Source organism: Moschus berezovskii, chromosome 16 (assembly GCF_049115385.1).
Source record: "Moschus berezovskii isolate FMDL1 chromosome 16, NW_MosBer_1.0, whole genome shotgun sequence".
Taxonomy (NCBI): domain Eukaryota; kingdom Metazoa; phylum Chordata; class Mammalia; order Artiodactyla; family Moschidae; genus Moschus; species Moschus berezovskii.
In genome coordinates, this window is record NC_142475.1 from 11,639,783 (window position 1) to 11,783,961 (window position 144,179).

A 144,179-nucleotide genomic window follows, 5' to 3' on the forward strand; every position below is an offset into this window, starting at 1 on the left:
ATGTTTAATTGTTTCATTTAGAAACTCTTACACATTCATGGAAAAGTTCTAGAGATGGATGACGGTGATGGTTGTCCAATAATGTGAATGTACTTAATGCCACTGAACTGTACCTTTTAAAGTAGTTTAAATGAATTTTAAAAATAAAATTGTAAGACATTGTTTCTTTTCAGGTAACTCTTAAGTTTCCAAGTTTAACAAGTTCCCATGATGCATATAGCATTACGCAGAATCTTGGAAACAAGTTCCCTCCTTCTTGCCCTGGATACTTCAGAGGTAACCTTAGCTTCCTACCTGTGAGTATCTAGACTATGGACCCCCACCCTTAGATCTCTCCTCTTCATTTACTGCTGTCCAGAAACCCCCAAGACTTTCCTGATAGCTTCTCCCAAGAGCACTTCCCACCCCCTGAGACCCTCTCACTCTCACAGCTGCTTCTCAATCATCCAGAAACTCCTGCAGGCTTTGTCACTCCAGGCCTTACTCACCACTGCTTTCAGCTCTGAGGATGTTTGAATGGCACATCAGAGTTTGTATGTAGGGTAAAGCAGGGTGGTGAAGTGGGAGTTTAAGGTATCCTTGAAGATACCGTAACTAAACACAGAACGGATTAGTTTCAATTTTGTCTAACGGGTGCCTCTTAAATGACAATGGCATAAACGGCCTAAATGAATCAGCTATTTCATGTGTTCATTCTTTAAAAACTCATGGAGGAGCCACTATGAGCCAAGACTTGTCAGAGAGACACGGAAAGGATTCAGAGGAACCCCAGACTAGTTGGGGAGGTCAAATGCTCTCCAGTTGTGGAACAGAAGGTCCACAAGTAAGGTACAAACATCCACTCTTGTAGTTGCCAGGCAGAAGTCCACTGAGTTTTAAGTAAAAAAGGAATGTAACATCTCACAGGGTAGGAAAGTCCAGAACAGGGTTGCCCTCAGACAGAGCTGGAGCAGGTACTCAGCACTTTCAACCTCTCCTCTGAACTCCTGTGGTCCTTGCTCTGAGACAGGCTTACCTCTTATGGTGACTCAGTTCAGCTCAGTCGCTCAGTCATGTCGGACTCTTTGTGACCCCATGAATCACAGGCCTCCCTGTCCATCACCAACTCCCGGAGTTCACCCAAACTCATGTCCATCGAATCAGTGATGCCATCCAGCCATCTCATCCTCTGTCGTCCCCTTCTCCTCCTGCCCCCAACCCCTCCCAGCATCAGAGTCTTTTCCAGTGAGTCAACTCGTCGCATGAGGTGGCCAAAGTATTGGAGTTTCAGCTTCAGCATCAGTCCTTCCAATGAACAGCCAGGACTGATGTCCTTTAGAATGGACTGGTTGGATCTCCTTGCAGTACAAGGGACTCCCAAGAATCTTCTCCAGCACCACAGTTCAAAAGCATCAATTCTTCGGCGATCAACTTTCTTCACAGTCCAACTCTCACATCCATACATGACCACTGGAAAAACCATAGCCTTGACTAGATAGACCTTTGTTGGCAAAGTAATGTCTCTGCTTTTTAATATGCTATCTAAGTTGGTCATAACGTTCCTTCCAAGGAATAAGAGTCTATTAATTTCATGGCTTCAGTCACCATCTGCAGTGATTTTGGAGCCCAGAAAAATAAAGTCTGACACTGTTTCCACCGTTTCCCCATCTATTTCCCATGAAGTGATGGGACCAGATGCCATGATCTTATGGTGACTAGAATGCTCTAAATTTATTTTCCACTAGTTTAGCAAATTGTACTTAAAGAGAGCTGCTTTCTGAGAGTTTTGACAAAATTCTAGAAGTAAGTCTAGGACCATGGGGAAAAAAACAGTAAGTTGACTCTAAACTATATAGACGGGGTGTGGAAAAGCTGGGGAAAGGGGAGGGGAAGATGTCTTCCGGTGGAAATGGAACCACTCTAACCAGCAGAGGGAATCAGTTCAATTCAGTTCAGTTAAGTTCAGTCGCTCAGTCATGTCCGACTCTCCGCAACCCCATGAATCACAGCACGCCAGGCCTCCCTGTCCATCACCAACTCCCGGAGTTCACTCAAACTCATGTCCACAGAGTCGGTGATGCCATCCAGCCATCTCATTCTCCGTCGTCCCCTTCTCCTCCCGCCCCCAACCTTTCCCAGCATCAGAGTCTTTTCCAGTGAGTCAACTCGTTGCATGAAGTGGCCAAAGTATTGCAGTTTCAGCTTTAGCATCAGTCCTTCCAATGAACACCCAGGACTGATCTCCTTTAGAATGGACTGGTTGGATTTCCTTGCAGTCCAAGGGACTCTCAAGAGTCTTCTCCAACAACACAGTTCAAAAGCATCAATTCTTCCGAGATCAGCTTTCTTCACAGTCCAACTCTCACATCCATACATGACCATGGGAAAGACCATAGCCTTGACTAGATGGACCTTTGTTGGCAAAGTAATGTCTCTGCTTTTTAATATATTATCAAGGTCCTGGCATTTTCCTCACCAGTGTAGAGGTTTAGATGAGATAGTGGCTGGGTCTCTGTAGTTTCCTCAGAGAAGTATTTAAATTGGTCTTGAAGACTCTAAGAATGGGTGGGATCTGGTCATGAAAGGAGTAGAAGGTTTAGAGGGAGGGCCCACCAAGGGGAAAAAGCGTGAATACTAATCAGTGATTTTAGATGAGAAGGTTATGTGTGATCAGTCTACTATTAGGTGATATAAGTTGGTCCAGAGAGGACAACCCTGAACTGAGACAGGAAGGTTTTTGAGCCCCCTGAGCAGACCTGCCACAGAACTGCCTCTGTCTTTCAGGAACAATACAGTGATCTGGCATTCTGCAGTCCACGGAGTTGCAAAGAGTCGGACACAACTGAGGGACTGAACAACAACAAGAATGCAATTTTAAGTGACTAAATCACAGTCACTCTTAGTCAAAAACACACAAGAAAAATTCCTATAGACGTTGCTGAGGAAGTTAGACCATTCTTTGGGCTCGGGTATAATGTGTGCAGTAGATTTGCTTTTGGCGCTCCTCGATTTTTGTTTTCTTTTGTTTGGTCTTTCAGCATTTGGTGAGACAAGAGAGAACCTCACTCATCATGAGACTTCCAATGAGTCTTGTGTGAAAAAAAAAACAAACAGGTAAAAAAGCTCAGTATTATGCTGAGGCACAGGATAACATTATGCCAGAAAATAACACTGAGGTCTTAGAAACAGAGTTTACATAATTTCTTTTGTCTTACTTTTTCTTTTCAAAAAAAAATAATAAAAGCCCACAAAGAGGGTTATTTATGAAAAACAAAACTCTATGGCCTGCTTTAGCCATCAGTGTAGGAGCACCTTTTCAGATACAAGTTGTTTTCCCCCAAATTCTTGAAAATTCTGAGAGGTTGTGTAATGTTGAATCCTTTCAAGACTCAAATTGGGAGCCAGACAACAGCTCCAGGTCTAAAAGTGTTTCCAAATCGAAGGCTTTCTGATTTAAAAATTTTAAATTCCTCATGTATCTGCCTTGAACATCCCAATCCATGATCATAAGCACAGTGAATTTTTATTTCATTGTGGACCCCTCTTTATGGATTAATTCTACATGAGAGGTAATTTTGATTAACGATAGGTAACCACTGCTATCTGGTCGTTCCCTCAAGAAATGCAAAGAACCAGGAAGCAGAACCAAAGGAATCCAAGAAACGAAACCATGGCCAATGTTTATTCTTGATTGTTGTCACTACACCTTTCATGCTCCCTTATTTTCCTTCACTGTTAAATATATAATAACCAAAACTTTATTAATCCACACGTAAAGGAAACGTGCACAGCACACGAGCATGGTCGGCAGTGAGTAAACATGGTGAATGGTCGGTGTTTGCAAGCAGGGTCTGTGAAACAGGCCTCTTCAAATGATCAAGAGTTTCTGTTCAAATGAGGGACGGAGCCGCCCTTTTATTTTTTTTCCTGAGACTCTGCTTTGTTCTTTTCTCCAACAAATGTTTTAAAATTAGTGAAATACCAAAGGAGATATGGTGGAAGGAGACACGGGATGGAATTAGAAAAAAGCATAAATGGAATCCAGAAAGCTCTGTGATGGGTGACTGATAAAACCTCTTGAGGAAGCAAAAATAAACAGAGTATTTCATCAGCCCCCTCATTCCCTAAGAGGGAAAAACACACATTTTTGTGTTTGAAGAAATAGCTACGACTTTTGCAGAGTAGAAAAGTGGCATGAGAAATTGGAAAATATCTCTAATGTCTATAGCACATGAAATATCTAAAAGTAATAAAATATTGAAAGACAAGAGAGTTTATCTGTAAAACTTAGAGTGCACATGTTGGATGAAAAGTGAAAATATGGGCCTAAATGGTTATGTTACTGAAGTAGCACTTGGTACATAAACTCAAACATTCTTTTTCACATTCAGCTTCTCAGAGGCTTGGCTTCAGATGCCTGAGCACCTTCAGCGTTATGTTGGCCTTTATCCCTCTTCATCCGGAAAAACACCACTGCTAAAATTATGCCTAAAAGAGAAAAATCAGAGTCAAAGAGATGAAACCCTACAATGTACTGTCACATTCATTTATAAAGTAGCACTCTGGTAGGAAAAAATGACTCATATAATTTCATTTGTGAGTGGGTCAACAAAGCTTCGTTGTCATGGTGATCAAGGGTGTCTAGGCATGGGTTTTCTTGGACAAGTACGCTTATCACTTTTCTTGCTGTCAGTGTGTAACAAGTCCCAAGTTATATCTAAGCTGATGGCTATCCCCAGGCCTCTGTCAAGGGATACAGGACTTTATGCCTGCACTACCCTGAAGACTAAGTGTATGAGCATCTGACAGAGTTCCTGAACTCTGGACACAGTCAACAGATGTTGATTCCAGTCCTCCTTCTCCTTCCCTGGAGGAAATAGTCCAATGAGAACAACCAGAGAGCTTTTCTTGGATTCGTCCGTCTACCTCAAGCCTACTTTCACCAAGTATCACATTTTCTTCTGCACCTTCCTCGTGGCTCCAGCTTGAGTAGACTACCTAACCTCTCTGCTTTCCCTCATCTCTAACCTCCTGCAAAATTATATTGTGCGTTTTAGCACTAAATGTATACTACAAACCAGAGACCTATATGGAAAAGGAAATTGTTTTTAGGAAATTAACCTCGCGTTAGGGTCACAGGAGGAATAATGGCAGAAAAGACTGGATGCTCAGAGGCTCGTTAAGAATCTTGCAATAATCCCAATCCTCCTATTTTGAAAAAAAAAGTAAGGATATGAAACTACAAGATCCTATTACTTCTACCTGTAGATCACCAAACTCATCTAATCTTTCACTTGTGCTAAAATTTTGCGAGTGAATGGTCATGCTAGAAAACCATGGCATGTAAGCCCCAAAATCCTTTCGAGATGAGAAGACAAATTGAAAAGCAAAGGCATAGAGGTCGGGGGAGTCTGGTAACTGAGTAACCCTCAGAAGCCAGCTCAGCTAGCAGAAAAGGTTTGCACCAAGCTGTTGTCAGAGAGAAATGATGGCCACCATGCACATATTAGGGACTTCCGTGTAGCTCAGTGAAGAATCTGCCTAAATGCAGGAGACCCAGGTTCGGTCCTTTGGTTAGGAAGATCCTCTGGAGAAGGGAATGGCAACCCACTCCAGTAGTCTTGCCTGGAGAAGCTCATGAACAGAGGAGCCTGGCGGGCTATCGTCCATGGGGTCGCAAAGGGTCGGACACAACCGAGCGACTAACACTACTACTCACTACTACTACTATGCACATATTAGGATGGGTCATGGTCACGTCACAAAGGCCTTTCTGTGCCGGGGCTTCCCTGGTGGCTCAGAGGTTAAAGCGTCTGCCTGCAATGCAGGAGACCTGGGTTCGATCCCAGGGTCGGGAAGATCCCCTGGAGAAGGAAATGGCAATTCTATGCCATAATAATGAGGAACACAAACAGAAGGGTGTAAGGAAACGAGATCCCTTTTAGAGCTATGAATCGGAATCCAGGGTGGTAGACCGGATGATGGCAGAAAAGAACAGATGCCAAGGGAACAATGAAGAAGACTTAGAATAACCCAGCTTTTCCTTTCAAAGAGAAAGGGTGTGAAACTGTGTCAACTCCTTCGCTCAGGTGCATGTGAACTGATCAAGTATCTACTTCTCATACTTAATTTGTGGTGCGAACACCCGCTGAAAGAGGGTAAAGACTACAGTAGACACTGAGCTCTTTACAGAAAGAAGACCAGGAACTCTGCTGTCAAGGGGCCAAGGCAGAGTGAGGCCTGCCATGCAGTGGGATTATTCTGAGTTAATAAAGAACCGAGGTCCACAGTCACAAAAACAGAAAAGGGGGCGTTCTGCAACATGTCAGGCCCTTCAGATATGTCTGCATCTCCACCGGAAGGCTAGCTTCTACCTATTCCAACAGTGGCGGACTAGACCCTAAGCTCTGTGAGGGAAAAATCCATTTATCTCTGTCACCGTGTCTCCCACCAGGCACAGTGCCTGACACATAGCAGAGGCACAGCTACTGCGTTTCTTTCCCCTTCATCATGAAAGCTTGGTAACTCGGCGTGAGATACAATAATTTATTCTTTAAAGCCGCTTGTGTGTTGTTTCCCAAACAAACCAGCAAGGCAGTGATGGGTGGAGGGTAGTACCAAAGCAGTAATTCCCAATCAGGAAGGCTGGCTATGGTTTACTGGTGATCTGTATTCTTGGTAATTGCCCAGGTTGCCATCCGAGCAACCCCAGTTCAGCCCATGAAGTAGGGGCGTCATGTGAGCTCACATTTCTGAGGCAGAAACATGACAGAAATCCTTGAATCTGAGAAATTATACTCACCGATGACCAAAAAGGTGGCAAGGAGTATACCAACTGCCATGCCCACCGGGGGTATCCCAGGCATGCGAGCTGCTGGCCGGAAACACCTATTTTCCACACACTTGCAGAAAGTAACTGAGAAACAGAATAATATTTGGTAGATAAATTTTCAAGCGAACAATGGCAGAATCCTGTATTAAAGATAAGAATTCTCACAAATTACCATATTGAGAGACAACATTATCCCAAGTTGCCTGCAGCAAAATATCTACCTGGTAAAGAGACAGTCCCTTCCAAGGGTAACCGGCCACCATCACTGATACGGATTGGGATGTTGTAAACTCTCTCCTCAAAGCCCGTGTGCCTGGTGGAGAGGCGGGCATGAGTTCCTGTCAGAATAGGGAAAAAAAGATGACTGACATGGAAACACAACTGTGGGCCCCTGGATGAGCAGGAATAAAGCTCATCTCTGCCTCTTCATGAATGGTTAGATGACAGTGTGAGTTAAACTACCACAAGTATCACCACTCCACAGGTGACCTCCATAATGTTAAAAAGGATGCTGAAGCACCCATCAAATTCTCAATTCCCGACTTCACTGTGGAAATGAACACCAGATGCAGTAGGTTGTCACTACTCCTGGTAGTTCCATAAAGTGGCCACAAACACTGAATTAGAAAACATATTTGCAGAAGTAATTGCTAACGTTTTTCCAAATTTGATGAAAACGCTAAATCCTCAGATCCAAGAAGATCAGCAAATCTCAGGAGAAAGAAAAATGAAAACAACTACACCAACCACATAATACTCAATTTACTGAAAATTAGTGACAGAGAAAATCTTAAAGGTATTCAGAGAAAAAAGGATATTATACTTACTATACTCAAAAGAACAAAGAAGAACCAACACAATCCAGAACACAGTGAAGAAACGGCTGTAAAGTACTGAAAGAAAAACTCTGAGTTTAAAAGTACTCCAGTCACATGTTCTCAGGTCACTATGGAATTAAATTAGAAATTAGTAACCAGGAAGATGTGGGCAATCCCCACATACATGAGAACCAAATACCCTACTTCTAAATAACCCATGTGTCACAGGAGAAATCTAAAGGGAAATTGGAAAGTGTTTGAACTGAATGAAAACACATCAAACTTTATGGAATACAGCTAATAAGACACTGATATAAATTTAAAAATTTCTATAAATTTATAACACCAAATCCTATATTAACAAAGAAAAAAATTCTCAGTTGCTTCAGCTTCCATCTTAATAAAAACAGAACCAAAGAGCAAATTAAAAACAACATAAAAAGAATAAAGGAAATAATAAAGATCCGAGCAATGAAATATAAAACAAAAATAAGGCAAAATCAATGAAACCAAAGGCTCATTCAGTGTGATTAATAACCTCTAGCCAGACTGATCAGGACCAAAAAAGAGGCAAAAATTTCCAATATTAGAATGAGGTGATATCACTACATACTCTGTAATTATTAAAAGTAATAAAATATTATGAACAACTTCATGCCAATTAATTAGACAAATCTATTGAAATAGAGAAATCATTTGAAAGATACAAACTAGCAAGCTCAACCAAAAATAAATCTATAACTTGACTAGTCCCTTATCTATTAAAGAAATCAAATTTGTAGTTAAGACTTCCTACAAAGAAAACTTTCAGCCAGAAGGCTTCACTGGTGAATTCTATCAAACTTGAAGGAAAAAATAAAAAGAAATTTTACACAAATTCTTCCAGATAATTGAAGAGGTAGAACACTTTCTAAATCATTCTATGAAGCCAGCACTACTCTGATACCAAAATCAGACAAAGGCACTATAAGGGAAAAATATAGGCCAATATCCCTCATGAATATAGATAGAAATATTCTTAAAATTTTAGCAAATCAAATCCAGTCACTTATAAAAATGCTAGTATTTCACCACCAAGTAGGCCTTACCTCAAGAAAAGACTGAATTAAGATATAAAAGTTGACTGAAATATTTCACCAACTAACAGACAAAAACAACAAAAGCCTAAATTAACCAACAATCATCTAAATAGATGCAGAAAAAACATCTGCAATTTTTAGCATCATACATCATTAAAAAAAAACAAAAACCTCTCATCAGCAAGTTAGGAATAAAAGGTGAAGTCCTCACTCTGATAAAGGACATCTACAAAAACTTATAGCTAACTTTATACTTAACGGTGAGAGACCATGAATGCCTTCTCCCTGAGATCAGAAGCCAAATTGTTTCTTCTTTCACTACCTTCATTTAACATTGTCCTGGTGATTTTAACCAGTAAGAAAGCAAGCTAAACATGTAAAAAGCCATCCAGATTGGAAAGGAAATAAAGCTATTATGATTCACAGACAACATGTAGAAAAACTATGAAAATGTAAGGAAAAAAGGGAGAGAGAACTTAGAAGTGAGCTCAGCAATGTTATATACTACAAAATCAGTATAAGGAAATAATCAGTTATATTTCTATATCCTGGAATTAAAACTTTTAAGTATTTATAACAGCATAAAAATATGAAGTGCTCAGGGGAAATTCTGTAAAACTATACTTAAAAAATTAAAACACATTGCTCAGAGAAATTAGGAAGACCTAAATAAATGGAGACATAATCATATTCACGGATTGGAAAATTCAATTTTGTTAAGATTCAAATTTTCCCCCAAATTCAGGCACAGATTCATACTGTCTCAGTCACAACCGGCATAGGTTTTGGGGGTAGAAACAGATGAGCTTAATTCTAAAATTTATACAGAAATGCAAAATAAACTTAAAAACGAACAACACAAGAACATTTACACTACCTGATTTCAAGTCTTATTATTGAGCTGAAATTATCAAAATAGTATAGTGTTGCTATAAAGATAGACAAAGAGCTCAATGAAACAGAAGAGAGTCCAGAAATAGATCCATGTATATGTGGTCACTTGATTTTTGACAAAGCTGCCAAGACAATTCAATGTGAAAAGGATATTTTCAATAAGCAGTGTTTAAATAATTAGACAGCCATATTAAAAAAAATGAACCTTGACATTTACCATACAGGCAAGAAAGATTAACTTGAAATGGATCATAGAGCTAATTGTAAAAGCTAAAACCATAGCTTTCTTTTCCTCTGGAAGAAAAAAATCTTAGAAAACTTTAGTGACCTTGGCAAAAATTTCTTAAAGAATATGCAAAAAGTCACAAATTATAAGGGGAAAATATCAATAAACTAGATTTCATTAAAAAATACTTAATTTGCTCTTCAAAAGGTATTGTTACAAAATAAAAATATAACAGTGCCTCGGAAAAAAATATTTGTAAACATATATCTGACAAAGACCACAATAGAAGTCAAACCTTTGCTAAATTTTTTAAGCAGGCAGAATATTTGGCCAGACACTACACTAATGAGGATATATGGATGGCAAATAAGCTTATGAAAAGTCGGTCAGCACCATCAGTCACTGCTGCTGCTGCTGCTGCTAAGTCACTTCAGTCATGTCCCACTCTGTGCGACCCCACAGACGGCAGCCCACCAGGATCCCCCGTCCCTGGGTTTCTCCAGGCAAGAACACTGGAGTGGGTTGCCATTTCCTTCTCCAATGCATGAAAGTGAAAAGTGAAAGTGACGTCGCTCAGTCGTGTCTGACTCTTAGCTACCCCATGGACTGCAGCCTACCAGGCTCCTCCGTCCATGGGATTTTCCAGGCAAGAGTACTGGTCATTAGGGCCATGTAAATTAAAACCATAACGAAATACTACACTCCCACTACAATGGCTAAAATTAAAAAGACTGAGCATAACAAGCTTTGGGATGAATATTAAGCAACTAGTATTCTCGTTCACTGGTGGAAATGTAACATGTTACAGACTGTTTGGGAAGCAATTCGATATCCTCTTAAAATTTGACCATGTAGCTACCATATGACCACTTTCAGGTATTTAACCAAGAAAAATGGAAGCACAGGCTCCTACAAAGTACTTTTTCACAAATGTTCATAGCAGCTTTATTTGAAATGGCAAAAACTGGAAGCAATTTACGTAATAATAAGTCAATGAATAATAAATCATGATATACAATGGAATACTCCTCTGCAATACAAATGAGTGCTGTGCTGATATATACAATAACACGGTGAAATCTCCAAATAAGTATACTAAGTGAAATTAACCAACCAAACAAAAAAATATTACACGCTGTTATTTTATTCACATTAAACTCTTGAAAATGCAAACCAATCTACAGTGACGGGAAGCAGATCAGGGGTTACTTGGGGGTGATGGACAGGAAAGCCTGGCCTGCTGCAGTCCATGGGGTCCCAGAGTTGGACACGACCGAGCAACTGAACTGACTGAGGATGAACAGCTTGGGGCGGAAAACAGGGATTGCAACAGAGTATGAGTCTGAGTGAACTCCGGGAGTTAGTGATGGACAGGGAGGCCTGGCGGGCTGTGATTCATGGGGTCGCGGAGAGTCGGACACGACTGAGCGACTGAACTGAACAGAGTATGAGCAAACCCGGTGGAGCTGGTGGAGTCGTCTTACCTGATTGTGCTGATGGCTTCAGCGGCACATACGTATATCAACTTTTATGAAACTGTATGCTTTAAATATATGCTGTTAATTATATGTCAGTTACATTTCAACAAAGCTGTTTTTAAAAGATCATGACGAAATCTGTTTCTCAGCTGCCACTGGTTGCTTTGCAATGCTGCTCTAATTGCAAAACAATTCATGTTATACCAACTACTGTCCAACTGTGCGAGTACACCAAAGGGGACACCGAGTGTTAACAATCTGTCTTTTCCCAACCTTGGGGGCTTTCAACCCTCTGGAGAGCTTGCCTGTGCAAGTTTCCACAGCATGAACTTCCTTTCTGGAATGTGGAAGAAAGCTCTGTGTTGAGTGCTGCACACACACCAAGGCAAATCAAAAACTCATTTCATCACTCATCGGTCTTTTTCTCAGTGTTCTTTTGACAACTCACCATTGATTTTGGAAACTTCCCAGTCTTTTTGTAAGCTTTCGCTGCCAAGGGAAAATGTAAAGTGTCGACCCCGAAATGTCAGTTCATCATCATCGGTGGCCTCAAAAATGAGACTTCCGGGTGCTTTGAGGGGATAGCAAAAGAACAAGCCTGTGTACTCCTTGACCAGCCGTGGGGGATTGTCGTTCACATCCGTAAGGGTCAGGTGGAATTGCGCCGTGGAGCTCAAGGAGGATCCACCTAAGGAATTGAATCATTGAAATATAGTGTCTGCTCTCAATCAGAAAGAATATTTCTTTTCCTTAAAAAAAAAAAAACTTACAATTCAGACCTAGTTTCATTTTCTGCTTTAAAAGTCTTGATAATAAAAATAACTAAGAATTACGAATCTGCCTGCCAGTGCAGGAGATACAGGTTCGATCCCTGGCTCGGGAAGATCCCCTGAAGGAGGAAATCGCAACCCACTCCAGTATTATTGCCTGGAAAATTTCATGGACGGAAAAGCCTGATGGGCTACAGTCCATGGAATTGCAAAGAGTCAGACACAACTGAGCACACACTCACACACCCAAGAATTATGTGCTAATGTTTTATACATGTTACTTCAGAACAATTCTGCATACATTTATTGATGAGAAGACTGGAGCTCAGAGAAGTTGTGTGACTTGCCCAAGGTCATACAGCAGTGGAGAGTCTTCCAACTCAGGAGATTTGACTCTAGAGCCCACAACTTCAATTGCTCCTCATCGCTGACTTAGGCATGGTTGTTAAGCTTTCTAAGCCTCAGGACTTCCCTATGGTCCACTGGTTGAGACTTTGCCTTCCAATCCAGAGGATGAGGATTTGATTCCTGCTTGGGGAAGTAAGATCCCACTGGCTGCAAGGCAACTAAACCTGCACTCCACACCTACTGAGCTGAGCCTGGACACCATAGCTAGAGGGAAGTCCAAGTGCCGCAACTAAGACCTGATACAGCCAAAAATAAATGAACAAATATTAAAAAAAATATTTCTAAGTCTCATTTCTTCAGCTGTGAAATGTGACTATATGAGGATCCAACATGTAGTAGTCTTAGAAAATTGTACAGAGCTGTACAAATGTTATTTGTTGGGGTATCACGGTAAAAATTTTGACCTTGCTGCCTGAACAATTAGTAACTGTGTGATCATTGGAGAGTTACTTATCAGTATCTCGGTTTCTTCATACATCAAATATAATCAATAATAATCCCTCCCCATAGTGTTGTGTAAGGGGTAAGTGCTTAGAAGGAGACGGTCAGTATAGCAGTAACACTGACTGTTCTCATTCTCCCTGATGTTCCTACAATTTCTGACTCCAACCTGCTTCAATTCCTGTAAATTCTATTTGCCTGCTTTTCTTGCCAGCTGTCTGCTTAACCAAAGGAGGAAGCTACTGGGTTCTTGAAGTCATTTCATCAACACGGATCAGTCCAGGGTCACCAACTGCACACTGGGCAGGGTTTTGAACCCTGTTTTTGATTCCCGACACTTCTAAACTGTGAGAGGCTTTAGGACACGTCTAAAGTGAAGTGCTGACCCCACGGTACATTTTAGCGGAAGGCAGAGCACAAAGATTTCATCAGAAACTTCCTGCTGAGTAAATCAGGAGCTTTTTAAATCAAGAGTTAAATGTGTACAGTGTGATAGTGGTATGTGTTAGAAGCACATTAACTAGAAGCAAGAGAGAGAGCCCCTGACCCACCTCAGCGAGGTTCATGCGCTCACCCACAACCATTTCAAATTCAGCACACACATCTGCGGGTCTAGCTTCTTTGGTTTAACATGACTACAGTACTTTTGCTGTTCTTCATCTTTTCACAGACATGGACCATTTTCATGATTCCACTTACTGGAATTTTCCCCATTCCCCCACTCCCAAACCTGGGCTTTACATTTTGAAAGTTTCTTTGCTCTAAATCTGTGTTTATTTAGTCATACTTTGTTCAGTTCTCTCTTTTTTTTCGGTAGGTCAGGCAGGTATATTAGTATATATTATATAATTCTGGGGCTTCCCTCATAGCTCAGTTGGTAAAGAATCTGCCTGCATTGAAGGAGACCCAGGTTTGATTCCTGGGTTGGGAAGATCCCCTGGAGAAGGAATGGCAACCCACTCCAGTATTCTTTCCTGGACAATCCCATGGACAGGGCTCCTCTGTAAATTCAAATCAAATAGAATTTACAGTCCATGGGGTCGCAAGAGTCGGACATGACTTAGCAACTAAACCACCACCATCATATAATTCTGTATTACTACATGGTGGTTTGATCCCAATCCCTGGAGACATCCACAGCAAGTTTGGAGGAAGGCGGGGTGGTTCAGTGGGGGCACAGGAGCCTTCCTAGAAGCCGTGGTCCCTGCAAGACCCCACAGAGGGAGCAGCAGCCCTGAAGCCCTGACAGCCTCCAGGGGCAGCCTGGCCCTAAAGAGCCCCGTGGCAGGCACGAGGGTTCTCTCTCGGAACACAGCCAAGGAGGGGTGAGCCCCTCCCTTCGTGTTTGTCCTCGTCTTACTTCTCCACTGTCAGATATTCTGTCCATCTGACCCAGCGGAGTTCCCTGCTCACCTCGCCCTCCCTCCCACTGCTGTTGACGTAGCCCCGATCACTTGTGTGGCCTTTTCCGTATTTGCGTTGGCTCACCTACTTCTGTTGCCACCACTTGTACCCGATACAGACTTTCAGCTTCCCTGTCCAGTGGCGCCACACTGAAGATCTCACCGGTGACGGGGTCAATTCTTAGCCAGCCTCTCTCGTCGCCTCTCAGTGAATAACTTCAGTAAGACAAAAGAGCAAAAGAAAGCCCACGTTACCCCGCGTGAAAACGTGGAGATAGTTTACGCACCTCTGTGCTGTTATATCAGCACTGTCCCTTGCAGACTATTGACAATATATGTAAAGAGGCATAATTTCATATTACTAATGCTATGTTTGCCTACTGTCTGCCTTCAAAAGAAGGATTTGTTCATCTCTACAAAGTGGTTTTTGTACTTGTTTTAATTATTTTTTTTAAAGGTAGAGTCACAACCTCTAGTGAAAAAAGTTAAACTACTTTTTCAAATAAAACAACCTGGAATTGTCTATAAAAACCATGCCCTCTAAGAAAACATGAACATTCATTGGTGGAAACATGTGAATAGGTGAATACTCAGAGGCATGGTGAACTCTTCATTCAGCAGACATCTGCGGAGATAGCAAACATCAGGCTGTGCACCAAGAGAGGAAATTACCAAAGGGGGTTGTTAGGCCAGTGGAGGAGACAGAGACAGATAATTCTAGTGTGATGATTGTCAGGGTCCATGTGGAATTCCAGGTAAGGTAATGGGAATCAGAGAAGACTTTCTGAAAGAATGTGCTGGGCTGTGTTTAGTTGCTCAGTCATATCTGACTCTTTGTGACCCCATGGACTGCAACCCTCCAGGCTCCTCTGTCCATGGATATTCTCCAGGCCAGAAGACTGGGGTGGGTTACCATGTTCTCCTCCAGGGGATCTTCCCAACTCATGGATCGAACCCAGGCATCCCACATTGCAGGCGGATTCTTTACCAGCTGAGGCACCAGGGAAGCCCCTCCTGAAAGAGTTCAGTTCACTTCAGTCGCTCAGTCGTGTCTGACTCTTTGCAACCCCATGAACCGCAGCATGCCAGGCCTCCCTGTCCATCATCAACTCCCGGAGCTTACTCAAATTCATGTCCATTGAGTCAGTGATGCCATCCAACCATTTCATCCTCTATCACCCCCTTCTCCTCCTGCCTTTAATCTTTCCCAACATCTGGGTCTTTTCAAATGAATCAGCTCTTCGCATCAGGTGGCCAATATATTGGAGTTTCAGCTTCAATATCAGTCCTTCCAATGAACACCCAGGACTGATTTCCTTTAAGATGGACTGGTTGGATCTCCTTGCAGTTCAAGGGGTCTCAAGAGTCTTCTCCAACACCACAGTTCAAAAGCACCAATTCTTCGGCCCTCAGCTTTCTTTATAGTCCAACTCTCACATCCATATGTGACTACTAGAAAAACCATAGCCTTGACTAGACGGACCTTGGTTGACAAAGTAATGTCTCTGCTTTTTAATATGCTGTCTAGGTTGGTCATAACTTTCCTTCCAAGGAGTAAGCATCTTTTAATTTCATGGCTGCAACCAGCATCTGCAGTGATTCTGGAGCCCAGAAAAATAAAGTCAGCCATTGTTTCCACTGTTTCCCCATCTATTTGTCATGAAGTGATGGGACCCTTTACCAGGATCTTATTTTTCTGAATGTTGAGCTTTAAGTCAGCTTTTTCACTCTCCTGTTTCACTTTCATCAAGAGGCTCTTTAGTTCCTCTTCACTTTCTGCCATAAGGGTGGTGTCATCTGCATATCTGAGGTTATTGATATTTCTCCTGGTAATCTTAATTCCAGTTTGTGCTTCCTCCAGCCCAGCATTCCTCATGATGTACTCTGCATAGAAGTTAAATAAGCAAGGTGACAATATACAGCCTTGACGTACTCCTTTTCCTATTTGGAACCAGTCTGTTGTTCCACGTCCAGTTCTAACTGTTGCTTCCTGACCTGCATAGAGGTTTCTTAAGAGGTAGGTCAGGTGGTCTGGTATTCCCATCTCTTTCAGAATTTTCCACAGTTTATTGTGATCCACACAGTCAAAGGCTTTGGCATAGTCAATAAAGCAGAAATAGATGTTTTTCTGAAACAGCTGAAAGAGTAGACGTTAACTAAAACGAGAAAAAGAAGGATGCTTTAAGCAGAAGGAATTGCAGAAACTAAGGCAGAGAGGCCAAGGAATAGCTTAGGGTGTGGGAGCATCAGACATTCCAGGAGTGAAGGGATAAAAATAGGACACAGTGGATGGCAAAGGATGAAGCTCAAGGGATGGAAGGAGCTGGGTCATGGGAAGCAATGGGCAGGCAGGGGCTGGTGACCTAGTCGTGTTTGTGTTTTCAGTGGAACTCATTGGTAGGTGCATGAAAGGTGAATTTGAGCGAGAAAAGTCTAGAACCAAAGGAAAACAGATGGCTACAGCCTTTTGGGAACAAAGTGCCATAGCCATAAGGATGTCTGTATCTTTAAATTTAAAAAAACCCCACCTCTGGAAAATTTCTCCAAATAAAAAAGAACTTAATAGAAGTTTTAAAAATGAACTATACACATACATTCAAAACTTTTCTATAACTTAAAAAATACTGGAAACAACCTACATGTCTGGGAGTAGGAGAATGATTAAAAAATAATAATGTTGTTAGTTCAAACTAATTTTTTCCCAGTGTTAGAATATTGTATATGTCAAGCACTGTGTTAGGCTCTGTGTATGGGCAATGAATTAAAAATTGCCTGTGTTTGGTTGGATGGCATCTCTGATTCGATGGGCATAAGTTTGAGCAAGCTCCGGAAGTTGGTGATGGACAGGGAAGCCTGGCGTGCTACAGTCCATGGGATCACTAAGAGTCGGACACGACTGAGGGACTGAACTGAGCTGATGCAGTCGGGATTTCTGAGTGAGATGGAAACCCTCTGGAGGGTTTTCAGAGGAGTTCCGTGAGTTTACTTTTTTAAAGACCCGCTCTCATTGCAGTGAATGGATGGGTGGAAGAGATGATAATGTGGCCTGGATCACTGAGGAAGTGATGAGAAGCAGGTGAATTCTGGACATATTTCAATGAAAGAATCACTAATATTTACTGATAGACTGGATTAGAATCCAATTGGGTGCTAATGGATTCCAAGTTTGTGGATCTAAAAGAAAGAGAATTAAATCACTCAGGCTTCAGCAGCAGCTTTGGACTTTTCCTTAAATCTTAGCTGACTTCCTCCTAGCATCCCAACTATTGATTACTCTTCATTCATGAAGTACTCTTTTCATCTGTTTCTTCCAGGACATTATCCTTCTTACTCATATTCCTGATTTTAACTTAATAGTACATGAATCATATTTTTCCCTCAGATGAAAGAATGAACATCTGAGGAACGTTCTTAAATGACTTTGTTTTCTCCACTCATAAACTCAACTTTTTATCCACTTGCCTTTCTCATGGCATTCTCATGAAGGAGATCAAAGCATTTGTTAAAGAGTAAACTGTTGTAAAATTAGGAACATTTTGTGCCCCATCACGCTTAGTGACTGATGTACAGAGTAGTATGTACATTAACCATCCAGTACAACACCTCTCTTTCCTTTCTCTTATTTCTCTTTGCGAAAGTTGATAAGTGCTTGCAGTGTAAAATGGTAGGTGGGAACTTTACTCCAACAGACAGTCAGAAAAACGTCTTGAAACTGATTACAAGTGCCAAAAGGATCACTCAGTGGGAGTTAAGACTCCCCTCAAATACTTAGAGACACTTAAGGAATTGTCAATCATAACATTCATAATCACATGAATAGGTTTTAAGCCATGCTAAAATATTTGTCATGTCATGGACAACAGGGCTGTCGTTATACAATAGAAACAAAAGATCCAGGTTCAAGTCCTGTCCTTAGGCTTATTAATGAGATGATCTTAAGAAGGTTATAGATATTGATACAGACATGGATGTATGCATCTGTTATCTTGGAAAATTTGATATTGTTGCACTTAAGGAAAATCTGTGTGGGTTCTATCACCCTGAAAAAAAAAAAAATGAGAACTACTAAACTGGAAATACTTACACATCTTGTCTCACCATCCTAGCCCATGCACTCACCTTTCCAGGGCCGAGCTCCGGAATGAATCTTGTTGCCCTGGACCTGCTCTGAAGAGCTCCTCATGGAGAAGGTTCCCTTCACCCTCTCACGTGATTGAATCCACCCCGTCAGGTTTCTGCCTTATTTTGCTGTCTAGAATGCCCGTCTGCCTGAGGAGCTGGAGCTTGTCTCCAGACCCTGGCCCTGTGACTGGTCCAGACACAGGGCCTACCTCTGGGCAGCCATGTCTCCAGTCCCACCTCCTGGACTCCCCAGCTCTCAGCTGAGACCTGCAGTAGGCAGGCTGGGCTGGAATCTGACCTGTTTCCCACTCCCGAGTCTGGATGCTCCCCGATGCTCCCAGGTGACTGGCACCTGCCGAAACCAAGGGCAGATTCACCAAGCACACAGGGACACAGCTTCAGATCCCTGGCTGCTCCCTTAGGGGAGAGCCCTCGAGTCAGGCCAGCTTCTCTGCCCACCCGCCCCCAAGCCCTTCCTCCTCCCATGGGCCATGACTACAGCACCCAGCCAAGCTTCCCAGCATGGCTCCTCTCTACCTGACGTCCAGACCTTCCGGATCCTTGGCAGTCACGTTGCCCACTTTTGTGCCTTTAGCCACAGCCTCACTGACTTTTGCTTCAAATACTTGTTGGAAAAATTGCGGGGCCTCATTCACGTCTGTCACTGTCAGTCTGAAGGTAGCAGAAGAGCTGGCATTATACTGTACACCAGGCACCAGAGGCTCAGGATTTTCTGCTTGGACTACAACATTATGAATGGCTACTGTTTCAAAATCAAGAGGCTGTACAGGGGAAAAAAGAAGGAAAATCAATTGGGGGATAATTAACTCCCTTAAAATCCACCCCCCGCCCAAGGCGCCCTAAAAAATGCTCTGACAGAGCATCCATTCTTAATCTAGTGTCAACAAAAACTTCCTTCTCTGGATAGTAGAGCCATGGAGAAGCTTTTGCTACAGGACTTGCCAGGACTTTGAATATGCCAAAGTGTGTTCTGACTCTCCGAGAAGAGGGAATCAATACAGCACTCCTCCAATTTATTTAAACCTGGAATAATTCATTCATTCATCAGAAACTTACTGATTCCCTTAAGACAGATCTCAGAAGTCACTGAGAAACGCTTATACAGAGATTTCCACATGGTGTGGGGCTTCTCTGGTGGCTCAGTGGTAAAGAATTCCACCTGCCAAGGCGGGAGATGCAAGTTCAATCCCTGGGTCGAGGGGATCCCCTAGAGAAGGAAATGGGAACCCACTCCAGTATTCTTGCCTGGAGAATCCCATGGACCGAGGAGCCTGAAGCAGTTACAGTCCATGGGGTTGCAGAGCTGGACACGACAGCAGCTAAACAGCAACCACGTTGTATGGAGAATGATTTCCCAGAAACCTCAGGATTCGAATTTCAAAATAAAAAAACTTAAACTCTTGGCGGGTGGGAGAGGTTAGCATAAACTAGAGCATACCTGCTCATTTTACATCTAAAAACTGTCTCAGAAACCATAGATACCTACCCCTAAAAATGGCCAAGACCTTACTAAAGACAACCTAGAATTTTGTGCATGAGAACTTGGCGTGGGCCCCAAACTGGGGCCCCAAACATGGCTGAACAGAAAGAAATGGAGGTTGAACTCCGTATGCTGCTAAGGTTCCTAGCAAACTGCTGTCAATCTTAAGGGGAATTACAATGGCCATTAAGAGGAATGTTCCAATTAGACAAGAGCATTTAAGAAGAGCACTTAAAAGCAAGGAATACCTATTTTAATTGGCATGCAGAAGCCTCAAAAAGACTTCAAAATTCCAAAATAGTTTCATTGAAAATTTCATTGCAAAAGCCTGATAAAAAATTAGAGATATAAAAGGTATTCGAAAAAGACTACAGGACTGATGTAATTCCTACTGCTCCCCTCCACAGAAGTTCATTGAACATCTAGATCACTTCTAAGTAAGATAAAATACTAGAACATTAATTACTGATCATAGATTTTACCCACTCTGGTTTCCTTTTGCAGAGGAACTGAAGATATTTGGATCTATTAGTATGTATATGGCTAGTGCCACATTGAAAATGTTTACTATGAGGAAGCATGTTTTTCTAAAAATTATGAAATGTATCATAAATTTGCTAGTCTAAAGAATGCTAGGGTAACAGTTCATAATTGCTTAGTAAGTGTTCACTATAAATTAAGGCTTCTAAGGGTTAAGAATGCTAACGTGTGCAAGCTCAGTCACTCATGTAATTTAAAACAATAAGAAATAATTGTATATGCAAGGAAAATAGGACGTATTTTTTGTTTCAGAGGCTTTTTTTGTTGTTGTTAAAAAGGGTATGAGGTATGGCAATATATTATGTTGAGGGAAATAAAAGCGGTTTTTTTCTAAAGTAAAGCTAGTTATTTTAAAATAGGAAGGAGAAAAATTAAGGAAAAACTATGGACATAAAAAAAAAGAATGAAAGAAAGAAAAAGAGGAAAAAAGAGGAAATCCTGTGTAGTCAAGTTAGCTAAAAAAATTGTTATTATAAGAGTTTTAAAATAAGTTTAAATACTAAAATATTCTTATGTAAAACTATAAATTTTCTTTCATCTGCTAAAAGGACAAATTTTATTAGATCTATTAATAAAAAAGATCTACTCTGGGGAAGAGAGGGTGGGAGGGGGGTTCAAGAAAGGGAACACATGTACACCCGGGGCGGATTCATGTCAATGTATGGCAAAACCAACCAATATATTAATGTAAGGTAATTTGCCTCCAATAAAATAAATTTTTTAAAAAAGATCTACTCTTTATGAGAAATTTGAAAAGCTTTTCTTTATCTTTAAAACAAGCTGTTTAGAAAGCAAAGATTTGTGTTTTATCAAAATAATTTCTTGTGCTTTATAGCTTTATTATCAAGTCTTTGATTATTTAAGTAAACTGAGTCGTCTCAATATTTAAAAAGCAAAGTTTGGCTCAGAAGTATGTAACTTACTGCATTTGCTCTTGAAAACATCTATTCTATTCTATTTGAATAATTAAGTGGATAATTAAGTATTGTTTCATAATGATCTGTGATCATTTTTAGTTGTGTCCAAACCTTTTGAATTTTTTGGCAGAACTTCCCAAAATCAAATTCTAAGTAAAGTCTTTTTGACCTGGAAATAACTTTGGGATTTTCCAGAAATACTTTGGAAAAATCAGAAAAGACATTTTCTTTCTCCTTATAAAAAGAGAGATGTTACACTAGTTAAGATTATTTGATATCTTAAATTACATGGAAAACTTTGTCAAACAAGTAATACTAAGCCTTATTTTTTTTTTTTTAATGATTTGAGTGTTCAAGCTTTTTTCTATTTTAAAAAAAGATATTTATTTTTGGCTGTGCTGGGTCTTCATTACTGCACACAGGCTTTCTCCAGTTGCAGCGAGCAGGGGCTCCTCCCCAGTTGCGGTCCTCAGGCTTCTCATGCAGAGCGTGGGCTCTAAAGTGCACGCACTTTAGCAGTTGTAGTGCACGGTTTTAATGTGTCGAGTGGAATCTTCCCAGAGCAGGGATCGAACCCATGTCCACTGGCCCACTGCTGCTGCTGCTGCTAAGTCACTGCAGTCATGTCCGACTCTGTGTGACCCCATAGACGGAAGCCCACCAGGCTCCCCCTTCCCTGGGATTCTCCAGGCAAGAACACTGGAGTGGGTTGCCATTTCCTTCTCCAATGCATGAAAGTGAAAAGTGAAAGTGAAGTCGCTCAATCGTGTCCGACTCTTAGCGACCCCATGGACTTCAACCTACCAGGCTCCTCCATCCATGGGATTTTCCAGGCAAGAGTACTGGAGTGGGGTCCACTGGCCCACTAGGGAAGTCCAAACCTTTTTTATGTTATATTTACATAGGTATGTAAATGTTATAGAAATTATATAAAATTCCTGGAAATCTATTATTTCCTGGTATGATGTTATCAGTCATAATTCTAGTTATCTTAAACATTACTTATTGCAAAAATTACCAAATTTCCTTGTCAATTCCATTGCAATGAATTCTTATCAGATATTTAATAATGGGCATTTTAAGGATTTTGTCATTTACAGATAGTTAATTGTTTTATTCTGATGCTTTTGCAAAAGTGTTGCTACAAAACTATTTCATCTTCAGAAAAATCCATAAAAAGGACTCTGACAGGTATTCTAGAATATCTGATCATTTTAAAATCATAAAACTAAACTGGGTAGGAATTCCAGAATAACAGAAAACCTAGATTAAAATAGAGCCAGTATTAATTCGGAGAAGGCAATGGCAAACCACTCCAGTACTCTTGCCTAGAAAATCCCATGGATGGAGGAGCCTGGTAGGCTGCAGTCCATGGGGTCGCTAAGGGTCGGACACGACTGAGCGACTTCACTTTCACTTTTCATTTTCACACATTGGAGAAGGAAATGGCAACCCACTCCAGTGTTCTTGGCTGGAGAATCCCAGGGAAGGGGGAGCCTGGTGGGCTTCCGTCTGTGGGGTCACACAGAGTCGGACACGACTGAAGTGACTTAGCAGCAGCAGCAGCAGCAGTATTAATTACATTGAACTAAATAAACTGAGGAGGTTGATTATAATTTGTATGACTTTCTGTTCTAATACAGTGCATATTTCTTAATGTTTTGTTTTTCCAGATTTAAAGAAATGTTTTCTTTTAAGTAATCTATGACTTATAGCAATTGATAAAGCATACCTTTTTAAACAAAAATGACATTTTTTTTCTACGTGATCTTTTCAGAATTCAGAAACTCTCAATATATTCTTTTCATGGCAATATAGATAGTCATTCACATATGTTCAATAAGAGTCTGTTCTCCTCATAATGGAACACATTTGGAAACATTGATTACATTTCTAAGGCTTGGACTGGATTGTCACATTTGAGAGAGATGTACATAGACTCAGAGAGTACTTTGTTTTGAAGGGTCCAGCATGAGCTTACATGGTCAATCACTATTCTTGCTGCGCTTATGTAAATAATCAAACCAAATTTAATGCAAAAACAATTATTTTACTGGGGTTATCCTTATAAAGAATTTTTTTAAACTGCAGGAATAATTGTAGAGAGAAAAATTCTATTTGAATCTGTACATTCCCTATGGACAGAGGAGCCTGGCAGGCTACAGTCCGTGGGATCACAGAGTCGAACATGACTGAGTGACCAAGCACAGCACAGCACATTAGACTCTGGGCTTCCCAGGTGGTGCGAGCGGTGAAGAACCTGACTGTCAATTCAGGAGACATAAAAGATGAGGATTGACTCCTGTGTCAGGAAGATCCCCTGGAGGAGAGCATGACAACCCACTCCAGTACTTTTGCCTAGAGAATCCCAAGAACAGAGGAGCCTGGCGAGGTACAGTCCATAGGGTTGCAAAGAGTTGGACATGACTGAAGTGACTTAGCATGCACACATATACCCGTAAACTGGACTGGATCCTGAATTTTTCTAGTTTCCTCAGATATCGTGCTACATCTCTCCAAACTAATGTCTCAGTTGCCCCACCTTTCTGAATTGGAATCGGTGAGAACAAAGACTGCCCCTGAACCTCCTTGGAAGGGACTCTGCCAGGACCTCCTCTCCCCACACATGGCAGCCAAACTTTAGGGTCTTAAACCTTAGACATACAGCTCACAGCTGAAGAGGAGTCCACCTGACAGCTGGTCTTATAAAAATACTGAATCTCCAAATCAAATTGAGTAGGAAGAGAGGCAGCTGACAGTGAGGCAGATGCTCCCTTCCAGGACATCAGATCAACACTTCATACTTCAACTGAACATGAAACTTTCTCTTTTTTTCCTTCCCTTTCTTTCACTGTGGCATTAGCCTGGAAAGGTAAACCATCATCTGCATCTCCCAGGCTGTTGCTAAGAGAGGTAGCCTCTGAAATTTGAAACAACTACGATTTGGGGCTGGGAGAAAACCTAACTGACATCTAACTTGAAAAGGTATATGCAACTAACTATCCCTGTGAGTGAATCCACTAACAGTGCTGCCTTGATGGAAGCGACCTGTGTCCTCATAGGATTTATCTTTGTCTGTGATGGTTATCATCCTCCATATGTACCTAGATGGCTGGCACATCGTCATCAGGCAATGTCTCCTCGGTTATCTAACCGCGCCCCTGAGTGTTCACAAACAAACTGAGACACCTCATTGGTTGAACTCCTTGGATTTACATCAGTGAGTTAGAAAGGAATTGTCCAGAGGGATTCATGACTCAGGATTCACTTTCTTCAGCCGGTCCATTCTTCCCTGGTTAAGTGAAGTGAAGTGAAAGTTGCTTAGTCGTGTCTGACTCTTTGAGACCCCACTTGGATTATACAGTCCACGGAATTCTCCAGGCCAGAATACTGGAGTGGGTTGCCTTTCCCTTCTCCAGGGGATCTTCCCAGCCCAGGGATTGAACCCAGGTCTCCCACATTACAGGTGGATTCTTTACCGTCTGAGCCACCAGGGAAGCCCTCCTTGGTTAAGAGTGCATGTAAACCAGAATATGATTAGGAACCTTTCCTTAATTTTTGAAAATATTGAAAAATTCACTGTTAGAGCAATAGCTGTCCAACAAAAATCTTAAGACTTTCTGGCCAAAGTTGTTCTTGATATAAGATAGCCCTTGATTCTCTTTCAGGTAAGCAAGGAGATGTCTATGCTGTAGCCAACACCAGCTGCTGTACCTGGAGAACACTTTCGGGGCAGGGAAATTCAGGAACATCAGATCATTGAGCAAGCCACCTGCCTTCAAAGGGTGACTCCTGCGATGTCTTTCTTTGAATTATTTGCATCTGGTTGGTTTAGGTCTTGGGGGCCATGGCTCAAAGGTACACTCCAAACACGAGGAATTATCCTGCTTGTTAGAATCAGAGTTCTCTCTCTCATGTGCTGCATTCTCTCAAAAGCTTTAAATACATGCTCACAACCGCTCACTACCAAGTCTCACTAAGACTAAGAACATCAGAAAGGGGACAGAGAGAATGACCAACTTAAAAACTCTAAACCTGAAGTTGACACCTGTGAATATCACAGGGATTAAAAAAAAAACAACATTATGACCTGTGAATATCACACAGAAGATCAACAGAAGAAGTACTAAAGAGCAGAATCTGATAGCGGCATTTAATGCTTTAAGTTTTCATCACATTTCTCAGATAAGCAAGAATCTGATCCAAATGGGAAATCTGTTAAAGGGCCTCCCAGGTGGCTCATCAGTAAAGCATCCATCTGCAGTGCAGGAGATGCAGGAGACGTGTCTTTGATCCCTGGGTCGGGAAGATCCCCTGGAGAAGGAAATGGCAACCCATTCCTGTATTCTTGCCAGGAGAATCTCATGGACAGAGGAGCCTCGAGGGCTACAGTCCACAATGAGTTGGACTCTTTGGGGTTGCAAAAAGTCAGACACAACTGAGCATGCACACACTTTAAAGAAACAACAGGCCCAAAATAGAATCACCTGTGCTAAACTCCATGTCAGCAACAAAACTTAATACCTAACTTATTGCATTCTCAATCCCTGCCCCAGGAATGCAACTTTAACCAGTCTTGAATCTGGTCAGCCCTAGTGAGGTAATCCACCCAGTAGGCCCTTTTGTTCCTTTTAGGAGGGCAACCTTGTTGGAAACAAGACATTCTTTGCCAATAATTTCCTTTTTCCACTCCCATTCTACCTTTTAAAATCTTTCCTTTTCTACAGCTTGGTGGAGCTCCTTTCTGTTTGCTAGATGGAATGACACTTGATTTATGAATTATTTAATAAAGCCAATTTGATCCTTAAATTTACTCCATTGAATTTTTGTTGTTTGTGCATACATGAATTTTTTCGTCAGGAGAGGTTATGTAGCTTTTGTCAGAGTCTTTTTTTTTTGGTCAGAGTCTTAAAGGTACCCATGACCTCAAAAAGAAGAAGGAACCAGAGAAAAGCTCAAAAAGCACATTCTAGATTCTGGGAATTGCACTGTTTTATTCACTCTTCCAGGCCTGGAGGACCCAGGATCTCTTGGGGTGCTGTCAGTTCTTTAGTTTATATCAGTTTCTCATCAGGTAAACAAACATGGTATTTTTCTTTCATGAAGAGGAAAAGCTGACACATGACGGCATTAGCTCAGCCTGCTCTTCCCCCAACATCTGAAAAAATTCTCCCCATCAGTCGAAAGTTGACTCAGTGCTGTTCTCTCTGGATCATCTTCCCCAAATCCCACTCTGTATCCCCAAATAGATGAGCTCCATGCCTTCTGTAATCTTATAGTACTTAACTCAGGATTCTAATTGTTTGCTTCTCTATTCCAGATCCTTACTGACCACGAGCTCTCTGAGAAGAGGAACTGTATTATACTCTTTGCTTCTCATCACTTCCCTGACAAACAGTGCGCATAGTATATCCATCAGGAAATACAAAAACGAGAAGGGCTTGGTCCTTCTCCAGCCCTTGCAGGCTCCAGTGGGAAAGAGATTCTGGAGAAAATCTTCACTCTCTAGAAACCCTCTCCTCCATGAACACACAAACACACACAACATCGCAACCCAATTGCTAGTTCAAAAGGAAGTAAGATAGAAAATTTCCTCATATGAAAGAGAAAGAATTATGTGTAAAGACTCAAGGTCTGAGAATCAATTGGCTCTTGTTCAAATGCAGAATATAAAATTTTTTAATCCAGCTGAGATGTAAAAAGAGAGGTTTTTCATAGAAATAAGCATCCAGTACCTACAGGGTATGACCCCATGATGACCTCTTGGTCATGACCTCATGGTGGGATAGGGCTCCCCACCCAGGGGAGTTGGGAAGAGATGTGTGCACGCTGGAGCGTCTGACTCCCAGGGATCCACCCATCATCTCAGGGGAGGAGAGCAGGGCCGTCAAACTGAGAAAGTCTGGTAGATGGAGCAGGAAGCCAGCAGCCCCCAGAGCAAGCCCGCCACATGGACCAGATGCGGCAATCTGTTCCTTGTGGTTCCAGCCAAGCCCAGGCTCAGAGAAGCAGCACAGCACTCTGTGGGCTCAGGGAGAGGATGCACACCCCATCCTGACATCAAACAGGTCCTAAGTCCCCTCCCTGGCTTTCTGATCCTTTCATGCGGCCACCAGAGGCGAGGGATAAAGAAGCAAAATGGTGAACCTGCAGCTGAGGAGCAGCGAGAGTTAGCAGGACAGAAGGTGCGACCGGAGAGAAGAGGGGAGATGGGGAAGACGGCGCATGCCAAGCTAAGAAGCTGGGACTGGATCCTTGATGAGCAGAGAGAGGTGGCGAGCACAAGACTGACAAGGGGATCTGTTGGAGGAAGGCAACTCTGGGAGCCGCTAGGGGAGGGGTGGGCTTGAGCCGATCCGACTAGGGCAGGGAGGCCCGTTAGGACGGGGTGTCAGTGTTCCTTCAACCCTTACTGAATGGAAGTAACAGCTTGCCATCAGTCAGTCCGCTTAACTTCCACACCAGGAAAACACACGGAACCACATTTTCCAGGAATAAAATTAGAAATGGAAGATGCAAAATTAGCAAGTGCTAACCAGCAGAGTTTAATCAAGAACAAGCTTTGTTCAACCACGTGCCCTGTCTTTCACGACACGGGGATGTGCCTGCAGAGTCAAGTCAAGAGACCCTCATGACCTTTCCCATCAGGTAGGCAGAAAACACCCACTTATGCCACAATCCCCCTTCCGTATACGACTGCTTGAAAGGTCAACCCCATAATTTAGATTCAACCTGGAAGCAGAGATAAAGTGCTGAAGGAAAGGAACTGAGACCGGGGACATTTAACATTTTCATCAATAATCAGTGATGAGAAAAAAATGCACATTAGTTTTCCACATGATACTCTAGCTGCTTAAAAATACACCATGCACTGAGAATTCAAAAGGCCCAGCCATAATGAAGAAGTGACAAAATTTGTATCAAAAAAAAAATTTAAAACCAAAACAAACCTCTGAACTTCAGTTTCAGGAGAATTATCGATGAGTCTGGCAGGGCTCAGAGAAATAGCCTTCCTGGCTCCTGATACCTGCTTGGTCTCAAGAATATGTTGATCTATCACACTATAGGCCAGAGCTCAGGATGGCAGTAAAGACAGGGAGGACAGCACAAATAAATAAAACATGTCTAAATAAAACGTGTTTATTCCCAAGAATTACTTGGGGCATATGAGTTAATAGAAAAAGTCTATATTGGTCTTCTCCTTTGGTTCCTGATATGAGCTCCTAAATACCCTGCAATTTCCTGGGTGATAGGAGTGCCTTTTGTTCTAATGAGGTGACTCTTGGTGGCTCCTTGGATGGTTTCAGGATGGGGACTGGTTACCAGACCAAGACCAAGCCGTGGTTAGAAGCTTGGGATTTTCAGCACAACCCCTCCCACTTCCCAGGAAGGGGAGAGGGGCCGGAGCCTGAGTTCATGATCAATCACGTCTACACGATGAAGCCTCAATAAACATCCCTAGAGTGAGCCATTCAGGGATCTTCTGGGTTAGTGAGCACATCCATGAGCGGGGGAAGTGACACACAGCTCCACTCCATAAGGCAGAAGCTCCTGCTCTCAGGGCCCTCCCAGACCTCACCCCTTGTATCTCTTCATCTGGCTGCTTAGCTGGATCCTTCGTCATATCTTTATTATATGATACGTTGGTAAATACGTTTCCTTGAGCTCTGTGAGTTGTTCTAGCAAATGCTGGAACCTAAGGAGGGAGTCACGAACCTCTGATGTACAGCCAGTCAGCCAGAAGAACAGGTGACAACCTGGGACTTGCTACTGGCTTCTGAAGTGGGGTGGGAGAGTGGGACTGAGCCCTTACCTGGGGGATCGGATGCTGTCTCCCGACAGATAAGTGTTAGAATTGAGTTACATTGTAGGACACCAGGCTGGCGTTGGCGAATTGATAGGTGTGTGGAAAGCCCACACACCTGGTATCCACCCTGAAGTGCAGTGATTACTCAAGAGTAGAGGAGAAAGCCTTTGCAGGGCACTTGTTAAAATGACTGATTTCCAGGGCTTCCCCCAGAGAGCCTGAGTCAGCTGTCCCCAGCAGGAACCATTTGACTCCGGGATCGAGCAAGTTTGGCCCCCTTGGCAAGAAGAGAAAATGTCTCATCTGTCCACCGCCAGAGTCCTAGCTTCTGCCTTCACACGAGTTAATTAGAATTAAGATAATGCTGAACATTTATGAAGTTGGCTACCACCTGCTAGGGGCTGTCTTAAGAGTTATGAGTGTATTTTTACGCTGAATCCTCCAGGATCCTCATCAAGAAGGTTCTACCAATTCGCCAGTTTTTCAGATCAGAAAGTTGAGAGGTTACAACGTTTGTGTCAAGGCCGCAGAGCTAGTACATGGCAATGCCAGGCTCCCATTGTAGTCATTTCCTGAAAGGAATCAGAAGCCAGGGGTCAAGTTCCCAGCTCCGCCATCTAGTAGAGGGGCTGACTGTAACCTGTGAGCCTGAACCTCAGCTGGATGATGGGACTGTTTCTGCCTCCCTCGGGGTCAGTGTGAGAAGCAAAGGAGTAAGTGCAGAAGTGCTTCATGAAGTGAAAGGCACTCCACTTGTGGAGTGTGCGCTCCTCGGTGAATTTTAACGGTTGCTATTTGCACATTTAGGGCTTTCCTCATAGCTCAGTTGGTAAAGAATCCACCTGCAATGCAGGAGACCCTGATTCGATTCCTGGGTCTGGAAGATCCCCTGGGGAAGGGATAGACTACCCACTCCAGTATTCTTGGGCTTCCCTGGTGGCTCAGCTGGTGAAGAATCTGCCTGCAATATGGGAGATCTGGGTTCGATCCCTAGGTTGGGAAGACCCCCTGGAGAAGGGAAAGTCTACCCACTCCAGCATTCTGGCCTGGAGAATTTCATGGACTGTATAGTCCATGGGAGGGCAAAGAGTCGGACTCGACTGAGCGACTTTCACTTTCATTTGGACATTTAATTCCGGTGAACAGGTGCTGATAGAATCGTGATAGCTTACATTGGGATTTAAATTTTTTTTAAATGACCAATACAATGGTTCTGAAGCAATGGAAGGCTTAATGAGGAGGGGCTTAGAAGTAAGGCTAACTAAGCTATGCATGAGAAACCACATGCGTGCCTGGTCGGTTGCTTCTGTCGTGTCTGACTCTTTGTAACCCTGTGGACGTGCAGTCCACCAGGCTCCCCTGTCCATAGGATTCTCCAGGCAAAAATACTGGAGTGGGATGCCATGCCCTCCTCCAGGGGATCTTCCCGACCCAGGAATCGAACCCATGCCTCCTGCATCTCCTGCATTGCAGGCAGATTCTTTACCACTGAGCCACCAGAGAAACCACATAATAGATCCTGTAAGTTTAAAAACCTGAAAACTGCATGAACACACCTGTCATGGTGAGGACACACATCCTAGGGGCAGTTGGCTGACATCCAATGTATCCTGGTCAAGGATCTACACTTCTGGGCTGACTGTCACTTAGCATTTGAAAGATCCCAATCAGAGCCACACCCCAAAGGCAGCTGCTACAGGCTCTGAGCTAGCACTGTCTCGAGCTCCACTAGAAGGCTTGTTAATTAGCAAAGTGATCTTGCAAAGAGGTTTTTGTGGTATCAGTGGTATTCAAGACATGCAATTTGGTGGAAAAATACATTCTTGAAGAAGAATGTAGCGACTGGCTAGTCCGGCAGCTTATACCCTTCGGAGTTCCAGGACTCCAGTTCTGTTCTATCGTCACCTTTTCTGTGGACAGTCTGATGAACCCTCTCCCTAGCCTACCGTGATCACAGTGCCTGAGGGACAGAGAGCCGGGGCAGCACAAACCTAAAGCCTAAAGCACAAGTTGAATGCTGGTTTTCAAACCTGCTTGTTATTAATTGCACATTGGTCAGAATTCAACTATGTATTCAGGCAACCAAGATTTATCGAACCTCCACTATGTGCAAATATTCTGGACACTTGGCAAATAACCACAAACAAAATAAGGATGTGACCAAGATTTTGTCCAGAGGCCTGCTGTATTGGAACACACCCCTGCATGTCAAGGAAGGTGTGGGAAGAAAATTAGAGCCCTCGCCTACTACTGATCAACAAGGTTACCGACTTTTCCCTATGGATGCCCGTAAGCCACAGATGGTCAAATTAACTTACATTAGTTCACAACAAGCCACCGTGAAAAGTTACCGACGTTCATACTGAGATGGACAAGCCTTTATCTTCTCTTAGACACCTAGAGGGTGCTGGTCCTGGGGAAGGGTGGAAGTTATCTGCCCCTGCCTCTTGCCACAGGACCAGGCCTGCTGCCCAGACCATCCATTGCAAACTTGGGGCCCTGGCCTTTCCTTCTGGGTTCTTTGTGTCCATGTAGGCAGCCATGAGTCGGACACGACTGAGCGACTGAACTGAACTGAACTGAACTGAAGCAGCCATGAATAGAAGGGGGAAGATGTAACAGCACCTTTTTCAAAGGTCAGACTCACACAAAATACTACTGCTTAAGTAGGTCCACGCACAAACCTTGCAGCTGAAACCCAGTGAGGCCCTTTGTCAGAGGTGGGGTGTGTGGTCAGAACGGTACCAGAATTCTGAGATTCTGCTCCAGGGCTTCCTTCAGCACCGGCACTATTTTCCCCATGCTTCTATCCATTTTCTGTAAAATTATTTTCTTTTGTCTTCATTTTCAATTTCTACCTTTATTCTGGGTCAAAACTTCCCTTCAGAGCTTTCTGATGCAGTCTCCCACACGTTGGACTACAAACTCGCAGCGTTCAACCATGTCTGCAGCCTCTATTGCTGTAACTCTGATCTCTTTTCATTCTACAGACATTGGACGACATTGAGTGCCGCTTCCTGTTGAGTCATCTGATACACAGTTTACATGCCTAAATGAGGCAGCCAGAGGAAAGGGTCAAACTTCAGGTGTAAACAGTAGGGATAGGAGTGAAGAATGGGAAGACCCTCCATAAAGAAGCAAGTGTCACAGTAATCAAGATTTTGGCTTCCAGACTACCCAGTCCTTACAGAGGGAGAGACGAAGCAAGAGCCAGTGGCCTCAGCGGCACGTTAAAAGATGAATGTAAGGAGTGGGCGGGGAAGAAGGTATGAGAGAATAAATTTGTTTATTGTAACTCACCTGTTACAGGAGACCTGCCAATCTCCAGTCATTATTAAAAAGAGGGACCTATGACTGGTCCACTAGAATAAACAGCCCACATCCTAACGGGCTCATGGGATTCTTCTGGTCTAATGTCCCACACTTGCAAAGGGAAAAATAAAGCCCTGAGCACCACCTTGCCCAAGATTTAGTAAATAAAAATAAAGAATGCCTGGTTAAATTGGAATTTCAGATAAACAGTAAGCGATATTTTTAGTAGAAGTATGTCCCAATCATTGCATGGAACATTCTAATACTAAAAATGATTCATTCTATAATTTTCATGAAAATCCTACCTCCCTCTGCAAAGGTTACTTGGTCAGCTAGTGACAGACTCAGAGCAAGAATTCTGGCCTCTGTCTTTAACGAGGACAGGAATGACTGAGGGGGTTCCGGGAGTCCATCACATGCCTGAGAGGTCACTGCCAATTCATCCCCTCTGCTTATAGGTCCTTGAATGGTCTGAAGGAAACTAATCTATGAAAAAGACAAATTTCATTCAATGGGCGATTTACCTTTTTAAGCTTGACGTATCCAGTATTGGTTTGGGGATCTGTTTCAATCTCCAAACATCCCTCACTGTCTCCCTGTGTAATTCGATACAGGATTTTAGAACTCCCAGTATGCGGTTCATCAGCGTCTGTGGCCTGGATGGTTAAGATGACAGATCCCACAGCTGTGTCTTCAGGGAAAGTTAGGTTTCCATACTAAGAAGGAAATAGGGGAAGGAAACAATGAGAATGTCCATTGTCATCAAGCACAATTGTCAACGAGCAAACTTGCCTCTGGTTGCAGAATGGATGCAAGTCTTAGTTTTATATCTATATTTACAAGCATGTTTTTCCTGTTGATGAGTAGGTTGCAGTTGCTTTTGACATCAGTCACACTTGTAGACTGATATCCGTTATACCAAGAAACAGAGTCTCAGAAAGCTACTGATAGGATTCTAAAACAGATTCTCCCACCCACATCCAATATTTTTAATAACTGTAACTATCATCATAGTTATTAGTAATGAGCCAGATAAATAGCTACTATGTGTCAAGTACCTACAATGTGACAGGCACTTTACATATATCATTTTAATTAATTCTTAATCAATCAGAATAGTTGTTAAGAGCCTGAACTTTGGAGTCAAGTTGCCTCAGTATGAATCCTAGGCTTGCCACTTAGTACCTGGGTGAATTGAAATAAATTACCTGATTTTTTTAAAGTCTCAGGTTCATCCTCTGTCCATTGGACATAATAAAAATGGAAGCTATTTTACGTCTTCTGTTTGGATTTACAGAGACAATACATATAAAACCTCTGAATGCCTGGCACATAATAAGTGCTCAAAAAAGATAAGCAACAAGATAAAATGCCTTACTGAATAGCTGTGTTATCACCTCCATTTGACAGAGAAGCAAAAGATTGGAGAGGTAAAACCTACTCAAGACCACACAGCTAGCTGGTCACAGAATTGGGATTCAAATCCATGCTTGTCCATCTCCAAAGCAGGTGCTGCTGATCTCTCGCTCCTCCACTGAAAATCCCCCAGGTCAAGTCTCTTGGCATCACGATCATGACGATGATAACAGGCAGGGTCCAGGAGTGGACCATGGCAGCGAGAGAAGTGGACTCACACTTTCTAGAGCCCTGTTTGCCCTTCCAAGCTCTGAGATTCCTAAAGCAGAACTTTTGTTCTCAGTCTAAAAGCACTGTCTAGATGTAATGCGAGGAAACTATAACACACAGAGAAGATCAAATACCCCAGAGAACGGAGACAGAGGAGAGACAGGCTCTCAGTCTCATGCTCACTTAACCTCAGTGCCTGCTACTCAAGTTACATTGTCATACCTTTTACCTCTGCAAACCCTCCTATAAATCAATTCCCTTCCTTTGTCACAGCTTTATCCTTATTTTGATTTATGAACATCATCACAAGGCTCTGCGTTGCCTCATCACTGACTTCAAACATAACAATCTAGTCAAAACAGCTTCTCTCTCCTCCAAAACAAATAAACAGAGGCATCCATTTTAAGAGAAGCAATGATAAAACTACTGCCAAGTTCAAAGCCCACATTAACAATAAATTAGCTTGAATTCTTCTTGATATAGTCAACTGATCTTTCTTCTCCTGCTCTTTCTGCCCAGTTCTTCTCATTTTTGCAAGTGTCCTGAGCACATTCTTTTGGCGTAAACCAGAGGTTAGCTTTCTTTTTGCCTTTGTTGTTGCTGTTATTCAATTGCTCAGTCATGTCCGACTCTTTGTGACCCCATGGACTGAAGCACACCAGGCTCCCCTGTCCTTCACCATCTCCCAGAGTTTGCATTGAGTTGGTGATGCCATCCAACCATCTCATCCTCTGTCATCCCCTTCTCCTCCTGTCTTCAATCTTTCCCAACATCAGGGTCTTTTCCAATGAATCGACTCTTCGCATCAGGGGCCAAAGTATTGGAGCTTCAGCTTCAGCAACAGTCCTTCCAATGAATATTCAGGGTTGATTTCCTTTAGGATTGACTGGTTTGATCTCCTTGCAGTCCAAGGAACACTTAAGAGTCTTCTCCAGCACCACAGTTTGAAGGCATCAATTCTTCGGGGCTCAGACTTCGGATACTCTCACACCTGTATGTGACTACTGGATTCTTATTCAGTTAAAGCAAGGTGAGTTTAAATTGCCAGTGTTCTGCTGGATTTTAAATTTTGACAAAAAATTCTTGTTTGAGAACCTAGCAATAATCTATTTATTGTCCTATACACACAAAATATATAAAGTCAAATTGCAAGCAGCCACTCAATTCGTCTCAATTTGACAAAGACTGTGCTTATAGCTTTCAAGCAGCCCTTGAAATGAATGAGCTGTTGGCAAAAGTTTATAAACAGATGCTCGCAGATACTGTAACAGTGAACGTCACTGTTCCCAGAAGATTTCCATTGAAGATGATGCCTGAGTTTACGACCAGAGCATTAGCGAAGACATCAAATCTGGCATTATCTCTAACTGCTGTTTGTGTCTTTACCCCAGAATTTGGGGTCAGCTAATATAAACAAAGTAAAGCAAAAACAAGGTGACAACTACTCACATCTGACTTTTCAAAGATGGGGATCTGATCGTTGATATCAATAATGTTGATTTGCACAAAGCAGAGGGTCTTGAAGTCTGAAAATCAAAAGCACATCACAAGCATTTTCACTGAAAATCATGCATTAAGATCAGAAATCTGCAAGAAAAACAATTGGCAAGTATAGTGACAGCCATGCCACAATTTGACTATTGACCTGCGATGTGCGTAGCAAGGAGTCTCTCTGTTCCCCACCAACACCCACGTGTAGGTCACCAAGGTGGGGCAGAAGAAAACCCTGGGAGAGGCTCCTCTGGGCTTCCCGCTCCATCCACCTGCCTCCTCCTCAGTAAAAGCTTGTTCTGAAGCCAGGCTTCCTGGGAAGCGGCCTGTTTTCTGGCTAGTGAAACTTATGTAGCCTTCAAAGCCCAGTGCAAAACTGTCCTTCTCGAAAGCTTCTTTGAGCATCCCAAGAAGCTTGTCTTTCCTTCTCTGAACACTTCCGGCACTCACAGTCCTGCATCTCTTCTGCCCCCGTAAAGCGAAGGCCCAAGCGAAGGAGGCAAGGTACAACTGCGTTTCTGTGTACAAAGTCGATTCAGTCGTGTCTGACTCTTTGCAACCTTTTGAACTATAGCCTTCCAGGCTCCTATGTCCATGGGATTTCCCAGGCAAGAGGACTGGACTGGATTGCCAGCTCCTCCTCCAGGGGAATCTTCCTGACCCAGTATTTTACCCACGTCTCTTATATATCCTGCATTGGCAGGTAGGTTCTTTACCCCTAGCACCACCTGGGAAGCCCATGATACAATTAGCCTTCTTCCAAGGGCATGCCTACCCAGAGGCAGCTCACAGAATCCTGGAAAGTGGCTTTGAGGGGTTTGACAATTCAGAGACCTAGTCTGAGACAGCAGTTCAACCTGGATCCAAGGTGAGCATGGAGTACCGGTGGAGATGGGATCCCCAGAAACACAGCCGCATGAAGACCAACAGGATGGGGTCTTTTGTTGAGGTTCCCACTGTTCTAACCATGAAGCCTGTATTATACAGTGGCTAAGACTTTGGGCTCTGGAACCCCACCACTGAAATTCTGTCTCTGGCACTTATCAGATGTGTAAGAGGTTTGGTGTTTTACCTGGAGTCAGTGTGAGGTAGTCAGTTTATAAAACACAGATAGCAACAAGATCAGGTAACAGACTCCGCTGGCACTCTCTGTGCATCGGGCGTGGTATTAAGTGCTTTGCTTGCATGACTCATTTCAGCTTCACTCTGACTCTGAGATGTAGGTACTATTATCATTTTCATTTAGTTCACAACCAAGGAAGCCAAGGGCCACTTGACCAAGGTCCTACAGCTGGCTCGTGGTCAAGCCAGAATTTGAATCCGTGTGCTCACTAGTCCTCTCTGTCTGCTCCCCGCCCTTCACCCTGCTCTGTGCCCTGGAGCCTGACCTCAGGAACAGCGTCACTGGGCATCCTGGCCCTCTGGGTAGCAGCTGAGCTCTACCAGGGGGAGCACTGGCAGGAGGTCTGAGGAAAGGCAGGAGCACGGAGTCAGAGTCTGGCTCCCACTGCCAGCAGCTTGCTCTAGAGCCACAGCCCCAGGCCCAGTGCCTGCTCCTTCAGGGACAGGCCCTGCCCTTCTCACCTTGGGGTAAAAATGACTCCATTGTGCTTCACACCTCCTACTGGCTTCCCATAGCCCCTACCCACAGCGTTACAGATAATCCCTTCTCTACTCTCTTTTTGGTTACTTCTTTGAAGGGGACTTTCTCTTCCTGGGATGCTGGCAAACATACTCAGGCTGCCTAGCTCCAGAGCTTGTTCTCAACACACCAGACACAAGGCCAGGCATGTAACCTAATAATAACCATCTTATAAATAAGTGGATGTTAATTAAAGCTGGGTTCAGCCCCCAGGACATTTGTAGACAGCAAGAATGGCTGGAGATTTGGAGAGGTCCCAGGGCCTGAACTCACCACTTGCCTGTCCCATGTAAGCCTCATTTGGACCAGCAGTGAGCCTTGTGATTTTATGTAAATAAAATCACTTCCCTGAATTTATGTAAAACTATGCTAATTATAGCCTACTGACTAATTTTCTGTCGTACACAATTGAATGTTTAATTCCATCAACACACATACACATATATATTTACATATAAATATATTGCATAATCTGGTCCATATAGTCTATAGATGTATTCATGTGTATATTCGTGTATACAGAGGCTTCTCCTCTGTAAGCCTTTACACTGTTTTGTAACTTGTCATAATCATCCATCGAAAGTCAGATTAATGACACCTTTTCCAGAAAGCTTTATCAGGTCTCCCTCCCTCTCCACTGAGTCACTCATTGCTTTCATGGGCTACCTTGTACATATTCCTTGTAATTTATTTATTCACTTGTCCAGCTCCTCTACCAGAAAGTGCTCCTTGAGGACAGGGTCTTATTTATTTGTGCATTCCCAGTACCTTGAATGGTACCTCAATCAAGGTAAACGCTCAGTAACCACTGGAAGAATGGCAGGCTAATCGTGTGAAATTGTCAGCTCATCACAGACAGGGATGATTTATCATACCCACTTTCACTGTACCTCTGAGCGTAATGCTAAGCGTTATGTTAGGCCCTCTCCATGTGTCAAATGACTATGCCTCAAAAAATGACACAAAACTTTTTTTTAATCAGGTTTTGGGGGCCTGGTAAACTCCAGTACCGGAGAAGGCAATGGAAGCCACTCCAGTACTCTTGCCTAGAAAATCCCATGGATGGAGGAGCCTGGTAGGCTGCAGTCCGTGGGGTCGCTAAGGGTCAGACACGACTGAGCGACTTCACTTTCCCTTTTCACTTTCACACATTGGAGAAGGAAATGGCAACCCACTCCAGTGTTCTGGCCTGGAGAATCCCAGGGATGGGGGAGCCTGGTGGGCTTCCGTCTGTGGGATCACACAGAGTCGAACACGACTGAAGTGACTTAGCAGCAGCAGCAGCAGCAAACTCCAGTACTCTCAGTTCTCTTTAGTATCTCAACGTCTGAATATGGAAAAACAATATGAAGCCCAATGTGAAATGATGCTCTTTACCTATATAATCTCTCTTTCCTAGCATAATAATTACTGAACTACTTAGTTATTTAAGACCCAGGACCAGTTAACTCGAAGAAAGATTCTTAACTTAAAAGTATTAATGACCCTAAAATAGGCCTGTCTCTGAGGTTGAGTATGTTTGTGTGTCTGTGCAATTTATCTGAGAACATATGCATTTGTTTAGGAATTCATAGTTTCCATCAGATTCTCAAAGGGTCTCATGACTTAGCAAAGATGAAAAACCACTCGCTTTGAAATTGTATAAAGTATAAGGATGAATGTTTCCTGATATCGTCAAACGGCCAATTAGAAGCCAATAGGAGAAGACAAAGCTTTCCAAAAGTTCCTTCACTGTCATACAGTAGAAGCCTTTGAGTCTGAAAGGGAGACATGAGAAATACAATTAACTTTCTTGTTTGTGATCACGGTGGCCATGACAACGAGGCTTGCCAACAACTTCTAACAACAGGGATCCGAATTGACAACATGCTGCCGGGCTCTGAAGCCCATCACCGTGTGAGCACCAAGATCTTGCTTCCCATTGGCTGCCCCCGCAGTGCCTGAACAAGGCCGGCAGGCTAAGGTAGGCCTGCTTTTGGAGACCACAGACTCCTTCCACAGCCAACCTTGGACCTCCGACGACCTTGCCGAATTTCCCTTTGACCAGGAGTTTCCCCAGCACTTTCCTTCCTTCCCTCCTTCACTCAGGGTCAGGCTCGTATTGAGGTCTGATGGCTCCTCCAGCCTTCTCTGTATCCCTTTCCATTTTTTCTCATAGGCAGTTCCCCTAATAAAATCCTTATTAATCCCCTCTTGGGCATCTGTTTCTCAGGAGACAAACATAATCACATTTTCTGAGCTGCAACTCTGGCTGTTACCATGTTGGCTTCTGGGCTTGTTTTACGTGGGAAGCAAGACCTTTTTCAACGGCAGCCTCTGTAACACACCCAGGCATTAGAGCAACCTGACAATCACAGCTAGAAAGAAAACAAGAGTTTTCACTCGACACTGTGAAAGTGATACTAACCTTTGTCGGACACCTCCACTGTCAGGTTGTACTGCGGAGTGTCCTGCTTATGCAGCGACTGCACCACTAACTGGAGTATTCCCGAATATTCTTGGACCAGGAAGAGTCCATCTCGAGGAACTTTGGGAGTCTGATCCACAATTCTGTATTCTAAAACACTGTTGACAGTGTCTTTTTCATCCATGTCATGAGCAATAAGAGCTCCAATACTGCTCCCTATAGGGAAACAAAGAAGGAAACCATCCATTATTCTTTTCAGCCTATTAAAAAATGGCTTCCGTGGGGAATCGGGTTCCTAGAAGGCACTGGAAGTAACCGTGAGAAGCAGAATAAAGTTCTTAGATTGATGCTGGTGCTTCTAACCTTTCCAGCAGTACAGTGTGTGGAGCAGCCTCTTAGTTGGCTGCATATGTGTGTGTAGGTCGCTAAGTCGCATTCAATTCTCTGCAGCCCCATGGTCTAGCCCGCAGGGCTCCACGCTCCATGGAGTTCTCCAGGCCAGAATACTGGAGCGGGTTGCTGTTCCCTTCTCCAGGGAATTTTCCCAACCCAGGGATGGAACCTGGGTCTCCTGCATTGCAGGCAGATTCTTTACTGTCTGAGCCACCAGGGAAGTCCATTTTTAGCTGGCTAGGGTGTGCCATTAAAAAAAAAAAAAAAAGTGACCACACAATGGATGGCTTTAACAACAGCAATTTATTTTCTCAGTTTCTGGAGACTAAAGGTCTGAGAGCAAGGTGTGAGGAGAACTGATTTCTTCAGAGATCTCTGGCTTATAGATGGCCATCTGCTGCAGGTGTTTTCACGTGGTCTTCCCCCGTTCTGTGTCTATTCAGATTTTCTTTTCTCAGAAGGACATCAGTCATATTAGGTTAAGACCCACACTAATGAGGTTGAAGATCCTGTCTCTAAATGATAGTCCCCCTTTGGGGTGCCGGGGGCTAGGACTTCACCAAATGAATTCGGGAGGACCCAAGTCAGGGTCTTCAACCATCCTGGATGTGGTTCAGTTCAGTTGCTCAGTCGTGACTGACTCTTTTCGACCCCATGAATCACAGCACGCCAGGCCTCCCTGCCCATCACCAACTCCCGGAGTTCACTCAAACTCCTGTCCATCGAGTCGGTGATGCCATCCAGCCATCTCATCCTCTGTCGTCCCCTTCTCCTCCTGCCCCCAATCCCTCCCAGCATCAGAGTCTTTTCCAGTGAGTCAACTCTTGGCACGAGGTAGCCAAAGTATTGGAGTTTCAGCTTCAGCATCAGTCCTTCAAATGAACACCCAGGACTGATCTCCTTTAGGATGGACTGGCTGGATCTCCTTGCAGTCCAAGGGACTCTCTAGAGTCTTCTCCAACACCACAGTTCTAAAGCATCAATTCTTCAGCGCTCAGCTTTCCTTATAGTCCAACTCTCACATCCATACATGACCACTGGAAAAACCATAGCCTTGACTAGACAGACCTTTGTTGGCAAAGTAATGTCTCTGCTTTTTAATATGCTATCTATGTTGGTCATAACTTTCCTTCCAATGTGAAGTGGGCCCTAAATCCAGAGGAGATGACAGAGATGCTCACAGAGCAGGAGGCAACGTGAAGAAGAGGGCAGAGACTGCAGCAAGGCCACCACGAGCAGCCAACGAATGCCAGGAGCCACCAGGGACCAGGATTCTCCCCTCGCAGGCACCTTGATTGCAGACTTCTAGCCTCCAGAACTGTGTGTGAATACATTTCTGTTGTTTCAAGTCTCCGAGTCGGTGGTCATTTGTTACGGCTGCCCTCAGACACTAACGCACAAGGCAAATGGTAAAACTAAACAAGGACAAGCCAACTGCACTGAATTCTAAGCAAGTTTCTGGAACAATGGCAGAGACTGACTCCACCCCAGAGATAAAGACAGCACGGGCCGAGAGCAGGCAGGCGTCCGTCCTCTCTGCCTCGCTGCAGTTTATGGACCTGTTTTATTTCTGTGAGTGTCTCAGTCCGGGGAGTTCTAGAAGTCTGGCCACGACGCAGCGCTCTACGCAGGTCTGTCTGGATGAACTCTGATAGATGCTGGGTCATCTTGCTGCATGAAATGGGAATTGTGTGTTTCTCTACGCACAGCCGGAAACCCACGTGAAGGCTAGAACTTGAATATGCATCCCCCTTGTGGAGTCTGGCTTTATCCCCTCGCCCTGTTACTTTGCATCTACTGATTCACAGGGAGATTTGGAGGGTTTCACGAGGGGAGGAATGGAAGTCCCTGCGTTATGCCTCTAAGAGGGTTGCCCTGGCAGACGTGTCTCCTGGCCACGGAAGGAGAGGCATCAGAATGTGTGCCTAGCGTGGTAGCAGCTGCCATTTCTGCGTCCTCACAAGCAACCAAGTCACCTTTGCAACCTGCATCTGCCCTTGTAAGAAAAGCATCTGTGTGCTGGAATGAAAGTGCGTCTCACTAAATTCTGTGGTGGTTTGGTGTCTGAGGGCTTCCCTTGTGGCCCAGCTGGTAAAGAAGCCGCCTGCAATGAGGGAGACCTGGGTTCGATCCCTGGGTTGGAAAGATCCCCTGGAGAAGGGAAAGGCTACCCACTCCAGTATTGTGGCCTGGAGAATTCCATGGACTGTATAGTCCCATGGGGTCGTAAAGAGTTGGACACGACTGAGCGACTTTCACTTTCACTTTGGTGTCTGAGCAGCCCTGCTCGGGACCCTTCTCCCCGGCAAGTGAGCGTGACACAGAGGACACCGGTCTTCCCTCATTGCAGGGGGACCCTCCAGCTGTCAGAGACACCAGGACTGTTTGGCATCAATGACAGGGAAATTCCAGTAGGGGGCGCCACTTAGTGGGAGCAGAGAACTTCATGAATGAGCCAGGAGTGAAAGAGGTATCATGTCTCTGAGTGACAAAGGCTAGGAATAAGGGGCAGCCCAAACTGACTCAGAGGTACGTACAGTATCTCTTGGGGCACAGAGAAATACTTTGGGGAGGTGGGGCTTTTATGAGAGGATAAAGTTCTGGTGTGAATACAAAGGTGTTGGTGGCAAGTGGGATTTCAGAATTAAAGTTGGCACTGCTGAGACTTGGGGACACGAATCTCACAAGTTTCTGGCCAATGAAAGTGAAAGTGAAGTCGCTCAGTCGTGTCCGACCCTTAGCGACCATACGGACTGCAGCCTACCAGGCTCCTCCATCCATGGGATTTTCTAGGCAAGAGTACTGGAGTGGCTTGCCATTGCCTTCTCCGATACAAGACACCAAACAGGAGAATATAAATATACTAAAGAATAATTTAGTATTTTAGTGAGCTAGACAGTAAGGCCCCAAAAGGCAGGGGCATTTTTTTTGGGTACCCTTTTAGGCTATATATATTAGAATAGACTCATTCTGTGTTGATTTATAAGAATTCCTGGTCCATTAAGTCCACAACTCAAGACTGTGAAATATTGTTACAAAATAAATTATCACTTTTGGAAAGGCTGCACCCTTGAAAAATTTGTTTTACCAACAAGGACATCCTCACTAGTCTCAGAAAACTCGTGTTGTCCTCCTCCCTAGTAAGGCGGGCCACCACTATGACGGCCCCCAGCAATCACCCAGCCCTGATCGTGATGCCTTGATGTAACTTCCTCCTTTTGAGTGTGAGCTGGGCCTGGTGACTCATTTCTAATGAATACGGCAGAAGTTATGGGATGTCACTTCTGAGATTAGGTTATGAAAAGACTGACTTTCATCTTACTTGCCATTTTTTAAAACTCTCTGTCTCTCTTTCTGAATGTCCAGATCCCTAACTCAGAGAAACAGTGAGATAATAAATGTTTGTTGTTTTAAGCTGCTAAATTTGGGGGCAGTTTGTTATGCATCATAGATGAACTGATACACTAAATGTTGGGCCCCACACAAAAGTACTTAAGGCATCATCTACAGAGGTTCTCAAAAGATCTTCTGCAAAACCAATGAGCTCAGCAGTAAGGAGTGTCCCAAATCCAGTGAAGTCATAAAACTCCCAGAAATCAGTGTTCTAACAGTAGCTGTCCCTGCACAAAACTAAAGCTATCTGGCATAGTACAAAGAAATGAAGCAGGTCAAGAACAAAAGGACAAAAACAGATAGAAACTGAACTTCATCTTTAAGCCCCATGAGCTTTATCAGCTTCTTCCTGCTGTGCTGTTGCGTCACTTCAGTCGTGTCCAACTCTGTACGACCCCATAGACCCCATAGACGGCAGGCAGCCCACCAGGCTTCCCCGTCCCTGGGATTCTCCAGGCAAGAACACTGGAGTGGGTTGCCATTTCCTTCTCCAATGCGTGAAAGTGAAGTCGCTCAGTCGTGTCTGACTCTTAGCTACCCCATGGACCGCAGCCTACCAGGCTCCTCCGCCCATGGGATTTTCCAGGCAAGAGAACTGGAGTGGGGTGCCATTGCCTTCTCCATTATCAGCTTCCTAGATGGAGTAGCCATCATGGTCAACAAAAGAGTCCGAAATGCAGTACTTGGATGCAATCTTAAAAATGACAGAATGATTTCTGTTCATTTCCAAGGCAAACCATTCAATATTACAGTAATCCAGGCCTATGCCCCAACCAGTAATGCTGAAGAAGCCGAAGTTAATCGGTTCTATGAAGACCTACAAGACCTTTTAGAACTAACACCCAAAACAGATGTCCTTTTCATTATAGGGGACTGGAATGCAAAAGTAGGAAGTCAAGAAACACCTGGAGTAACGGCAACTTTGGCCTTGGAGCACGGAATGAAGCAGGGCAAAGGCTAATAGAGTTTTGTCAAGAGAATGCACTGGTCATAGCAAACACCCTCTTCCAGCAACAACAACTCTACACATGGACATCACCAGATGGTCAACACCGAAATCAGATTGATTATATTCTTTGCAGCCAAAGATGGAGAAGCTGTATACAGTTAGTGAAAAAAAGACCAGGAGCTGACTGTGGCTCAGATCATGAACTCCTTATTGCGAAATTCAGACTTAAATTGAAGAAAGTAGGGAAAACCACTAGACCATTCAGATATGACCTAAATCAAATCCCTTATGATTATACAGTGGAAGTGAGAAATAGATTTAAGGGACTAGATCTGATTGATAGAGTGCCTGATGAACTCTGGACGGAGGTTCGTGACATTGTACAGGAGACAGGAACCAAGACCATCCCCATGGAAAAGAAATGCAGAAGAGCGAAATGGCTGTCTGAGGAGGCCTTACAAATAGCTGTGAAAAGAAGAGAAGTGAAAAGCAAAGGAGAAAAGGAAAGATATAAGCATCTGAATGCAGAGTTCCAAAGAATAGCAAGGAGAGATAAGAAAGACTTCCTCAGCAATCAATGCAAAGAAATAGAGGAAAACAACAGAATAGGAAAAACAAGAGACCTCTTCAAGAAAATTAGAGATTCCAAGGGAACATTTCATGCAAAGATGGGCTCGATAAAGGACAGAAATGGTATGGTTCTAACAGAAGCAGAAGATATTAAGAAGAGGTGGCAGGAATACACAGAAGAACTGTACAAAAAAGATCTTCACGACCAAGATAGTCACGATAACGTGATCACTGACCTAGAGCCAGACATCTTGGAATGTGAAGTCAAGTGGGCCTTAGAAAGCATCACTACTAACAAAGCTAGTGGAGGTGATGGAATTCCAGTTGAGCTATTTCAAGTCTTGAAAGATGATGCTGTGAAAGTGCTGCACTCAATATGCCAGCAGATTTGGAAAACTCAGCAGTGGCCACAGGACTGGAAAAGGTCAGTCTTCATTCCAATCCCAAAGAAAGGCAATGCCAAAGAATGCTCAAACTACTGCACAATTGCACTCATCTCACACGCTAGTAAAGTCATGCTCAAAATTCTTCAAGCCAGGCTTCAGCAGTATGTAAACCGCGAACTCCCAGATGTTCAAGCAGGTTTTAGAAAAGGCAGAGGCACCAGAGATCAAATTGCCAACATCCGCTGGATCATGGAGAAAGCAAGAGAGTTTCAGAAAAACATCTATTTCTGCCTTATTGACTATGCCAAAGCCTTTGACTGTGTCGATCACAATAAACTGTGGAACATTCTGAAAGAGATGGGAATCCCAGACCACCTGACCTGCCTCTTGAGAAACCTGTATGCAGGTCAGGAAGCAACTGTTAGAACTAGACATGGAACAACAGACTGGTTCCAAATAGGAAAAGGTGTACGTCAAGGTTGTATATTGTCACCTTGCTTATTTAACTTATATGCAGAGTACATCATGAGGAACGCTGGGCTGGAAGAAGCACAAGCTGGAATCAAGATTGCTGGGAGAAATATCAATAACCTCAGATATGCAGATGACACTACCCTTATGGCAGAAAGTGAAGAGGAACTCAAAAGCCTCTTGATGAAAGTGAAAGAGGAGAGTGAAAAGGTTGGCTTGAAGCTCAACATTCAGAAAACAAAGATCATGGCATCTGGTCCCATCACTTCATGGGAAATAGATGGAAAAACAGCGGAAACAGTGTCAGACTTTATTTTGGGGGGCTCCAAAATCACTGCAGATGCTGATTGCAGCCATGAAATTAAAAGACGCTTGCTCCTTGGAAGGAAAGTTATGGCCAACCTTGATAGTATATTAAAAAGCAGAGACATTACTTTGCCAACCAAGGTCCATCTAGTCAAGGCAATGGTTTTTCCCGTGGTCATGTATGGATGTGAGAGTTGGACTGTGAAGAAAGCTGATCGCCGAAGAATTGATGCTTTTGATCTGTGGTGTTGGAGAAGACTCTTGAGAGTCCCTTATACTGCAAGGAGATCCAACCAGTCCATTCTAAAGGAGATCAATCCTGGATGTTCATTGGAGGGACTGATGCTAAAGCTTAAACTGCAATACTTAGGCCACCTCATGCGACGAGTTGACTCACTGGAAAAGACTCTGATGCTGGGAAAGGTTGGGGGCGGGAGGAGAAGGGGACGACAGAGAATGAGATGGCTGGATGGCATCACCGACTCTGTGGACATGAGTTTGAGTGTACTCCGGGAGTTGGTGATGGACAGGGAGGCCTGGCGTGCTGTGATTCATGGGGTCGCGGAGAGTCGGACACGACTGAGCGACTGAACTGAACTGAACAGAGAGGGTCAATTGCAGGGTATCTGACATGGAGTGTGAATGTTCGTTTACATTATTTAGCAAATTTGATGGGATGACATCTGTCGCTGACTTTTTTGGAAGGCAAATAAGAATCTATGGGAAAACTGTGCAGATGAGACAAGCTTCCACATTCATACAAGATCCTGGTGTGAGTGGTTACAGCGCTCATGGTTGTTGCAAGGGCTAGCGGTAGTGGTGATGGTAGCAGTAGTAGCGGTAGTGGTAGTAACAGCACTCTGAGTCGGGGTGGGAGTGAGAAAATGCCAATATTAGAACACTTCTCAGACATTCCCTGAACTGAAACACTGTGCCTGTGTGAGTCCCCAAATGCATTCTAACTCTGCGCTGTGCTGGGCATGGACAACCGATCCCCAGTCAGGTTTACCTGCCCACCATTTACCCAACAGGGAGGAGAAAGGGATTACAGAGTTAAAGACAGACACACACTTTCTTACCTATTGGTTCATTCTCCTGGACCTCAAGTACAGTCACTGGAGATGGACACGTAGGTGGATTATCATTAATGTCTTTCACTTTCACTTGAATTTCCAGTGGCATTGAGAGTGGTTTTCCCTGCTCATCCCTTGCAGCCGCATAAAAAACGTACTATAACAAGATCAGAGGTAAAACATGATTCCATCATCATCCTCTTTAAAAGGCAGAGAAAACAACTGTTTCAAGACTATTTCATTTATCCCCTTATTTTCAATTCATTTAGAACTGGGAAATGAGAAAACATAAAATTGATCAAATTTGTGGGGTTATTTCCATGTCTTTGAGAGCAGTAATGCACTGAGGTTTAGAACACAGTTTGGGGGGTTTGGTGGTGGTGGTGCGGGTGTTAAGTAAAATCCTTTCTGCTCTCAGATCTCCACGGGCACAGGATTTGTCTTGTCACCCGTGAACCTCCTCTTAGTTTTACTCACTGCATCCTTTTCTTCTCGGTCCAAGGGCTGAGTCACATAAATATCTCCTTCCTGGTCGATCGAAAATGGAAATCGTGGTGTGTTCTCCTTGTCCATTAAGGAGTACAGAGCACCTGGATCATTCCACTGCACCTGCAGGGCCCAGAGCAAAATGTGAGGACAGGCAGACCCAGACGGAGAGAATTGGAAAGGAAATAAACAATTTTCTAGCTCTCCATTTGAAATTTCTGACGACCTTGTTTGGATGTCTGTGGTTTCTTATAACTGCTAAATTACATTTTTCATTTTCAATCTAAAATAATCCCTCCCCTTTTTTCCTTTTCACTGTTATATTGCTCCAAATAAGCACATAGCAGTATTTCTCTCCCCTAAAGCAGTTCTTTGTGAACCCTCTAAAGAGTCTATGGGTTGTTCATTTGGAAGCCTGGCTGTGAAGACTTCCTGTCATGAAACAGCAATGTAAGAAACAAGATGCACTTAATATCTGTCATTATGTGAGGACTAAGCCATGATCAATGACAGGCTCCCAAAACTCCCCAGTAAAGATCGGAGACACTTCCAGTTCTTCCCCATGCTGTTATTTAAGACAAGTGATACATAAATAAAGAACACCTCTCCCGTAAATATTTAATCTCATAGACTTTAGGGATAAGAATATTTGCCAAGTCCCAGTGTTGTTTTGTAAATAACTTGGAGAAAAAAAAAAATCAATAAACTCAGTAGTAAGTCCCGTCTACTTGCTACAGACAGAGCCTGACCTATAGGATAATCTACTTACTACTAATAACAGCACTTATTGAGGGTTGTGCCCCATTCCAGACATAATACTAAACACTTTAAAGTAACTCATTAAATCCGCAAACAGTCCCGTGAGGCAGAGACTATTGTTACCCCCATCTTATAAATGGAGAAACTAGAAGGCAGAATGTTTACATGACTTGCCTAAGGTCCTACACTTAGGTTTACACTGGGTTCTACACTTCATTTAGTGTAGAAATTTCTACAATATTTCCTCAAAGACAACTTGAAAGGGTATCAAGGAGCCACCACTGTCCTTTTCTAGTTATTTAAGCTCCAGGCCAAAGATCATGTTCTTGGTTGTAAGCGAGCTCCCATTACACCCTACAAATTCAGCCCAAGTTCTTCCCTCTTGCCCCACTCCGTTCTTCTTCAAACTGAGTACTTTTCCCAGGCCTGGGTATTGGCTGTGGCTCTTTATATTTTCATTTCTTTGGCAGCCCTATGAAAAAATAAGTATATGCTTTTTTTTTTTTTTTAGCATTTACAAATCCTTATGAAGGCAACCTGAATAATAAATAGGAAGACTTTCATCAAGGAACCCAAACTGAAATTCTTGGGGTAATGAGTCCTGATATACTTTCTAATCTGGTAAAGCAGAATACTTCTTGCTTTTGTTTTTTTTCTTCTGAAGGTGAAATTCATTAATTCAATATTCAATAAGTGGGAAGCTGCTATATAACACAGGGAGCCCAGCCTGGCGCTCTGTGAGGGCTGGGATTGGGGGAGGTGGCAGTGGTGAGAGGGGTCTTCAGAGGGAAGGGATATATATACAGTTATGACTGATTCTCATTGTTGTATGGCAGAAAGCAAACACAACATTGTAAAGCAACTATCATCCAATTAAATAAATAAGCAAATTTGTAAAAGGAGGTGAAATATTTTTCACGTTAAAAAACTTCAATAAATAAAAATCTTGAGTTAGATGATACATACGGTGGGATAGGCCATTCTAGGACCCCTTAACAACAACAGCATCATTAAAAAAAAAAAGGAGTACTAGACACTAGAACTGCCTCATAACATTAATACCTTTTATCTACTTTCACAGATACTAATTAACTTCCGTCACACCCCCAAAGAGCTGTCATTATCCTCATTTTAATGGTGAGAAGTTGCCTCAACGTCTCATAAACAATAACTGACTTGTTTATGCTTCCCTGGTGGCTCAGATGGTAAAGAATCTGCCTGTAGTGTGGAAGACCTGGGTTCAATCCCTGGGTTGGGAAGATCCTCTGGAGAAGGAAATGGAAACCCACTCCGGTATCCTTGTCTAGAAAACTCCATGCACAGAGAGCCTGGTAGGCTACAGTCCATGGGGTCGCAAAGAGTCCAACAGGACTGAGTGACTTCACTTTCACTTTCTTTGTTTATGATCAGTCCTTGAGGTAATAGAGCAAGAATGTGGTTGTGCTTATCTGCTTCCAAATCCAGTGATCTTCCACTGACTCACAGCTTTTTGTATCAAGAAATCTCCTGATCTCCCAGGAAAGATCAGATCTGGCTGGGCCTTGGAGTGGATTTCCAGGAATTAAAGCAGGAAGAGAAGGCTCAGAGGGAGACACAGCTGGGACCAGGGGCAGGTCTGAAGGGAGAGGGGAGGTACCTACAGGGGATGGCGTTGGGAAGGGGGTGGGCTCCAAAGATAAACGTTGTCTACTCAGCTCTTATTCTTGGCCAGTCCTGTCTCTGCCCCTCAGCCTACGATGGGGCGAATCTTTCACATTGAGATTTTCCCCACCGGAATAAGAAGCAACCTTTCAAAAATAATTCACAGTCTCAAATTCAAATCATGCACATGTACCATATACAACTCAGCCATATCCTATACTATAGACAAGAAAAAGAAAACAGCGTTATCTACTTAGAAAATGAAGGTGAGTAAAGTTCTCTTTTAAAACTCAAATATATGTAAGTTGGGCTTCGCTAGTAGCTCAGATGATAAAGAATCTGCCTGCCATGCAGGAAACTTTGATTCCATCCCTGGGTCGGGAAGATACCCTGCGGAAGGAAATGGCGACCTGTTCCACTACTCTTGCCCGGAAAATCCCATGGACTGAGGAGCCTGGTGGGCTACAGTCCATAAGGTCACAAAGAGTCAGACATGACTGAAGTGACTTAGCACACATGAATCTAAGTTGGTACAGTCCAGAGTTCACCCATGATGGCAAACTCCAAAGATTTGGGGTCAGAGATTCTGTTTATTTAGTTTGCTTTGTAATGATACTATGCAAAAACATCAGTGAAGACCATGAGGGTGGGCCCCTACAATGTGAGTGCTTTGATTGGGCAGGCTGTTAGAATTCCTTGGGCACTACCTGAGTGATTTTAATGGGGTAAGGTTTAGTCAAGTTTTCTTCAATCTCCACAGGTTCTGGCGTTTTCCAAATATTCTCCTTCACTGTAATATCCACAGATACGCTGTCACTAAAGGAATGCTCAGTCAGGCCTCCCATGTCTTCCACTGAGACCACCAGCTTGTAGGAAGGATTCTTCAAAGGATCCAATTCATTGGCTCCTATAGGAAGTAGGAGAGAAGAGAAAAGGAAATGTCTCTGAAGATGATACGGATCTAGGTTGTTTGTATTGATTCAGAGAGTCCCATGAGGGCATCACTTAACTCACCTTGTGAAGTAAGTGAAATTCCTCCCGTTTGGTTGTTGATCTGAAAGTACATGACATTGTTGACCTTGGGAAGCTGCATGAGAATCTGATAAATAAGTTGGCCATTGAGTGTGGCTGGATCATCTAAGTCTGTAGCATTGACATACATAAAGGGCTTTCCTGTTTAACAAAATGTACCCAGAAAAAAAAAGATATTTAGATATTAAAAGATATTTTTAAAAGATATTAAACCAACCATAGACACATTTGCCTTCCAAGGGGCAGAAATAGAGTGGAGGAATGTGCCATAATTCATATTAGTGTGGAATAAATCTTTATTCTGCTCCTTTTTCCTAGGATGAAGTTCCTTAAAGTATGGTCCAGGAAGCTCAAGGGGTCTTTGAGACTGTTTTTAAGATCATACATGTATAAAAGACCCATCCAAATCACAAGATAAATCAATGCATTTTAGCATAAAGGAGTACTCCAAAAAACATTGATATGGTTTCAGATTCCACATTGCAATCAACAATAAAGAAACCATCCCTTGCTGAGTTTTGTCTAGTATCAAAGACTACTCACAGTTATCTGAAAACACTGTTACAATACTCCTTTTTTCAACTACATATCTGCCTAAGGACAGTTTTTCTTTAAATGTCTCAACCAAAACAGTATATGGCCACAAAATGAATGCAAAAATAGATATAAGAATCCAATTGTTCTCAACGAATCCAAACATTAAAGGATGTACAAAGACTAAAACAATGCCATTTTCTTAATTCCTTCTATCTTTGAAAATACAGTTCTTTTTATTAAAATATGATAATTACTTTAAATCAATTACTAGATAATTTTTCAATTTCTCAGTTTTGATTTCAAATATGATAAATATTGGTAGATATAACCAGTGATATAGTGGAGCCAACTTGTACAACCCAGTTGAATCTCCAGAAATTCTGTGAGTCAATTATTAAAACCATCGGTAGTTTAAAATGGGTTATGGTGGAGTACTTATACCACAGAAATTGACAAATTCTACAAATCAGAGGTTTTTTTCCTGCCCCCCAGAGAGACAGCTATTGAAATTTGCCAGCATACCACTGAATATAGGCCATATATCCTTGGAAAATTTCCTTTGAGCCTGTAATAGTTTTTAGGAGAATACAAAGGCCCTAAGACCAAAAAGTTTGAGAAACACTGAACTAGAAAATCCTATTGGTGAAGAATAAGACCTGCAAGATTATTACTTAGCACAGTTCAGCAGTGAACCTTTGGTATGCAACCTCAGGGACAGAGACACATGAAATTACTCCATCTAATAAAGTGAAAGGAATACTCTTCCTGAGTTATTGGAAGTGGGCACTGAAAAATGAGAGAGAACATTAAGTAACACAGAAGGAAGCTTGAGAGTGAGTCGATGGAAATGGCCAAGAGTCTGTCTGAGAACTCAAAGTCTAATATTCATGTTTGTTTTGTGCTCTGTTATGACAAGATGCTCCTTCGTTTCTCTAAATCTTTAGTAAAGCCTACCGCACACACCTAGGCTTTGATGAGGGGATTTCCTGGAGATGAAAGGTAAGAGAATTGTGAGAGGATGAACCATAGCTAGGAGTTGGAAGTAGGAGAAGGAAAAGAACTGGGAGCCAGCAGTGACCATGAGAATGTGTATTCCTGGGAGGATGTAGGAAAGTAAGCTTACCCGTCCAGAGTGTTCTAGAGCTGCGTGTGTGTGTGTGTTAATCGCTCAGTCATGTCCTACTCTTGACGACAACATTGACTGTAGCCACTAGGCTCCTCTGTCCATGGAATTCTCCAGGCAAGAATACTGGAGTGGGTTGCCATTCTCTTCTTCAGGGGATCTTCCCCACCTAGGGATTGAACCCAGGTCTCCCACATTGCAGGCAGAGTCTTTACTGTCTGAGCTACCAGGGAAGCCCCTCTAGAGCTGTAAGGTATTCTAAAATCTCACCCTGAGATAGTGGTCCTTAACTGGGGGTGATTTTGCCCCCAAGAGATAGTTGACAATGTCTGAAGACATCTCTGCTATCAAAGCTTGGAAGGGAAGTGTTGCTCCTGGCATCTGATGTGTAGATAGATGTCAGGGAAGCTGCTAACATCCTATAATGCACAGAACAGCAGCCCCGATCAAAAAAGAAAAACAACAACAACACAAAAAAGAATTATAGAGCCTAAGATGTCAGTTAGTGCCAAGGTTGAGAAATTGAGCCCTAGAGCAATGGGGGTAATAAAACAAATCCCGGAGGATTGCTGTGAAATTTAAATAAGATAAATAAAATTTAAGACAGTAAGCGCTAATGAATGATAGCTATAGCTGTTAACCATACAAATCTGCCATTCTGCCAAGTATCTCCAGGCTCCTGCCTATTACCTGGGCGAGAATTCTGCCTTACTGAGCCATTATAATGTTGCTGGAGAAACACAGGTCGGTTGTCGTTGATGTCCTTCACCTCGATGGTGATGGGAACCGGGCCCTCCACGGTATTGCCCTGAGCATCGAGGGCTGAGACCTGGTGTTGACAGGAGAAGGAAACCTTCTTGGTGAGTCTGAACCTCATATCATACTCCCAAAAGTCACTTGAAGGAAATTAGAGCCCAAATAATCAATGATCTGATAACTACAGGGGAGAAAGACACCCATAAAAGTGCAAACTGGGGGCTGCTAAATAGAGGCCCTATCAGTTAAGCCAAGCGAAGCATGACTGTGTTTTCCAGCAGTGGGATATGCTGGACACTGGACATGCTCTTTTCTAGATAGCTAAAATCAGTGAAATAAGAACACTTTGACCCTTGAGGGTATGGAAACGTGACCTACTGTTACAGAGGCACTTTAGTAGTCGATCTGCATATTTACTAACAGAAAGCTTTTGGCCTGCTCTTTACCCACAATTAGCTCTCTACCATTTCTGTGTATTCAGATACAAACCATGAAACCTAAGGGAGAAAGAGAGGGAGGAGGTCTCTTTAGTCAGACTCTGAGTTTGGTCATCGGTTCCTTCTGCTTCTTGCCAGGCCCAAAGGTGTGCCATCTGGCACCGATGCTGCCTTCTTTGTGGAGCCAGAGCCCACCCAACAGCCAGAGCGAGACACCAGTGAAATATCAGAGAAGTGTTGAGTGGTTTTGATCCCTGTGTCTAAGTAGGGCCTTACTTGGATGAGTGATCCATCTGAGAGCCTTGGCAATATAACTTGGGTTACCTGGTCAAAAAGCCTAAAAATGAGGATACCTTTACCAAATCACTCTCTAGTTGGTTTAAAAAATAAATGTGGACAAATGAGATTCGCAAACACGTCACTAGGGTCAAGAGAGTGGAAACGGTATCCTGTGCTGGGGATGAGCGTGCCAGTGATATTTCCACCACTCAGAGACTGGAGCTGGTGCCCGCTCTCTGGTGTTGGTTCACCTGGAGTCTGTGAACAGCTCTCGCTTCCCTGTCCAGAGTTTTGTTGTGATACAGAAGTCCATCAGGTTGTATCTGAAATATGCCATCTGTCTCCCCCGTTAGTTTGAAAGTCACAGCAGGAGGATTGGCCTTAAACTGGGGAAAAGCAAAAATTAGATTAAGTCATTAGGAAAAGCAATGTTGTAGAATTTGTCGTAAGTCACCAATTTCAGGTAACATTTTCATTTGCACAGTCACCAAAATAAGAATTTCTAAGCTTTTAAAGGGATACATTTTAAAAGTCTACTTTAATATTAACTAACATTCAAACTACATTTCTCTCAAGAAACAATATATGAGATAATTTAATATATTTACAAAAATCAATTGATACTTTACGTTATAGCTAGAGTTAGATGAGATTTTTCTGGGAATATCTGAGAAATATATTACTACTAGCTTCCAAGAAGCATTAAGAAATGTAGTTTCATTGCTAGGATGAAAAAGACGGCATTTAGTACTTCTAAAAACTGTGACAAAGATTAAGAGCTATTTTAATGTTAAGGAAAACAACTTTAAAGTGGCTTTATTTGATAATATTCTGCATGCAAATCTCACTTTTTCAGAAATGAAGAAAATGTTAATGATCATTCATGGGATAGCTATAGTACTTTTAAGACCACAGAAGAGAAAATTCATGTAAAATAAATTAGACATAAAAGTCACTCAACCTCATTAACAACTTTAATATATTGTTCTATATTCACAAATTAAAAATCAATAATAGCCAATGTTGTAAAAAGAATATAAAGAAGCACATATATTATTAATGAAAATATAAATTAGCATAATCTTTTTGGAAATAACTTGAGGCATAAAATGTTTATAGACTTTAATAGCAAACATTGCTAAACAGAATTTATCTTAAGAAATATTTTTTAAACAATAAGTGGCATGTGCACCACAAAAAAAGAAGCCACTGTAATGACAAGCCCTCTCATGGCAATAAAGAGTTAGCCCCTGCTCAAACACAGCTAGAGAAAGCCCACGTGCAGCAAGGAAGACCCAGCGCAGCCATAAATAAATAAAAAATCATTTTAAAAAAGAAACTAAATGATGACTAAACTAACCCAAAGCAAGCAGAAGGAAATATAAAGTGGAAATTAATGAAATGGAGAATACAAAAGCAAAGGAGAAAATCAACAAACCCAAAAGTTGTTAGTTTTTTTTTTTAAAAAAGATCAATACAATGAACAAATCTTAACTGGACTTACCTCAACCAGTTCAATCTCTGGTTGAGGAACTAAGAACCTGCAAGCCACATATGGCACAACCAAAAAAAAAAAGAACATCACTACCAAACTTACAGAGATTAAAAAATCTAAATAGAATACTATGAGTAATTGTATTCTCACAAATCAGATAACCTAGGTGAAATGGATAAATTCTTAGATTAAAAACTACCAAAATCGACTGTGCCAAAGCCTTTGACTGTGTGGGTCACCACAAACTGTGGAAAATTCTTCAAGAGATGGGAATACCAGACCATCTGACCTGCCTCCTGAGAAATCTGTATGCAGGTCAAGAAGCAACAGTTAGAATTGGATATGGAACAACAGACTGGTTGCAAATTGGGAAAGGAGTACATCAAGGCTGTACGTTGTCACCCTGCTTATTTAACTTCTATGCAGAGTACATCATGAGAAATGCTGGACTGGATGAAGCACAAGCTGGAATCAAGATTGCTGGGAGAAATATCAGTAACCTCAGATATGCAGGTGATACCACCCTTATGGCAGAAAGTGGAGAGGAACTAAATAGCCTCTTGATGAAAGTGAAAGGAGAGTGAAAAGGTTGGCTTAAAACTCAACATTCAGACAACTAAGATCATGGCATCTGGTCCCATCACTTCATGGCAAATAGATGGGGAAACAGTGGAAACAATGGCTGACTTTATTTTTCTGGGCTCCAAAATCACTGCAGATGGTGACTGCAGCCATGAAATTAAAAGACACTTGCTCCTTGGAAGAAAAGTTATGAACAACCTAGACAGCTTATTCGGAGAAGGCAATGGCAAGCCACTCCAGTACTCTTGCCTAGAAAATCCCATGGATGGAGGAGCCTGGTAGGCTGCAGTCCGTGGGGTCGCTAAAGGTCGGACACGACTGAGCGACTTCACTTTCACACGTTGGAGAAGGAAATGGCAACCCACTCCAGTGTTCTTGCCTGGAGAATCCCAGGGACGGGGGAGCCTGGTGGGCTTCCGTCTATGGGGTCACACAGAGTCGGACACGACTGAAGTGACTTAGCAGCAGCAGACAGCTTATTAAAAAGCAGAGACATTAATTTGCCAACAAAGGTCTGTCTTGTCAAAGCTATGGTTTTTCCGGTAGTCATGTATGGGTGTGAGAGTTGAACTATGAAGAAAGCTGAGCGCTGAAGAATTGATGCTTTTGAACTATGGTGTTGGAGAGGACTCTTGAGAGTCCCTTGGACTGCAAGGAAATCCAACCAGTCCATCCTAAAGGAGATCAGTCCTGAATATTCATTGGAAGGACTGATGTTGAAGATGAAACTCCAATACTTTGGCGACCTGATGCAAAGAACTGACTCATTTGAAAAGATCCAGATGCTGGGAAAGATTGAAGGAGGGAGGAGAAGGGGACAATAGAGGATAAGATGGTTGGATGGCATCACAGACTCAATTGACATGAGTTTGAGTAAACTCCAGGAGTTGTGAAGGACAGGGAGGCCTGGCATGCTGTAGTCCATGGGGTCACAAGAGTCGGACACGACTGAGCAACTGAACTGAACCAAAATTGACAAAAGAATAAAAGACTATAGTGAGTAAAGAGATTGAGCTAGTAATTTTAAAAATTCCCATAAAGGAAAGTCCAGGTCTAGATAACTTTACTGGTGAATTCTACCTAACAAGTATGGAAGAATTAACAGCAGAGTTTCACAAATACTTCCAAAAAAATAAAAAAGAGAGTATGGAACACTTCTTAACTTATTCTATGAGGCCATTATCATCCTTATATGTAAACCAGAAAAAAAAATACAATAAAACTGCAGAGCAATATCTCTTATAAATACAGATGCAAAAATTTTCAACAAAATACTAGCAAACTGAATCTAGCAACTATAAAAAATTATATATCATGACCAAGTGGCATTTATCCCAGAATACAAGGCTGGTTCAACATACAAAATCAATTAATTTAATACCCCATATTAATAAAATTAAAGGACAAAACCAGACGAATATCTCAATAGAGGTAGAAAATCATTCCACAAAATCCAAAATCCTTTCATGATGAAAAATATGCAGCAGTTCAGGAATAGAAGGTAAATTCCTCAACCTGATGAAGGATATATAAGAAAACCCCACAGTTAATATTATTATTATACTTAGTGGCGAAAGACTGAAAGCTGTCCCCATATGATCAGGAAGAAGAAAATGAAGCCCAATCTTGTCACTTCTATATAGTAAGTCCCCTTCAAGGTGTGAGCTCTCAAAGATTCGAATATGCATTTGCATGTCTTAAGTTAGTTCACTTATCTGGCGCACGTTATCACGTGGGTACATCCTCTGCAAGTGGTTGTGCTTTTGTGTACTTTACAGTTCTGTAGAGAATGGGCTTCTCAGGAGGCTCAGTGGTGAAAAGAATCTGCCTTCCAATGTAGGAGACACAGGAGATGCTAGTATAAGCCCTGGGCTGGGAAGATCCCCTGGAGGAGGAAATAGTAACCCATTCCAGTACTCTTGCCTGGAGAATCCCATGGACAGAGGAGCCTGGTGGGCTACAGTCCACGCGATCAAAAAGAGTCAGAGACGACTGGGCGACTGAGCACGCACGCAATGTACAAAGTGTAGTAGTCTAGTGTCTTAATTTCAAGCCCAAGATACCATCGACGATGAGAAAAAAAGGAGGCACTACCCAGACATCACTGGATCATTTAATCAAAAGGGTAGATAGAGTTGAATCCAGCAAGGAACCAGAACCTGTGCTATCAACATCAGTTCAGTTCAGTCGCGCAGTCGTGTCCGACTCTCCGCGACATCAGGCGGGAGTGAAATTGCAGCCTGCCCTCCGTCTCCTACTGCTGACAGTCCTTCAGCGCTGTTGTCTGCCGCCTCCTCTCCCTCTTCAGGTCAGTAACCCTTCTTGCCTATTCACTCTATACCAGCCCCTGTATGCCAGGTGCTGTCCTGTACTTTTCAAGGTACTATTCTGTAAGGTTAAAAATGTTTTCCTTATTTTTTATGTCTGTTTTTTGCATATTATTTGTGTGAAAAGTATTATAAACCAATTATAATATGGTACTCTATAGCCAATTGTGTTAGTTGGGTACCTAGGCTAACTCTGTTGGACTTATGAACAAATTGGACTTTAAGAATGCACTCTCGGAACAGAACTCATTCGCATGTAGGGGACTTCCTGTCTAATACTGTACTTGAGATCCTAGGCAAGAAGAGAAACAAAAGTCAGCCAGATTGGAAAGTAAAAGTACCTCTATTCACAGAAGACATGATCTTATATATGGAAAATCTTAAGGAATCTAAAAAGAATTTTACAGCAAATAAGTACAGTGAGGCTGTAGGACAAAAGATCATTATACAAAAATCAGTACTATTTCTATACACTAGCAAAAATAAATCTGAAAGTGATGTTATGAAAACAACTCTATACACAATAAGATTAAAAAGAATAACATACTTCAAAAGAAATTTAACCTGAGAAATACAAGAGCTGTAATCTGAAAACTACAAAAACATTATTGAAAGAAATTAAAGATCTAAATAAATGGAAAACACCCCGTCCTTAAAAACGGAAAAACAAGATTTTTAAGATAGTAATATTCCCCAAGTTGAGATACTGATTCAACACAATCCCTATCAAAATTACCTTTGTCTTGTTTGTAGAATTAACAGGATGATGGTAAAAATGTAAAAGACCTGGAATAACCAAAGCAATCTTGAAAAAGAAGAACCAAGTTGGGGGACTTAACACTGCCTAATTTCAAACTTTACTACAAAGCTACAATATTATAGAACTGTATAGGAATTTCTTTCTTTCTTTTTTGGAGGATATGTTAATAACCTAAGGATCAACCTCAGGGGGGCAACAAGCTTATGTCACTGGCATAAGGATAGACATATAGATCAGTGGAATCAAAATCAGGAGTACAGAAGTAAACTTTTGTATTTATTGTCAAATTAATTTCCAACAAAGGTGTTAAGATAGTTCAAGGGGAAAAAAATCGTGTTTTCAGCAAATGATGCTTGAACAACTGGCTACTCACATGCAAAAGAAAATGAAGTTAGATCCCTACCTTGCACCATGCACAAAACAACTAAAAATAGATAAAAGGCCGAAATGTTAGAGTTTAAGCTATAAAACTTTAAGAAAAAAACACAGGCATAAAACCTTATGACTCTTGATGAGGCAATAGTGTTTTAGATATTATATCAACAGCACAAACAGAAAATAAAATAAATAAATTGAACTTCAAAATCAAAAGCTTTTGTGCTTCAAATGACATTACCAAGAAACTGAAAAGATAATCTACAGAATGAGAAAGTATTGCAAATTATACGTATGATAAGGAACTTTATGCAGAATATATAAACAGCTCTTACAATAAAAAGACATAATCCAATTTAAAAATAGGCAAAGGATTTGAAGAGACATTTCTCCAAAGAACAGATACAAATAGTACATAAGTACATCAAAAGATATTAACATTAATCATTAGGGAAACCCAAACCACAAAGAAACCACTCTACTCCACTAGGATAGCTTTAACTAAAAAAAAAAAAAAAAATGGTAACAAGCGTTGCCAAGGATGTGGAGATATCAGAACACTTATACAATGCTGGTGGGAATGTAAAATAGTTCAGTTGTTTTGCAGACCAATTTTACAGTTATTCAAAAGGCTAAATATTAAATTCATCGTGACTCAGAAATTTTACTCTTAGGTGTATATCCAAGAGAATGGAAAACATATGTCCTCACAAAAAATTGTACATGAATGTCCATAATACCATTACTTTGTAATAGCCATAAATGTCCATCAAATGATAAATGGATATTCACACAGTGGAATATTATTCGGCCATAAAAAAGGCGTGGAGTACTAATACCTGCTACTTGAAAATATTATGCTAAGCAAAAGAAACTATACACAAAAGGTCACATGTTATATGATTTCATTTTTAGGAAGTGTCTGTAAAGCAAATCTATAGAGACTGAAAATAAATTAGTGTTTGCCATGGGTTGGGAGGAGAGGAAAGAGTGACTGCCAGTGGGTACAGGGTATCTTTGAGGCTGGTGAAAGTGTTCTGGGATCAGACAGTGGTGATGGTTGCATATTTTTATGATATATTAAAAACCAAAGAATTGGCCATTTTAAAAGGGTAAATCTTAAGATATGTGAGTTACATCTCATACATTACAAAGAGAAAAGGCAAAAAATGACCTATCTCAGAAATGTATCATACAGTTCTTTCATCTGGAAGCCCCTGAGAGCACCGAGCTAGGGATAGTTGCAAATCTTCAATGAAAGAAGTCTGTAGATGTGTAGTTCCTTCCTGCCTTCCTTTTCTTTCTTTCTTTTTTGGAGGATATGCTAATAATGCAAGGGTCAACCTCATGGGGCAATAAGCTTGTTTTGTGCCTCCCTGACTTCAGGTAAGAAGCTCTTCGAGTGGTACAGACGAGGCAACTGGGACAACTCCATGCTACCACTGGAATAAAGAGCTCAGAGGACCTCTTACCAAGGCTGAGTTTCCCACATCATCTCCACATCTGAAGATGGACAGAAAATGAAATGCTTTTTTTTCCTGAGATGTCAGATTTTATTTTATTTTTTGCCATGTCACCTACTTTTTAATTTAAATTGAAGCACAATATTACATGGGCTTCCCTGGTGGCTCAGATGGTAAAGAATTCACCTGCAATGCGGGAGACCTGGGTTCGATCCCTGGGTTAGGAAGATCCCCTGGAGGAGGGTATGGCAACCCACTCCAGTATTCTTGCCTGGAGAATCCCCATGGACAGAGAAGCTGGGAGGACTAGTCCATGGGGTCACAGAGAGCCGGACAAGACTGAGCGACTAAGCACAGCACAGCACAGCACACAAATTACATAAATTATAGGGGTGCAACATAGTGATTCACAATGTCTAAAGGTTATATTCCACTAATAGTTACCACAAAATATTGGTCATATTCCCTGTGTTGTACGATACACCCTTGTAGATTGCTAAGTCATGTCCAACTCTTTGCGATTCCATGAACTGCAGCACATCAGGCTTTCCTGTCCTTCACTATCTCCTGGAGTTTGCTCAGACTCATCTCCATTGAGTCAATGATGCCATCCAACCATCTCATCCTCTGTCATCCCCTTCTCCTCCCACTTTCAATCTCTTTCCCAGCATCAGGGTCTTTTCCAATGAGTCAGTTCTTTGCATCAGGTGGCCAAAGTATTGGAGTTTCAGCTTCAACATCAGTCCTTCTAAGGGATATTCAGGGTTGATTTCTTTTAGGATTGATTGGTTGGATCCACTTGCTGTTCAAGGGAGTTTTATGCATAACAGTTTGTGCCTCTTGATCCCCTGCCTCTATCTTGGCCCCTCCTGTTCCCCCAACTTGTCACTGGTAGCCACTAGTTTGTTCTCTGTGCCTTTGAGTCTTTTTTGTTGTAGTCACTAGTTTGTTTTGTTTTTCAGATTCCACATATAAACGATTATATACAATATTTCTCTTTCTCTGTCTGATTTATTTCACTTTAGCGTAATACCGTCGAAGTCCATCCATATTGCTGCAAATGGAAAATTTTCATTCTTCTTATGAAAGTGAAAGTGTTAGTCGCTCAGTAATATCTGACTGTTTGCAACCCCATGGTCTGGAGACCGCCAGGCTTCTCTATCCATGGGATTTTCCAGGCATGAATACGGGAGGAGGTTTCTATTCCCTTTCCAGGGGATCTTCCCAACTCAGGGATTGAACCCAGTTCTCTTGCACTGCAGGCAAATTCTTTACGGTCTGAGCCACCAGGGAAGTTCTTTTTATGGCTGAGTGGTATTCCATTGTGCGTGTGTGTGTAACATATTTTGTATCCATTCATCCACTGATGGACTCTTAGGTTGCTTCCATATCTTGGCGACTATAAATACTATTACTATGAATATTGGGGTGCATGTATCTTTCTGAATTAGCGTTTTCATTTTTTTTCACATATACCCAGGAGTGGAATCACTGGGTCATATGGTAGTTCTATTTTTCTAGAAAACTTCATACAATTTTCCACAGTGGCTTCACCAGTTTATATTCCCCAAAAAAAGTGCACGAGCAGTTCCTTTTTCTCCAATCCTCACCAACCTTTGTTATTTGCACTGTTTCTGAGGCTAGCCATTCTGACAGCTTGAGGTGATATCTCTTTGTGGTTTAAATTTGCATTTCTCAAGACTATACTTTCAGGGATCACTTCTAGAGTTTATTAATTTACATTTCTCTGATGATTAACAATGTTGAACATCTTTTCATGTGCCTGTTGGCCTTCTGCATGCCCTCTTTGGAAAAATATCTATTTCAGTCTTCCACCCATTTTTAAATTAGGTTGTTTTATCACGTTGAGTTGTATGAGCTCTTGGTATATTTTGGATATTAACCCCTTATTAGTTATATCATTTGCAAACATTTTCTCCCATTCTGTAGGTTGTCTTTTCATTTTAATAGTCATTTCCTTTGCTGTGCCAAAGCTTTGGAGTTTAACTTGCTTATTTTTGCTTTCATTTCTTTTGCTTTAGGAGACAGATATGATTTATATCAAAGTGTTCTGCTTATGTTTTCTTCCAGGAGCTGTATGATTTTGGTCTTACATCTAGGTTTTTAATCCATTGTGAGTTAATTTTTGCATATGGTGTTGCATGCATGCTCAGTCACTTCAGTGGTGCTTGACTCTGTGTGACCCTATGGACTATAGCCTGCCAGGCTCCTCTGTTCGTGGAATTCTTCAGGCAAGAATACTGGAGTGGGTTGCCATGCCCTTCTCCAGGGGATCTTCCCAACCCAGGGATTGAACCCACGTCCCTTATTTCTACCTGCACTGACAGGCGGGTTCTTTACCACTAGCGCCCCTGGGAAGCCATATATGGTGTTGCTGCTGCTGCTGCTACTAAGTCGCTTCAGTCGTGTTGGACTCTGTGTGACCCCATAGACGAAAGCCCACCAAGCTAGCATGATATACAGAGAAGGCAATGGCACCCCACTGCAGTACTCTTGCCTGGAAAATCCCATGGACGGAGGAGCCTGGTAGGCTGCAATCCATGGGATCACGAAGAGTCGGACACGACTGAGAGACTTCACTTTCACTTTTCACTTTCATGCATTGGAGAAGGAAATGGCAACCCATTCCAGTGTTCTTGCCTGGAGAATCCCAGGGAGGGCGGAGCCTGGTGGGCTGCCGTCTATGGGGTCGCAGAGAGTCGGACATGACTGAAGCAACTTAGCAGCAGCAGCAGCATGATATACTCGACTAGAACATGAGAATAGCAGTGTTATAATATCAGTTATGCCATTAACTTATTTAAGCCTCAGTTTCCCTATCTGTAAAACAAGCAGTTGATACAAAAAGTCTCTAAGGTGTTTTCTAGCACAAAGACTCTGAGATTCTAGAAGGAAACCCCCTTCATCTCCTACTTCTCCTCTGTAACACACACACCGATACACAGAACTTTCAGCCATGACAACGGAGCTCTCATTTCCTGCCCAGAAGAGAGAAGTTTTGTAGCATGACTGATGGAAAAAGAACAGAAAACGAAGTGGAGCAACCCAAGGAATGATTTTACTGGCTGGGATCCTCAGAGACTGTGAAAGAATCCAAAGAAGCAGTTTCTGGGTCTGCAATGTTTGTAAGTTGGAGATTGTGTGGTTCAGTACATCAGAACTGTGTACATCTGTTCAAGGAGATATGGACCTGTACTCACAAAACATCCATTTCTTTCTGCCCAAAGAAGTGACGGCAGACTCTCTGGCCCACAGATACCTTTTGCTTTGATTATAGGATGATTTTTTTTTAACTGTGCCAATATTCTTAGATTTTGATTCTTAGGAAATATTTAGATTCTTAGGAAATTCTACATAAATGTAAAACTGCCTGACTTTTGTGGGAAAAAAATCATGAAATCCTGTAATATGTACACAAATCTGATTTGAGCAATTATCTGGAATTACACTGAGACTTTGCCCTGTGAGGCCCCTCAGTTAGTCCCATTCCCCACTGTTCCCTGTGTCCCACAGGCTGCAACCAAGCATCAGAAGACTTTTAATTTCACATTTGCACAGCTGGGGGGTTTTCTCCCTCTGTTTTTTGGTTTTTTTTTTTTTGCTATTGCCTTTCTGATCCCAAGATAGTACCATTCATCATCCATCTGGCCCCTGTAGGTAGTTGAGGTATTCACTACAGATGGGCTTTCAAACCCAAGCCCTGGATTAGCAACTGTGACAGGAAGACTCCCCAGTCTATAGCTCCAGACTCATGTGGCCACTGTCTCTTAAACTTCTCCACCTTGCTCACCCCACAGATTAAATTCAATAAGCCTAAAACTTATTTTCCCATAAACTTTCCCTCCCCTCGTTCTCTTGCTCTCTCTTTGAATGACACCACAAACCAGCCAGTCAAGCCATCCAGAGACCCCAGAGTCACCCTCAACACCTTCTCTCACTGCCCGCACTCACCCAGTAACCAATTCCAGCACGTGGGACCCCTTGGCATTGCTCCCACCCCTCCCTCCCCTCCACTCCCGCTTATACTTGCTTCAACCAGGCCTCCGTCACCTCCCACTGGTTCTGTGGCAAACAGTGTCCCAAGACCCTTCCCACCACCAGGCTCACTCCCCTCATCATGCACTCAAAGCGATCACAGAGCAGGTCTGGGCTAACACAGCCTAACTCCTTCACCCCTGCCTTAACGTCTCAGCGGGCTCTGCCGCCTAGTACAGGTTAAACAGCCAGTCTGGACCCCATGCCGACCCCCGCCCTCAGCAGTCTCACCTTCCCCTCACACCCTCTCCCACCCTGAACCACCTGCCATCTTTCATTTTCTTGCTAAATGCCTGCCCCCATACTTTTTTTCCCATCTAGCCCTCAGGGCCTGCTTTCTGTTTGGGAGTGCCTGGTCAACTTTAAATACTCAGTTCAGGGGTCCAGTGAAACTTTTTCTGTTCAACGACTACCCTCCACTCTTAAAATCAACCACTCTTTCTCCGCCTGCATTTGGTCCCCTCTGCAGCCCACCAGCCGGAGAAGGCAATGGCAAGCCACTCCAGTACTCTTGCCTAGAAAATCCCATGGATGGAGGAGCCTGGTAGGCTGCAGTCCGTGGGGTAGCTAGGGGTCGGACATGACTGAGAGACTTTACTTTCACTTTTCCCTTTCACACATTGGAGAAGGAAATGGCAACCCACTCCAGTGTTCTTGCCTGGAGAATCCCAGGGACGGGGGAGCCTGGTGGGCTTCCGTCTATGGGGTCACACAGAGTCGGACACGACTGAAGTGACTCAGCAGCAGCAGCAGCAGCAGCCCACCAGACTCCAATCAGAACCCTCCACTGCACTGTTTGCTTTCTTGTTAGTCTCCAGCTACCCAAGAGCTCTCCAGAGGCAGAATTGCTGGTGGTCTCATCCTGCACCCCCAGGACACAGCACAGCATCTTGTAACAGTAGGCACTTTCTGCACAGTTCATAAAAGGAGATGAATGTATGCCCGGCCCACAGCATTCTTACCAGCTTATGAAGCATAAAAACACACAAATGAAAAGGACTTTCCAAATGTAAATGAGAAACCTCTAACTAAATGCGCCCTGGTGAGGGAGACAGAGTTAGTTAACGAAATCTTCTCCTAAGTGAGCCCTCGCCAGAGACTCCCAACCAGTTTCCTGGCATCCTCTCCCATTTCCCAGCCCCCTCCCAGCCCTGAATGGAGATGTGATTCAGATCCACTCTTCTGGGGGCAAAATCTAAGAACCTTAGAAGTCAGGGTCCTTCCGATCTCTGCGGCCTCCACTCCTACCTCCTTCTCCAGGCCCGCGGCTTCCCAGCCTCACTGGCCTTCTGCCAGAACCCCAAGCAGGCCCTGCCCTCTCCCAGCACAGGGCAGGTGTCCCAGCTGTGCCTTTGCTGGACTGCTCTCCTGTCTAAGCTCTCAAAGCATTTGCTCCTCCCTCAGGGCCTGACTCCCCTGACTGGAGAGGTCAAAGCCCCTGTAACACCCCACGGCAGGGCACAGAGATACCTGTGCACCCCCACCAGCTCATATAATAGGGCCACTTCACACTGATCCGGTGCCAGATGAGAGAAGGTGATGAGGCAGCTTTCAGGCCCTCCTCTGTGGACGGGAACTGTCCAACAAAAGAGATGTGTGGCACTTGACAGAAGACATACCCACCTCCAACAGTAGTTTAGCAACCCCTGTTGCTGCCCCAGTGCATGGGTCAGGGGGTCACGGGCACCCTCTAAGGCCCATCAAAGCCTCTTCAACCACTCGAGGGCCAAGCAGGCTTCCCCAGGGGGTTTCTGACCAATGCAGTAGGATGTTTTTCTCCCTCTTTTCATTATGTTTCCAGGATTATTTCGGTGCCCCTAAAGCTGAAGTCTCTTGCCCCTCAAGCCCCTGCCTTCCACCCTCAATCTGAGGCTTCTCTCAGTTACTAAGTAAACAAGATGACTGCCTCCCAGTGCGTCTTGGCCAATGCCTGGGTGAGGCCTAGAGACAGGCTCAGAGCAGGCAGTGGGGAAGGCAGGCTGTGTGCGTGTGTGTGTGTGTGTGTGTGTGTGTGTTAGTTGCTTAGTCGCATCCGACTCTTTGCAACCCCATAGACTGTAAACCAACAGGCTCCTCCGTCCACGGGATTCTCCAGGCAAGAATACTGGAGTGGGTTGCCATTTCCTTCTCCGGGAAGGCAGGCTCTTCCAGCGCTAAACCAGAGAATCCGCATCTTCAAATGCTTCAAGCAGCCAGCTCACCGAATAGACCAAGACTCAGATAACCACCCGCTTCCGAGACTGGTTCCCCGCCCACCCCCGGGGAGGGGCGGAGCCCACAGGCCCTAAGGTCCCCGCCTCAGGGATGGGAGACACCCCAAATACCGCTGAGGACGTCAGAATACTGAGGCTGCTCGTCTCTTGGCTCCTGAAATCATTCTCCATAATGAGATCTACTAGCCCTCTGTTTTATTTCTGGGTGTCCAGTAGATAAAGGAGTAAAAGTCCATGGAGAGAGCCTGCAAAATCCAGAGACAGGGACTAAGAGTGGCCCTTACCTGGAATATGAGTTGACTCGGTTCTTGGCCTTCAAAAATTGAAAACTTCATGGGTTGTAGGGGTCCGCTAAACTTTCCCTCTTGGCCATATCCGGTTATCTGTTGAAAGATGAAAGAAAAAGAGAAAATCATCAACACCATGTACTCTGAATGTATATGGGCCACTTGATGATTTTCTTACGGTTCTAGGAGTGATATATGAAATCTAAGATTCTAACATGGCTCCACTGCGTCAAGATGGTTTGCCAGCAGCCTAGCATTGCTTTTCTCATTCAAGGTGATTCAAGCAATCACCCTGGGGGGGAAAATTTAACACTGCCGTGTTTTCAATGAGGCTCACTTGACCGGGCTAGAACCCATGAGCGGTTGACATGGCACACACACTAGGTTCTAGCTGAAGGAAAACTGGTGATCATCGTCCAACAATGCCACTATGCCATTCAGTTCTACCTGGTTGACCCTCCATTCCACTCTTGTTAGTTTATAAGGAAATCCATGGCAGATCCCCAGCATGCTAGAGTTCAGGCACCTCAAAGACAATTGAATCCATAAGGGGAAAAAAATATGTGGACCTGTTTAGTACAATGCTTGCCTGGCACACAGCAAAAAGAGCTCACATTTGCTATGCTAGTGTATGCTGAGCTTTGTTCTAAGCACATTTAACCACATTAACAATCCTACAATTATCATCACTAGCTCTGTTTCACCGGTGATGAGACTGAGGTGCAAAAAGTTTAAATCATTTGCTCACAGTGCAGGAAGCAGGATTCGAACCTACAATTCCAGACCACCCTTAGCTGCTCTAAGCCACTGCCCCACTACCCACTAGAAGGAGCACAAGTGGCTGAGCCATCCTGGCAGGAAATCTGCAGCGTGGGGGTGTGTGCAAGAGGGCACATTCAGCGGTAGTTCCTGCCATCCCTTTGTCTCCCACCAACGAGGATCACTGAAGGAAATCGCGAGGCAGAGCAGCACGCAGGAAGGGACCACCAGTTATGAACCCACCACAGTGGGCACCCCTGGAACGAGGTATCTAGCACGACACCCAATGCCAGTGCCCCTCCTGAGTGGTCCTTCCGCTCTCCTCCTGTGGTGGGAGTCAGGGGTGGGATAGATTAGTATGATATGGGAAGTTAATGGTTTGGACAGGTAAAACCAAAAAAAGAAGGAAAAACTGGGGAGAAGAGATTTGTTTTCCATTTCTTTATATGGAGCAAGTACACTTTTACCGCAGAAACACTGGAGATAAATAATCCAAAAACAATTAGGATGAAATGATGGGGAAAGAAGATCTTGTACTATGGCTCATTAAACCTCGACTGAGTTGATCTGGGTGTCCAACAAAAAAGCAGTAACAAACAAGAACACAGAGGTTTTGGGATTTGGAACTTCCCTCCCCTTCAGAGTTGCAGTGGACCCTTGGGTTAGCTGCCCCCGCAGCCATCGTCAACCTCTATCCCTTGGAAAGACAAATGATCTCTTTCCCAGATTCCTTTGCAGGAAAGATCATGGCCAAGTGACTCAATTCTGGTTCATGAAACAAAAGGTGGAGTCTGCTGGTTCGGGATGTGGATGAGGGAATGTTTCTAGTCAAGCTTTTGTTCTCCTGATGAGAAGGGGACAACAGAGGATGAGATGGCTGGATGGCATCACCGACTCAATGGATATGAGTTTGGGTAGACTCCGGGAGTTGGTGATGGACAGGGAGGACTGGCGTGCTGCAGTCCATGGGGTTGCAAAGAGTCAGACACAACTGAGCGACTGAACTGAACTGAACTGAACTGAGCTGATGAAAAAGGAGATGTGGGTGGCATGGCCCTTCCTCTTTCCTTGTTCTTGTTCAGGCAGTGGTCCCCTGTCTTTAGCTATGGCAGCTTTCATGAAACCATAGGGGATAACCAGCTCAAACAATAGTGGAGCAAAGATAAAGAAGCCTAGGTCTCTGATAACATCACAGAACTGCTAAACCTGCCCAGGACTGCCCACTACAGGATTCTTGTTGTCTAACAAAAAAATAAATCCCTGTTGACTGGAGACACTCTAAATTTGCTCGTAGCTAAAGGATTTCTTAACTGACACAGTAACCATACAGACTCCTAGCTCATCAATTCCTTTCCACGTGTGTCTTCCTCTGAGGGTTCATCTTCCCTCCCACTTCTTTCCACATCTTCTCCAGCTCCACTGGCCCCTCTGGAAGGCAGGGCACAAGAAGTGGGTGCCGTGGTGGATACAGGATGAAGGCAGTGCTCTTTGAGGGGCTACGGCTTAATAGCACACTGCTTGAATCAGCTTTCTGCTCACATCAGTAAGCAGTCTGTCTTGTGGCTCAGCTGGTAAACAATCCACCTGCAATGCGGGAGACCTGGGTTTGATCCCTGAGTTGGGAAGTTCCCCTGAAGAAGGGAAAGGCTACCCACTCCAGTATTCTGGCCTGGAGAACTCCATGGAGAATGAAATTGAAATGGAGAATTCCATGGACTGTATAGTCCTTGGAGTCGCAAAGAGTCGGACACAGCTGAGTGACTTTCATTCATTTCATTTCATCAGCTTTCTGCTCACATCAGTAAGCAGTCCGTCTTTCGGCTGATCACACCAGTGACTGCCCCTACAGGAAAACTACATTAGTCAGGCAAACCTCAACCACAAGCCTGCATTTTTCCTCGGTGGACAAGCTGTCTCACCTATCAGGAAACAAGGAGAGGTCTCAGTGGCAAGGTTCAAGGTAGAGTTGGGTTCTCATATCAGGGCTATTTGAGCTATAAAGATTTCAAAATGCATGAGTCAACAGGCCATACTGCCAGAACTGGGAAGAATGTTACGGTGAAAACTTGTGAAAGAGTTGGAGGAACAAAACCCACCATCTTGCATAAAGAGGTGAAAGGTAGGAAGCGGATAGAACTGATATTTTTGTGTTTCCTGCTATAGAATGTGACCCTCCACACATGTCATTTCTTAAGATCTTCATCAACATCAGGGAAGTCTCTCAAGAGAATCCCCCCAGCAGAGGCACAGATAGTTGGCGTTACAGTGGAATGGTGCCAATGGGGCTGGACTACCAAGCCCCGACTCCACCAAGTTGCCCCACTGCCTTCCAGGCCAGCAAAGGACATTTGCAATTGTCAGATCTGCCTGCCAAGTAGCCACCTTCATTGCACTTTACAGCAAGAGTTCTCTGTGTTGGTTATACAGTAAGTATTTCAAGCTCTTCTTTCTTCTGGAGGAAGCAGAGTCCCAGGCACTGATTTCCTTGCATCCCTACTCAGCACTCTCCCAAATCCTCTCTTCAGTGCCCTTCCAATGTGTTCATACAGTGTTTCTAATCCCCTAAGAGAACCAGTTCTCAGAAGAGAATGGGAGAGCCACCATAGTATGGAATAAATGGTAAATAACCTCTGCTAAATAAAAGCCTGATGCTGAAAGAAAGAAGCACCAAGTGAACTTGCAGTCTTCACAGGAGAGGGTCTGGGCATAGGGGAGAGTGGGGGCAGAAGAGACATGGTTTCTCCCAACACCCCTGAGACCCCAGCCTCCCTCCCTCCTCCCTCCTTCGCCCAGAGACAGCTGTGCACGTGGCTGTCTCCCGGGCAACGCTCTTGCCGCCAGCAGTGGTTTGGGCCGTATTTCTTACTCCAGGTAGAAATTTCACTATGGTGACAGTAAGGAAAACGAAAGGAAAAGGAAAACTGCTTTTCACCCTCTATCTAGGAAGAAAAATGCATATCCCCGTCTCAGATCAGAAGCTACTGAGTCTGCTAATATTAAATTATCGTGATAGAATCTTCCCTCTCTTTCTTAGAGCTCACTGTTGTTTCTTAATATAAATCCATGATCATGTATTTAATTTCTACCTTGTTCCCGGCACTGTGCTATGTGCTGAGGCTGTAAAGATGACTAAAACACAGTCTTCCTCATGGAGGTCAGGGTCCATATGAGTGTAATTACTGAATATTTAAAATGTGGTAGCATTAATTATAGCTAATATTTATCAGACTATTTATATTTAGACTGTGCCAGTCACTGACCCAAGGGCTTTATATGATCTCATTTAGTTGCTACATAAGGCAAGTCCTCTTGTTAGACCCATTTCACAGGGCAGAAAACTGAGGTTCAGAGTGTAGTAACTCACCCAAGTTCCTATCACCAGTCAACAGCAGTGCCAAGTTTGAACTCGGCACTGATTTCACCATTCTGCCGTAATATAGATAGCAAAGCACATATGAGAAGGTAGGAAGAGGAGAGAAGTCAAGTGGTGCTTTTTGGCAGTCCTAGGGACAAGCTTCGAGCCCCAGGCTGTGAGGATGCATAGCGCTCATAAGGTTCAAATTGCAGCTTTTCCCCTCAAGAGGAATGCTCTGGTAAGTTTACAAGTATGGCTATACATCACTCTAAATATTTTGAACTGTGTAGACTCTCAGGGGCTTTCTGGAACTTGAAATTCGATGTTATATTTGGGTTTTCAAAGAAAGGAACCAAGATTAGAGGTAAGAGGATCTAGTAGCTTCCTTCTAAGGAGAAAGCAAATGTTTCCCCATAATTTTGCTTCATAACACAACAAATCTGGCAAGTGTATGACCCTTATGAACCTCATGACAAAAGGGAAAACTGCATCCCTCTATCTACCTGAGGTCTGGGCTGGTCTCCCCATGTTCCATTCAGCTCCAACTTCTAGAAGCCTGAGCCGATAGGGTTAGTTCAACAAGTGACTAAGGGCAAATATGGCCAAAAAAAAGTCCAAGCCATATATGGGAACAAAAGTACAGAGCAGAGCAGAGTCAAAAATGGAGAAAATGCTTTTCTTAATTTTGGTGGTAATTTAACCATGGTTAAAGAAAAAATAAATAAAGTCAAGACTAAGGACACAGACTAACACATGTATCAGTACAATTCTCTTTCCAGATTCCCTGAGCTGGATGTAAAGGTCTAAAACTGAGTAGATGAACTGTTTAAAACTTGCCTGTGAAGGGGCATTGGCTTATAAGAGCTGAGAAGAAAGTGTCTCCCTGGTTGAAAGTTAGACATATAACTTACAGCCATTTCATCAAAAATGCCCCATTAGGGTAAGCTGTGTGCTTTGTTCACAATAAGTTAATTTGATAGACATTTTTTTTAAGTGATGATAGCAGTTGCTTCCCCGGTATGGGCTAGAAATATTCCACTAAAGACAGAACATTTCTCTTCTCTTACCAAGTAAAGTGTAAGGAGACACAAGCAGTGTAGCTGGGCTTGCGTTGTCATAATTTTCTTTATTCAAACTCCTGTGAATAAACCAGAGATAAGTTGATTAGTTCCCATCCTGTTCAAACCATGTTTATCCAAGCACAAAGGATCACTGGACGATATTCAGTTATAAACCTAGTAGGATGGCATCCTTGAAGGCCACCTTCTCCTCTGTGGAACAGCCTGGACTTCCCCAAGCCCCCTGACACCTCATCCACAGCAACCACAAGTCAATATCCCGAAACAAGCTTGTGCTAACTCCATTTTTACCACTTCACTTTATCACTCTTCTTCACTTAAAGAGTCTTAAATGGGGACTTCCCCGGTGGTCCAGTGGTTAAGAATCCACTTTCCAATGCAGGGGACGAGGGTTCAATCCCTAGTTGAGGAACTAAGAGCCCACGTGCCCGGGGGCAAATAGAGAAGCCACAACTACTGAGCCTCTGCTCCACGATTAGAGAAGCCCCCAGGTGCGGCAATGAAGACCCTCATTATATGGATGGAGGAGATGCGCAAATGCCACAATAATGAGATGCTAAAATTTTAGTGGTTCTGATTCACAGCTGCAAATAGATTCTTCAAGGAGGAAGAACCCAAGCATGTTCTCAATCCTTCATTCAACAACCTCACCAGCCGCCTCTTTGGTCTTCTAAACCTTGCTGTTAACTGTACAATACACCAAAGGAAAAAATGTATTTATAACTCCCAAAGCAACCCAAAGAGAATCAACACTCTGCCCCTCTTCTCTCCTACTCAATACTATTTTTCCTCTTTCCTTGTGTCTTCACATTTCACAAAAAAGTATACCTTTCACCCTAAGATACATCACAACTAACGGAATTTTTTCCTATTCTTATTTTTTCATGACTAACTGATTTTAAGATCTGAGACAAATTTTCCACATGGTCTGTAAAGCAGGACTGTTGCCTATCATAATATTGGACTGCTAAAACAAAACAACAAAAAAACAAGGAAATGAAGAATGCATTCATTTCACTAAAATTCCAATTATTTTATTGCCTCGAGGAATTGTAGATGATCTTGTTTTACTTCTTTTTTAAAAATTTTTTAAAGGTTTCTACATTGAACTTACATTACTAATATAATCAGCATGGGAAAATGGTTATAAAATTCTAACTATCTAAAAATTTAAACCCTGAAAATTTTTAATTCCTTACCTTTGGACACCTTATATTTGAACTTTAAGAACGATCAAAGTACTACAACAATTTAGCTTCACAAATGTCCTGGGAAATAAAGATAGAAATTAGTGTTTATTAAGGATCATCCCTGGTGGCTCAGATGCTAAAAAAAAAAAAGAGTCTGCCTGCCGTGTGGGAGGCCTGGGTTGGATCCCTGAGTTGGGAAGATACCTTGGAGAAGGGCATGGCTACCCACTCCAGTATTCTTGCCTGGAGAATCCCAGGGACAGAGGAGCCTGGCAGGCTACAGCCCATGGGGTCGCAAAGAGTTGGACACGACTGACCGACTAAGCACAGCACAGCACAGAGGGTAGATCTTTACAGACAGAATGACAGAGGCCCAGAAGGTGTACTCTGAGTCAGAGTCTGGACCGGAAACCCAGCGCAGCCTTTCCTTAGCTGTGTGTCCACGTGGGTACTACTTAATTTCTCTCTGTGCCTCAGTTTACTCGAAGGAAAATACATAGCAATTGCTCAACAGTGAGCGAGCACTCTTGCGAGTTTCTCACAGCCATAACGAATTAGGAAATGTTACTTGGGCTTCCCTGGTGGCTCAGAGGTTAAAGCGTCTGCCTCCAATGCGGGAGACCTGGGTTCGATCCTTGGGTCGGGAAGATCCCCTGGAGAAGGAAACGGTAACCCACTCCAGTATTCTTGCCTGGAGAATCCCATGGACAGAGGAACCTTGCGGGCTACAGTCCGTGGGGTCGCAAGAGTCGGACACGACTGAGTGACTTTCACTACTTCACTCTTATTTTATACGTGAGGAAACTGAAGTTCAAAGTTAAGCCTTTCATTTAAAGACACAGCTGCTGCTGCTGCTGCTAGGAAGTGATATTGCCTTGTTGCCAACCAGACCTGTCAGAGGCCAAAGTTCAAAGAACTTTTCCTCTCTCTGCTCTACCCTGTACTGTGTGGCGGCCGAAGAGAAGTAGATACGGGTACGGAGATGTGCATTTTGCTTGCACCTGCTGGGTAAGTGAAGCAAATTGTCCCAAGGCTACAGCTATTTTAAGGAAGAGCTAGGACTAAAACCCTTCAGGACAGTTAGATCTGTAAATTCTGTGAATGTCTAGAAATGGGCTTTTGCAACAGAATTAGTCTGGTCGATGTGTCCAAACATCATTTTAGAATTGGCTCCTTGTCAAACACAAACATTTTTTCTACCGCTTTAGACTGCTTATATGGTTTGGGAACATACAGAAACAAATAACAGGCATACTACAATATATCTAAAATGAATAAATTGGTATTATTTAACCTAACTAGTCATTTTTTTATATTAGTAAAATGAACACGATCAGCTATCAACCAATATCTGCTTAAGAGAAGTAAAAATATAGACAACATAATATAGATATTTGGGGATCTTTCTCCTCAAAACCCTCAGCACCAAGATCTTTTCAATGTTGGTCCCCAGTTGCTCTTCTGGCCTTATCTCCCACACCCACCACGCCCAGGAATGCCAAGCTCTCCATGGACTTTGCACCCAGCTTCCCTGTCTCCATGCTTGGGCACTGGCTGTTCTTCCCACCCAGCAAAGGGCCCCACCCAGAGTAAACGACAATTGATATTTGCTGAATCAAGCTGGATTGAGATTATGCATTCTCATTTTTCCTTACATACCTGACCATCTAGGGCCAACTTATTTATTTTAAAATCACTGAATTCAACAATTCTATTATGTGCCAGATACTGGGCTAAAATCTGGGAAAACAAAATAAGGGGTATAGCATCTGCTTCATGGAGCTAGAAATTACATCCTTCATGCAATCTCTCTGATTTCCAGCCAGAAGCTCTCAAAGCCCCTCCTGCTGCATTTTATTTTTTATCGCTTATTTACATGTCTCTGTTGCTGCCTCTACTAGAAGACAAAATCCTTCAAAGCAGAGGCCTTATTTTAAAAATATGTATTTTAACATCTCCCAGCTCTTTATACTATGGCTTGCATATATTACGCTCTCAACAGATGTTTATTAAATTCTGAAACATTTGTGATTGTCTAACATTGGTGTTCTATGAATTTCTCCAATTAGTAAGAGCTTTCAGAATAAACAGAAAACATTAAAGGAAACTAATGAGATCTAAAGATTTATTTTGATGCACAGTAATACATTTTTATTGTTGATGAAAAGGATTATTTCTCTTTTAAATACACAAACAAATTTCTTCTCAGTAAATAGGTTAAGAACTGATTGATATATACCATCTCCACTTGAAATGATTTGTTAGCACTTCCAATCTTCCAAAGACATGTAAGTTGAATGGCAGAAAAGCAAATTAAAATAAATGCCTTATTTTAGCTAGATGCTCAAATAGGCCACTGTTTGAGGTGCTTAATGAAACCTAAAAAGTAAACAAAGCATTAAACTCATCCTTTATTTTGTCATTTACATTTGGTTTCACCCCTCACAGAAAGGTTTCCAGCGGGAAACAAAAGTAATTGCTTTCTGTTTCCGTGCCTAGGGTCTCTTGGTGTCTTTGTGGATGGATCAGTCACACAATGCAATTGTTAGATTGGCTGGTTTGGATCCTGGCTTCTCCACTGACTCGCATCTACTCATCTATGAAGCGAGGATAATAGTATCTACTTTGGGGACCTCAATAAGTGAATATTTTGAACAGTTATTTTTTGTCAAATAAAATTTTCTTCTGCCACCCAAGTTTATTAGTCAGAACTTTAAATGTTGTCCTACAAGACAGCTCCTGTCACAATTCCCAGCTTTCGATGGCCCTGGCCACAAGGCTACTTGAGAAACAGCCTTCAGAGCAACACCCTCACGGCCAAATGAAGTGGCCAAGCAAAGCCTTTGAATGAGCCAAGGCAAAGTACACCACCGCTAGGATTATGACAGAGGAGGACTCCGTCCTCACAAACAAGTCTTGCCTATCCTTCCTCTTTGCACAGACATAATTTCACTAATGAATATTACATCCTGGCTGGAGGGAAACCATAGTCTGTAACCAAAACTGACTAAAACCACCAAGCCATACACACTTGATAGACTACTTCACCAACCCTACTTGGCAAAGGATTGGAGTAGATTCCCAAATAATTCAGTGATATTTTATCTGAACTATCTGAAACAGTTGATCCAACCATCCGCTAGGAATTTTTGCTGTCAGAGTTTCCCTCAGGCACAAAGACTCAATTCACGCAGTTTCTATGCAACTATCTGAGAGGCCAAGTACATCCTTGGCAACAGAGGTTAAAGGTCTGGGAGAGTTTTGAAAAGCCACCACCAGTTGCTTTAACCGTGGACCATTTTCAAACGTGGAATCAGGGCTGCTGGCCTTGACGATTAGGGCTGACGGCTTCGTTTAATTCACCGCAGCCCAGGAAACGCTGAAACCCCTCCATATCCTGCATCTGCGTCCAGCCAGGATAATGACACAAAGGCAGTTAACATTTACTGGAAGCCCTCCGTCTCAGCACATGCTGAGACTTTTATATGAATTACTGATTTCTCGTAAGAACCCTCTGAAGCAAGCACTGTTAAAATTTCTCTCTTAAAGGGGTCTCCCTGGGGGAGCAGCAGTAAAGAACCCATCTGCCAATGCAGGAGACGTGGGTTCAATCCCTGATCCAGGAACATCCCACCTGCCTGTCTTGGAGCAACCAAGCCCATGGGCCACAACTATTGAGTCTGTGCTCTAGACCCGGGAGCCACAACTGCCGACTCCACGCCCCAGAGCCTGTGCTCCACAGCAGAGAAGCCCCTGCCATGAGAAGCCCATGCACCACAGCTAGAGAAAAGCCCGCACGGCAGTAAGAGCCAGCACAGCCCAAAATAAATAAAAATAAATAAAAGTATTTTTTAATGTAAAAAAAATTTACCTCATAAAGATCAAAAATCAAAGAAGTTACAAGTCATTTGCAAGGTCACACTGTCTGGCTAACCTCACACCTATGCTCTCATTCAGGTATTACTCTCTCTGAAAGCTCGAACATCCTTACACATAAGACACCTAGGGTCACTGAGTCGGTTACGTATTTTGCTAAAATTTCAAAAAGTTTTGTCTTTCACTCCATGGCGACGCTTCCTCTTCAGACGCTAACACATGTCTGCCTTCTCAGAGGACCATCCGCCTCGGAGATCTGGCTCCTACCACACAGCTATTTCTCTATCGCACCTTCTCCTCATCCATGCTCTGACCTTCACCCCCCTAGTTTCTTAGTTTTTAATCGAGCTAAGTGTTACGGGTTGAAGAGCGCCCCTTGCCTCAAAACTCATGTTGGAATCCTGACTCCCAAGTACCTCAGAATGTGATCTGACTGGAGACTCAAGCCTTCACAGAGGCAATGAGGTTAGAATGGAGTCGCCAGGGTGGTCTGCTCCAATACGACTGGTGTCCTCGGCAAAAGGGGGAACTTGCCACAGAAACACACACAGAGGAAAGACAATACGAAGGGCCACAGGGAAAGACAAACCAAGGGGAGAGGCCTCAGACACGTTCTCATGGTCCTCAGGAGTCAGCCCCGCAGACGCCTTGATTTTGGACTTCAAGCCTCAAGAGCTGTGAGACGACAAATTTCTGTTGCTTGAGCCACTCTATCTGTGTTATAGCATCCCTACCAAACTAATACATCAAGGGGTCCTAGTTTTGACTGACAAAGGCACTGCCATCCTAGGACAGAGGTGGCCTCAGATGGGGCCCCATCCAGTTACTATACAGGCAGTGGCCACTGTATCCCAGGGGCTCCACTCCAAGCTGATTGAATCTCCTGCTGGGCTCCACTGCCTCCAAGAGGTATTTTTAGACCCCCTTGTCATTTCCCCATTTATCTGAGTAAGGACGAGGAATTTCTAGGTCCCAGGTCTCAAAACCTGCAAGTAAATCAATACACAAGCATTGATTTTATTTTCCCCCTCTTACAAAAAGCTAAGTGATAGGCAAACCTTAAATCAAGTCAGTCATACTCATCCTTTTTGTTTAAAAAAAGAAAAGTTAAGGGCTTTGAATTAAAGTAATTCACCATGCTCCAAGGCTGAACCATGCATTTCCAAATAACAATGAAGGTGCAGAGGGAGAGGGCTGCAAAATTTGCTCTCCAATATCATAGGTGATGTGGCCAAGGAAAGAATGTGACTAGAATTCATAACACCATCAGGACCAAATAACAGAGCCAAATATTCTGAGTGCCATTTAATTCACCTCTGCATTGTATATTGCTAAGAGCAGCATAAATTGGACAGCAAGGCCAGATATGAATAAAAGTCAGATTAAAAGCTTGCTCACATTGTTCATCAAGTAATGTTCAGATCAATCATGCCCGTCTTTGTGGTCTTCTTGCTCACAAATCTCTGGCACCCATTACATCACTTAAGGTTTAGAAAAAAATCACAGGAGAATCTGACCAATTTGCATTCTTGGCAAATTAAGGACCCAATTAAAGCAGCTAGTAATAAGCTAGAAACAAACAGGAAGGTGTAAAATCTGGGCTGCTGCCTCCCACTTCAGGCTGATTAGAAAGGAGGAAGGAAGGTCCAAAGAAGGAAAAGGAAGGGTGGCTTGCCCTCTCCCCACCCAATGCACACTTAAAGGCAGGCACTCTGTTCTCTCTCTGGATTTTGCAGTAGAAATATGCCCATCCTTCAGCATACGAAAATCTGGATTTACACATGTGCAAAATTGAGGGTGATTTCTTACTTAAACAGTAGGTGAATAATTGGTTATACAGTCTTATGAGAGGGTAGAGGGCACCTCTTAAAATATGTTAAATTTCTCTGATTGACTTAAATACAAATTTTAAACCTAATTATTAAAGAAAGTAATAATGAGTTCTAAGGAATATTTCAGAAAGTGTGCTCATACTTACCTCCACCCAGCACTCCCCCCAGAGTGAGCTAGGGAAGGGGCAGCTGGATGAGGAGGTCAGAAGGAAAGGAGGCCCTCATGTGGGGTCACAGATGGCTACCCACCCCCATGGTACTTTGACAACTCAAGCAGATTGGTAGTAAGGACGACAGTGTTGAGTTCCCTAAGGTGTTTAGGTTTCCACCTCAGGAACCTGAGGCAGAGATAGGACTTCTTTTCTCCATATCTAGCACAACAACATCACAAGGGTCTTTTCTAGCCTAAAAGGAGGGTCCTGCTGTTGTGTAGTCACTCAGTTGTATCCAACTCTTGTGACCCCATGGACTGTAGCCCAGGGTCCTCTGTCCATGGGATTCTCCAGGCAAGAACACTGGAGTGGGTTGCCATTTCCTTCTCCAGGGGGTCTCCCCAACCCAGAGATCGAATCTGGGTCTCCTATGCTGCAGGTGGTCTCCTGCATTGCAGGCGGATTCTTTTCTGACTGAGCCACCAAAAGGAGAGTAGAAATCAATATTTCTCAAAAACGCAGCTTAATTATTTTTGACAAAGTGTTTCTTCACGCTTTATACAACATTTCTTTGCGTATTAAGAAGTGCACAGGTGAATACTTTATCAAGATAATACATTCTGGCCTTAGAAAATCAATATGAGGTAAATCTAAATTAGATCCCATCCCATATGATTTAAGGGCTTCCCTGGTGGATAGACAGTAAAGAGTCTACCTGCATTGCAGGAGACTCAGGTTAGATCCCTGGGTCAGGAAGATCCCCTGAAGAAGGGAATGGCAACCCACTCCAGTATTCTTGCCTGGAGAATTCCAAGGACAGAGGAGCCTGGCTGGCTACAGTCCATGGGGTCGCAGAGTTGGACGTGACTGAGTGACTAACACTTTAACTTTCCTGTATGGTTTAAACACTGAGATTTAAAACAAAACAAAAGACTTGCTACAATACTAGCTCACATATGAGGTGACCTTCAGGCTCTAAAAACAAAAATGTGCAGTCCTCCTAAAGTGTGGCAGGCTAACTTTCTGATTCTGTAATTAAGTCATAATTGACAACTGGGATGGGCAAGAGAGCAAGGGGAAAATAAATTTAATTCTATCTTCATAAAGGGTGCTATGCCACTATGAAAACTCACTCATGAGTTTTTTATAATTGAAACCTTTAAAAAGAAAAAAAGCTAGCATTTCGTGAACATCTCCGAAGGTATGTACTTTGGATGACTTATTTCATTTAGTTTCACAACGCTCCCGTAAGGCAGGACCTGTTGTCATCCTACAGGGCAGGAAAGAGCTCAGCAAGGTTGAGGAAGGAGCATCCGTCTGATCGCAGAGACCAAGTATGGAACCCTCCACGTGAGGAAGACGTGCTCATCCCGAGTCTAACATTCCTTAAGGGCACGAGTATACCCTTCCGATTTCTCTGCCTCTCGCTCAGAAACACAAATCCTATGCTTCAAAATAATTAAAATTCAGTAAGAAATCATTGATTCAGAATATCACGGATGAGAGAATTCAATGTCTGTCTTACAGAATATTGTAAGAGAAATTAGGTTTTATTTGTGTCACATACACAATAGCCATGGACAGCTTGATCTGTTATACACGCGTAAGTGAAAAGCTCAGCTTGAGTGTACAAGAGTTTAAAACTCAACCACTGGGTGAGTATCTGCTTTTGCTAACTTAACATTTCTTATACCTAAATAAACATTCTTGTTTGTGCTCACAAGTAACAAATAGGTAGACTGACATTCCCCTAACAAATTTCAGTACCTCTTTTCTTGTTTAGTCACTGAGGAGAACAAAGAACAACTAGCCCCTGCTAAATTCGACACCAAGGATTTCTGAAGGAATACAGCTTTATGCCAACAAATACATCTGTATGTCTCTACCTGTATAAACTAACAGCCATAAAGGCACTTGTCAGCCTCAGAGAAAGGAGCACAACGGAGTTCAGCTTTCCTCCTGAGCAGAGTCACCTCTCTTGACTTGGAAGAAAAGTGGGAGCCCACTCTCCTTTCCAGAGAGTTCTTTTGACAAAGGAACAGGAAGTCGAGTTGTTGTCGGGGTATAGTTTGCCTTTTATAAAAGAACGGAGGAGGTACTGGAAATGCAATCTTCATCTTGAATGACAGCAATGACATTTCCCAGGGGACATCTTAGAAAGTCTCAAAGGATACCTTATCCCCTTCTCACTGGAAGATATATGTGAAACATCAGATGTGCTTTAAAATGCTTCAGTTCTAATGAAGTGGATGAAACTGGAACCTATTATACAGAGTGAAGTAAGCCAGAAAGGAAAACACCAATACAGTATACTAACGCATATATATGGAATTTAGAAAGATGGTAACGATAACCCTGTACACAAGACAGCAAAAGAGACACAGATGTATAGATCAGTATTTTGGACTCTGTGGGAGAGGGCGAGGGTGGGATGATTTGAGAGAATGGCATTGAAACATGTATATTATCATATGTGAAACAGATCGCCAGTCCAGGTTCGATGCATGATACGGGATGCTCGGGGCTGGTGCACTGGGATGACCTAGAGGGATGACATGGGGAGGGAGGTGGGAGGGGGGTTCAGGATGGGGAACACATGTACACCCGGGGCGGATTCATGTCAATATATGGCAAAACCACCACAATATTGTAAAGTAATTAGCCTCCAATTAAAATAAATAAACTTATTTTTAAAATGCTTCATTTAAAAAAAGCAAAAGTTCAGCGTTTTCTCGTTATCTCGTATTTTGGGAACCCACTTCTTTGGCAGAGAATTAGTTTCTCCCTTGCACAATGGCAGATGTAGTTACTGCAACGTCACTGTTGGCTTCTTTCCCTAGAGATTGAAAGAGCAACTTCTCAGTCTGACCTGCATCACCTACTTGAAAGGCAGAGTTAACATCTTTTCTCATGGAAAGTAGAGTTAACATTCATTAAACGTCTATTGGGTGCCAAACAATGTACTGAGTTCTTGACGTGCTGATCTAATTTTTAACTTACTCTCACAACTACTTGGTGAGGCAGGTATCTCCATTCTGTAGATGAGAAATTTAAGGTACAGGGAGCTTAAGCAATCTGCTCGGTGTCTGCTGGCTGGTAAATGATGAAACTGGCCTAACCCATCTGCCCAACCCTGAAGACTCATAAACTATATACTCTATAGTCCGTGATAAACCCTCACTCAGCAAGACTCATTTCATTTCCTGGTGAGGGCTGAATGCCATCCATTTCCATGTCATCGAAACGTATGCTTTCTTCTTTCAAATTATTCCTCTCCGGCTATCTGAGTTTTTGAAGAAACAGAAAGACAGGAAAATGTTAGAGAATGCACTGCCCGTCTGCTGCTTGGCATCTGCCAGCCCAGAGGGCATCTGCTTCAAAGTCACTCACAAAGAAGAAAAAACTGGGACCGAGATAGGGACTGGACCTTTGAAGACACTGACCAGCTGTACATGCTCGACATCCCAAACAATCACTCGTTAGCTGACGTTACATCCACCCGTGTGGCCGAAAGAAGGACCAGAATCTGACGATACACGCACCAACCTTGCTTTCCCAAACGGGAAGGCAGATCTGTCTCTCTGTTTTCAGTTTCTATTCCACTACTTTTAACAAAGGACTTTTTTTTCCCCTTATGCATTTCCCTTTCTCTGCTCTGTCCTGGGCAGTTCTATGAATCCTAAATTGAATCTCGCTCTCTAAGAAGTAAATAAAATGCACAGTTTTTAAAGACCACTTTTAAGAGATGACACTTTGTGAAAATGAGATTCTAGCCCTGATTTCTAGAGTATGAGAGTCCCAGGGCCTCTGAGGGCTGGGAATTTTTTTATATTTTAATGACAAAGAATAGGTGTAATCCACATGTAAACATCCAAAGCATTATGCTTTCCTTTAATTCTACTCCCAAACTTGATTTAATCCAAACCACTTCATAAATGGATTAATAGAAGATATAGACCAATCAAAAGAACCTGCAAAAGAAATTATGCTCCAGAAGCATAACTTATTACACTAGGAATAAACTTTCCTTTGCAGCAAATGCTACCTAGCACCCTTCAAGGAATAAATTTGTCCAGCAACTTAAGTAAGCCCCTTCACCATCTATTCTGTTCTTCTTAAAGAAATACATTATCAGCATAGTTAAGACATACCAAAGCTTACCTTTCTGTAAGTAACAAAAATGGTGGTTAAAGGTTATTTTTTTCCATTTAGCTGCTGGGATCCTTGCTGGGACTCGAGTATCTTCCCCAGAGGCCACGCCCAGTGCACGGCTCTGCTTCCCCAGCCTCTCCCTTCCCCTTCAGTCAAACATTAACCATCGACTGGTTTTATTGATTTTCATCAGATGTCATAAATGGAATCGTAATCCAGGAAAGAAATGTGTCTGTACCAAAAGCAGTTCGTTCACATCTAATACATCTCTGAACAAGTTTCTGAATTTCAGAATGTAGGTTAAATAAAATAGAAGACAAGCATGGAATAACTTTCTGTGTATTCAACTGTCTGTAGAGTGTGAGTTCCCTGACATCTCTGAGTTTAATCCATATTTTGCTCTCCCAACCCTTAGGCACTTAGTTGCTCAGTCGTGTCCAATTCTTGGCGACTCTGTGGACTGTAGCCCCCCAGGCTCCTCTGTCCATGGGATTTCCCAGGCAAGAATCCTGGAGGGGGTTGCCATTTCCTTCTCCAGGGGATCTTCCTGACTTAAGGATTGAACCCGCATCTCCTGTGTCTCCTGCATTGTAGGTAGATTCTTTACCCAGTGAGCCAGAGAGGAAGTCCTCTTGCCCACCACTTGGCACAGAAGAATACTTGACAGATATTTGTGTAGATTCCATCTTAAACACAGACAACACAGGGTGTCATGTCTGAGCAGTGACTCGGTTCACTGATAACCAGGCACAAGAGACAGGGGAAATGATTCAGACGGTGCAACCCAGGATGCAATCTGACAGCACCTGCTTCTGAAGCCCAAGGGTCGTCTTCAAAGTCTGCATGAAACAGACTTTTGTGTTTCCCCCCAAACACAAACCAAGTCCTTTTTCTCACCTCTCTGAGAATGGACTTACTAAGGACAAGTTACCACTTTTCCCACTCAAAATGAGGTTGCCAGTTAAACAATAAAAGCCTCTGGCCCAGATCTCTAAAGGTAAGGGCTCTTTTTGACAGATTCCTCATTCCCACCCCTCAGTCACTCTGGAACCTACACTAAAGATGAGAATCAAGGTCACTTTTACGTCAAATGTGATAGTCATTCTGATACTCATTTCTGGGCTTCTCCTGAGCTGCATTGTGTTTTCCATCTGTCTCTAGTGTGCATCCAGAGCAATCAAAGCACAACAGCATAGCCCACTGTCTAGATGGGCTTCTTCCTTCTCAATCCCCTTGAGAAAACTAAGCCTCACTAGTCTTGGGGACCCTGAAGTGAAATCACCTGGTTGTGGGCCAGCAGTCAGCATGCTCGGTGAACCAGCAGGCCCAGCAAGGATCCTTCTTCCTCTGTCTCACAACATAGCTACATTTAGAAAAATGAGGTCAGTGAGGCTAAACAACTCACATTCTTAACACCTCTGCCCTCCCGTGAACCGAATAAAATGACCTTGTTCCACAAGATCAAAGAACTTTCACTTGTATGTTTCACTTCCTGAATCAATGACAAGAATCTCAAGGTGTTGCTCAGAGTTTGCTTCTTCTTCAGAAACTTGTGGTACTTTTTAATAATGTATGCAAAAAGTATGTTTAAATCTATAAGCTTTTCCAAAAGAATGTGTATATATGTACCACTTTTAATCACTGATTCTTAGCAATGATCAAAATTATAGAATCAGGACTCCAGCCTTGGTCTGTCTGATTCAAAGCCTAACCTATTCACCACCACAGCTGTTGAATTTGCCAGATTGCTTTTCTTCTGGTTCCATTTAGGAAGAAATCCATTTGTGTGACCCCGTTCCTGATGGGAGATGGCCAGGTTCCTAAAGTGGGCTTCCTTTTATATATTTTATGTTCTAGGTTCCTAGCTTCTCAAGTCAGAGAATTAGATTGATCAAACTCTACAAAGGCCAAAACCACCCATCAGAGAAATTAGCAGGTAATTACATCTCTGTATTATAAAGGCTTCTCCTGTGCTCTCCATGATACTACGCTAGCATAGTTTTCAGAGCTGTGTGTTCACCATTCATACATTAAACTTAAATTTATAAGTTATAAAATTATCTGGGTTTATAATTCTAGATTAAAATTATCTGGATTTATAATTCTAGATTAAATTCTGCCCTGTGTTTCAGGGTGAACATCTTTGCATTTTAGGAACCCATTCTTATGTAAAAATGAGGCATTTCCAGTTCAATAGTTTAATACTGATAGTAATAATAAGGAAATTTTAATTGATAAAGATTACTAATTCCTTTTATCAGAGCAAAGTAGATATAAATTGTTTCTATGATGGAAATAAGTGAATAATTGGAAAAGTTTGGACAAATACTTCTGACTAACAGCTTCATGGTATTAGAACATATTAACAATTAATATTAATAGTGTTTTAACCATTCCTCCAACATTAGCCTTAGAAAATATATAAGTAGTGTTTGATCTATCGACTGTGTTAGTTAGCTAGTTAGCAAGGAATAAAATTTGGATAGCCTCCTAGACAAAAGCTTAATGAAAACTTGAAATGATTCTTAAATTTCAAAGAATGTTACATTTCTAATATTCTTATTATTTAAAGCTCAAAGTAAATTTATGAATGCTAAGTTTTTCCATTTTTCATTCACTTGCACTTTAACTTATACTTTATTTGCATTACATATCATGTATTTTAGGAACATTTTATCATGCATCTATCAACATATAGCCTCATCTAATAGAAGTCATATAATACATATATATAATAATACTTTTAATTACTTAATATCTGTCTTACTTATGTTAGGCAGAAACTGTCTTCCATTAGCACTGAATAGATTCTTATTATTTTATTTATTTATTTTTTGACCGAGCCATGCAGTTTGCTGGATCTTCGTTCCCAGACCAAGGATTGAACCTGGGCCCTCAGCAGTAGGAGTGCAGTGGATTAACCACTAGCCCACCAGGAAATCCTCAGTAAATACTTTTTAGAATTAAACTCTTTTGAGTTATTTAATTCAATAACTCCAAATAGTCAGGATTGCATGCAGGCTCAACCAAGGCTAATGGGAACCCAGATAAGTGAATGATTTTGGATCCTCTCAAAGCTATATTTTATACCTTTTATTCCACATTTATTTAGTGGAATGACATGAAACTAATTTTCTGCTAGTGAATGTTTTAGACCAAAGCAGAATTTTCTCTAATTCCTTTCACTGGCCAAGGCAGTGTCCATTTTCTGATAAATGTAAGCAACGTAGCCCCCACTCTTGCATTGCCCTTATTCTTGTCCTTGAGTTTGTTTGAGTTTGGGCTTTTTATTGTTTTTTATGTTATTGTTTCAGGCAATTTCCCAAACCAGAACACTCTAAGGAATTATTAAGTGATTTAAGACTTAGATATTAAAATAAAACACTAATGCCAACTAAAAAACACTGAACCATACGTAATGAAGTTTCAAAATCTTAGCTATGACCTGTGCTTATCCTAAAAATACTCAAAAAAGACAGTTTGAAGCTAATGAAAAGCCTTTTCCCTGTTTTCAATTTTGACAGAAGTGGATCCAGTTTGCAGTTGTTTATTTCAGGAATAGTTTAACTCCATCTGTAGAGGGTTGTTCCAGGCAATTGGTCCTAATAGGCAATAGATCCTTAATCTGTCTCCAGTTACCCCTATCAGGAAACTTCTGGAGAACCCTATGACTGGAATGGTTAGTAAGTATCCACATCAGACATAGATTGGATAAATGTTTTCTAGAGCTTTCTTAATATGGGCAGTTTATTAAAACTGGGCCTCCTATGATGAGATCCTGACTCAGGAGGTCACAGATGCATCCCAGGGATCAATAATTTTTGAAAGCCCTCTGGATTCCTAATGCAGGTAATCACATGGACCCTTCTCTGAGAAACACAGCTTAGTGATTCTGTGCTCTATCTGCGAGTAAATATTCTTTAACAAGGTCTGTCCTTGATATTAATTTTCCCCCACCATTTCTGCAGGATCTGTCTCAGACAACACTGCGGTTGAGTTGATGTCATCCGTGCAGACTGAATCTGGCAAATACAAAGATGCTTATCTTGCCTCAGACATTTTTTTCACAGTCTACTGAACATTTCATTTGACCTCAAATTTTTTTCTTAATTCCAAGAAATTACAATAATCTTGTTGCTTTTCGGAGTCTGATCTCTGTCCCTCTTACCAGATTTCACCAGCATTGGTCTCGGCCCACACCCAGTTTAATGCTCAGACTATTGCATCTTGTTTCCACCTCCAGTATCCCATGGAAGCTGCACTCACCAAGGCGATAACAACCCCGTTTGATAATCAGAAACGCTGCACTTTACCAGATCTCTCCCAACATGTGACACTATCAATAGCCTTCCTTGAACTGCCCTTTATCCTTGGTTTATTTGCGAATACTCTTTTCTGATTTCTTTTCTACTTCTCGAGCCAGTCTCTGGCAGTCCCATTTGTAGCCTCACCAGACTCCTTGTGTCAATGCCGGGTTACCTGGCCTTGTCGCTCATTCTAGGAGGTTGGATCTGTTCCCATCTGTACAGCAAAATCTCAAGTCTCTCAGCATAGATCCCTCCCCTGGCCTGGGTTTCAGTCTTTTTACACCAACCAATTATTGCCAAAGCTCCCTTTGTATGTCCCAAATGCACTGCAAACTCAATATATCCAAAATTAACCTCACCATTTCACTCTCTCGCAAACTGAGCCTCTTGGAACACTACCCCTTCGTGTTAGCCCTGCTAGTCACTAAGCCTTAGCCAGGGTGCTGTGATTGATTGGTAATTCCTGTCATGGGTACAAATAAGAGGCTGGCAGTGAATACGCCTAGGAATCACCGACCTTGCCTAGGATGGACTTCGTGACTTGGACACGAGGGCTCAGTAAACTCTGGATTGCCTTCTCTACTTATGGGTTTCTCACTAGAAAACAAAACATTGGGATTGCCTCTGAAAATAGTATTTTCAACACATGGTGATAAAATAACTGCATACCCACATGCAAAGGAATGAAGTCAAACTCCTACATCATACCATCCAGAAAAATTGACTCAGAGTGGACTAAAGACCTGAAATTAGGGACACTATAAAACTCTTAGAAGAAAACAGTGGTAAATCTGGATGTCCTTGGATTTGGCAATGGTTTCTTAGACGTAACAGCAAAAGCACAAACAACAACAGAAAAACCAATTGGACTTCATCAAAATTAAGAATTTGTGCTTCAAAGAACACTATTAAAAGTGAGGGACTTCTCTGGTGGTCCAGTGGCTAAGAATCCCCACTCCCAATGCAGGGGGCCCGGGTTCAACCTCTGGTCAGGGAATCAGATCCCACATGCCACAACTATAATCAGATTCCACGTGCTGCAACATAGACCCAGTACAACCAAATAAATTTAAAAAAAAAATTTTTTTTAAGTGGAAAGGCCACCCACAGGATGAGAGCAAACCTCACATCTGAGAAGGGAACTGTAGCTAGAACACATTTTAAAAAAACTCTTAGAATTCAAAAATAACTAGATTAAAAATCCACCAGAAATGGACAAAGGATAAGAACAGATATTATTAAAGAAGGTATTCAAATAACTAACAAACACGTGAAAAGATGGTCAACATCATTAGGCATAAGCATGATGTAAATCAAAACCACAGTAAGATACTACCTTATACCCATTAAGATACCTATAACAAAAAGGACATGTAACAGCAAGGACTGGAGAGGATACAGAGAAATCAGAATCTTTGCATACTCAGTGGGAATGTAAATGATAAAGTCACTTTGGAAAAAAAATCTGGAAATTTCCTCAAAAACTTAAACCATCTGACCTAGCAATGTTATTCTTAGGTATGTATCTAAGAAAAAAATGACATACGTCCACATAAAAATCGGTGCATGAATGGTCATGGCAGCATTATGCATAATCACTAAAAGTAAAAACAATCAAATGTCCACTCAACCAACAAACGGATAAACAATTATATCCAGGTAATAGGGTATTCTTCAATCATGAAAAGAAAAGGAGAACTGGCATATGCTACAACATAGATGCAGTAAAAGTAGCCAGACGAAAAAGACCAAACACTGTGTGATTCCATTCATGTGACATGCCCAGAACAGGCAAGCTCATAGAGCCATAAAGTAGATGAATGGTTGCCTGAGGTCAGGGAGTGGGTCGATGGGGTTTCTTTTTTTAGTGATGAAAATGTTCTAAAATTTGTTGCAGTGACGGTTGCACGATTCTGTAAATATGCTAAAAACAACTATTGAGTTCTGTACTTTAAATTGGTAACTTTTATGTACATTAATTTTTATCTCAGTAAAGCTGTTATCAAAAAAAGGAAGAGGTAATTCCTGCAGCCAAACTCACCCTGATACGAAATACAAGACACAGGCTTAAACATTTCCAGTGACCACAAACCAGGAACTTCAGAACAAATTCATCATGTTCTACTATCATAGATGACTTGAGGGGTTTCAATCATGTTAGTCTCACCTAAATATATTTGTTTGGCTTATTTTACTTTTTCTTTGATCTCATCTTTTATGTTTTACTTTTTAAAATGGCTATAAGAACATTTCCATTCTTGAAAGTTCTCTGCCTTGAGCAAAGAAGGAAGGAAAAGAAGGCCTTGTGACCACAGGCCTTTCGTCTCCCCTAGCGTTTCAGGTCAGTCAGTTCAGCACTAGAGAAACTTTTTGAATTCACTGCCCCTCAAAAAGGGAAGTCTATTTTCTTTCGACGTGACCAAATCTAGTAATTCGGGAAAAAAATGAGAAATTTTTTTCTTCCTTTGGTCTTCCGGCTCAGGGTAATATTAAGCTTAGGGTTACGAATGTACACAGTAATAACACAGGAGAATTTCTGGAAAAGCTCTGTTATCTTAAACCTGAAATTCTCCAGCTGCTACATGAGAAAACCCAGGAATGAAATCTCACACCTGAGATCCACTTTGCTGTTCTTCAGGAGAAGCCTGAAGGAGGAGGAAAGAGGGAAGTCACTGGGGAAAGATTCTGGGGGGTCACCAATGAGCGCTCAGGTAATGCCAGGTCCCCTTACAAAGCATGGGGGAGGCCCCACAGATCGTCTTTGATTAAACTGTTGGAGTCCCACTCACACTATGCCCCTATTTTAAACCCGGTGGTCTTGTCCGGTGAGTCCCAGAGACAAGACTCCAGAAAGACTATTTTACTCCCATATCCTCCCAGTTCTGCTCCCAAGCATGAGAAGCAAAAGGGATTGCCTGGAACCAGGACTATATCCAATCAGATTGATTTACAAGACAGAGATGGTTGTACCTTCTCCAAGTTACCACTTTATACAAAAGAAAACTAATCACAGTTAACAACACAGGACTTGACTAAAAGTTAACCAAAATCCACCAGTCTTTTCTATCCTCTGAGCTTTCCAAAAATAATTAATTTTTAGTACTGAGGTTCTTAACCCTGGCTGCACAGAAACAGAGTGATTCTGATTGGATTGGTGTTTGATGATCTGACAACAGCATCTCTGTGTTTTCTTTGGTACCAGAGGCTCAGCTGAGCCTGAGACTCACCGATCCAAGGCCTGCCCTCTGTCAGGCACTTTCCTAACTGGTCTCAGCGTATTACCCTCACAACAATGCTGTGAAGTCATTATTTTTATTACTTTGCAAATAAAGAAACTGAGAAAAAAAGAAGATAAAAATAGACTCATCAAGGCTTGAATCCAGGTGTAAATTAAAAAAAAAATATATATATATATTAGAGCACTTCTTAGCTACCCAGGGCTGAGCCCCTTTAAAGCCCACAGGGTCCCTCTCCTACGTGGCTCTACTTACTCACCAGGCACCAGCATCAGCTCACAGAACCACAGCCCAAACATCTACCCTCCTACCCCGACAACATTCCCACCAGCTGTCCCTTCTCTCCACCTTTTCTGAGAGTTCCTTCCCTGGGAATCCTGCCCTGGCCGCGAAACCTGCCCTGGTGTCATTTCCATTCACAGATAACACCAACTACTTTACCCCCTAGAGCAAGTTCTACCCAGATCTCCTCCCCAGCTGGTATCCTCTTAACATCCCCCTGACCTTTCTCGTCGTGGAGTGAGAGCATCACCTGGCCGACTTGGATCCAGTCTCTCTCTCAGCTGGTCTGGAGGAAGGTCACCCTGTCTCAGAGCTAATGAGGAAGTGGTTAGCTTTACTGGAGTTCAGCTCAGACCAGCCCAGCCCAGCAGCCAATATTGTTCAAAGAATTAGACATGAGGCCAGGTGCACTTTGCCCCAGCAATCACTCAATTATCCCTGACTTCCTGGGCTTTTTACATGTTGTTCGTTGTTTAGTCACTCAGTCGTGTCTGATTCTTTTGCAACCCCCTGGACTGCAGCAGGCCAGGCTCCTCTGTCCATGGTCTTTTCCAAGCAAGAATATAGAATGGGTTGCCACTTCCTTCTCCAGGGGATCTTCCTGACCCAGGGATCCAACCACAGTCTCCTGCTTGGCAGGTGGATTCTTTACCGGTGAGCCACCTGGGAAGCCCCTTCCCCCAATAACTGAACATCCTCTCCATTACTGGGGAATAACATGACTCCCAATACAACAGTGCCAATGTGCTGACCTTCCTTCTGGAATTTAACAGGGACCTTGAACTTTGACTTGGACTTGGGATTCCCTGGTGGCTCAGCTGGTAAAGAATCTGCCTGCAATGTGGGAGACCTGGGTTTGATCCCTGAGTTGGGAAGATCCCCTGGAGAATGGAGAGGCTACCCACTCCAGTATTCTTGCCTGGAAAATTCCATGGACAGAGGAGCCCAGCGGGCTACAGTCCATCGGGTCGCAAAGAGTCAGACACGACTGAGAGACAAAAACATGCACACTATTCTTTGAGTCAGAGTGTTTAAGACCACAGCCTTTGCTGCTGCTGCTGCTCAGTCACTTCAGTCGTGTCTGACTCTGTGAAACCCCATAGTCGGCAGCCCACCAGGCTCCCCCGTCCCTGGGATTCTCCAGGCAAGAACACTGGAGTGGGTTGCCATTTCCTTCTCCAATGCATGAAAGTGAAAAGTGAAAGTGAACTCACTCAGTCATATCCAACTCTTAGCGACTCCATGGACTGAAGCCCACCACGCTCCTCCATCCATGGGATTTTCCAGGCAAGAGTACGGGAGGGGGTGCCATTGCCTTCTCTGCCACATCCTTTGGGGACTGGCAAATTAGGATCTGAATCCCAATTCCAATGTTATTCTTTGACGCCTATATTTATCACCAACAAGGATTTGGAAATCTTAGACTAGACCTTCCATAACTGAACCGCCTACTCTATGCTCATAACAGCAGTGGCACAATTAAGGGGTTAAAAAAACTAGGGTGCAATAGGGATGTTTGTAGGGAGCTCCGAACTCTGCCTAAAAATGGTACCAAGATATGTAAGAATATACTGATGGTAGAAAGAGGAAATTCCAACATCTTCCATTAATTACTTTTCTAAGGAGCCTTTCAACTCTATTCTACCTGCCTTGAGAGTGTTTTGCCATTTGCCTCCCAACCTCACTCAGACCGGGAACCAACAGCAATTAGCCTCATCTACCACAAGCCTAGAAGGCTTAATCACCCTAATCTCGTGGTATTGCAAAGGCTGCTAGGAAACTAAAATTGGTGCCGTTAATAAGCAAACCGAATACAAAGGAAGCCACAGAAAGCTAAGTTCAAATTCTCATTTAAGTTTCTATTTTAAAAGCTAAAATACAGCAAACATCAGTGAGAAAGTTTGAAATAAGTCATTAGGCATCTCAGCAGACACCATTTGGACATATTTCTCACCAAATGGCTTCTGAAAGTGCAATGAGAACTCTGATTTCTACTGGTAGCTGACTAGAGAGTTGCCCTGACTTTATAACCCTGCAGCAACGTCTTTGTATTTGGTGGACATACAATTCTCCCCAGTAGGAACCTTGCACAGTTTTCAAATGTAGCCCATGTGACTGCTCCAGAAGTTGTTTTGCCACCCAATGTGTTCAGCCCTGAATTTAGTGATGGTCCCCAATTCCTCTTAACTATTTAGTCTGATCATTAAGCAGTTCCTTTGTCTTTCTTCCATTTATTTGTTTACTTATGCCTTCTCCCTACATCCCCTCAACCAAACTTTCAGTCCGTCCCTCTCCCACCCCACTTCCCCCTTGGCAACCACAAGACTATTGTCTGTGTCTGTGAGTTTGCTTCTGTTTCGGAGATGAGTTCATTTGTGTCATATTTTAGATTCCACATATAAGTGGTATCATATGTTGTTTGCCTTTTTCTGAATTACTTCTAAATGATGATAAGGTCTATTTATCAAGTATCTATTCTGTGCCAGATGCTGGGCAAAGTGCTTGGCTTATCTTATCTCTAATGTACGTAAGACTGAAAGGTAGATCACAGTCTCCAACCCCAATTACAGAAACTGAGGTTCAGTGAAGTCAAATACCTTGTTCAGAGACACATAACTGGTGGTTACAGAGCTAAGATTTGAATTCAGATAACTCAGGATCTTTGTCATTGTGAACACTGCTCCTGATTTATAGAGATGTCCTAGTCACAGCTTCTACCCTGGACACCAGGACCATATCCTTTCTCCTATTACTTGGTCTTGAGTGGCTCACCAAACAGAAGAGGCCTTAGTATACAACTAACTCTTTCACATAGTCAAAAAAAGTTCTGCAGAACTTACATCAAAGCCAAAATTATTACTTTGGGCAAACTCACTAATGTTGAAGTAGGAAATGTTAAACCAGCCCTGTTTATTCATCTACTTCTATATTCCCTCCAGGACATATTTATATGAATTCATCCAGACTGCTCTGTCCAAATGCCATCCTCTCCATTTCAGAAGTTTACCAAGGTTCTGCTGAGGTTGAGGAAGGAAGTTAAGCATTTCCCAGGCTTAAAGCATGCCAGTCATTCCATGAGGAGAGGAACTCTAGGGTCATAAGAAAAAGTTTCTCTTACACATGTCTTTCGGCAAACAAATGAAGTGACAATGATATAATCTGAATGTTATCATTTTGCAAATGCTTAGTGAAATAATGAGTCTAGGTAAAGACTAGACTGCCCCATCACAAGTTGGAAAACTGGTCACTAGATGCCTTCTGGTAGAAGTATGCAACACCATTTATACAGGACTATTCCTGGGAAAATGTACCTGAATCAGATTAAACCTCAATTCTAGAGTATACATCCAACAACGTAATATCTTTTTGCATTGACTGTATGAAAGATGTACATTCTCTATAAGGGTATCTCTTACAGCCACCATTGATAAAAGCAAAGGCCATAACATGAAAAAGTAACTTAGTAAAAAGCTTTTCCACCAGAATTTAAATTAATGAGGTCCATCTAGGATAATCTTTATGATGGTGATTAATTTGATTCAAGGATTGATGTATAAGGCCCACAGGAGTATCTGTAATCTATGGTTGAATACCAGATGCTTCAGTCAAGCTGTGTGTGTGTGTGTGTGTGTGTGTGTGTGTGTGACTTGATTCTCTTGTTGTAACATTTTGCAGTGGAAAAATTTAAACAGAAACAGAAGCAGAGAGATTAATGTAATGAACACATGGCCCAACCTCCCGCTTCAGCTGCTAACAGCTCATGTCCAGCTTTGTTCCATCTGTGCTTCCCTTGAAACACACGACCTGATCCCTCACTCTAGAGCATTCAAACTGACTTCTGGGGAAAAAAGAAATAGTGGTCTTGCCTGGAGGCAGACTTCTGGTCAACTCTACTAGAGGTCAAATGATCCTGCATCACCTGGACTATAGGCCAAGCTTCTCAATTCATAAAATTACATCAGCTTTTCTCTCTACCTGACTGGCATCCAACGAACAGCAGCTCTTCTACATTTGAGCTGGTTGGGCTCTTGGAGGCTTTTTCCAAAACTGTTTGTGCTAGGATCTGAAGAGGCACCATGCAAGTTACTCTTAACATCGCTTATTTGTGGTAGACAGTTTTGAGGAACTTTTGCTCTCTGAACCACAGAAGTTCACGAGGTGAAAATTCAACAACTGAGAGGAACTGACTTTCAGGCTGTAACCAAACAGCTGAGTCTTTGCTTGGCTACTGCTACCCAGAACACTGCTATATTTTAAATGGTTAATCAACAAGGACCTACTGTAGAGCACAGGGAACTCTGCTCAATGTCATGTGGCAGCCTGGATGGGAGGGAAGTTTGGGGAAGAAGGGATATATCTATACGTATGGGTGACTCCCTTCACTGTTCACCTGAAACTATCACAACATTGCTTGTTAATTGGCTGTACCTCAATACAAAATAAAAAGTTTAAAATAAAATAAGTAAAACCAAAAAAAAGTGTATATATTTAATAGTATGCTACCATCATTCATCTAGAGCCAGACATCCTGGAGTCAGAAGTCAAGTGGGCCTTAGGAAGCATCACTACCAACAAAGCTAGTGGAGGTGATGGAATTTCAGCTGAGCTATTTCAAGTCCTAAAAGATGATGCTCTGAAAGTACTGCACTTAATATGCAGCAAATTTGGAAAACTCAGCAGTGGCCACAGGACTGGAAAAGGTCAGGTTTCATTCCAATCCCAAGGAAAGGCAATGCCAAAGATTGCTCAAACTACCGCACAATCGCACTCATCTCACACGCTAGCAAAGTAATGCTCAAAATTCTCCAAGGCAAGCTTCTACAGAACATGAACTGTGAACTTCCAGATGTTCAAGCTGGATTTTGAAAAGGCAGAGGAACCAGAGATCAAATTATCAACATCTGTTGGATCATAGAAAAAGCAAGGGAGTTCCAGGAAAACATGTACTTCTGCTTTATTGACTATGCCAAAGCCTTTGATTGTGTGGATCACAACAAACTGAAAAATTCTAAAGAGATGGGAACGCCAGACCACCTTTCCTGCCTCCTGAGAAATCTGTATGCAGGTCAAGAAGCAGCAGTTGGAGCCAGACATGGAACAATGGACTGGTTCCAAATCAGGAAAGGAGTACGTCAAGGCTGTATATTGTCACCCTGCTTATTTAACTTATATGCAGAATACGTCATGTGAAATGCTGGGCTGGATGAAGCACCAGCTGGAATCAAGATTGCCAGGAGAAATATCAATAACCTCAGATATGCAGATGACACCACCCTTATGGCAGAAAGTGAAGAGGAACTAAAGAGCCTCTTGATGAAAGTGAAAGAGGAGAGTGAAAATCCTGGCTTAAAACTCAACACTCAAAAAACTAAGATGATGGCACCTGGTCCCATCACTTCATGGTCAATAGATGGGGAAACAACAGAAACAGTGAGAGACTTTATTTTTGGGGGCTCCAAAATCACTGCAAATGGTGACTGCAGCCATGAAATTAAAAGACATTTGCTCCTTGGAAGGAAAGTTATGACCAACCTGGACAGCATATTAAAAAGCAGAAACATTATTTTGCCAACAAAGGTCCGTCTAGTCAAGGCTATGGTTTTTCCAGTGGTCATGTATGGATGTGAGAGTTGGACTGTGAAGAAAACTGAGCGCCAAAGAATCAATGCTGTTGGGCTGTGGTGTTGGAGAAGACTCTTGAGAGTCCCTTGGACTGCAAGGAGATCCAATCAGTCCATCCTAAAGGAAATCAGTCCTGAGTACTCATTGGAAGGACTGATGCTAAAGCTGAAACTCCAGTACTTTGGCCACCTGATGCAAAGAACTGACTCATTGGAAAAGACCCTGATGCTAGGAAATATTGAAGGCAGGAGGAGAAGGGGACAACAGAGGATGAGATGGTTGGATGGCATTACCAACTCATTGGACATGAATTTGAGCAAGTTCTGGGAGCTGGTGATAGACAGGGAAGCCTGGTGTGCTACAGTCCATGGGTTCACAAAGAGTTGAACACAACTGAGTGACTGAACTGAACTGAACTGAACCATTTATCTAATACTGAAGAAGGGGAAGATACAAATTCATATGTATATATATATATATAATTATGCACATATATAAACACATACAGATATACATTTACTTATACTTTAGAAAATGGATAAAGCACATTTGTTTAATAGTTATCATAGGGGAAGCTAGAGATCAAAGTGGAGAGAATAAGAACAGAAGCTAGAACTTCTCTGAATATAACTGACTATATAGATTTGGCATCAGAACCATGCAGATTCTTTACATAACTACAAAACAACCTTAGGTCAAAATTAAAAGAAAGCCACTCTTAAATGGAAAGCAAATGAAACAAACTTCGCTGTGTATTGAATGAGAAGCATAGCCTGAGAGGAAATAATTCAAACGATTTAAAAAAGGCAATATCACTGTGAACCCTGGTGGGTTAGATCCTAAGGACAAAAATCACCTTAAAAATCTTAAACTGTTTTCAGAAATCATTCTGCTAGCAATGATATTAATATCATCATTCTGAAACACAGATAGTAAAGCCAAAGTAATTATATTAACACTGCTTGGGATCAAGATTTTAGGCAGAAGAGCGAAAATATACAAATACAAAATCAAAGAAGTAAAATAGAAGTCCTACAATACTAAGTCCAAATTCAAAATTTTAGTAGGAACTCATGATGTATTTTCTCCTAAATAATGTTTATCATTCTGTCCACTGAAACAGCCTAGAAACAATGACCAGCTCATAAGCAATGAGCAGCCCTAAAGCCAGCTTGTGATCCTTAAACATCATTTCTCACTAAAGGAGCTAAGTCTCCTTGAAGAAATTGCTGATTCTTGGTCTGGAGCAGGAAATGTACAAAATGTACCCGGAACATTTGTCATAATGGACAGCAAAGAAGTTATCAAAACCCACTGGAGTTGTATTCAAAAAATTCAGCAAACAGAAAGAGGCTCTCAGAGGCAAGAGATGGAAATTTTTGAAAACCCATAAGAATAATGACTGAAATGAGCTGAAACACATCAAACATGTTAAAATCCATAAGGCTATAATTATACTCAACAACAAAAACTCATTGATGACCCTTGGAGGACGACTGAGAACCAAGTCATCATTCTGAACAGATAAGCATAAAGGACTTAACCAGTCCTTATTGTGCAAGCTGTGTCTTGGGGGTACCAAAGAGTTTTAAGGGAAAGTTTCTCTTTATAGAAGACTTCCATCAAATAAATGAAGGAATGATAGAATTAAACGATGATCATTTTGCAACCCCTAGTGAAAAATGAATCTGTCAAAAATGATGAACTACAACAAACAGCAACATGTCGCACCATTGCCCCTGAAAGAAGTACAACTATGAAGACTTCTTGATAGAAAATTGTATCTAAACCAGATCAAACTTTCCATTCTAGACTGTAGGTCTAAAGAATCAGTCTACAGGAAATGCTGGTGAGAGGAACAAGTTACCGATGAAATGACACTCAGGGTTGGAAAATAGAAAATGTGAAATACTACAGGACAGATGACTCTGTTTCTTCTATGTATAAATTGAAAAGGAAAAAAGATTAAACAGTTATAGAATAAAAGAAAATTGAAAGAAGGCATGGACCAATTCTCTGTTGTGGTTTTGTTTTTTTCTTTTTGGCCGCACCATGCAGCATAGGAGATTTTAGCTCCCCAACCAGGGACCGAACCCACGACAGTGAGCGTTCAGAGTCCTAACCACTGGACTGCTAAGGAGTTCCCCAAACCAATTCTTTTTTTAAAAAATTATATAAATAGGTAAATTCCATTTTGGGGTGTGAAAATTGTTATGTGGTTTCAGTTCTTTAAGGCTTCTTATTTAGCGATATGTATAGAGTTATGGGAAACTCCAATACTTTGGCCACCTCATGCGACGAGTTGACTCACTGGAAAAGACTCTGATGCTGGGAAAGGTTGGGGGTGGGAGGAGAAGGGGACGACGGAGAATGAGATGGCTGCATGGCATCACCGACTCTGTGGACATGAGTTTGAGTGAACTCCGGGAGTTGGTGATGGTCAGGGAGGCCTGGCGTGCTGTGATTCATGGGGTCGCAGAGAGTCGGACACGACTGAGTGAATGAACTGAACTGAACTGAACTGAACTGAACTGATAGAGTTATGGATGAAGTGATTTGCTATCTTAGATTTGCTTCATAAGAATCCATTCTGGTTGTAAGGGAAGGTAGTGTGGTACAGGGCAGCAGAAATGAAACAAGACTAGGTACAAGCTAAGTGCCAAAGCAATTGGGTAATGATGGCACATGGGAGTTTATTACATTATTCTATTTTTGTCGATTTTGACATGTTCTATTAGTAAACTTTAAAATGAGAACACTTTAGTTACACACACACACACACACACACCCTGACGTTCCCTAATTTCTTTTTCTTGTTTTGAGCAAAGGATCTGGGTTAATAAGGGATGAGTGGTATTATTTTTGTTCAAACCATCAAGGCATTTATTTCTGTAGAGACAGTGTTGAGCACATTCTCAACTGGACAGTTTCCAGAGAAGACACTGTTTTACCATAACGCCATATGCCAATCCTCTAATTTCACATTCTGAATCTGGCCTTTCAGAAAATGTAAATGAAGCCTCCTGGATTGGAAGGTAGGAGTTTAGAGCACCACAATGTTAATATTGAAACATAAGAACTGTTCTCCTTTGTAAGAGTGAAACACAAGTAGCACATTTGTTGACACAGGAGCTGCTGACCTGGAAGCAAAAGGCGTGTAGAAGGAAGGGGCAGGCTCTCCAACTTGAGTTAGGTCTGTCATCTGCAGGGATCTCGGGGGTGTCTTTAGCCTTGCACGGTGTGATTTGAGATTCTGTGTCTCCAATGGTCAGAGAAATCTGAGCTGATGGCAGGGTTACAAGCAATTAGATCCACTGCCATTCATGAATTATCATTCCAGACCAAGTACTAAGCATTTTATATTCGTGTCCTGCATGAATCATTCCAGTCTCCCCTCTCCCATGGCACAGGCATTGCCACCACAATTTTACAGGTAAGAAAAAGGAGGTTCAGAGAGGTTGAGTTATGCTCTCAGGACCACACAGCCAGCAAGTGACTTCATTTGTCCTCTAACTGAGGGAACTCGGCCTTCAAAAGCCTTCCCCACTGTCTGGGTTTGGCAGGCCGCAGGTGGCATTTTGTGGGCACCAATGCCCAGGGCGTTTCCTGGGTGAAAATCCTGCCCACTGAAAGGACAACAGCACCACCAGGGAAAGGATGAAGACCTGTGGCCTAAGGTGAATGAGTTCAGAAGACAACTGATGTCTCCACCACTCATCTGAGCAGCAAATCCAGGACAAAAACAGCCAGAAGACCCGGCAGGGGTTGGCGGGCAGCGAGGAAGGAGAAAGTGTGTTTCACAGCTCCTTTTCCCATCACCTTCTATCACTTTTAAATAAATTGACCACAAATGGTATTTTAGAGACACATGCACCCCTCGTCCCTCGTGGCAAGCAATGCAGTAAAGGCTCATTCATTTAGCGTCCTACTGATGAGCAAGTAGTGCACGGCCGTGTGTGAAAACAGACAGCTTGTGGGAAGCTGCCGTACAGCACATGGAGCTCAGCCCGGTGCTCCGTGGTGACCTAGACGGGTGGGGATGGGGGCAGGCTGGGAGAGGGGTCTAACAGGGAAGGGACATGTGTATACATACAGCTGATTCATTTCACTGTACAGAAGAAGCTAACACAATGTTGTAAGCAACTATCCTCCAATTTTTTAAAGAAACAGAAAGTAGTGATACATTCAGTGAGAACTGATGACTGTGAAGATGACCCAGAGGCAGCGAGATGTCCTCAAGAGGTTTATGACCCACCAAAATGCTATTACATTCTAGAGGCAGAGCAATAAATACATCCTATTGGATTAAATTTATCTGACAACTGTTCAGCCGCATATGGCTATGTGAAACCTATGTAACCAGAATACATGATTACCCAGGATAAACATGCTCTCTGACCATGCTGATTTTTCTGCCATTGGATAATGATGAACACAACCTTCACCGTACATAGTTATTCTGCCACATGAAGAGTTGAAGACAGATAAAACAGAACTGGTAGAAAATAACCAAGAAATTGTCCTTTCAAAATGTGTCATTTAGGACTTCCCTGGAGGTGCAGCGGTTAGGAATCCGCCTGCCAATGTAAGAGACACAGGTTCGATCCCTGGTCCAGAAAGATCCTAAATGTCTCAGGGCAACTAAGCCCACGCGCCACAACTACTGAAGCCCAAGTATTCTAGAGCCTCAAGTGTCGTAGAGCTCAGCAACAAGAGCAGCCCCCTAAATGAGACGTCCACACACATCTAGAGCAGCCCTCACTGGCTGCAACTAGAGAAAGCCCACACACAGCAACAAAGCCCCAGCACAGTCAAAGCTTGCTGCTGCTGCTGCTGCTAAGTCACTTCAGTCGTGTCCGACTCTGTGTGACCCCATAGACGGCAGCCCACCAGGCTTACCCGTCCCTGGGATTAAAAATAAATAAATAAAATTCAAAGAAATGCATCATTTGTAGGGAGAAATTAAACACTACAATTTTGGGGCCTGCAGTGCTTCTCCAGTACATGTGGGAAGGCCTCCCACCACTATTATCATGTTTAAGGAAATAGTATATGTAAATTATTGTATATGCCCAATAACTGATAACGGCTTCTATGTGTCGGGCTTCCCTTGTGGCTCAGCTGGTATCTGCCTGCAATGCAGGAGACCTGGGTTCGATCCCTGGGTTGGGAAGATCCCCTGGAGAAGGGAAAAGCTACCCACTCCAGTATTCTGGCCTGGAGAATTCCATGGACCATATAGTCCTTGGGGTCACAGAGTTGGAACGGACTGAGCGACTTTCACTTTCATTTTCTTTCTAAGAGTCAGCTATTGTTATTACTATCATAATTATTAAAATGACCCTTCCTTGGCAGGTCCTTATGACAGAACTATGTTGATGGAAACTGTTGTGTATTGTCTTTTATTTCGTCTTCAGAAGAGGAGTGGGTGTGTGTCTTTGGTCTTAGTTTGAGTTAAGATTCCCTTGAACATAGTACAGTCTAGTAATGACCATTATATTCCCTGTTTTATGCTTTTAATTTATCCCAAATAAGAAAATAATGAAAAGCAGGCACAAGACAAACACTACAGTATTTCTAAAATGCAGAATCATTGTGAAAAAAAGCGCTATGAGCAGGTTTATCAAGTGAAGTCCCTCAGACCATAAAAGCCAGCAGAGAATGCTGATACTCTTGTCTCACCAGAATCAGTTAGGGTTCTCCAAGGAAGTAGAACCAACAGAACGGTTTCTTTTTTAAAAAATTGGCTTATGCAATTATGGCTCTGGCAAACCCAAAATCTGTGAGGTGGGTCAGCAGGCTGGAGAATCAGAAAGAGCTAATGTTGCAGTTCAAGTCCAAAAGCCATTGACTGACAGAATTCATGCTCGACTCAGGGAAATCAGTCTTGTTTTGTTCAGGCCTTCAACTGATTGGGTAAGGATCACCACACTAGGGAAAACAATCTCCTTTATTCAAGCCCACTAATTTAAATTTTAGTTCAGTTCAGTTCAGTCGCTCAGTCGTGTTCGACTCTCTGCGACCCCACGAACCGCAGCGTGCCAGGCTTCCCTGTCCCCATCTCAAAACAATCTCACAGAAGCACATATATTTGACAACATATCTGGGCAGCACAGCACAGCCAAATTATCCCTTAAGCGTCACAATCTCTCTCTCCTACACACACACACACGCACACAAACATGCATGCACACACACATGCACGCACACACACACACACACACACACACACTTGATCATGATTCATCACAAAGTAAGGAAGTACCTAGGTCATAATGCCAAGCACCCTCCAAAGGGGCTACTTGTCTGATGAGACCATCAGCATATCAATTTCAAGATATGATTTTTATTTCTTCTTTCATGAGAAAAAGAATCCATTGATTCAGAAAACAGACACTATTTATCTAAGATGCTTTTTTTTAGCATCTCCGAGGTAAATATTGCTATACCCCATTTTCACAAACTCTTCAGTTAAGTGACTTGCCCCAGCATCCATTAACTAACAGAAGAACCTAAATTTGAACACGGGTCTTCAGCCTCCACATGGCTTGTGATTTCTCTTCATGCTGCCTAAGAGGTAAAGGAAGAAAAAAGATCAGAAAAATGCTTCTAACAGAAGAAAGCTGTGATGGTAAGTGTGCAATATTCCACGCTATTCCCTTATTTCATCTTTGTTTAGGGGTCTTATGGGGAGGAATACTCACTCAGGTAAACAACCAAGTCTGTAGACTGCAACCCATACCTCCTCTTCTAAAGGGATTTAGGGATGCCTTTGGTAGCAAGACATGCCCATATTTCCAGTCCATTACACACTCTTGACAATTGTCGGTTGTAGATTCTTACTGAGGCCCTGGAAAGGCTCTCATCCAGGCCATCTGCCTGGCCTCTTATCTCTGCCAGCCCCAAATTTAGACTAACGGTTGCTCATAGTTTGTAGCAGAGCTATTCCAAAGAACTGATTGCTTAGAGGCAGGCAGTCAGTGGCAAGGCTGCACTTTGATCTCCTGCTGGCCCCTTCTAGAGCCTGGGTGACCTACATCAGGGCTTCATCTGTCTTCAGCTCATGCTCAGAATCACCCTTGTTTGTGGCTGGGTGCTTTGAGTGTGGCAACACTGAGTTGGAGTTACATAACAGGAGGATAGTAATAGCATCGTGTGTGCTGTTAGCTTATAAAAATTTGTGTTGGACCAAGGGGGATGGGGAGTGGAACTAAATTAGGAGATCGGAATTGACATATACGCACAACTGTGCATAAAATGGGCTTCCTTGGTGGCTCAGATGGTAAAGAATCTGCCTGCAATGCAGAAGATCTGGGTTTGATCCTGGGGTCAGGAAGATCCCCTGGAAAAAGGAATAGCAACCCATTTCAGAATTCTCGCCTGGAGAATTCCATGGCCAGAGGAGCCTGATGGGCTACCATCCCATGGGGTTGCAAAGAGTTGGACATGACTGAGCAACTAACACTGTCATTTACACATATAAAATAGATAATAAGGGCCTACTGTATAGAATAGGCAACTCTACTCAATACTCTGTAATGACCTACATGGGAAAATAATCTAAAACAGAGTCAGTATATGTTTATGCATGACCAATTCACTTTGCAGTACAGTAGAAACTAAGACAATATTTTTAATCAGCTCTGATGGCCCAGCGGGTAAAGAATCCACCTGCCGTGCAGGAAACAAAGGAGATGAGACACAGGTTTAATCCCTGGGTCAAGAAGATCCCCTGGAGGAAGACATGGCAACCCACTCCAGTATTCTTGCCTGAAAAATCCCATGGAAAGGGTAGCCTGGTGGGCTATAATCCAAAGGGTCACAAAGAGTTGGACACAACTGAGTTAGCACACATACTCCAGTAAAAATCAATTTTTAAAAAAAGTTTGTGTTGGTATTTGGGCTAGGAAAGCAGTCTATCTCTGTATTCTCCCTGTGGCCCCCAGATAACCGTATTCCTGCTTTAGTCCAGGGCCTGATCTTCAGAAGGACCAGGAATAAGAGGCAGAGTGCTTGGTAGAGTCATGAGCTTGCTGGGTGCAGACATGAAAATAGAACACCCATCTGTGGAGCGTGAGCAACAGCCGCGTCCAGAGCAAGTGGATCTGCCGTGGCCAGCTTCCGGCGGGTGAAACAGGAGACCCTGCCTTCCCGCCCCCACTGTTGCTGCAACAGTAGGCCAGTGCACATTTGCCAAAGCTCTGCAAGTCATGGCTTATGTGAAAAACAATGCAAGAGCAGTCGATCTAAGCCAAGGCAATCGTGGCAAGAGGTAAATTTAAGTCGACAAAAGGTAATCCTAGTCTGATGCAAAGATAATAACCAGAAACCAGGAACATGGTTGCCTTAATTCAAAAAATGTGTTATTGGCAATAAGGAAATAATTCAGAGAGGATATTTCTATTAAGAGAATCCTGCACTGGGAAGAAGACAGCAAGGCATTAATTCATTCAGATCTCAAAACAACATTATGAAGCAAGAATATATCATTAGCACTATTTTCTCGATAAGGAAATAGGCCCAGAGAAGTTAAGTCAACTTACACCAAGTAACACAACTAGTAACATGATACTACCAGGATATGAAACCAGGAAGTATGACTCCCAAGTCTAATGACTTAACCACTCTACTTACATGGCACCCTAATTTTGAAATTTCTTTATGCCTATGAGACATTAATAAGGTTGTTGAGAGTTTTCTTTTCTTTTCCCCCATCTCATTTTGCATAAAAATATCACATACATTGGTGCATAATATAGAAAATAATAAATTTGCATATTTTCTAAATATTTTATAATTTGGACTTCTTTCCAGCAAATAAGATCTTGTCTGTGCCCTTTCTTCCAGAATTTTTCCATATATGTGACTTGTACTGGGCTAAGTTTGAAGCCAAATTAGCTTTTTGAAACATGAGATCACTGTGCTCATTTACCCTATACTATCACCTGGGTGATCATTGGAAGGACTGATGCTAAAGCTGAAACTCCAATACTTTGGCCACCTCATGCGAAGAGTTGACTCACTGGAAAAGACTCTGATGCTGGGAGGGATTGGGGGTGGGAGGAGACGGGGATGACAGAGAATGAGATGGCTGGATGGCATCACCGACTCGATGGACATGAGTTTGAGTGAACTCCGGGAGTTGGTGATGGACAGGGAGGCCTGGCATGCTGTGATTCATGGGGTCACAAAGAATCGGACACGACTGAGCAACTGAACTGAACTGAACTGAACTGATGTTGCCTCTTTCAGGTCATGTTGAGTTTTAGCTTCTTTCAAGAATGATTCCATTGTATCAGAAATTAAAACCTTAAATTAAACTCTAATTTATTTTCACATATCAGTGAATAAGGTGAGAGGAAACTGAAGTAAGATTTGGGTTTTCTGATTTTAGAAAGAATTTTTTCCCCCTTAGGGTCTTCCTAAAATCATACTGTGAAGCTAATCTCAATCTGCCTCTTCAGAAAGGCGGAATAGAAACTTTATAGAAAAAATTTTAAGTCACTCCAATGGCTTTAAACTGTCCTGTGTTGTCACAGGTTAGCTGTGTGGTGACCTAACTTTTAATTTAGTTATAGTAACATCGTAATTTCTTGAAGCCTCAGTATTCTCAGCTATAAAATGGAGACAATATTCCCTGTTTTCTAAAGCTGTGAGATACAACTAAAGTAGTAAAGATGAAGACCCAACACAACCCTGGCACAAGAAAGGACACAGTAACAGTTAAAATCCCGCTAGTCTGAGCTCTACCAGTCACCAGCAATGTAACTCTACATATGCTTGATTCTTTTTCCTTTATGTGGGTCTAGACATCAAAGAGCCCAGCTGACTCTCTGATTTCAATATGTCCTCTGTCCTACCCACCACCCCATCAGTGTGCTGACTATACCCCACCACCCAAGCTGGCACTCAGACCTGGTCCAGGCTCCTAGCAGATTCTCGCATCCTCGTTCACATCTATTATCTCCAAGACATCTGAACTGAGCTAAATGTGCTAATTACGCACTCTTCAAGTAATTGCACAAGTTTGAAGTTGCCTCCATTAAAATGAATGTTTGGGCTGAAGAAAACTTCAGTTTGGAAAAGAAAGAAGATTCCCAAGTTTGCCAGAGAATTTTCTTAATGCCATGACTAATCTAGACTTCACAGAGCTGAGAGATTCCCCAAGCAAGCTCTTTCCTGTATCTTCCCAAGCCCAGCACACTCCAGTGAAACTGCACCACCACGTCTTCCCATCCATTGTCATCATATTTTATTTGGAAACAAACTGGTCCAAAGAGAAAGAAAACTGTGCTTCGTAAAAATTTTTTTTAAAAAAAATGGGGTGCTGAAATAATAAAACAATAATTACATAGTACCCATCATTTATTGAACATCTACTCTGTGTTGAAGTTCAATCATTAAGTCAGTTCAGTTCAGTCGCTCAGTCGTGTCCGACTCTTTGCGACCCCATGAATCACAGCATGCCAGGCCTCCCTGTCCATCACCAACTCCCAGAGTTCACTCAAACTCATGTCCATCGAGTCGGTGATGCCATCCAGCCATCTCAGTCTCTGTCATCCCCTTCTCCTCCCGCCCCTAATCCCTCCCAGCATCAGAGTCTTTTCCAGTGAGTCAACTCTTCGCATGAGGTGGCCAAAGTATTGGAGTTTCAGCTTTAGCATCAGTCCTTCCAGTGAACACCCAGGACTGATCTCCTTTAGAATGGACTGATTGGATCTCCTTGCAGTCCAAGGGATTCTATTAATGAAGTAATAATTTTAATTATGTTCGTTTTACAAATGAGGAACTGAGGCAGAGAGGTAAAGTGGTCTGACTTTAGAAACCACGTTCCTTACTACCACAGTGTCTTATCCTTGATGGCAATGGTAACAGTGATAATAGCTCATATTTAGTGAGTACCTTCAACGCACTGGACACTACACAGTGTAATAGGAAGACAGAATTTGCTCATCAAAAAAAACAAAAGAAACAGCTTCTAAGATGCCCATATTTTAAAGAAGGAGCAACAGTCACTTCAGAGATACATGGCGCTTTTGTTTATTCCAGTGGTTTTCAACCTTAGCTACATATTAGAACCACCTGGAGAGAATTTTTTCAAATACCAACATCCAAATCCTAGCCCAGACCTGGGGCTGTGACCAAAGACATCAGTAATTTTTTAAAGCATTGTAGGTGATTCTGATGCCCAGGTTGAGAACCAGTGGTATACTTTAATCAACACACTTAGGATCATTTTTTTGGTGAGAATGTGACTGGAAAAGAAAACAATAAAGAAAAATAAACATTCTGCATAATAAAGTTACAGGAAATCAGAGTCTTCTTCAAATCAGAATAGGGATTTGAAGAGGGAGAAATGATCTCTTTGGAAAGAGATCCAGACAGTCCAGGAGGAGGGACTGAAGATCCAACAATAAGATAACAGGAGAGACCCTGAAGAGAAAAGATGACATAGGCATTTAGAACAGTCTTTGGGACTCTGTGGGAGAGGGTGAAGGTGGAATGATTGGAGAGAATGGAATTGTAGCATGTATATTATCATAAGTGACCAGTCCAGGTTCGACGCATAAATTTTCCTCTGTTCATTTCTTTGCATTTGTGCTTTTTTAATAAAATTCTTTTTTAGATATAAAAAAAAAAAAAAAGAGAAAAGATGGAGCAGGAGATTAAAAAAACACAGATACAGTTCTTCACTCTGCCCTCTATCCATACCCTTTGCCATCTGGGTCTGTGGCTCCTCACATCCAAAAATATATTTATTTTCCCCTACTTGAATCTGGATTGATTCTAAGAGTTGCTTTGACCAACAGAATGCAGTAAAAGTAATGGAGTGTCATTTCTAAGCCTACATCTCAGAAACCTTGTATGCTTCCACTCACTTGCCATATGAACAACTAACTGCTGCAAGTTGAGAGACCACGTGAAATAGAACCAATGTATCCCAGTCAAGCTCCAGGACATGTGAGAATTCAACCAGGAACAGCAAACTGACCACCGGTAACTGATGATCCATATGAGAGTTCAGATGAAACCAGAAGAACTATGTGGCTGAGCCTCAGTTGCCAATGCACAGAATTGTGACCACTATGTTCGGGGGTAATTTGTTATGCAGCAATAGCTAACTGATACAGATGACTAGTGACATGGCCTGTGGAATGGCTGAGACAATAGAAGGGTCCTACCTGCTGCTCAGCTTCAGGTTGTTCTCTGGACTGTGTTGTAAACTCTCTTGAATCAGGCCCAACTAGGCCTAGATCTTCAGTAAACACAACCACCTGGACTAATGATAATTTTCCTAGTAACTAAAGGTGAAGGACAGTGCTGAGTCACAGGTCAGTTACAGCAGGAAAGACACAGAAGGGGCTTGAAAATTCTTCAGAGACAGGAAATCAGAGGGAGAAATCTCAGGAGACAAAACTCCCCCAAGAATGCTGAGAGCCCTAAAGGATGGGAAATGGGAGGAGCCACAGCTTGAGGACTGGACCTCAGAGAATGCTTTTGGGATGTCAAGGAGAAAGGGGAGTCTCTCAGGGTTGGAGGCCTCAGGACACCCTTGAAATGAACCCCTGGATAAGCTGGTACAATATGATTCCATTTGACTCTCACTTCAGCCCTAACAGGGAGATATTTATTACCCTCATATTATAAGGGTAAGATAGAAAGTTAAATAACCTCCCCAGGATGACTCAACAGGAAAGAGGGAGGTGGAACCAGGTCTCTGACTCAAGCTTTCTGAGTAAAATCTGATTAGGAGGTAAGAGTTCAGCACCCTTCTTCCTCAAACTCCAAAATTCCAGGCTTCCCAGGATGTGGCATTCCGCTGTACCCTGGTTGAATAAAGGGGCATCCCTGGTGGCTCAGAAAGTAAAGCGTCTGCCTGTAATGCGGGAGACCCAGGTTCGATCCCTGGGTTGGGAAGATGCCCTGGAGAAAGGGACCCAAAACTTCGCATTCTGTTCAAACGCCATCCCAACCTGCCCTGGGATTTTTCTCTCTAGGGAACAATTTCATTGCCCCCCACCCCACCCCATCCCATCCGCCTGCTTTTAACAAGAGCCAGTGCTTCAGGATTCCTGTGACGTCCCTGTCCTCCCCGACGACAACGTGGCAGGACGGGGCTCTCAGATCCGGAAACCGGCCCAGGGGTCACGTTAGCGTTCCCTGCTCTCTGCGGTGACGCACTTCCGCCCCAAGATGGCGGCGCTTCTCCCTCAGAGCCCGCGTGGGGCCTGGAGCTGGCCTCCCGCTCTCCAGCGTGCGAGCCAGACCCTCCATGGGGCGCAGGGGAAGGGGAAACCAAGACCCCGGTCTCTCAAAGTCAGGAAGTCTCAAAGTCAGGAACCCAGTGCTTGGGCCCCCGCCCCGCTCCCTCTGCCACTACAGCGTCAACATCATCTCTGGATGCTGGAAAAATTTTCCCCTAAAAAAAATTATGCTTTCTTGAGGAAAAAAAAAAAACTGTGCTACCTGATTTATTTAAAAAAAAAAATCCATCAGGCTCGATTTAAGGCTCCCCAGCTCTCTGGGGGCGGGGACAGAGGACAGTGATGCTCAGTATTCCCCATCTGCACCATTTTCTCACAAACACAGCTCTCCAGTCTGGGAGGACCAGGCGCCGCAGCTCCCTCCAGCCCTGGCACAGAACCGAATCTTTACAGCAGCGGGAGCCAAGCTCTGTTGCCGGGAGATCAGGCAGGTCAGTTAAAAATTAATTGAACGTGAAGTACCTTCTCTTTATGCTAATTGCAAACCCAGTTTGGAGCCTCCATTTGTAAGAAGCTTTTGTCATAATTAATCATGTATTTTATAGGAGGGTGGCTCTGGTGACAGCTCGGTGCGGGTCCCTGGGTTTGGGAGTAAGCCTGAGTCTCTCCCGCCCTGACTCACAAATGCATGCCTCATGCCCAGCTCCATGTAGGCCGTGACCTTTGTCCATTAGCATCTGTCCTCCGCGGGTGACTTCACCAGTTGTCAGAGCCTCCTCTCCTGGGGCCCTACGGCTTGCAGATTTTCCCTAGGCAATTCTGCTCACTCCCCTTTAGCTGCTGGTTAACTTAAAGGTCCCTCCAAAGCCTCTGCACATCCCACACACTTCCTGTTGCTAAGGAATGAGTCTAAGCTTATCTTGGCTGCTTGCTGATAATTAAAATCCAGGGCCTGGAGGGTCAGCTAAAGATTGGTGGTTAGTCCTCTAGTTCCCAGCCAACCTCCATAAGGACCCATCGGCTTCACTGACATCCGGTTTACTGCTCCCTACTGTGAACCCTACTGGAGAAGGCAATGGCAAGCCACTCCAGTACTCTTGCCTGGAAAATCCCATGGACGGAGGAGCCTGGTAGGCTGCAGTCCATGGGGTCGCTAAAAGTCGGACATGACTGAACATCTTCACTTCACTTTCACTGTGAACCCAGGTGCTGGCTGTTGCTCAGTCACTCAGTCGTGTCCAACTCTCTGTGACCCCATGGATGGCAGCTTGCCAGGTCTCCCTGTCCTTCACCATCTCCCAGAGTTTGCTCAAACTCATGTCCATTGAGTGGATAATGCCATCCAACCATCTTGTCCTCCGTTGTCCCCTTCTCTTTCTGCCTTCAGTCTTTCCCAGCATCAGGGTCTTGAACCTGAACACAGGTGGTGCTAGTGGGAAAGAACCCATCTTTCTATGTAGGAGACAGAAGAAACTTGAGTTGGATCCCTGGGTTGGGAAGATCCCCTGGAGGAGGACATGGGAACCCACTCCAGTATCCTTGCCTGAAGAATCCTATGGACAGAGGAGCCTGGCAGGGCTACAGTCCATGGGGTTGCAGAGTTGGACATGACTGACATGACTTGGCATGCATACACCATGAAACGGAAGTCAGGAAAATCACAGGGTGGCAGTGAGGGGAGGTGACAGTGAGGTGCAGCGGAGGGACCCAGAGGGTCCTGAGCTTGAATCCTCCCCTAGTTCTCTACCCAAGTGGTCTTCAGTTCAGTTCAGTTCAGTCGCTCAGTCGTGTCTGACTCTTTGCGACCCCATGAATCACAGCACGCCAGGCCTCCCTGTCCATCACCAACTCCCGGAGTTCACTCTTGGACAAGTTATTTAACCTCTCCAGGATCGAGACTCCTCATGTGTAGCATGGAGACAGTACTCCTGGCCTCCCTGGGTGGTTGTAGATAAGTTAAGCGCCTAAAAAATACACTAAGGTGTGAGCCACGGTTACCCCAGGTTTCAGGGGCCAGCTCTGCACCCTGCCCTTGGGAACCAAGTCCAGGCTTCAGGCCTGATTCCTGCTGGTGGTCAGTGAGTTGAGCTAGTTCCTTCCCCTTCAAGCCCACACGTACTCCCCATCTTCTTATTGGGGTGCACTCTACTACTTTCAGCCTTCCCACAAGGGCATGAGGCTAAGCAGAAGCCCTGAGGTGCCCAGCTAGAGGTTAATTTGTCCTCAGAGCCTCCAAGCAACGGATGAAGGGAGCACCACAAGCAGGCTTCCGGAAGAGGAAAGGCCTTTTGGGGTCCTGAGGGTGGGAGGAGGGAGCCCAGGAAGGCAGGCCTGGGGTGGGGGGGAGGGAGGACCTTGCTTCTGCAAGACCCCAGAAGCATCTTCCCCAGCCAGTCCACATCATCCCCTCTGGAAAATGACACGGTGCTCCTGCTTTTCAGCTGACGCCTACGGGGGCCTCTGGGTCTGAGACCTGAAATGTCTGTGGGGTCTTGGAAGTCTGTCATATTTCCCCCCGAAGCCCCCAAACTCAGGACCTTCAGCCCAAGAAGGGGCACTGACCGAGGCCTCTTCACAACTCCCTCAAGTCCTCTGGCTTTCTCAGTTTTCTCCAGAGGGAACCATTGAAGACAGAAAGGCACAACCTTCAATTCTCTAGGAAAGAACAAGGTTCAGGTCTTCCCGGTCTTCTCTCTCAATGATCCCAGAAGGCAATACAGTTGAGCAGCCCCAGACAGACCTGGGATCCAATGTCACTGATAGGCTGTGTGACTCTGTGTAAGGCTCTCAACCTCTCTGAGTCCTGATTTCCTTCTCTGTGAAATGACAGTAATAATTACTACCTCGTAACAGTGCTGTGAGATTTCCGCAAGATAATGCTTATAGCAGGATCCAAAGTAAGCGCTTGGCAAATGACAGGTCTTATTTCACTGGGCGTAAAAAATAATCTGTAAGGAAGGAGCAGTCATAGACAGCAAGCTAAAGTGCCGAGAGCACAGGACAGAAACAGAAACTTGGGATTCAAATCCAGCCCTGTCGCTTCACAGCAGTGTATCCTTAGACAAGTCACTTGACCCCCATGCAGTGGGAAGGGTGACTCATCTCAAGCGCAGATGTGATAATGCATGTGAAAGCACAGTGTTTGAGGGCTGCTGTGAGCAGGCATCGCTCATAGACTCACAGAATGCAGGCACGCGGAAGACCTTGGAAAGCGTCATTACAAAGGCATGCATCAGGTTTTATTTAATGTCACATCCCTCCAGCACAGAGCTGAGTGCATCATCAAGCTCAGTAAATGTTTATCTTTGAATTAACAGATTTGGCCCAACCCTCCCACTTTCTAGAGGAAAATATCCTGAAGCATAGAAGTGATGAGACATTCATGGAAGAGTTGAGGCTGGTCCCAGGCCTCCAGTGCCCTGCTTCCTGGTTCACATTCTAGAAAACACTATCTTCAGTACCAGGAGCATTCCCACTGCCCATTCTCATTGGCCCTAGCTTATTGCACACAAAGCGTGGGTCATTCATCCTCACACCCCCTCTGGGGAGCAAGGCTGATCCACGCCTCAAGAGGCTCCCAGCAAAACCCTGATTGCTCCCTTCTGAAACCCATCCTCAAAGGGCCCTGAATTACCCCACCACCAGGCCTTAAGTTTTGGAGTTAAAAAGCAATCATTGCCCCCTTTCCTGAGCTGAGGGGGTTGCTGCAGTCCTGGTGGACAGCCATTCATTTCTTGAACACCAGGATTTATGAAACAATAGAAATACGGATGTCTGCATGGAATTTGGAGAAGAGAGGGTGCTGGCAACAAAATAAAAAGACACTCCTTCTGAAAGTCACAAAAGATCCCCAGATCAATGACAGATTCACAACTGTGCCCTGGGGAATACAAACCACCCATGAACACAGACACCCCACTCCACCCCCCACCCCCATTTCAAGCCGGCGGCCTATCAGACACTAAGAGTTAGCAACCCAGGCACTCGGCCAAAGTCCTGCCAATACCTGCCAGGCTTCAACAGAGACACAGAGAAATAGAGACATGTTAGAAACACAGAGGCTTTCTTCTCTATGTTTATGGGGAATTCCAAAACACAGATCTACAGAGGTGAGTCATGGCAAATTGTATGAGGACATGGAAATTTAACCATATGAGTTATTTTGATATGTCACTCCTTTAGAAGCATACTGTCCATTTTTGGAAGCTGGGATACCAGCTCTGACATCTCCAAAGACAGAACTCTTTCTATTCTACCCCCTACCCTTGCCCAGGAGACTTGTCTGGTTTTTGTCCCCAGGATGAGGACACAGCCCATCAAGTATGGTCAGAAGATGTGCTGGATCATACTCTCTGACAGTGTGTTCTGGTCCCCGCCACTCTGGAACTGAATCAGAACCTCTGCGGATAGCGCCCTAGGAGTTCCAAAACCCCCAGGAGACTGAAATTCCACTAATGATCTGCACTCCCCTTACCCCAAATGCTGGATCCCTAAGAAGCAGAGGAGGATGAGATGGAGGTGTTGATGCTTTGAAGTAAGAAAGAGAAATGACTCAATGTCAAATGGAGTTGGAATACCATATCCTGGGGAGGGGATGTGGCTTCTATGGGACTACCCCAGCCTTCCATTGAGCAACCCCACATGCAAAAGGAGTTTGGGTTTAGCTCTGCTTGTCAGAGGCAGATGCTAAGAGATTTGGGAAGCCATACCGAGAGCCCTAGGCCGAGCATGAGGTCAGCGGAGAATAGCATTACAAGCGGCAGGGCACCTCTCAGGAGCCCACCTAGAGCACCAGCGCCCAATACGAGGGGGGCCAGCACCCAATGAAGGCACCCAGAAAGCACAGCAGTGATGAAGATGACCCTTCCCTAGAGACCAGCTATTTGGGCCTTGAATAAGTCCCATGGTGTCATGAATAATCCAAAAGAGTGGTGGTCTCCCAGAAAGACCAGTCCTGCTGAGAAAGGGCTAGACGAAGATTTAATTTTATTTTTTAAAAATTAAGGAACATGTCATGTCTCACATAAAAGTGTCACAGAGAAATGTATTCCCATCACACAGATATTATGTACACTAAAAAATATTGTGGGTGATATTTTCTGCTTGGCTTCTGCGAAATCATCTTTCCTCTGTGAGTGTATGAGAGAGGGTTACTTGAATATCTGACCCCTAGCTTCCGAGCATGAATTTGGGGAGTCCCAGACCCACTTCAGCTCAGTGCTTTGATGTATGTAATGTGTGTGTGTCCTTGCTCTTTGTGTAAGCTGTGTCTAATTTATGAACTGAAGAAAAGAGTCAACCAGGATTGAACTCGCTGTTGTACAAGTACAGAGTTCTTTTTATTAGTATGTGCAAGCATTTCCCAAAACATGTTCTATGGAACATCAGTCCTGTAAGATGCACTTAAAAAGTATCTTGGACAAATAGGTGTGGAAAACATGGCATACTCTGTTGTTGTCTACTCAAGATTCGCAATGCAATATCAATCAACAGCTGAGAAAGTTTTCAGTGAAGGCAGGGAGCGAGTATCTGTTGTCTGGCCTAGCCAGCATTCCTTCCCACTTCCTTGTGCTCCTGCATTCTGGTTTTCTTGTGGGGAATCCCGTCCTCCTTCCTCCCTCGCTCCCACTCACTCAAACCCTACATTTCAACTGATCTTATCTGTTGAGATAATTCAGTAACAATGCTGCCTCATCCTTAGCACGTGCGTACACACACATTTCCACTTATAAGCCTTCTAGTCAAATACAATATCCAGTGAAGTACACACACACATGCAGATTTTTGGAGCTAAGTCTCTCCGATCACAGCATCATTAGAAACAGTCCATGACTAAGATTCCTAAGTCACTGCCATATTCTTTACTTACAGAGATTTTACCATTCAGAACTTCTTTTAATTTCTGTGAACTATCTAGAATTATTCCAATAGTTAGCCTCTCAGTTTCTGTTGCTTGCAACCAGTGAACTATAAATGATACAAGAAACCTATTTTCCATTTGCAAAAAAAAGGAATTTGTACCTTTACCTTACACCACCTACAAAAGTTAACTCAAAATAGATCAAAGACCGAAACATGAATTAAAACTGTAAAACTCTTAGAAGAAAACATAGAGAAGAAAAGTTTCATAACATTGGATTCAGCAGGGATTTTGAAACTGAAGGCAGTAATCAATTAGATCTCTTAAACCATAACTTGCTTAATAAATAATATCCTAAAAGGTCTATATAGTCATCAGTTCAGTTCAGTTCAGTCACTCAGTAGTGTCCGAATCTTTGCGACCCCATGAATCACAGCACGCCAGGCCTCCCTGTCCATCACCAACTCCTGGAGTTCACTCAAACTCATGTCCATCGAGTCGGTGATGCCATCCAGCCATCTCATTCTCGGTCGACCCCTTCTCCTCCCACCCCCAATCCCTCCCAGCATCAGAGTCTTTTCTAGTCATAGCTATGGTTTTTCCAGTAGTCATATATGGCTGTGAGAGTTGGACCATAAAAAAGGCTGAGCACTGAAGAATTGATGCTTTCAAACTGTGATGTTAGAGAAGATTCTTGAGAGTCCCTTGAACGGCAAGGAGATCAAACCAGTCAGTCCTAAAAGAAATCAAGAATACTCATTGAAAGGACTGAATATTCTTTGGAAGGATTGATATTGAAGCTGAAGCTCCAATACTTTGGCCACCTGATGTGAAGAGCCGACTCACTGGAAAAGACCCTGATGCTGGGAAAGATTGAAGGCAGGAGGAGAAGGAGACGACAGAGGATGAGATGATTGGATGGCATCACTGACTCAATGGACATGAGTTTGAGCAAACTCCAGGAGATGGTGAAGAACAGGGAGGCCTGGTGTGCTACAGTCCATGGGGTTGCAAAATGTTGGGAATGACTGAAGAACAACAAAAACCTGCCTTCACCAATGAAGCTTACCTTAATTGTTCTTGTGAATTACATACCCTTCAAGCTACATGGAGCCTAGACAATATGTCGCACGACTCAACTAACTGCCCCCTAGAGATAACACGTCTGATGTATGGGCTTCCACAGTAATGGCTGAATCATTTTTCAGGAACATGGAGCTAGTTTTCTCTGGTTAAACTGATCAAGATGACCAAATATCCAATTGAGACTGTGTAAGTGTCCAGTTGGAGAAGGAAATGGCAACCCACTCCAGTGTTCTTGCCTGGAGAATCCCAGGGACGGGGGAGCCTGGTGGGCTTCCGTCTATGGGGTCACACAGAGTCGGACACGACTGAAGTGACTCAGCAGCAGCAGCAGCAAGTGTCCAGTGGATGACCTTTTGACGTTAGCGGGTCCAAACTCCACCCTTAGATCATGCTAATGCTGCCATTTTCTGAACACACATACTATGAAGAAGCATGTAACTCAGATACGCCTGCATAGAACACGTTATTTTACCTTTTTCTTGCCTCCAGTCATCTTTTCCCGCTCCTCAGACCACTTTACCTCCTTACCCCATAAATACCCCGAGGCCCTCTCACCTTTGGGGAGGTGGGCTTGAGACTTGTTCTCCTGACTGCTCGCTTGGCTGCCTTGTGAACAGATCCTTTCTCTGCTACAAACCTCTCCATCTAGATTTGACTTGCTGCATGTCAGGCAAACGAAACTGGTTTGGCAACAATTTCTTGTGTATGATATCAAAAGCACAGGCAACAAAAGGAAAAGTAGATAAATTGGACTTCATCAAAATTTAAAACTCTGGTGCATCAAAGGACACCATAGCAAAGCAAAAAGACAGCCTATGAAATGGGAGAAAATCCTTGCAAATCATATATCTAATGAGGGATTAATACTCAGAATATATGAAGAACTCCTATAGCTCAAAATAACCCAATCAAAAAATCAGCAAAGGACTTGAATAGACATTCCTCCAAAAACAGTATGTAAATGGAGAAGGAAATGGCAACCCACTCCAGTATTCTTGCCTGGAAAATCCCATGGACAGAGAAGCCTGGAGGACTGCAGTCCATGGGGTCGCAGAAAGTCAGACACGACTAAGAAACTAAACCACCACCAAATGGCCAACTTTTTATTGAAAGTAAAAGACTTTCAATATCACTAATCATTAGGGAAATACAAATCAAAACCACAATGAGATACTGCTTCACACCCAGTCGGATGGCTATTATCAAAAAAATATATACTATAGTAAGTGTTGGCAAGAATGTGGAGAACTCAGAACACTTGTATATTCATTGCTGTTGGGAATGTAAAATGGCACAGCCACTGTGGAAAGGGGCATGGAGATGCCTCAAAAAAATTAAAAATAGAATTACTAAAAGATCCAGCAATTCCACTTTTTCTCAAAAGAATTGAAAACAGAGACTCTTACAGATATTTATACACCCATGTTCATGACAGTATTTTTCATAATAACCAAATGGTACATACAATCAAGTGTCTAATGATAGATGAACAAATACAGAAAATAAAGAATTCATTTGTGGATACATAAAATGGAATATTATTCAACCTTAAAAAGGAATGTGATTCCTTTGTGGCAGGAAGTTTGGTCCATCCTTTGGCCAGGACATTCAGGCTGGACTCCCCTCTAGAGCAGTATTGACTGCCAAGTGGAAGATGACAATTTAGGATAACAGGCTAGGAGAGACTCCTGTTAGACAGCCCCTCCCTGCTTCCAGACTTCCCTCCTAGGACTAGTCTCTGAAGGCACTTTGTTTTCATTTGAATAAAGAAAATAAACCTTGCTAAAAGCTTTAAGCATCATGTACCAGGAGGCTGCACTTTTCCATTATTCTCCATAAAAACCTAAGAAATAGATCATCTTAATTCACGTACTTGATTTCTTCCTTCTGATGTTGAAACCGAGCCTGATAAAGACAGTTACCCGCCCAAGTTACCCATCTGGGATAACCCAGGGGGAGCCAGCATCCAAACCCAGGCAGCCCGTCCTCACCGTGGGTTCATCTTCTGTTTTCAGCTACTCTCAGGGAGCTGCACAATCTGCATCTTCCTTCTCAGTCACAAAGGAGGTGAATCCCACGTGCCCACTTCTGTCTTCTTTCCTATACTCACAGTTATAACCCAAAGCACCTGTGACACCCTCAGTTCAGTTCAGTTCAGTGGCTCAGTCATGTCTAACTCCTTGCGACCCCATGGATTACAGCACGCCAGGCTTCCCTGTCCATCACCATCTCCCGGAGCTTACTCAAACTCATGTCCATCGCATTGGTGATGCCATCCAACCATCTCATCCTCTGTCATCCCCTTCTCTTCCCACCTTCAATCTTTCCCAGCATCAGGGTCTTTTCAAATGAGTCAGTTCTTCGCATCAGGTAGCGAAAGTATTGGAGTTTCAGCTTCAGCATCAGTCCTTCCAATGAATATTCAGGACTGATTTCCTTTAGGGTGGATTGATCGGATCTCCTTACAGTCCAAGGAACCCTCAAGAGTCTTCTCCAACACCACAGTTCAGAAGCATCAGTTCTTCAGCTCTCAACTTTCTTTATAGTCCGACTCTCACATCCATACATGATTACTGGGAAAACCCTATCTTTGACTAGACAGACCTTTGTGGGTAAAGTAATGTCTCTGCTTTTTAATATGCTGTCTAGCTTAGTCATAGCTTTTCTTCCAAGGAGCAAGCGTCTTTTAATTTCATGGCTGCAATCACCATCTGCAGTGATTTACTCACAGTTATAACCTGAAGCACCTGTGACACCCTAGGGTCTCATTTATCTGTCAGGTGGAACACCGTTCCACCTAAAAGCAAGGAAATGGACAAGGTCACTATCAATCTGATATTTTTACGAGTCAAATGTCCTCATCTTTAACAGCTAAGATAGCATTTCTCATTGCCCAGTCTGTACAAAGACTCTCAAAGACACAATAAAGAAAATCAAATTACAAGTTCCCTCCTGCTGCTGCCAGAAGAGATGGCATTGGCATTTCCCCAACTGCTAATGCACTTCAGCTGGCTTCAGACATTCCAAGGGACAGTGATCAAGGCCAGTCCAACATGTCAGCAAAGTAGGTGAGTGTCTGTCTCGGGTGGTGGAGGGGGGAATCCGCTGAGGGCAGGCGCTGAGAAACCCACCCACTCCAGGAGCCGGTCCGACTTCCACCTCTGATTCTCCTTCAGACACTGTTGAAGCCATTGATGGGCAAACAAGCCTTCTTGCCACCTCATATGTGCATAGCACTTTAATAACTCTGTAGAGGTTTGAAGATGCTTCAGAGATTACAAAGCACTTTTACTTGTCGCATTCTGTCATCTTAAGAACACTGTGGTTTTTTCAGGGTTATATGCCCAGGAGTAGGATTGCTGGGTCATACAGTAGTTTCTGTGTTTCATTTTTAAAGAATCCTCCATACTGTTCTCCATAGTGGCTGCACCAATTACATTCCCAGCAAACGTGCAGGAGGGTTCCCTTTTCTCCACAGCCTCTCCAGCATTTATTGTTTACAGACTTTTTGATGATGGCCATTCTGACGGTGTGAGGTGATATCTCACTATAGTTTTGAGTGGGGTGGGATGGTGGAAGGAGGCAGGCTGAAGAGGGAGTAGGTGTATGGATACATACAGCTGATTCACACTGTATAGGGGAAACTGGTACAACATGGTAAAGCAACTGTACTCCATTTAAAAAGATTAAAACAATTTTGAATTAAACACTGTGAGATCAGTAGTATTTTTCTTAGTTTATGCATGAAGATTTTAAGATGCACTGAAGTGAAGAAGTGAAGCAAAAGTCGCTTAGTCGTGTCTGACTGTTTGTGACCACATGGACTTAGTCCATGGAATTCTCCAGACCAGAATACAGGAGTGGGTAGCCTTTCCCTTCTTTAGGGAATCTACCAAACCCAGGGATCGAACCCAGGTCTCCCACATTGCAGGTGGATTCTTTACCAGCTGAACCACAAGGGAAGCCCAAGAACACTGGAGTGGGTAGCCTATCCCTTCTCCAGTGGATCTTCCCGACCCAGGAATCGAACTGGGGTCTCCTGCATTGCAGGCAGATACTTTACCAACTGAGCTATGATTAGGAAAGCCAGGACAGTCTTTTAACTCAGGTGGCAGGGCAGTGACTCTTGCGGAAAGAGCATTGAACTGGGGTCTGGAACCCTGGGTTCTGGCCCAACTGGGTCACTGAGCAAATCACACCTTCAGGGTCTCAGTGTCTCTCTGTGCAAAAAAGAGGAGTCCTCTGCCAACTGAGGCCCTCTCAAACTCTAAACTAGAGTCATCTTTTGGAGTCAACAGGGCCACATGTACTACCGTGGGTCCAACAGGGCTCATGAACATCCCGAGTCCAGAGTTTAGCTAAGATACTCTATTCCCGAGCATTGCTGCCTCTGCATCCATTTTATTTGACCTAGTGACCTGCAGGAGGCCATAAGCTGACAGGAACACCCTCATGCAAGCACATGTCCTCAGTAACAACCCACAGAGTCACAAGCAAAAGTAAGTTCCTGACATGACTTTCCCAGCAGCCCTTGCAAGAACAGGCTCCCCAGTGCCCATTAGACAAGACCCCTGTGGAGCTTATCAAAGCCTCACTCTCTCTTCTGAATTAACCCATTGGTCCTTGCAACAAGAACCCCAAAGCCCTCCATCCTCAGACTTTAATAAAGGCTTGTGCCCAGGGTCCTATCACTCTGTGGGCACCTTGCCTGGACTTCCCTTCAAGGCCTGCTGCACTTCCTCTCGGATCTGTGAGTAACAGACTTCTATGTTTTGCTTCATGTTTGTGGTCTGTTGACCATCCAGCACTCCGTGCTGCGTTAAGAAATGTTAAGTCATCAAAGTCATAATAGTTCACTACCATCCTCCTTATGGACAACACAGTCTTGGCCGTGACTCCGATAATTCACAAAGGAAAGTTAAAACGTGCCCTCACCCAGCACTGGGTGAGGATGCACTTGGGGTGACCACCCAGCTGCTGGACTGTTTCACGGGGGGTGGAGGGCGGAGGCACGTTCATGGTGTGGCAGGTCTCGTCTGAGAGACATCTGGAGGCCCTGTTTGTTTTTTTCCACCTCAGCTCAGAATTACTTTTGCCCCATCATTCCTCCCTTGCTGTTTCCAAATATTGAACCACACTATGGCCAGCCACCAGCTCCGTCTTACTATCAAACAGATGAATCACAGGCAATTTCCTCTGCATTTTTTTGAATAGGATTTCCACTCTTACCTCATCGCCTTGTCCAGCCTGATGCTTACAAAAAACAGAAAGCACTGCTTTCAAATATATCTGATTGTGTTTTTAATCAAATAAAAACTGACCAACTATCGATTGTACTCCTCACAGTCCTTTGCCTGCCCATTTTCTGGTATTTGCAGCATGCTCTCTGCATCTGCATTGCTCCTGATAAGGTACCTTTTGCCGCCATTCACACAAGGGCTGTAGTTCCCTCAGCAGATATCTAGTTTGCAACATCTGCCATCCGTATCACAATTACTGTTTGTCTTCAAATGAGGCCGGTGTAAATATGTGTGGTCTGTACATATACAAACGTATATAGGTGGAAGGTATATGTGTGTAGCTAAAATTACAAATACCCTTCAAGAAAGTGCCCTTCAAAATTGTTTCAAATCACCCACAAGGCAGCCAGTTTTCTGCAAGTCAAATGGCATCCATGGGGCCTCTAAGGAATGCTAATCTAGTACATCTCAGGCCACTTGGATTTCCAAGTTTCTTAAAGGCTGACAGTGAGAGGTAACTCCTCTACTTTGACTCAAGTGGTTAAAAACCTCAGCCCCACAGAAGCTTCAGGCTCATCTTGTTTCAACTTATTTGACCACAATCTCAGTAAACTTAAATTACAACTCATTTTGAGTTTCTGAAAGGGCACACACCTCTTGAATACTCAGTTTCCTTTGTAGACACTGAAGTAAATAAAGCCATTGACAGAAACTGTATTTTTGAAATATACTGAATAGTGGAGCAAGATGAGAGTGTAGCTGACATATGAAGTTATTTTAATTGCAGTACTCTACTCCAGTTTTTCCAGTGGTCATGTACAGATGTGAGAGTTGAACCTTAAAGAAGGCTGAGCACCAAAGAATTGGTGCTTTGTAACTGTGGTGCTGGAGAAGACTCTTGAGAGTCCCTTGCACTGCAAGGAGATCCAACCTGTCAATCCTAAAGGAAATCAACCCTGAATATTCATTGGGAGGACTGATGCTAAGGCTGAAGCTCCAATACTTTGGCCAACTGATGCAAAGAGCCGACTCATTGGAAAAGACCCTGATGCTGGGAAAGTTTAAGGGCAGGAGGAGAAGGGGGTGACAGAGGATGAGATAGTTGGATGGCATCACCGACTCGATGGACATGAGTTTGGGTAAGCTCCAGGAGTTGGTGATGGACAGGGAGCCCTGGCGTGCTGCAGTTCATGGGGTCGCAAAGACTTGGACACAACTGAGCGACTGAACAGTAACAAGACTCTACTCCTTTAACTGTGAGCTCTCTCCTTCCCACCTCTGCCCCCCAACACACACTATTATGCACTGGCACACCTACGTGCGTGCACACACACGCTCATACAGAATCAAGTGCAGGTACATTAGTACCCCTTTGCTAAAAATCTCAAACCCTTGGTTTGCATCCTTTTCCCTGGTCACACGACAGGACAAGCAGGTGTGCAATATTTATTTCCTCAAAGCTTCAGGAGTTAAACTGGACAATTACTGATGGTTTCAGGCCTCTTGTTTTATGGCTTTTCTTGGCAGTCACAGAGTTGGAATCCGCACCCTTCCCCCAGAGTCATCTGGTAACCCGGCGCTCCCCACCCTGTTCTGCCGCCATTTTCTCCTTGACTCTCATTTGCACTGCCGTCTGTTGTAGGTGGTATCAGGCCTCTTGCGTTGGGAGCACTCCCTACACGAAACCTGGAAACCTGCCAGATGCGTGCACTCGTCCATGCAGAGCGCACATCGACGGCTCTCCTGCGGGGCAGCTTCCGTCCTCCTGCACAGGGCCCAGTACACGAGGCCAGGTGCTCCCGCGGCTTCCTCGCAGGCTCCTTGCGGGGAGGGGGTGGTCTCGTACCTCCTGGTTCCTGCCAGGTCAGTCCCGCCCCGGGGCACGTCCTGACGCAGCGCCATTTGACCTCCCACACCCTGTTTGGCAGTCTTCAAGCCCCTGCATCATCTTCTGAACCAAGTGCAAACTTCTCAGCCTGGAAATTGACAGTTTATGACGCCCATTCTTACCTTCCTGTTTAGTCACTTTCTACCTCTTGGACAGACAATAAATTGAGTGCTTTCCATTTAATCCTCATGACAATCCTTTGAGATGGGCATTATCTTTGTTTCTCCAATGAAGAAATGGAGGCTTATAGAGGCTGCTGCTGCTGCTGCTGCTAAGTCACTTCAGTCGTGTCCGACTCTGTGTGACCCCATAGATGGAAGCCCACCAGGCTCCCCCGTCCCTGGGATTCTTCAGGCAAGAACACTGGAGTGGGTTGCCATTTCCTTCTCCAATGCATGAAAGTGAAAAGTGAAAGTGAAGTCGCTCAGTCGTGTCCGACCCTAAATAACCCAATGCATTTCATTTCCCTAGGGTTGCTGACGTTACCAGAAACTTGTTGGCTTAAAACAACGGAAGTGTATTCTACTGCAGTTCTGGAGGCTAAAAATCTAAAATGATGATGTCGGCAAAGTCATCCTCCCTCCGAAGGCTTTAGGGAGAATCCTTCTTTCCGTCTGCAACTACTGATCCCAGATGTTCCTCGGCATTCCTCTCCAGCCACAGCGTCATGCCAATCTCTGCTTTTGTCTTCACGCGGGCTCCTTCCCTACGTGTCAAATCTCTCTCCCTCTCTTTTCTCTTATGAAGGCAGCACTCATTGGATTTAGAGCCCACCGTAAGTCCAGAATGATTTCATTTCAAGATCCTTAACTAAGTACACCTAAAAAAAAAATTTCCTTCCAAATGAGGTCGCATTTTGAGGTGGATGTGGATTTGGGGGAGAATACAATCCACTATAGCTAACAAGTCAGAATGTGAAACTACATTTTTCTGACTCCAAGACTCATATGTTTAACCACTTCACTTAACCACCTTCCAGAAATTTCCTGGTCAAACTGGACTTCTCTTATTTTTTCTAAACATATTTTTCTCTTTCCTGCCTCTCTGCTCTTACTCATGCTATTTCCTTTACATAGGCCAACCTCTCCCTTTGTCTTTCTTTTAACTAGCCTTGCCTGTGGAAATCTTAAGCAGTCTTCAAGATTAAGTGCAATGCCACTTCCTCCAAGAGGCATTCCATGATTGCACCAGCCAAGCTCCCAGTGCATTGCCTCACATGTCTGCGGCCCCTTCTTATCTTCTGTGTCATAGTCTAGGTTTTTGTGTAGCTGTCCTCATTCACACCATGCCCACCTCCCACAAATACGCCGTAACTATGTCATAAGCTTCTTAAAGCGAGACCGCCTTCTCCCATTGTGTTTCCTCCACCGCACCTTGCACAAGTAGGCACTCCGTGGATTTTGCCAAGTGAATTCATAACCCTCTGCTTCATTCCATTTATTGAGTAATTCTTGTATTGAGCAAAAAGACAGGTTGCTTAAAATCCAACTTTTCTCCAATGTTCCTACTTCCCAAAATGGAATTTTTTTAAATACCCCAATTTAATTTTCCACCTCAAATCCAATCATTTTAATAGTTTTCTTTCATTTAAACTTTATCTAATGGCAGCAAATCCAGCACCTTCCACGAATAATCCTCCCACAGTTTCATTTTCTTCCTACCCCTAATGCCAGCTTCTTCAGCTTTTCGGGACAGCCGTATTTACCTTTCTCGAGGACTCGGGGGGCCGGGACAGTGTCTTAGTTCTCACTGTGTCCCTGGCACCCGATGGTGCGCGGATGCCCAGCAGTGTCTGGAGGTGGTGAGAGTGAGTGCAGGCAAGACGCTGTGTAGGAGCAGCAGCAGTGGCGGTTACCTTGGGGCAAAAACGTTGGCAGGTCTCTCGCTGTTCTCATCGCAACCTTGTGAAGCAGGTGTGATCCCTACATCACAGATGGGAAAACTGAGGCTGAAGGGGATAAGCAAGCTCCTGCTGGTCACATAGCCACAGTGATGAGACCAGTTTGAAACCCAGATCTGTTTGACGGAACCAAATCGCTTCTCAGACTGGACTGCAATCTGCACTGGGTGCCTGGCTCGAGCTGGGGGAGCCCTGGGGTGACAGTCCTCAACGGGCCCTGAAGCTTAGTCGCTTGGGGGCTGTTGGCTGTTTACCTAGGAAGATCTGAAATAAGTGAGGAGGCAGGTTGAATTGGGAGAAAAGAGTATAAAGAATGTGTGTGTGTGTGTGTGTGTGTGTGGTGTGCGTGTCAGGCACATATGTGGTTGTGTGCTGTGTTTGCTGTATATGCATGCTGTGTGTGTGTGTGTATGTGTGTGGTGTCAAGTACGTATGTGTACTGCGTTTGCTGTATGTGCATGCTGTGTGTGTGTGTGTGTGTGGTGTGTGTACTGTGGAATATGTGTACTGCGTTTGCTGTATATGCATGCTGTGTGTGTGTGTGTGTGTATGTGTGTGATGTCAGGTACGTATGTGTACTGCGTTTGCTGTATGTGCGTGCTGTGTGTGTGTGCTGCATGGAGGCGTGTGTGTATGTGGTTTGTGGTGTGTGTGGGGGATGTGGAGGGGAGGTGTGGCATGCTATGTGTGCTGTGTGTGGTGTGTGCGGCAGGGAGAAGGGCTGGCCGATGAAGATGACAAGAGCTGTGTGTATAGGAAACAGTTTTAGATTCTAGAAGATGGAAATACGTCACAGCTGGACACCAGTCACAACCCAGACGCTTCACAGCTGAACAAACTGAGAAAGTCACTTATCCCCTGGTCTTATTTGCGTAAAATGGCCTGTCAACCTCACAGTGCTGCGGGGAGAAACTATTCAAGAAGAAACGCTATTAAAACCTTCAACGTATGTAAAGCTCTGTGCCACAGAGAGCAGAGAGGCGAAAAGGAAAAGACTGAAGTGGTTCTCGATTTTAAGGAGTTTCCATCCCATCTGGGGGAGACTGACACATAAAACAATATTGTAAGGTAATTAGCCTCCAATTAAAATAATTAATTAAAAAAACTAATTGATGCAAAATGGAAGATGTATGTCAATGAAAACTGCCATCTCTCGAGCTCTTTACAGTGTGGCAAACTGAACGACATCCATCTCACAGCCTTATAAAGCAGCCCCGTTTTGCAGATGAGAAACTGATGGTTAAGAAGCTTTAACTCTACTCCCGATGCACATGTTAAATGGCACAGCCGGGATTCCCCCAGGCCTGTGTAACCTGAATCTTTATTCTTATCACTTCCCTGTACTGTTTCCTTGCACAATTCAAAGATGCAATGTTCTGAGACGGGAACTTTTGCTCCCAACTTGGAAAAGAGAGGAGAAAAGGGCAACAGAACAGGAAAGAAACCCCTTGTAAAACTGTGTCACTTGGGGCAATATGCAAGGTTCCATGACTGTCACTGTGAGTGTGTGTCTGACCACAAACTCAGAAAGAGAGGGAGTTGACAGTGAAAAAGGGTGCACATGGGGGCCAGGGGTGTGAACAGGGAGTCCCACTCCTGTAGCAGAAGGGCTACACGGCACCACCGGAAAGAAGCCATGTATTAATGTCCAGCTGTAATAAAGTCAGTGAGCAGAATTTGGTTAAAGCCTTGACTGGCTAGATCTCAGGCTGAAAATCACCAGCTTCCTTTTTTTCCTCCCTAATCCTTTATAATTTCCTCTAATGCTTTACTCAAGCTTAGGACCATGAGCATTTGGGGAGCAAAGCAAGGCCCATCTGTTGAGTTAGGAATTTGCCAGACCAAAGTAAAGATCAATCTCACTTTTATTGTAACTTAGCATTTACTGCTGCTGCTGCTGCTGCTAAGTCGCTTCAAGTCGTGTCCAACTCTGTGCGACCCCGGAGACAGAAGCCCACCAGGCTCCTTCGTCCCTGGGATTCTCCAGGCAAGAACACCGGAGTGGATAACTTAGCATTTACATGACTCCAAATACTTTCTAACTGTATCAGCTGAAAATCACTTTGCATTATTGTAAATCACGTCCCAAAGGACAGATGTCAGGAATACTCTTTAAAACAGATAATGACTGGGCTACTGCCAATGAAAAGAAGAAATAAAATGATAGGAAGGTTTCTTTATAATTTGCTTGCTCTGGAAGCTATACCAAAATGATCACAATCATCTTTGCTGGAGAGGAAAAATATTTACGAATGCCTTTTTTTCCCAAAGATTTTATTTATTTTATTATAAGACATATAGGTAAAAACTTGAATATTCTGAAAAAGATAGAAAATGGTAATAAAATGGGTGTTTTTCTTAATAAGAAACAGGTTCATAAATATGCTTTATCAAATGTTACAATGGTTGTTATTTTGCAAAATAATAATAAATAGAGCAGAGCTGTGGCATACAAGGGTCAACCCAAAATGCTGGAAGTATTTATATTTGGTGTTTTACAAAAATTCAGAGCTTCGACTATATTTAAAAATCTGGCATTTTGCACTCTAGGTTCTCAGTAATGTAGATGTTAAAAATATTTTTATTATGGCCCATGATTTTAAAAACAATGCAACAGAAAATGTGGTTTGACTGAATAGAATCTGATTAAAATAATTTTCCCCTAAATAAAAAAACATAAGACACAATAGTAAATACACAGTTGAACCCATTAGTGGTACCTGTATCAATTCCCAACTCTACAGATTTCTGGATCACCAGCTATGGGCATTGAACAAAAATGGTTTGCTAAGCTTTAGTTTCCAGCAAGTCTATCATCTCTCACAGCTTCAAGCAGCAATGACAGTGATGACCATGATGAACCCAGTTATGCAGTTCTAGCTCCACAAATATAAGCTACAAAGACAGAAGTTCTCTTTCCTTTGCAAAACTCCTTTGACAGCTTTCCTGTATTTGCCTGTGACCGACTGATTGGCCTCAAATTCACATACCAGAACACCAGGCAGAATTTTAACAAGGAAAAGTTCTTGTCCAGGCATTCCTCGGCAGGCTACGATTCTCTATTGGCCAAAGGAGAGAAGAAACACGTGTGAACCCCGACTACGTCCTCTAATGAGTCTTGGGTGTTCAAACAGCAAAGGTCAGGCTTTTCCTGTAAATAAATACTGACTCCTCACGAAGCTCTTTCATTTCCTATGCCTACGGTTGCCCAGCAGGCTAGCACATTAGTTCCCAGCTACAACAGGGGAAGCCACATCTAAGGATACTTAAGAATCCAATCTAATATAGATTATGGGTCCCAGCGGCCTTCAGTGATGTCCTCTGCGGGACAGCGGTGACTCTGGGTGCCTAGAGCACCGAGAGGTCGTGGCAGGATTTGGACTTGAGCTTGAAGGCCATGTTCTTGTTGTTTTTGGCCACGATCTTGCCCCAGAAGCGCCTGGCTTTCCTGGGGATGCTCTCCCGCCGCTTCTGGTAGGCCAGCCGCCGCTCGTTCTTCTCCTTGCTGTCCCGCCGGAGGCGGACCTGCCGCACAATGCCTTCAAACAGCTCCTTGACGTTGTGCTGGACAGCTGCAGAGGTCTCGATGAACTTGCAATCGAACACCACGGCACACGCTCTCCCCTCTGGTGGGGAAAGCAAGAGAGGGAGAGAAGAGTCAGGGGAGCTGCAGATTTGACCCGCCATGCACACAGCCAAGCTGGATGCGGCCTAACTTTAAACGGTGCCCCGGGGAAATCGAAGTCAGCGATCCACGTGATGGACACTGGAGGCCACGGGGACACGTGGCCTCCCTTAAACAGAAGCAAACAGTCTCACAGAAAATTCCTGGAAGCAGCGAAGATGGGCTTTAGATTGGGCCCACCAAATTCACGGTGTGAAGGTCCAATTTCACCAGTGGCATAGTATTAATTATAATAGTCCCAGCCATTGTCTTAATTGACTCCCCTCGGGAAATGGGTTAAATACTTGACAAATATTTTTTTAATGTTCACAACAATCTTTAAAAGTACACTATCCCTTTCAGATAGCTGATGAGACTGGAAGGGACAGAAGGCGATCCTTTAAAAACTTGAGGGCGTTCACACAGCCTGTAAGTAGCAGCTGTGAATCCAGGTCTGCTTCACTCTCAAATTCACGTTCTTTACTCTTTCTCCTGATTCAGTTTCCTGAATTGAAAATTAAGACTCCTACTAGTTGATTTCCTCTCTTAAAAAAAATTTTTTTTTTTAAGTTTTGATGAGATATTTTGAAAAAATTTTGAAGGTTTCACACATGTACCATACAATTACGGCAACTCTACAAACAAGTTTTTCTGAAACAGTCTCAATTTTGAATGTTCTACTGTGTTCAATGACCAGGTGTCCACGTTTTGGTTTGGGGGAAACTGACTACTACAGACAGCCATTTCCCAAGAGTAAGGCATTCCCAAGCTGGTTGGGTCTTTTCAGCCTTTTACAGGGTTCTTTACTCCAGGGTGGAGGCTGGCAATGCAGCATTTTATTTTTTTTACCATTGTAAAAATCTGTATTAGGCCAATAAAATTTTAAGGGCCCCAAAGGCACTTGGGTGCCAGCTCAACAAATAGGAAGTATCCCTGAATTATGACAAAGGGTATGTGACACCAGCAGACTGATACCTTGACTGGAATTCAGGAAACAAAGAGTGAGGGCTGGGAGGGTGTTTCTAGGGTCAGCAGAACCAGAGGCAGCCAGAGTAGAATTCTCATTCTCGGTGAGACTCTTTCTCACAATTCCCCTTAATCAAAGTGCCCATCCTTCCTGTCTAAAGATGCTTCTTTTATTTCCCAGAAGGCTTGAGATCTCCCTGGAGAAGAGAAAGGATGAGGGGAAGAGGCTGGGCAGGGCCAGTGTCCCCTGAGCCAGACCTCTTCCCTAAAGGAATCCCAGAGAAAGCCTTGGGGATGGAGAGACTGGAATCCTGCAGATAGAGCAGATGATCTGCTGGGAACATGGACCTCTTAGAGAGGATGCATGAAACTCCACGTGGCATTTTAGAAAGTCCCCGGTTCAGCTTCAGGAAAGAGCAACCATCGAAGCAAAATGCAAGGGACTCAGAAACGTTTCTACGGTACTGGCACCGCTCCTCTTACCTGATACAGACACTTCCCGGCACCGCACCAGGTCACTTTTGTTGCCAACCAGGATTATCGGGATGTCCTCGGTCTGTCGGGCCCTGCGGAGCTGAATCCGCAGCTCAGACGCCTTCTCGAAGCTGGCTCGGTCCGTGATGGAGTAGACGATCAGGTAGGCATCCCCGACCTGCATGCAGTGGTCCTGCAGCCACTCACTCTCCCCCTGAAAAAGGAGAAGGTCTTCCATGAGCTCAGATCTGCCTGGTTAAATGAGGTGTCCATTTGAAAGAGGGAACGTGTGTATCCCAGAGTCCCTCTGCTGATATGGGAAAGGAAGAAAGTTCATTCCGACTACCCCCAAAGGCATCAGTCTCCCACGATGTCTGTGACTGTAAAGACTGCTAGCTCAGACAGGACGGACGCCAAAAACTTTGACTTTCCGATTCCTCCTACAGCTTGAGTTGATAAATTATACAATGGGTCTGCCAAACAATATTTCCAATTTTATTTCAACTATCAAAAAGGAGTCTTTCCTGGCCTCCATAAAATTCTTTTCGCCTCTCCTAAGTGATGAAATTAAGAATCTATACATTAGCATGAGAAGGTTCTCAATAAACAGAAGGTCTATCATACAAGCTCAGAAAACCCAAACCTTTCACACAAAAAAAGCTAAATGTGAAAACTATTGAGAATGTCAACTTCATATAATATGGCTTTATGTAGTTTAAAATTATCACCCATACTTACTGGGACTTTCCCTAAAACAAATACACTTTGTATTTCTGAACAGACCTAAGGGCAGATCACTGCCACTTGCTTGTTATTCAAAGCTCATTTATGAACAACGTGTGCCTTACAGCAGTTTCGGTCTTCAGAAGTAAATGCTTTTTAATCAAGAAAATGAGTCCACCTTATCTGGAACATCTAGAAGGGCAATGTCACTCTTGCACCAAACAGCCTGTTGGAAGGCAAGCCCCAGAGGAGTTTACAGAGAGTCACAGGCCCTGTATACCTTGTTCTCCCACATGTCCAGGAGGATGATTGTTGCAATTTCCCCATCAACCATCAGTGTTCGTTCATATGTATCTTCTGGAAAAGAAAGAACAGTGATGTTGGAGTCAGACAAATAAGCAACACTTTTCTCTAAGAGGGTGATGCAGCAAATTATGCCAGAAAATAAACTTACTAACTATGCAATTAATTATGCGAGTATACAGAGTAAACTGTGTAAATATTCACAAAGATAAACTCTTTTTTAACCACCTTCAACAACATTCCACACGTATTCCTCCAGTATTTACTAAGCAGATCTCCTGCATCTTCTGAATATGCGTCACTAAACACCTGAAAGGCATCCATTCATTTTCATCATTCCTATACGTTTTATACAGGAAAACCCTTTAGGAGAGTAAACTCACTTGAGTACTTTTGACTCCGATTCCATGAATGCTGCCTGAGAAACACTGACTACCCAGTGGAACTGAAAACCTAGCTCACAATCCTCAGAGGGGTGATGATTGAACATTCACTGGCAATTTCAGGGGCTTTCAGCTCACAGAGCTCTTTTGAGATACGCAAGAAAAAAATCTTGAGACTACCCGTTTTGATGACATTTTCTGCGTTTAAAAAATACAGGTCCCTGGAATAAATGGGCTTGCTTTTCCATCTTAAGTAGAACAGAGGCACAGCCTCCAGCTCTGCTTAGTAGTGGAAACTTCCCTCCTGGCGCTTGAGCCCAGATTGAGTGCAGGTGAAGGGTGACTGCAGTCCCAAAGGGCAGAGTGGCTCCAGGCCAGAAAAATCAGTGTGTGTGTAGCGGGGAGGGGATCAACTGAGTTCAGTGGGATTTTTGCAAGAGAAATTCCCATCGATTCCATGCAGCTGAGTCCATACCCCCTCCATTTGCATAATGAGGTTTCCTGTTTTGAATTTTAACATTAGAAAATTATGATCCTCTTAATGATTTTTTGTCTTTTTTTTTTTTGGTCATTTTTCATTGGCTGTTCTTTTTGCTAGGAACTAGTTGTATCAGAAGGAGAAGAGGGCATCAGAGGATGAGATGGCATCACCAATGCAATGGACACGAACTTGGGCAAACTTTGGGAGATGGCGAGGGACAGGGAGGTCTGGCTACAGTCCATGGGGTCGCAAAGAGTCGGACATGGCTGGGCGACTGGATGACAACAGTTCTCTCCAATATTCTAAGGCTTGTTCCCTTACCTCCTTCTGAGTGATGTGTTTCCTGACCATCTTCTTAAAATTCCATCATCCTTCTCCTCCCAATAATACTTACTCCCTTCCCTGTTTTTTCTTCACTGTGCTGATTGCTATCTAACAAGAATGCGTTTAATGTACTCATTTTATTATTTTCGGTCCCTCTCACCTTCCAGAGTGTTAACCCAGAGATTTACCTCTGTGCTGTTCACTGCCCTCTCCCCCAGCACCCAGGACACTTCCTGGGTAGATGGCGGGTGCTTAGTAAATACTTATCAAATGAATGAACGGATGATAAATATAGCACTGCAGCTGCGAGCACAAGCAAACCTGAACTCAAATCTGGGTGCCAGCCCTTATTAACTATTTGATAATATAGTTATCAAAACTATCTGAACTGCTTCTTAATTTCTCTGAGCTTCAGTCTCTTCATCTGTGAAATGGAATTGATTACAGTATTCATACCTTAGGGCTATCTGACAATTACATTGATCAAGCCTGGGCACAAAGTAGAAATGCAGTAAAGGTTAACTGTGATCAGGGAAGTTGGTTCTTGCCATACTCGCTGTTTGCTACTACAGGTAATCCTAGCTGAAGAGCCTTGCATTGTAGGAACCAGGGCATCTCCTGCTTTATAATACTGAGGTACTTAGAAGAAGCAGCACTCCTTGTTTACATTATTGAAAAACACATTATCCCAATGTTCAGGCGCAAATTGTAAAAGTACTATTTACAACAGCCAGGACATGAAAGCAGCCCAGATGTCCATCAACAGAAAAATGGATAAAGATGTGGTGCATATATACAAGGGAATATTACTCAGCCATAAAAAGGAATGAAACTGGGTCATTTGTAGTGATGTGGATGAACCTAGAGTGTGTCGCACAGAATAAAGTAAGTCAGAGAGAGAAAAACAAACGCTGTACATCAATACATATATATGGAATCTAGAAAAATGGTACCGACGAACCTATGTGCAGGGTAGGAATAGAGACGGGACTTGTAGACGCAGTGGGGGAAGAAGAACGTGGGACAAACTGAGAGAGTAGCAGTGACATGTATAAAATAGCTGGTGGGAAGCCGCTGTATGCAGCACAGGGAACCCAGCCCACGCTCTGTGACGCTCTGTAGGGGCTGAATGCTGCGGGCAGAGGCTCAAGAGGAGGGAGATACAGGAGTGCTTATAGCTGATCCACACTGTTGTACAGCAGAACCTAACATGACACTGTCAAGCAGCTACGCTCCAGTTTAAAACAGAAAAGCCGTGCTCCTGGTCTAGGATCAGGAGAGGGAAAGGAAGGAAACATGGACAAAGGAGAATAAAAATTAACCAGGAACGACTCTGAATTTCTGTCAGTGTCCCCACCTTTTTTGGAGTCACTCCTCTGAACGATGGTCACTGTTTCCCACTGGGGATTTTTAAGTCTGTTATTCCCACCGTGTTTGCCACCGTATGCATCAGGAATGGATCGTAGTGAATAGCAGAACTTGGCTTAGTGGAGAGTAGGTCTCATGACTTCAACAGGCAAACTTATACAACCAAGTGCAAACCATCAGAGTTTGGGCAGCACAGATGGGGTAGGGGGTAGTCATGGGGGCGTGGCTGCCTGCCCATGACCACCTCGGAGTTTCTATCTTTTCTCTGAAAGCCTTCCTTGCACTCAGAAAACTAAAAAAAAAAAAAACCACTTTCTCTGCTCATCACTCACTACCCAAAAGTAGGCACAAGGATCTGCTTGAATCTCCAGTAGTTCAGACAGAAACCTACTGCATTCCAGTAGCTAAGGGGAAAAGCAAACTCAAACTTTCTCTTGGTTTAAGAATTATCAGAAGTCTAGAGGAATAAGTGGACTGAAGAGTCCAGCTGCAAATTAAGGCCAAACTGCTTTGCTTTTCCAGAAGGCTCCTGACAGGACCGTTTTGACTTACCTCTGCCTGAAAGTCACTGTGTTGGAAACCCAGGAGCCTAAAACAATACATCTCGGCCCTGCTGTGCACATGTGCCCTGCACCTGGGTTTATGTATTGCCTCTGGCTACGTGCCCCAAGGATTCCTCAAACACACAGAGCATCCCGCTTGGCAGCCTTCTGCTACCAGGAGAGAACATGCTTGTAACCAAAGCTTGCATTTCTCTTCCTCTCTCCTTTCAGCCTTTTGAAGTGCTAATCAGGTGAGAAGAGCTGACATAAAAGCATATGAAATTCTAGAAGAGTCCTTTGAAATCTGCACTGGGCTAAGGTGTATGGAGAAAAGGTTGAGGCCTCTTGCTTGGAAGGCTTCTCAGTACCCTGGTCTGCAGAAGGCCTCCTTCTTCTGGTGCTCCCCCATGAAGGCTGGGGCGCAGGGGGTGGACTCGCCCCCTGCAGAGCAGAAGAGACCCTGCTGAGGGGTGGGGCAGAGTTTCTAACACTGGGCAACTGTGGTCGGTCGCCATTTTTACCTCTTGATCTCTCTGGACAGTATTTGACCTCCCAATTCTTTTTGCTCAGAGGACCACCCTGCTCAAGACTGGCTCCAGGACTGTGCGTGAGCCTGAACAAGAGTTCTCTCACCTGCCGGAACTGGTCCTGGCAGCCCCTGGAAAGTTCTGAGGCTCCAGCATCCGTCTTCCCCCAGAACTCTCAACTGCTTTCAGCTTTCAGAGTCCAGAGGGTCCCACTTGGAAAGGAACAGGCAGTGCTGAGGAGCACCGGCCTCTCCTCCAGCGGCTCCCGTCTCCTCTGCCCGTCTCAAAAGGCCCCAGGCAAGAGGGACCAGAGTGGATGAGGGACTTCAAGCAGCAAAAGGGCCAGCACGGAAGATAAGCCCACGGGAAGGAAACAGCAGACGCAGAATCAGCCCCAGCTACTGTTCACTTGGCACTCACTCTGTGCCTGGCACTGTGCTACCTCCCCTTATCCTCTTAATAACCTTTGATGTAGGCAGTGTCCCTATTTTACCAATGAGGAAGCATGAGGAGGGAAAGTATCTTGTCCAAGAGCACCCAGCATCAAAGTGAAAAGAAAATGAAAGTGGCTCAGTCGTGTCTGACTCTCTGTGACCCCATGGACTATGCAGTCCATGGAATTCTCCAGGCCAGAAGACTGGAGTGGGTAGCCATTCCCTTCTCCAGGGGCTCTTCCCAACCCGGGGATCAAACCCAGGTCTCCCACATTGCAGGCGGATTCTTCACCAGCTGAGCCACAACGGAAGCCCAAGAACACTGGAGTGGGTAGCCTATCCTTTCTCCAGGGGATCTTCCCCACCCAGGAATCAAACCGGGGTCTCCTGCATTGCAGGCAGATTCTTTACCAACTGAGCTGTGACGGAAACCCAGCATCAAAACTGGGGTCCAAACCCACATACGAGGTTTCAAGTCCAGTGGTCTCTGCTGTACTTCCTGTGCACACGTGCAATGTCTTTCCACCTCCCTCAGGGCTTCTAAATCCTAGTGGTCCTTAGGGTCCAGCTCGGAGACCAACACTTACATGAACTTTTTCCTGATTTTCACAGCCAGAAGTGGTATTTATTTTCTCCTCTGCATTCCCCCAGTACTGCCCTTGTACCTCTTTGCAGATACTAATCTCGTCCTATCTTGATTTATAAGCAGTGTATATCTGCTCTCTACTACAAATACTGTCAGCGTCTTTAAAGAAGAACCATGACTTTGCATGTCCTCACTGAGTCGCATCAAGCTTCTTGGTATACGCTCAGTAACTGATGAGTGGACGGATGAATGAGTGAGTGAATGGCATTAAATATGCACAGAGAGTCATACGATTGGTGCAATGTAATCTTAACAACATTCATCTTTATTTGGAGAAATAGTGATGAGAGTATTGTGTACTTTTTATCTTATGGTTAATGCTGAAAAAAGAACAATGCAGGGAAGTGCCATGGAAAACCCTCTCCTTGGGAAAGATAAAGCCAACTTCTGATTCCAACATCCTCCCACAGGTAAGAGCTGTAATCCTAGACAGTATGAGTTACTCAAATAGGTCAGATTAGGTAGGATGAGTCACCCAAGAAGCTTCCTGTTGTCAAAGATTCTCTGTCTGTGGAGATCACAAAAGGATTCTCCCTACCAACAGTCCCCTCTCCCCATTAAACAAAGAAGCTTCCCAAATACAGAAGCCTGCCTTCCCAAGGTTCAGGGATGGGTCAGTCTTCTTCATACCCTATGCCCACAGGAATACCACCCTCTGGATAGGTACCACTGTGTTCTAATGGACAAACATTTTTGAGAGTCTGCTATCCACTAATTATTTCAATTCCTCCCTCTTAAAGAAATGAACAAAAATTCTTAGTTGGCCTCTTTTTCATATTGATCCCCAAAGTACTTTACTGTGACTTCTTTATTAATTTTTATGCTGTTCTAAATTATAGCCCCTGGCCCTCAGATCCTTCCTAAGAGGGTATTATGGTGTACCTCATCCATCACTGGGTACCCCAGAGCATGGTATGGAGCCAGGCATGTGGGAGGTACCCTGCCCAAAGTGCTATAGTATGTAACAGCATTTGGATACTAAATCCAGGGGTGGCCGAATACAGTAAAAGAACACAGAAATTTAGGTTCAATCACAGCTAGTTTGGAATCCTGGGCAAACCATGGACTAGCTTTTTCACCCTGGGAAAGTCACTTGACTTCACAAGCTTCCATTTCTTCACCTGTAAAACAGGGACTTTGGAACCAAATGGGCTTAATTTTTATAAGTACTATTAAAATACCTGTGGGAAGTACTTAGCACTACGTGCCTGGCACAGAGCAAGTTCCCTATCAATGGTGGAAGGTGAACACCACCAAACCAATTTCTAAAATCCCGGGTTCTAATCCAAGATGCTCCAGAGGGTGATTCCAGGTAAGTCCCTAAGACTCAGTGTACAGACATGATGTGAGGACCGAAATAAACAGTCACAAATACAAGGCACCCAATAAAGTGTCTGTCCCACTGCAAATGCACATTCTAGATGATACCCTCCTGCCTTTCTCCTACAGGGACACACACCCATGGGTCTTTACCAAAACAAGAGATACTGAGCCTCTTTCTCCCTTGAACTAGGGTTTAGCTATCATCCCTGAGACGTCAGGAGTGAGGAGAAAAATCAATGTTCTATCAATGAGTCATCATTTAAAGCCGGTTCCGGAGCTGCCTCGTGAAGCAGTGAATTCCCAGACAAAGGAAGAATAGATGTTTAGTAGAAATGGGCTGACAGCAGTGAGGAAGTAGGATTTCTGTGCATCAAGCAGAGGGCAGAACCGTGTCATCACTAAGGCATCTTCCTACTCCTGAAATCTGTGATTCAGCGGTGAGTTGCAACTGAGCATTCAGACAGACCATGCCACTGGGACAAGCACGCTTCCTTCATTTCCACAACTGCAAACAGGGACATACAGTGACCCTGGCATTGTCTAAGACCCTGTGGCTGAAAGACACTGAATTTAAACCATAGACTACAGGAGCCTCATCTTACTTCCCAGAATACAGTGCTATGCTTTACTTGAGGAATATGTGATTTTTTGAGACAGTACCATCTCAGATCAGTTTTGGAAACCAAGGCCTAAATAATAAATACCTTAAATGAGATTATCCATGGAAAATTGAAAATCCTTAAGTATACTTACAAATGTTAAATATCATCATTGTTATCCTTCAATATCTTTTTTAAATATTGTGCTATTGAAAATAGAGATTTTAAACAATTTTATACCCTCTAAAGCCTCTAATACTGCAATAAACAAACTAATGAATTCATCCTAACAGTTTTCTAATTGGCTTGGTTTTAAGTATCATCATGGAAAAAGGCTGTGTCTACACTGAGTGCTTGAAAGGTCCAGGTCAGAACTGGCAAAAGCCAGAGGTGGGATCCTGACCCTCTGGCTCCACCCTCTGTAAACCGTCTCCCGGGTCCCTTTAGAGCTGGAATGTAAGAAATTCCCTCTCTGGCCCAGCTTCTATCTACAAGCATTTTCACTTTCTTGTCCCAGAGGCCTATGCCAGCGCTTCCATGGGGACTCAGCCAAGAAGTCATAATCGCAGTTCCCAACTCGGCAGACAAATGACCCACCCACTCACTCTTCCTCCTGGACTGGTGCTGACCCAGTAAAGCCCACAGGAGCCAGGCCACCTACCTCCAAGCACTTCGCAGTCGCTGTCCATGCTGTCATGGACACCCGCAAAGATGTTGGCCAGAGTGGACTTGCCCACCCCCTGCTCCCCGATGAGAACCACCCGATAGTAGGTGTTCCCGGACTCGGAGGAGATGACTGAGTCTGTGGAGTCGGAGGACCAGCTCCGGCGGCAGGGGTCCTCGGGGGCGGCAGGAGGACGGCTGCGCTGGCCATACTGCTGGGGCTCCTTCTGGACCATGAGATGCCTGCCGTCGGCGGGGATGCTCCAGCGCTGCTGCTGCGGCTGCACGCCTGCCGTGCCCTGGCGCATGGTGACATGGTTCAGAGTCATCGTCAGGTCCTGGAAGGCAAAGCAGCCAAGATGGTAGCATCAGGAAGCATGAGTTCAGGGAGCTCGAACACAGTCATCGGTGATATTTTAGTACGTGAGGTTACCAAGTAACCCTCACACAAGGAACACCAGTGAAGCAGTCCCCAAACCCAACAGGGTTTCAACTGAACACACACACATACACACACACATAGCAGCTCCTCGAGCAGACTGTCATTTGCAAAGAGGAAAAGGTACCGTTAATATCGTCCACTGCCCTGGGGCTTCCTCCATCCTCAAGGAAGCCTGGGGATTCTGCACTCAGAGCGGGCACAGAGGCAGTCAGAAGGCACCAACAGCCTCCAGAGAAGGCTTGAAAAGCAACAAGTTAATGCAGCTGGGGACCAGCTGGCCAGGTTAGCCGCTCTTGTCTAAACATGGCACTTAAGTAGCACCAGCACCCAGCAGGCTTTTATGCCTCAGTGGGGAACACGTGACAATGACATCATTCCCCCCAGCTGGACTGGACCAGGGCTGATTGGAACTTCCATGTTTAGTAAAGTTGCCCTGATGCTCCCCAGCTGCCTGAATATGCTCTTATTTGAGGGGGAGAAGAATTTCTGCTTGAGGTGTATGCCTCCTTTCTGCCGCCTGCCCACAGATATCACATTTAACCCATCCCAGCCCCCTGCCTTGTCCTTCTGGCAGGGAGAGGACCTGCTCACGCTCAGAGCTGTCAAACTTGCAGAGACAGTGCTTCACTCTTATTAAACTCTGTCCTCTCCAAGAGTTCCTTTCCTTCAACTCTGATTTCCACCTTCCTGAAGCCAATTAGGTCCAAGACTCCTTTGAGAAAGACATTCAACAACTTGGCTACAACTTGGCCTTTCTCGAGACTCCCTCCCCTTGCCCGGAGGTCTGGACTCCCAGGCTCTCAGACATAAAGCAGAAGCAATCTCATTTTCATCAGCAAGATGCACTTGTGAGCGGGAGACCCTCCCCTTCCGGCATCCACTCCCCAAAACCCCAACACGTCGATGACCCTAGCGGCGACCCTCACCTCGATGACCCTGATGACCGATCGGTTTGTTGGGTATTTTTTCTTTTTTAATCTTACAAGCAGCGCCTCCGGTCGGCCGACTCTTCAAACAACCAGAGCCTGAAGTATCCCTGAGGCTTTTCTCCGACCAGTCTGGAGGAGGAGATGACCCTCCAACTGAACTGCACTAAAGCAACCTGCCACTGCCAAACGGCATCCTTCGCCACTGAAACTCTGCAACCCACCCCCCGACCCCCGATCGAAAGACCAACGCGCCGGACAGCAGGTCCTGAAGGTTTTTTTCCCCACTTGGAAAGTTCTCCGCGGGCTGGGGACGCCCACCCCTTCCCCCGGTCCTGGCCCCCGCGCCTTCCCGGAGGCCCCCGCTCCCCGCCGCGGGCCGCGCGCCTTACCCGGGGGGCGGCCGAGGGCGGGCGCGCGCCGCGATGCGGGCGGCCGATCGCGGGGTGACTGCGCCGGGTGCGCCCGCGCCCGCGCCCCGCGGTTTATACGCGCGCGGCCCGGGCTCCGCCGTGACGTCAGCGCCCCCGCCCGGGTTTGGGGGGCGGGCGGCTCTGCAGCAAGCCCCGAGGGGCAGCCCCTTCGCCAAACCGGTGACTCGCCGTCATGTGATCCCCGCCTCTCTCCCCTTTTAAAAAAAAATAACGACAGTTGAATCCCTGGCTCCTCTATTCTGTTTTGTTCTTTTGACCAGGCGGACTCTGGAAGGGGGGAGATAATACACGGAGTGCCCCTTAATCGCACTTTCCAGCAAAACAGTTTGCGAGCTGTCCGGATGCAGGATGGAGGAAGAGGCAGGTTGGGATTGGAAACCCAGTTCCGCCAAAAGACAAAAAAAAAAAAAAACGGGGCTACAGCCACATTGAAGTGTTCAGGGCTTGTGTCAGCCGCATCTTCTGCAAGGGAAACCCAGTTTCACCAAAAAAAACAAAACAAAACAAAAACCGGGGATCGGCCAGGCTCCCGTGGAGATTTAGGCTGGGGCTACAGCCCCATGGAAGTGTTCAGGGCTTGTGTTAGCCACATCTTCTGCAAGGAAAACGGCCTCTGCCCACTCCTGGCGCCTTCCCGGTCAAAGAGGGAAGGAGGGGAGACCCGCACTGCTTCGTCTCCCTTCTCTGACCGGGACCCAGAGAGAAGGGGCAAGGGGGCAAGACCTTGAAAAGGTCTTGAAAAAATAGCTTAAGTAGGGATCCAAGCAGATTGCGCTCGATGTGGCTAGCCCTCCTGCCCTGGACCAGGACGCTGAGGCTCCTGGATCAGGGAATTTAATCAGCATCTCCTGTACCAGGGTCCCTGGCATGGCCGATCCTGGCCGTGGAGTCAGGGCCTCTGGCCATGCAAGGAGCCTTAGCCTGGGTTCCAGTTCTGAGAATGATGCCTGTGACTAAAGGAAACAAGCTAGTAGAAACAGTCACTTCTACTACCGTTTAATGAGTACCTCTGAGTCCCTATATTTAGTAGGGACTGTTAGACCTCTGCAGTATCTCAAACTTTACTACAATTTTGCAAGGTGTGCTGCTGCTCCCATTATATGGAGGAGAAAAATGACCCCCGAAAGTCAGAGAGTTTGCCCAAGGTCACGCAGCTCATGTATGTGGCAGCATCAGGACTCAAAGCTCCGGTTCCCTGGCTCTTTGCACTGTGCCCCCAGCTGGAGGGATTCAGTGACCTCTTTTGGGGGCCACGGGCATTTCCCAGACACTGTGTTTGGAGGTGACACCGGCCTTTCCAACACATCCATCCACTTTTCCAGCCAGCTGCATCTCTGGATGGGCTGGTGGCTCTGGAAAACAGCCCAAGGCACCAGCATCTATTCAAGTGGCTGGACCCTGCTGTGAACAGAGTCTGTTCTCTGTTACCCTGCAGCACTTATGTGCGCTGGGGATTATCCAAGTGACCAGCTGCTGAGACATGCCAGGCCCCACGCTGGCAAAGGTGGAATTCCACAGAGGAATGGCAACCCAGAGTTCTCTTGATTCCAGGTGCCCTGGGCCCAACCTCCTCATTTTATATGTGATGAAGCTGATACCCAGAGGGATGACTACCACTCAGGCAGTAACTGGCAGAGTTGCAACCAGAGCCTGAGGGTCATAATTTCCTGGATGGTTCCCTTCATTTCCATCGAGTTTTCCTTCTGGGCTCAGCCAGGAAGAGGATGGCTACAGACGTGGTGAAAAGAGAAGAGTAGGGGGTCAGGGAAGGACAGAGAGAGAGAGAGAGGAAGGGGAGGAAACCATCCAAAAGTTTTCCACTGACTCCATACATGTAATCTGTGAATTATCTGTATTTCAGAATTATCTGCGCTTTTTCATGCTGAGCTGACTCTGCCAACTGATCTTAACAAAAACACTGAAAGTGAAAGTCACTCAGTCCTGTCTGACTCTTTGCTATCCCATGGACTATAATTCTCCAGGCCAGAATACTGGAGTGGGTAGCCTTTCCCTTCTCCAGGGGATCTTCCCAATCCAGGGATCGAACCCAGGTCTCCCGCATTGCAGGCAGATTCTTTACCAACTGAGTCATCA

General features: G+C 43.7%; 2 protein-coding genes across 5 annotated transcripts; both read right to left on the minus strand.

Annotated features, from left to right (window-relative positions):
- Window positions 1–3,646: 3,646 nt before the first annotated feature.
- Window positions 3,647–92,363, minus strand: CDH17 (cadherin 17). 2 transcript variants are annotated; one of them, XM_055431897.2, is made up of 18 exons: window positions 92,285–92,363; window positions 73,024–73,094; window positions 67,840–67,938; window positions 54,536–54,670; window positions 53,503–53,641; window positions 51,135–51,293; window positions 50,828–51,027; window positions 47,712–47,843; window positions 47,241–47,391; window positions 39,694–39,909; window positions 35,603–35,679; window positions 33,052–33,243; window positions 18,988–19,232; window positions 14,414–14,544; window positions 11,755–11,994; window positions 7,033–7,149; window positions 6,782–6,895; window positions 3,647–4,467 (listed from the first exon to the last, which is right to left on the minus strand). In XM_055431897.2, the coding sequence occupies exons 2-18, from the start codon at window positions 73,072–73,074 to the stop codon at window positions 4,367–4,369; spliced, it is 2,499 nt and encodes an 832-aa protein (XP_055287872.1). In that variant the 5' UTR covers window positions 73,075–73,094; window positions 92,285–92,363; the 3' UTR covers window positions 3,647–4,366. The 2 variants fall into 2 exon arrangements, with proteins under 2 accessions (XP_055287872.1, XP_088700729.1); XM_088844603.1 differs by lacking the exons at window positions 50,828–51,027; window positions 53,503–53,641; window positions 54,536–54,670; ... (1 more) ...; window positions 73,024–73,094; window positions 92,285–92,363 and having other exon boundaries at window positions 51,135–51,191.
- A 36,752-nt stretch (window positions 92,364–129,115) lies between these two features.
- On the minus strand, window positions 129,116–142,164 carry GEM (GTP binding protein overexpressed in skeletal muscle). Of its 3 annotated transcripts, none has more exons than XM_055432414.2 (5): window positions 142,044–142,164; window positions 140,282–140,621; window positions 132,971–133,047; window positions 131,977–132,181; window positions 129,116–130,489 (listed from the first exon to the last, which is right to left on the minus strand). In XM_055432414.2, exons 2-5 carry the CDS (start codon window positions 140,610–140,612, stop codon window positions 130,212–130,214), a joined length of 891 nt encoding a protein of 296 aa, XP_055288389.1. In that variant the 5' UTR covers window positions 140,613–140,621; window positions 142,044–142,164; the 3' UTR covers window positions 129,116–130,211. The 3 variants fall into 3 exon arrangements, with proteins under 3 accessions (XP_055288389.1, XP_055288390.1, XP_055288388.1); XM_055432415.2 differs by lacking the exon at window positions 142,044–142,164 and adding an exon at window positions 141,652–141,941; XM_055432413.2 differs by lacking the exon at window positions 142,044–142,164 and adding an exon at window positions 140,850–141,056.
- Between the last annotated feature and the right edge of the window lie 2,015 nt (window positions 142,165–144,179).

Coding starts and splice junctions, on each gene's coding strand:
- CDH17 (XM_055431897.2), bottom strand. CDS start 73,074: ATGACAACGCAAGCCCAGCTACACTGCTTGTGTCTCCTTACACTTTAC. Junction 39,910..47,240: donor CCAGGAGAATGAACCAATAG/GTAAGAAAGTGT, acceptor GTTTCCCTATAG/GGAGCAGTATTGGAGCTCTT. Junction 4,468..6,781: donor TGCCACCTTTTTGGTCATCG/GTGAGTATAATT, acceptor TTTCTCTTTTAG/GCATAATTTTAGCAGTGGTG.
- GEM (XM_055432413.2), bottom strand. CDS start 140,885: ATGGAGGAAGCCCCAGGGCAGTGGACGATATTAACG. Junction 140,622..140,849: donor GGCAGTGGACGATATTAACG/GTACCTTTTCCT, acceptor TTTGCCTTCCAG/GACCTGACGATGACTCTGAA. Junction 132,182..132,970: donor TGGACATGTGGGAGAACAAG/GTATACAGGGCC, acceptor CTCCTTTTTCAG/GGGGAGAGTGAGTGGCTGCA.